This window comes from Phyllostomus discolor, chromosome 3 (assembly GCF_004126475.2).
Source record: "Phyllostomus discolor isolate MPI-MPIP mPhyDis1 chromosome 3, mPhyDis1.pri.v3, whole genome shotgun sequence".
NCBI classification, from domain to species: domain Eukaryota; kingdom Metazoa; phylum Chordata; class Mammalia; order Chiroptera; family Phyllostomidae; genus Phyllostomus; species Phyllostomus discolor.
In genome coordinates, this window is record NC_040905.2 from 128,953,306 (window position 1) to 129,097,484 (window position 144,179).

Here is a 144,179-nt window from a genome sequence, read left to right on the forward strand (position 1 = left end):
TAACTGTAACATTGTGTTCCAGGGACTGTGAAAGCTGAGGGGATGTGAGGCAGTGGATGGTGGCTGTGGAGGAAGGGGAAGTTTGTTGAGGGAAGCTGTCTGCTTGGGCTGGAAGAGCAGGAATAAGGCCAGGGTGGGTGGGAAGGATGGGCTCCCAGCCACAGAGCCTGAGGACATGCAGGGGAAAAGAATGGAAACTAGTATCTGTGCTGTGGGGATTGTGTGCATTTTGAATATATTTCCTCATTCTCCGGTAGGGGAATCTACAGAGATTTCCATGTGTATTCAATCACAGGACACCTCCTTTTCTGACAAGCAGAACGCAGTCTGAAAAACGCTGCTTGGAAACAGGCTGTTGGGGTCACGAGGCAGGTGACAGAACACAGGAGCATCTTGATTCTAACACAGCACAGCTGGTTCACCTGTCAGGTCAATGGCGAATGGAGCTGGAAAGCCACAGGTGACTTAATAGGGCCAAATGCAGGGCAGGAGAGGTCCCTAAGCCCTTTTGCAAACAGCTCTTGGTGGACTGTGCAGCCCAAGCATGGGGAAATTGAGGATGAAATCCACTGGTTTTGGGCCTAAGTGCCTGTCATCTGTGTGATGCTGTTCTTAGGCCTGTTGTCAGTTAGTAGAAGGAGGTGAAAGAACAAACATGTAGAAAATACATATCTTTTCACCAGCCTAGAAATGTCACTCATCTTGACATTTCTCAAATATTTTCTTGGATGCGTCAGGAGGGGACTTGTGTTTGACTTTGCTTCCTGTTTGGAAATCTAGGAGACAGCAGCTGGCCCTGGGTGCGCTTTCCTCCCCAGGGGAGGCCGGGGAGCAACCATGCTCTGAGCAGGTGGTGGTGAGGTCCCAGCTGTGGTCCATACCCATCTTAGTACCTTGGGTCTCCGACAGAGGGTGCATTAGACCTCAGGGCCTGTGTCACATCCTGGGAACCTATATCCTGACAAGTCTAATTCCCCAAACCATGGACTATGCAGTAGATCCATTGTTTTCACACCTTCCTGTAACCAAAGACCTGGGCTCTTCAAGCTCCATTTAAGGAGCCCATATATCTCTGCTATGGGGGTGACATCCAGGCACATGTGACGTGTCCTTTAGTTCCCAGGAACTCCAGGCCTGGATGAGGGGCCTGACCAGCTCAGATTGTCAGCATTCACCTCAAAATGGGCACATGACAAGGCCCAGCTGACAGGAATGGACACGTGCCAGGCAGATCCATAACAAGAGGACATAAAGAAATTTTCTAATCCCTTCACTGGTCAATGCCTAATGGTAAAGATTGGAAATTGCTTCCCTGAGTAAAGGAAGCAGTTGCCAACCACTCACTTTGGAAATAAATCACTTACTACATCTTCTTACAGCTGTCAACATATGATTTCTAATAGTGCATCTTGGTGTGGCTTTCATGCTTTTGTAAAAATAGGTGGAACCTGAACAGCAGCCCACAGGGCGGAGGAGTTCCTGCTAAGGTGTGGTCTGCCACCTAGTGGACATTTAGGGAGCAGCTGCTCTGTGCCCATCCCGGTGCTCTGGGGCACCTAAATATCCACTGTGACCTCTGCCTCCTGCCAAGGCTAGGCCAGCCCAACCCAACCTTCTTTTGGAGACATGGTATAATGGTCATCTCTCCCTTATTTCTCTTATTTTTCCTCCCCTTTCACTGCCTACAAAAGGCTGAACCCAAATATATGAACCCCCTGTGGAGAGGTTACCCAAGGTTGGCCTTTGCACAGGTAGACTCAGGCCCTGCCCTCCACAATTCTACAGGGCAGCCCCTCCCCCTCGGCCCAGTAGTTCTGAACCTGGCCCCCAGAGCTCCAGCTGAAGTTGAATTTGGCCTCATCACCTACTGGATCAGGAGATTATTATAAGGGAGTGCCTCGGGGCCCGGAACTGGGCCTCATGTTGAGCTGCCATGTGGTGGCCTCAGTGGGGCCTACAGTAAGTGCCAGGCAGTGCCTCTCTGAACTGTGCCAAGCAGTCCCCCCGCCCCCCCCACCTCGCACCCAGCCATGGCATCATACAGAGCTGCCCCCTTGTGGTCAGAGCTGAGGGACCACACCTGGCTCCCTGCTCTTCAGGTTCTAACCAGTCCTCACAGACAGCATCTCTTCAGCACCTCCCCATGATCCTCAGGTGCATGACTGTTACTGATCTAACATCTGAAGTGGGGCTCATGGAAGGGACAGTGGGAACTAGGGCTGGGTCCAATTCTACTAGCCACGGAAAGACTGGGGGGAGTCACCCCAGCTCTGGGTTCCAGCCTCCACTTCAGGCCTTCCTTGCAGAGTTGGGATTGATCTTCACTGGAGGAAACATCACCTGGGGCACTGCTTCAGATAACAGGTTCAGTCCTTCCCTTGGCACTAGGACTCTTATTATTGTCTGTTTCCTGTCTTTATGAGTTCTTTATCACTCTTTGTTTCACTGACACTTGGATGAGTACCAGAATTTTGGCAACATTTCCTTTGACCTCCAAAGCCCTCAGGCTCAGGCTGCTTCACATGAGAGGGGGCTGGGGAGCCCAGGGGCTCTGTCCCATGTCCTGCCTGGTGGGGTTAGAGCCCAACACATTGGGGTTTCCAGGGCCTTGCAGGGTCAGAGGGTAAAGCCAAAATATGCTGGCTGGACTGGGCATGGTTACCTCACAGATCTGGCTGGATAAACCCATGTGGCCCTGGGAACACAGGTCCTAATGACAGCTAGAGAGCCACAGGTCATGGGGTGCTTCAGTGTCTCCTCAGTCGATAAATTCAGGAAGCTAGAGACCACCTTCATGGCCACATTTCCTAGATCCTCTGCAGAGACCTGATCTTCAATATGGTCACACACACAGGTACTTGGCTAGGGCTCCAACTTCCTGCTGGGGACACAACAACACCTTGCCCAGAGTGCTCAGGGTGAGGCTAGCACTGCAGCCCCAAGATGTGCTGGAGTCACCATAGTGAGGTGAATGGAGCAAGTCTCCCAGTAGGCTGTAGCTTCAATGTGTCCTGTGCGCTTCAGAAGTTCTCCTCATCAGCTCACAACAGGGCCTCAGATCCCACTTGGGAAGAACTGTCAGGCTGTCAGCTAAAACCTCTGTGAGCAGGGAGCAAGGCTGTCATCTGAGCCCTGTGGGGACTCAGCCACTTCCAAGCACTTGAGATGAGCCAGTGAATGAAGGACAAAGCATCCTTTGCACAGTGTCAAGGGGCTGAGCCATGTCCCTCAGATTCATGTGCTGAAGTCCTAACCCCTAGTGCCACAGAATGCAGCCATGTTTGGAAATAAGGACATTGCATGTGTAATTAGCTAAGATGAAGTTATAGGAGAATAGAGGAGCCCCTTATAAAAAGGGGAGATCTGGGCCCAGAGCCAGACACACACACAGAGAAGCCCATATGAAGACACAGGGAGAAGATGGCTGTCTACATGCCAAGGAGAGAGGCCTCAGGAAGAAGAGGCCCTGTAAGCACTTTGATCTCAGACTGCCAGACCCAAAAAACCATGAGATGATAAAATTCTGTTTATGTCCCTCATAAGGGATACAAAGCCGTGGGCTTTGTCAGGCAGCCCTGGAACATGGCCACACAGAGATGCTGACTGGGTGAAGGTTGGGTGCCACTGGCCTCAGGGAAGAGCATGTAAAACGTGGCCTTGGGTCGAACCTGACGGTCACGCCCAGCTCCAGACATACACAGGTGTGTAGACAGGTACAGCACATGTGATCTGAAGACCCCTGTGAGATGTGGGCTTCACGTTGGTCTGTGTGTGGACTCCAGGGCAGGCTGCCTTCTCAGCATCTCTGGCCTCCAGGCCACATGTGAGACCTTGGCGGGGCACTCAGCAGTGGGGTGGAGCATTTATAGGTAGCAGCAAGACAGGATGTTTCCATTCTTTCTATGAATCTAGCGTTGGTTCCACCCTCAAGTGGCAAGGTCTGTGGAAAAGGAAGGTGGAAAATGTGTTGGGCAGGGAGGGCCATTGTGTAGCCTGGTGGTGTGCTGATGGGAGCTGAGCTCCGGATGGGGGACCAGCCTAGGGCTGGAGAGGGAGTAGTGAGAATTCAGGCAGAACTCACACTACAGTGTGTCCCTAGCAGGTTACTTCTCTTTTGGGAACTGCCTGTCTTCCCCTCCCACTCCACCCACAACCTTCTCTTCTGCTACCCTTCTCTTCCTCTCTCCCCTTTTCCTTCCCCATTTTCTCTCTTGTCTTCCTTTTCCTTCGTTTTGCTCTCTTCCAGCTTCTCTCCATCATACTGGCTGTTGGCAGAGGCAGATGATCTAGGAAGCTAATGCAGGGTCATCCTTGCGGCCCAAGTTTGCATGGGCTTCTTTTGAGATCCTAGTGAGAAGGCCTAGCAGTACAGTCACATTTTTAAAATAAAATTTCCCAGAGTAAGAAGTTTTATCTGCAATCTCTTAGGACAGCTGTCTCTTTCCATTTCCTGGGCAGCACTGGAATAGCCGAGTGTAGGGAACCATTTCACGTGGCATGGACATGTAGCTGAGCCTCCACATGGAAAACCAGTGGGGAGCAAGTGGCACACAGGACAACACCCACAGAGAGTTTTCCTGTGGGGAATCAGGCCTGCATTGTACCTAGACTGATATGAGACTTGCTTTGCTGAAACTGCCTCACCCTGAATTGAGGCAGCAAGTGCTTACTGTAACTTCCTAAAATCTGAGCTAAACCTCCCAAGTATGGAGTGTGACCAGTTCAACCACTTTTCCCCTTGGTCTGCAACATCCTTCTCTTTGAAGTAATTAGCAGCATTCTTTCCTTTGCTCTCTGTAAAAGGTAGTACCCTGCAGTGAATCTGTGCATAGTAAATGAGGACTACCCTCCATGTAATGTACCTAGAAAAACAATAAAAGCTTGTTTAGGTAGGGGCCTCTGGCCCTGCTACACTCTCTTTCTCAGAGACTGGCCATGCTGTCCCTTTTTCTCCACAGGACTTCTGTTGTCCATGTGTATTTGTTTACTAGCAGCCACAACATACACGGATCCTGCAGGCCAGGATCCACCTAAGCTGAGGGAACTGTTAAGATTCTAGAATGGAAAAGACCAGTTAGAGGTCAAATTGCTGGTCTGTGGGATGCATTTCCATGGTTTCCAGTCCCTCCTACACACACGTAGTTACCCCAGCTGTCTAGTGTGCCAAGAAGACCACCACCCACTTTACTGAGCACCTAGTTTGAGATGGGAGGTAGCAGGTGACAGGTTTGCATCCTCTTGAGCTAACACTAAAAATATGGGGTCTGCTCCCAACATCCAGGCCAAATCTTAGAAATATGGGACAGCATGAGAGATGCTTAGTTCCTTGTTTGAGGGAGTAGCTCATCCTAGACTCCCAGGATGTCTGAACTGACCCAGGTGGAGCCCTGCTGGGTATCTATAAGGGATTTGCTTCTGGCCAAAAATACCTCAGGTTTTGCTCACTGCTGGGCACCTCCCAGCCATTGGGGACAGAGGTGTTAGTTGTGGCATTTGAGCTGGGATCTTCTGGTTCTTCTCCTGGGCAAGGCCTGGACCCTACAAGTTTCTCTGAGTCCTCCTGGGCTGACCAAGGGTCCTCTTCAGGTCCCTGCTGACCTGTCCCCAATTTTTCAGACTTAGAGAGAGAGAGAAAGGATGAAGCCTGTTCCCAGGTCTGCTCCCAACCTGCTGAGCCCAATGAGGATGGGCTACTCATGGCACTGACTCCTCTGTGCTATATATTTCCCTGTTTTTTTCATGGAATGTTGAAACCCCGATCATGAAAAGTTGATGTTTCACAGTGAAGATAAAAGAGATGGCTTTCCTATCAGCCCAGAGAATTCAAGGCCCTCATCAAGGGGCCAGCATGGAGTTACTGGGGCATTCAGTGACCCACTGATGTCAAGCCAACACCACTTGACCTTGATGGAAGAAACCCAACCTGGTGAAACTCAGATCTTGCTCTGACCCTCAACTTCTTGTCCCAGGTCCACAAATTGTTCCAAGTAACCCATGTCAGAGTGCTGATAAGAAGGGGCCCAAGTGACAGGCCACACAACAGCAAGCCTTACCTCCTGGTGCAGTCCTAAAAGTTCTCACTGCCTGACTTCCCTGTGCCCACTCCAGATCACTGAAACCATGCCCAGGGATAGACTGGTAATCAGATCCAAGAACCAGTGGTGGGTCGTCCTTTTTTTGGGTCCTCTTTTCCATGCCATGGCTTTTTCATTTGTATAGTAAGGAATCAATAGTAACAGTGATCTCAAAAGCAGATTGTTTTTAGACTTAAAATAGCAAATATACCTGAAAATGCTTTGCAAATGAACTTTCTATTACAGAATGTTCAAGAATAACACTACACAGATCTAATCCCCCAAAACAAGCTAAATCATTTGCATGTGTGAGCAATGCTCTGGGCATTCACATGCTGTTCTGTGTTTTTATTAGTCAGCACTTTGCATGCCAGTCAGCCCAGTGGTCAGAGGTACAGTGAATGGTGGCATCATATAGGCATTTGTTTCTCTGATCCACCTCTTCCCTGGCTGCTTTCTGAAGGCTGAGAATGGGGAGAAAAAGACTCACACCCACAGATTCTAATGTCACTCTCAGGTGGTATGGTCTGTTTTTTCTCCTGGTGAAGTCTCCAAGAGTCACCAGTGGCCTAAGGTCTGAGACCACTTGGGCCAGGGCTGGCTGGGGTATGAGGAACTGTGGAGCCTGTGCCCCTCCTTTAGGCCACTCACCCCTCAGGGAACCAGTGAGGGATGAAATGTTTGTTGTAAAACCTGCTCTGCATGTTAGGCTTCTTCTGGGGGAAGAGTAGGCAGTCACAGCAAAAGCTCAAGTTCCACTGAGAAAGGGCCTGCGGGTCTGAAGAGGGCCCTCCCTGCCAACCGTGCTCTCCTTTCTGTGTGCCACCTTTCGTCTAGCTGTGGAAGAGGCTGCTGTGCCCCGCATCTATCTTGCCCTCTGCATTCCCAGAGGGCCCAGAGCAGCGGTCCTCCATGAGCACAGGAAAAGCAGATTTTTCATTGAAGTCAGTGGGAGTACTTGGTTCTTAGGAAGATTTAAGTAAAAGTACATCATGCCCCAGGTCTAGACCCACCAGATGAGGTTGGGGATGGTTAAGTGCTATGACTGCTAGCAAGTGGGGACACTATGAACCAAGTGGGTTAATAGTAGAAAGTTATGTTTATGTTGAAGGAGTATCAGAAGTACAAGAAGATCTGAGAAAAAAAAGACAAAGATGCCTGTTTAACAGAGTCACACACACACACACACACACACACACACGGGAATTATTACAAAAAAGTACAGACCCCATTACCAGTTATTGGGCCTTGTGTTTCCAAATTACAATCCACAGAAGTGGGGGCTCTGAATACAAAGAACTTAATGGCACGTTAAGGTACTCTCTCACCGTAAATGAGAAAACAGTCTGTGGGAGACCATTACTTAGTGTACGAGTATAAAGTGCAGAACATTAAGGAACATACATCTTACTGACTTTAAGAGAAGAGTGTCCCAGAATGAACAAATGTCTAAATATTTTGATTGCAGAGAAAAGTTGACTAAAATGCTTATTTGTTCACTGCTGTGCTTTAACTCAGAGGAACCCCTTCAGCTCTCTATCCACTTCAGGAGGTCGGCCTCATCTTTGGTTGAGCTGAGCTCACTGGGATCCTGGTCTGCTGGGCTCTGCTGTGTTGTTAGCTCACCTCCTTTCTGCACATAATCACACGAGGTACAAATATGAGGTAATTGGATTGGCTTCATCAAGCATCTTGTTTTCTTTTTTGTTCATGGTTAAATGTTGATAGGACAGAAGTGGGGAGGTGGTGGGATGGGGGCTGACTGAGCAGCTGATGGGTTCTAGGGCAGCAGTGTGCTGCTATAGGGCCCGTTCAGCACCAGAGGCCATGCCCTTCCAGGAGCTTTCAGCATGGGAGATGCTTCCCTTGATCTCTGGGAACCTGCATTGTGAAATTGAAAACTAACTTCCTGAGCGTTGCATGCAGGTGACTTGCATCACCCAATGAAATCATGTCTTCTGGCACAATCCACTTGATAAGGACATGAACTTAGCAAAATGATTTTCTTGATATGTTTCCTTAGCTGTTCACTCCTTGTGAGGCCCAGGCCTTTCCTGTGCCCCAGAGCAGGGAAGGAGTGTTTACACCTCTGTGACTTATAGAAAATCACAATGTCATTTGATAAAAGCTGTGGAGAAAAAAAACAGTCCCAGACACTGGGTCTTTGTATAAATGAGGAAGAGTTGTTACAAACAACATGCATTTTTCACTCATTGTTCTACAGTTTAATGGCAGTCATGGAAAACAGTCATTCAAAGCCCTGAAAGATTGCAAAGGCATGAAGTCTTATGACTCATGACTTTGGCTCAATTACACCTACTGAGAAAAATAGCTCCTGGAAATGTCCCCAGCTGAGTAACACATGAGCTGACAGCATTACCTGGTCAGCAGATATCCCACTGTTAGTGGAGGTAGCTAGTTATTAATAAAAGAAGGGAGCAAAGGAAATCAGATATTAAGGAAACAGCTCGCTTCACCAGGAAGCTACAGCCTCATATTCTTCAGGGGACTGCAGCATTGTCTCTCCAAGGGGATTAACACCCATTCCTCCCCCTAGGTGGGGAGCAGCCCACCATCTAGTACTGGATTGTTGGGGGGAGCATGTGGGGGGAAGTACATGCATATTAGGAGCCAAAATTTGACCATAGAAGGAAATAGATTTGTTGTAGTGGGTGGACCCATTAAAAGCCTGTGAAAGCTTGAGAAATTGATTGGGTATTTTGAAAAAGTGCCTGGTCCTTCCCAAGCCTAACATAATTCCAGGGAACAAAGGCCTTCTCTCTCACCAGTAACACATCCTGGCCCCATTCATTTATTTGTTCTCTCCATAGCAACCACAGGGGTGCAGCAGCACTGCCTGGGGCCTGTCAGACCATGTGGGCTCCAAAGGACTAAGCTGTAATATGAAACAGAAACTCTGGACCCTAGGCTTTATTGTGGCCTTGATAAGGATAAAATTGGACTTTTTTCCATGGTGGGATGGATGGAGATGGGACATTGGAAACCAGGGGAAGGTTTCTGTTACCATTCGAGTAAATCTTGCCATACCACAGTCTCCCGTGCATGGGTCTGTGGAATGCTTTCCTCATGATCATGTGGAAGAACAGTTTCCACAGGCAGCAGCATCAGGAGTGAGTGCAGACAAGTGTGGAGTGTGCTGAACAGCAGCACTTGCCATGCTGGTGTCCAAGTGGATGTCCACTGAACTGAGGGATGGTGGCTCTGGAGAAGTGTTCTTTCTTCCTCCAGGTTAATGTTGTAAAACTACAAAATAGTAAGTAACTGGCCTTAAAAAGAGCTCTTTTTAATGAAACAAATGCCCTGGGTGGCCCTGCTATATCACAGTGCTATCGTATTTTCTTCTTTTAAAGAAAAAATTTATTGTATGTGTGTGTTTGTGTGGGGACATGAGAGAAGGGGGGCACATAATATGCAAAACAATCAACGTCTGAGAACCTGATGTGCTGCGTTTTCAGCTAATGGATAAGCAGTTTCCATCTGTTTCCTTGGCTGAGTTCAAGGACAGGACAGTATTACTTTCCCAGAAACTCCCAGTGTCCTTCCCAATGTAGAGATCCCTCTTTCATGGGCAGTTAAGTGAGGTGTGTCATAGTGTCTAAGGAAATCAGTCCATCTTGCTAATAGACATTGAGCAAAATGGTGATTCTGTGGTTGAAGAAGTCAGGCAAGTGTTAAGGTAGCAAAATGTGAACAAAAGTCTTTGTTGCAAGACTCCTGGAATTCTGAGTGGGTAATGGGCACTGAGACCCTAGTTGGAAGGCCCTTGGAGTTATTTGATCAGGGAGCCTGTTGCTTGCATAGCTCGGTTCTGTCCTCTTCACTCACGTTCACTGGAAGACACCTGTGAGGTAGTGTTTGGGCTTCTCTTTGAGCAGAAAGGAGGAGGACTAGGGCAGGGGCCTAAGGGCCTCTGCTGGGCTCATACCTAAGAAAATGCCCCGATTTAAGGGACTGGCTGTCCCTGAAGCAGGCACGAATTTCTATCCTAAGACAACAAGCCCATGGTAAAAAGGAAGCAAGCACCACCTAAAGCAGAAGATCCCAAACTGAAAGAGAATTAGGAAGAGCAAAATCTCATTCTGGCTCTTTCAAAATGTTTCCTTCCTTGCTGGGAAGAACATGTTTATGAGTACTGACCTCTTCTTAACCTTGGAAAGACATGCATTGGTCTTAACATCTCCCTGTGCCTGAGCTCACTGTATGCTAAGCCCACCTCATTTTACTGATTCCCATGATCACCGTGTATAGAACAGTGGTGGTTTCTGCCCCTCTCAGGGGTTGAACGTTCCAAAGTCCAAGGTCAGCTCCTCTCCTGAGCCATCTCATGGTGCCATTTGCTGGCCTGCAGAATCCTACTGGCTAGACCACCAGTGGCCTTGGGGTCCAGACCGAGGCTCCTACTGACATTGTGAGAATACGGCCCCAGCTTTCTGTTCCCGGCCTTGCATTTATTAGTACAGGTTGATAGATAACCTCCACCTGCAATTGTGCAGATTGAGGCTGAATTCCTGTGACTCGCCCAGATCAGTGCTGGAGGCCCAGGTGTCTGTATTGTACTCCATGTCAAACCTGTGCTCTCACTGCTTTAGGAGCTGTGTGCCAGGTGGCTGTCTGGCAGCCTGTGTCATTCCTACTTCAGTGCTGTCCCAGTTTCAGGGCTCCCAATGGGAGTGTGAGGCCAGCCAACCCAGGTCTCCTCCAAACTTCTGCCCCCCGGGGCCAGGGGGCCTCCAATGCGCCTGGGGTTGGGAGGAACTGGTGACCAGGCACAGAGTGGGCGGAAGAGAAATGAGTACAGCCACTAGCACATGCTCCCAGGCAGGACAAATGCCCCACACTGGCATTTAAGTTGTTCTCTGAAATAAGGTTCAGTGTGGTGTATGTGTGTACACATGTGAGTATGTGGGCATGTGTGTGTAACCTCTTTTAAAGGAGGTGTTGGAAGCTCTGGAATTCTTTCCTAGACTGTCCCAGCACTCTGTATGCTATCTTTACAAAGTAAAGGAAAGTTCATAACCTACAGTCCTGTTTTGGGCCCTCTGGCATTACTGGGTCCCATCAGTCACCTTCCATTAGAGTACAACTTGAGCTGTCAGGCTCTCCTGGGCAGATCCCATGCTCATGAGTGGAGGGATATAGTGACCAGGGCTCTCCTCGACCAGCCTTTCCCTTTTGTGGTGGCAGAAGCTTACAGACCAGCTCTGAGGGGACTGCATACATCCATCATGTCATGAAATGGCTGGGACGTATTTAAAAACAAACAAACACTGCTTTGACAATGCTACTTAACACTGTTTATGTGACAGAGTGAGCTAACACATTAATAATGTCCATGAAAATGATCACAATTTAAACTTTTATTAATAATTATAGTTTTAAAAAAGTTCAGTGACAAAAAGTAGGTCTTCTGGAATAGAAGGAGGATACTGCTTAACTGGTCAAGTGTGCTCTTTGGGAGGTTAGGGGTGAGGGGCTGAAAATCCAGTGGTCACCCCTGTGTGTGAAAATCTGGGTGGAACACAGTCCTTGGGCTGGTTGCTGTAAATGTGAAGTCAACACCCAAAAAATAAAAGCAAGGGTGACACCAAGTATGGGGGAAGGACATGCTCCAATGAAACACACATGATTATTTTAACCACAGGATAGACTATGTTTCTGTTATGAAAAATTTTGATCCCACTAGGGGTCAAGGTCATAGCCTCAGCAGTCAATTGGTGCTGGCCTGGCCAGGGCAGCATATCTGTCCACAATGCTCTGGTGTTCCCACTAAACAAGGACCAGAAGGTGAAGGCACATGACCCATGTAAAGCCCAGACTCATGTAAAGACATGGCTAGAGACACAAGAAGGGCAGCACCCATGTGACAATCAAGTATAGGCTAAATGCCCCTACGAAGTCTTTACCTTCCAAAGTTGGCTCATTCACATTTTAAGTCCTTCTTCAGTGAAGTTGCCTTTCCCTCTGTGCCCTCCTCTGGAGAAAGCACACATTTTCACTGGAAAGACTTCCACACACTGCCACAGTGGTAATTCTACACACAGGAACACCCCATGCCACCAGGAAGTCACAGGGGAGGACAGGGGCACCCACAGCTTGTAGGCTAGGTTTCTGGGGGAGCCAGGCTCCTCCTCCCTATTGCCAACTCACATTCTAGATGGTCTTCATCACCAGAGTTTTGGGAGTGGCAAAGCTGCTGGAGAGTGAGGGAAATACTCCCAGGAGGGAGCTCCATGTATGCCCCCAGATTCCTGCCAGTGTGGCCTTTCCCACAGACACCACTCTGGGGACAGAAGAGGGAAGACACCAGGAATCAACAGTACACCCATTTTCTCAGATGCCATCACCAATGTGTGCAATCCTTCCTTTTAGGGTTCTAAATCTACATGTCATCTGACCAGAGATTGTCATTAATCTTTTTTTAAAAGATTAATCTTACTTATTTTTAGAGGGGAAGGTAGAAAAAGGAGGGAAACATTAATGTGTGATTGCCTCTTGTGCAACCTGGGACTTGGTCTGCAACCCAGGCATGTGCCCTGACTGGGAATTGAACCAGTGACCCTTTGGTTTGCAGGCTGACACTCAATTCACTGAGCCACAGCAGCCAGGGCTGTCATTAATCTTTTTAATTTTGGGGAGTCTAAATGTGTAGTGCTACTGTTTTGAGTATCTGCTCAGCACACATGGAATCCCTACTTAACAAAACTATTAACCTACCAGGTTGCACAATTCTAAAAGGCATGGATGGTAAAAGTTTCTTAACAGAAGTTCTGTGAGCAAGTGATGTCTTATTCTGGCCAAGCAAGCATGCTGACTGCTGCTTTCTCCATGTCTAGCTTCCCTCTGTTAGGAACAGGGCCTCCTCTCGTGTTCATGGGCTGGAAGTACACTTTAAACTGTCTTAGGCATAGCTGAATTCCAGATGGTCCAAGTTTATTACTTGACTGACCTAAGAATGATGTCTAAATAGCTCTAATTTTGAGGGGCCACAGCAAAACTGATTATCAGTGGTCAGATGACTTGTGTAAGATCAGACATTAGTTGAGGATTAACTAAGACTAGGAGACTAGAAAATAAATCTTGAGTTTTGTATTTTCACCCCCACATCACACTCGATAAAGCCTACTTGTGGGAAGCATCAGGGTCTGTGACTTTATTATGAATTAATACTTTCTTCGCAAACTCATCTTTACATGCCCTTGGCCACCAGGGTGTCTCTCTGTGAATACAGAAAAAGACAGGAAGTCTGTCTGCACCCTTTCTTCAAGGAAGAGGAAGCAGGGCCACACTAACTACACGACAGCAACAGCCCACAGAGCCCTACTGTCTGTCTGCCACGTGCTCAAGATGATGGACATCATCCTGCAGGGTCTCCAGTCAGGCACAGTCTTCAGAAAGTCTGCAGGGGAGAGGCTTTCAGGGGGCCAGTAAGCCAATCCTTCCAGCAGGCCACACTTTTCATGCAGACACAAGACTCTGGCTCAGAACACACAGAGCAAAAGCAGTATCCAGACTTCATTCCCTTTAACTGGCTACACCTTAGAAGACGCACTGGTAGAACTTGATTTTTAAGCCTCGAGGCACTTTTACCATTAGGAAAGCTTTTCAGGGGCAAGGCCAGTCACAAGGCCCGTTTAAGCCAAATCCCCTTGTCCTCTCCCTTCTAGTCCTCCACTGCAGGGATCATAGGTGTCATTGTGCCCGCTGGGCGCTGACAATGCAAGACCAGTGGCTGGATATCACATGGTGATATCTCCAGGCTGTGGGGGTGAGGGTCAGAGCAGCCCAGGAGCCAGAGAACTGGAAAGACAGTAAGGAAAGCTGAAAACAGATCCTGAAAAGAACCTGCCATGAAAACCATTCAGACAAGAAGCACAAAGGAATTCACAGTTGCTGTTGACCCTCTTGTCTGTCTTTCTCCCACAGCTCCTCCCAGCAGGTTTGTTCTATGGAGGGTATGTTCTCCCACAGGCTTTGGGGAACCAGAGTCACAGGCAAGTGCCTGTGAGAGTGGCTCTCCCAGTGGGCTGTGGGAGGCGGAGATTCAAAATCCATGCATTGTAGTAAGTTTGCCTGTGATGACTCATTTGCTCAGAGGCTGCACAAACAGGCCCACAAGTCTTAGTTCACCACGTCATAGTAGTAATTGCGCAGCCGCAGTTCCACCGCTGCAAATCCGGGTCTGTTCTCGACGCTAGAAAGGAAAGACATGCATTAATATTCGTCATCACACTGGAGAAAAAACGTACTCACCCCTGGAGCCTTTCCAAGGCGAGTGCGAATGGCTGCGCCCCCTGGTGGCTTCCTCTAAAGCCTGCAGTTCATAGCATGTGTCTGCTCCCCAGCCCCGGGGTTACCCGAAGCCTGTGCAGAATTCAGTATCAGGACCCTGCCAGACCTACAGAACCCCATGTGCATTCAGCAAGACCCCAGGCAACTCCTGTCCCCCTTAAAGAAATTTTGCACTCAAAGTCTGGACCTTTTAACCCAGAGATCGTCTCCTTCTGATCTAGCAAAACAGATGTATCTGAAATACTTAACTGGTCAATATGCTGCAGACATACCCTTAATGTACGATTTATAACCTTGTTAAGAAAAAAAATAGACACGGTTTAAACTTTCCCTCTCTGTACCCCAACTGGATGGCTCTGGACTTCTGAAAATGTGCTGTTGTGAGTTTTTTTATTTTTAAAAATATTTTATTGCTATTCTATTATAGTTGCCCCCATATGGGTTCTTATTAAAACTTAAAACCTGTCATGGCAGAAGCAAGGACACAGGCATGTCTATTATACATCTCAACACAGCAAGACCTCACTTTTCTTGTCACTTCTCAGGGGGGGAACAATGTAAGTAAACTATTGGAAAAAGTTTTTCACAATTTGCAATCTCCAAACAAACTTTTACAGACATCTTTGAATTGGATCTGTCATAAGCAAGTATTTCTTAAAACTCTAAGAATCTATCATTGTTTGGAAATAAGTTTTCTTATTTTCCTCCAATTTTTGGCTATTGCAAGTGGATAAAATTGCCCAAAAAGTGAAACAGAACTGGAGGTCAAACTTTGAACTGTCCACATTCAACCTCTTTGATCTAAAACTACAATATTATAAGGCTTGAGAGAACAGCCTGGGAGTATGCATGAGGCCTCGGAATCACTCACCAATGTAAGGGCAGAGTGGTTTCTTCAGAAGCAAAATGTTTTCTTTTCTTTTTTTTGTCAGATGGCATCAAAATATAATAAGTCCTCAAAAGGTTCCATGACTTTAAGCAAAACAACACATAATGAAACCAATCTGAACACTGGCTAATTGATATATGCAAGAGTTAGGTTCCTATGGCATCTTATCAGTGTCACAACAAAATGATCCTATTTGAGAATCTACAGCTTTCAAGAACAAGCAAAAACTGCTTGAAAAAATCAGCCATCTGTGGTCATGGCTGGTGACTTGGACCTCACTGTGGGGGGCTGTGTATCTGGATGCCAAGTTGTATTCTAGGAGGGAATGTTATGGCCGAGCCCTGGGGTACAGAAATATACATAGAAAGCTCTGTACACGCTGAGAGACAGCCTTAGTCCTGCTACAAAGAGAGCACAAACTCCAACCACAGGGACCTGAATGCACAGAGAGCCTGTCTGAATCTTGCTGTGCCTGTTTTATTCATCCAGCAGCTGAGCACCAAGAAAACTAATGCAGAGAAACAGGAATACAGACAGGGCCTCAGGGAAGACACCTGGACAGGTGTCTTACGGAACCTCTCCTTTACTCCACAGGTGAGGCTACCATGAGGAACCTAGGATGACCCTGAGCTTGAGCAGAGGAGGTGCCTAAGTGCCTTGTGGTAGGTTGCTTCTGCCCACCCAGCCCAGAATGCTTTTCCACACTTCCTCTTGTGACCAATGTATCCCTTCTCCTCTCATTTCCTGCACCCATGCTCCCCAACCTTCAGTTTTCAGGTGGAAAAATCCTTCCAAAGGAGGCCAATATGGACCCTAACAGTAGTATGACCCCCATGGTCCTCTATTCCCATCCAGAATTCCCCATGGTTTGCTCTGTTGCCTGCACTGCAATATGCCATCATATGAGCATGTGGGGGTTAATTTGTTTCATGTTTAACAACATCCAGTCCAAAATTGTGACCTCCATGAGGGAAGTGTCAACTGCTGTTTATTCACACCTACTGATTGCCCTCACTAACTGGAGGTCAGTCAATAGGTATTTCACTGATAAATCTAAATGTATATATGTATATGTCTTTCTGTTTAAACATTTATTATCTATCCTACCTGCCCACCTATATCCATCAATGCCCCATCCATCTATCTATCATGTATTGATTGATGGATCTATCACCTACCTATTATCTATAGATCAATTTACCTATCTACCTATTTTCTATACAACCATGATGGATATGATGATAGGTAGATTATCTATGATGATAGGTAGATGATCAGTCAATGTATCCATCCATCCATTTACCCTCCATCCCTGTCTCCCTCCTTCCTTTCCTCTTTCTACTGTGTATGTATATGTGTATGTATATATATTCTATATATCCATCTACCTTCCTATCTACCTGCCTATCTAAAAATCTATCACCTTGGTAAAGGTGGCTGACTATTTACAATGGAGGAAAACTTGGAGACTATACAAGGATCATTTGTGTTTGCTTCACTGAATCCACCAGGTTCTGGAATCCACATGTTCCCACATGTTTCCACATGTTTCCATGTACCAGGCAACTATTTCATTTCCTTCTGCAAATGACTATCTGCATATGAGAGGTCTCACACATATGTGCAGCAGCCTCCAGGCCCTATGTCCTCTGGCTTTGAATTGCCACTGGGCTTGTCTCCTTCCAAGAACACACAACAGAATGCACTTATTTTACAGCTTACCATTTATTGCCTGCTGCCCCTTCTGCAACTACAGATTCCTACAGGGGACCTAGCTAGGGTCTCTGTGAGGTTTGCTGAGGTTAGGTCCCTGGGTTGTCAGACCAGCTCCTGGTGCTTTTGAGCACTCCTTGTGGCCATGCCCCCCCAAATGTTTTGTTCTTTTTTCCTATTCAACTTTACATCATTTAACTACTTACATTAAGACTGTCTCTGACTGTCTCCCTGGATGGCCCCCAACATTCCAGGCGAGAAATATACTAGAAAATAATACTAGAAAACCTTTAATCCTCAGAAATATAGCTTATTGGAAAAAGAAAGTTTGATAAGGAGTTATCATTCATAATTTTAGGCATGGGCCACAGCCACTTTTTCTATTCCACTGATACTTAAACACTGTTGCTAATTCCTAGACATCCATGTAGAACTCACTGGAAAGCATTCCTGGGGTTGGAGGTGATGGGAAAGATAGCACTGCCTGTACACCTTACTCAGGCTGTGACTTAAACCTCCAGGTGGGAAAAGAAACTGAGAAAGTGTTTTCTGAAAGAGGAGCATTCTACCTCGCTCCGCCTCCAGTGAATACCAAGAACTGTTTCCTTCGTCCTCCCTTCATGGGCCATCCTGGCAATAACAGCACCAAGAGCTGTGTGTGTCTCTGAGGATGAAGGCGGGTGGGCAGACGTGGTCTGGAATCCTGTCCCATGAAGAATGCTCTAGTGCTATCAGTATTCAAGGCTCACCACGGCCACCCAACCAAGTAGGGGTGTGTCTTGGCTACATCATTCTTCCTACCATGGTTCACGGCTCCTAACATGGTTCACTCTGCCCGGCACACTGCCTAACACCTTTCCTGCAGCCCTGAGTCCCCTCCTTTGCCCACTCCTCCCCTCCTCACTGGTCAGCCAGCATCCACCATGAAGAACAGCAGACAGAAATAAACATGTCAGTGTTCACATTAAGAGCAAAACCTAACTTCAACTGTCTCCCTGATAGTTCATTTTAATTCTAGTTATTTTCACTTTTTTCAGAATGATTTAAAGTTCATTGTTCTCAGAGGAAGTGAAATCTTCCAAATGAAGCTGCAGGCAGGCAGAAGAACTACCCGGGGGTGTGCCCTCCCTAGGGCTTTGCACATCTCCTGACCTGAGGGTCTGTTCTGCTCCCAGTGGCGCCTCACTGGCCACCAGGTCCCCCAAACTTGGCGGGGTGCATGGTGCATAATACCTACTAAAGCCAGGAAGGCCTGTGCTGTCTTAAGCAGCTTTGCAGGAACAGGCACTATGAAGAGGAGATTGCCAGTCTGCCCTCATTCAGGGGTTCTGGGAAAGTCTCAGAGGTGCTCTGTCCTCCTGCTCCTGCCTTTCAAAGGTGTCTCAAAGCAAGACAGCTGGAGTTTGATTCAGCACAGGTGCAAGGTGACAAGGTCAAAGTCTGTATCAAGGCCTGTAACATCACTAAGGGGGTCATTTGTCTTCTGTTTCCTATATGATGCCACCCCAACCACAATTTCTAGGCTAGACCTTTCATTTCCATTTTGAAAATAGCTGAGACCTACCTGTCACTGATTCTTATAATTCCAGTTTGGGCACTGGGGATGGTGATGTGGGAGTTAGTCAAGATTTCAAAGACTGGACACCTGCCTTCTACAATCTATCTCTAGCCTTTCTCTCCTGCTGCCACTCTGATAGTCTGGGTTCAGGAAGCTCCCCAGGTTCCAGATGGGTACCTTTGCTATAGAAAGGGCCTTTCTCTGAACAGGGTCAGCACCAGCAACTGGACATATCTGTCCTCTCTTTTTGGGGCTCACCATGTTGCTTCTAGACAATAATGAGATCTTTTATCTGCACTCCCAACTGTGCTGGGTGAAGAGTACTCCCTGTGGTGTGGTGGAATCCCAAGTGGCATCCGAGATTGTTGGCACTATCCTTCATTCTTAGTATCCTCCTGCATTTCCAGCTGTTATACCTCAGAGCAAAACTGATCCCTGAAGTATTAAAATCTATTGCAAGGATATGAGCTTCTCCCAGTAACAGACCTATAGTGTTGCCAAGCTCCACAAGGTAACACCAGAGGTACAGAGACCACGGCTTGGGGCCCCCACAATGCACTCACAGGCTGCCCCACCAGGGCAAAGTCCCTGATTCCCAGGTGTGATGGGTTTTCCTTGCCTGCTGAACTTCCATAAGCTCAGGTATGCTCCAGGCAGGATGCATTAGAGTGCTTAGGGCAGACTCTGAGGGCTACTGTTCCCAGGTCTGAGTCACTTCTCGGGAAGTGCTACCTTAGCCAGTTCATCGGTGAGCCAGCCAACATCTGTGGTTGTGCCTCACTCAGAAAGGTGGTCAGAATTAGGAAAGCAGACATTTCCCCTCTAAGTGCTTCTGCCATCCTCTGTCACCAAAAATTGTACACAGCACTGGAACAGACTCTTAGGAACATCTTTCTACTCTGACCACCCTACCACCCTGGCCAATATTATATACATTTGAATTTCGACATCCTGAAATTAGAGTAGTTGTCTAAACTTATTTTTTTTAGACTAAAGACAGAGTGTCTGGATAAATCACAGGAAGGGGAGGTACTCACTCATATGTCCAACACAGGTTCATCAGATCATACATCTCTCTCGGACACCCTGGGGGGCACCCCATCCTCTCTCCTTTCTCCAGCATAGCAGAAACTTCACTTCCTTTCATCCCCTAAAACATGCAAAATATACCTTAGCTTTTTAAACATAGTATTCAGCAAAACAAAGCAATAAATACATCCCACTCTCTCCAAAGAAACAAGAGTACATGAAGTGTGATGTCAATTATAAAAAGTACAAAAACAGCAGCACCTAAACTATGACCTAGAAGTTAGATAAGGTTGCCCCTGCAGGGAGGCATGCGTGCAGGAGGCAGAGGATTTGGGGTTCTGTTTTCTTGCTCTGGGGGCTGGTTTCATGGGTGTGTCCCATCTGTGAAGGTTCAACAAGCATTTGTGCACTTTTTGGTATGTGTATTTTGATGAAAAAAATCTAAAAAATGTAATGAGCTCCCAATTTGATACTGGAAATAGCCATTATTTCTACTTCAACTTTAATGCTGATTTAGTTATATCTTATATATATCTACATGTGTCATATACAGTGAAAAAAAGACACACTCTTCAGTTATCATGAAATATTTCTCTGGTACACCCACTGTGGAAAACAGGATGGGGCTTCCTCAGAAACTTAAGAATAGAGTTATCGTATGTCCCAGCAATCCCTCTTCTGGAAAAAAAATATTTCTTTTGCAGTTGTGAGTAAACTGAGGTCGTATTAACTGCCCACTGTCAAAAGACAGCCAAAGACTCAAGAAGAATGCCCTGATTATGATTGTCAGAGTGCTGCCATGATAATCGGTGCTTCTCCATTCTGAGGGCCACATAATTAATTAGGATGTGACACAGTAGTGACTAACCCGGTATGGCTTCTGCCCATAGGAAAATGCTTCCCACATTAACACCCCGAAGCTCCAGACGTCGCTTTTGCTGGAGAACTTGTAGTAGTTGATACATTCCGGAGCATACCACTTCACGGGCCACTTCCCATGGGTCTGGGCCTGAAAGCAATGCAAACAGAGAACTTCCATTAAGAACAAAATTGTGTGCACCTATGTTCATAGCAGCACTATTCACAAGAGCCAAGAGGTGGAAGAAACACAAGTGTCCACTGACACATAAATAAATAAACAAAATGGGGTCAACTCGTACAATGGGATGTCATTCAGCCCTACAAAGGAAGAGGGTTCTGACACATTGAACAACATGGAGGAACCATGAGGTTGTCTTTCATAATGCCGAGTGAAATAAGCCAATTTAGTCACAGAAGGACAAATGCTGTGTGATACTCATCTGTGGGCCCTAGAGTAGTTCAATTCATAGAGACAGAAAGTAGAATAAGGGTCCCTAGGGGCTGGGTAAAGAGGGAGGAATAAGGAATTAGTGCTTAATGATTATAGTTTCAGTTGGTAAGATGAAAATAATTCTGGAGATTGGTTGTAAACAAAGTGAATGTTTTTAATACTGCTAAACTCTATTCTTTCTTTAAAAATACTTTATTTATTTTTAGAGAGAGGGGGAGGGAGGGAGGAAGAGAGGGAGAGAAACATTGATGTGAGAGAGAAACATGGATCTGTTGCTTCTCACAGGCCCCCAAGCAGGGACCTGGTCAGCAACCCAGGTAGGTGCCCTGACCAGGAATAGAACCGGAGACCTTTTGGGTTTGCAGGATGATGACCAACCCACTGAGCCACACCAGTCAGGAATGAACTGTAATCTTGAAAGTAGTTAAGATGGTAAAATTTATGTTAAGTATATTTTATCACAATTAGAAAAAAGAATAAAATCATGACTCACAAAATGCCAGTGTATGTGCACATGTGTAAGTATTGGGTCTGAATCTTAAACATATGATTAAATCCTAAAATCTTAAATTTTAAATCCATCTTTTAAAAGATTCAGATCAAATTTCTTCTATCCTTCAGTTATTTTCTCTCACCTCTTCCTTTTGCCACTCACATTTCATGGAGCTTGGTGTGTTGTTGAAGCCTGAATATTATGTCATGATTATGCTCCAAGAAGCATTGGACTGTTTTTAAGTGTACTTGTCTACAGTTTTAAGCCAACACAAATTACTTGGGCATAGACTGTTTACTGGTATCATTTTAAACTGGTTTAAACTAATTTCAAAAGTGTTAGTAAAAAGATCAAAATCATGCCTACCAAAACCCTTTCCTTTGGAGCTTGGGGTTCAGTGTGTTGTGGGTAAGTCTTGCCTGCCCCCTGGGAATGTCACTGTGATCTGGGCAAAGTCTCCCAAAGCAGGGGGAGGGAGGTGAATTGCCCTGAGGTATGTTAGGAGAGGGCAACTTGGGACATCAAGCAGAGACCTAAGTGTCATGGTAGTTCTTCGTGTGACAAACTGATTGTACCTCTGTCTCATTCACATTATGTGTTATTTATAGATTTTGATTTCTAAAGTTGTAAACAATATAGTCATGGGTGTTATTTCAAGTTTATTCTGAACTTTGAACTGATAAAAAAATAAACCTTTGACAAATCTTAAATGTGATGAAAGATCAGTCTCTGCCCACCACCAACTCCAAATTCTTGTCTATAGAGATAACTGCATTTGATAGCTTTTCTTGGATCCTTCCAGAAAAATGCATATACAAGTATAAATAGAAAATATATACTTTTAGGAGAATAATAAAATTAGAGGCATACTCTTTTTGTTCTTTTTAATTTTTCTACTTAGCCATGAATCTTAGATATATTTCTATGTCAGTATATGTAAATAAAGTTGATTTCAGAAGAGCTAATTGTATGCTTCATGTAAATCTTCTACAACTAATTTAACCAGTCTCCTACTGAGAGGCCATCAGGTGGTTTCCTGAGTTTTGTTATTACACATCACGCTAGACATTACTGACAGTGCACAGAGGCAGACCTTGAAGATACTGTGAGTTCAGTTACAGATTGCCACAATAAAGTGAGTCACACAAATTTTTTGGTTTCCCAGTGAACATAAAAGTTATATTTACACTATACTGTAGTCTATTAGGTGTGCAACAGTATTAAGTCTAAAAAACATGTACATACTTTAATTAAAAAATACTCTATTGCTAAAAAATGCTTCAGCAAGTCATAATCGTTGCTGGTGGAAAGTCTTGCCTTAATGCTGGTGGCTGCTGACTGATCAGAGTTGCTGAAGGTTGGAGGTGGGCTGTGTCAATTTCTTAAAATAAGATAACAGTGAAGTTCAATGCATTGATTGACTCTCCCTTTCATGAATGATTGCTCTGTAGCACGGGATGCTGTGAGATAGTATTTTACCCACAGTAGAACTTCTTTCAATATTGGAGTCAATTCTCTCAGACACGGCCACTGCTTTACCAACTTAAGTTTATGTAATATTATAAATCCTTTGTTTTCTCTTCAACAGTCTTTATAGCATCTTTACCAGCAGTTGATTCCATCTCAAGAAACCACTTTCTTTGCTCATTTATGAGATGCAACAACTCATCCCTTAAAAGTTTTATCATAACATGGAAGCAGTTCAGGCACATCTTCAGGCTCCACTTGTAATTCTAGTTCTCTTGCAATTTCTAGCTCACCTGCAGTTACTGCCTTCATTGAGGCCTTGAACCTCAAAGTCCTCCAATCAACTTCTTCCAGACTCCCATGAAGGCTGATACGTTGACTTCTTATGAGTCATAAATGTTCTTAGAGGCATCTAGAATGGGGAATCCTTTTCAGAAGGTTTTCAATTTATTGTGTTGGCCAAAAAGTCCATTTAGTTTTTTTTTTCCATAAAATAAAAGATGCATTTTTCATTTTCACTAATAACTTTACTGATTTGTATATTTTGAGTATGCTGACTACCTTCTGCTACTGGCTTCTAGTGGGTAGAGGGCAGGAGTGCTGCTAAATATCTTCCAATGCATAAGACAGCCCCATAGCAAAGAATTATTTGGCCAAAATGTCAACAGTACCAAGAAACTCTGCAAACCACTTTTGACATATTCGTTCAGTCATAGCACCTTCTCCATACACTGCACAAATTTTTTGTGTTTCAGCTCCGTTTTTACTTTTCTTAAAATAATAAAGCATAATATGCTGAAAATGTTGCATGTTTTCTTCCATCTTCAATATTAAAATGACTACAAAAATTCACCAATTTTGGTGTTTTCTTTTTAATGCATATGACAGCTGTCACAATATAATCCAACAAAATTGTTTTGAATGAAGTTAAAGACAGCTAAGCACTACTAGAACCATCCTATGGAAAAAAACTAAATGAACTTTTTGGCCAACCCAATACTTTGCCCGGATCCCTCAGAGGAATCATTATTAATGACAGCTATAGAGGCCATTGTAGGGTTAATAATAGGCCTAATTTCAATATTGTTGTGTCCCAGGGTGTAGGAAGGGCCAGGGAGAAGGAATGAGAGAGGGGAAGGCTGGTCACTGGGACAATCAGAACACACATTTATTAAGGTTTCTATCTTACATGGGTACAGTTCATCTCACCCCAAAGCAATTATAATAGTAATATCAAATATTACTGATTACAGATTAACATAACAAAATAATGAAAGAGTTTGAAATATTGCCAAGAATCACCAAAATGTGACCCAGAGACACATAGTGAGCAAAAGCTGTTGGAAAAATTGTGCTCATAGACTTGCGCAACACATGGTTGCCACAAACCTTCAATCTGCAGAAAACACACTGTCCCCAAAGTGCAATAAAGCATAGTGTGCCTGTATCTGCCTGGGATGTCAGGCATTTGTGAGGAGCTGCTGTATCAAAGGATGTGTGGCTCACAGGCTGGTTCTGCAAAGTTCAGCTGCAGCATGCACAGATCTCTGGGGCCCACGCTCAGCTGCTTCCTTTGCTATCGTTTCTCTTTAATCCTCTTCAACTTTTTATTCTTTTCCATCTCATTGTTTCTGATTTCTTAAGAAAAATCCTCCATGTCACCATTTTCTCTGAGTATTCGGTCTCTTGCAGGTTCTTACATACCTTTTAGCTTTTTATACACTATGATAATTTGATGCACAGATATATTGTGAACTGTTTACAGCAATAACATTAGCTAACACATCCTTCACCTGACATGATTACCATTCTTGTTGTTGTTATGGTAAAAAAAATTTAATATCTACTCTCTGGTTAACTTCCAAGTATATAACACAGTACTGTTAATTATAATCACCATGCATTAGATCCCAGAACTTACTCTTGTACCTTTTGACCCCCTCCACCATTTCCCTCCCCCATAATCTACTCTGTTTCAATATGTGCATTTTATTTTTTGGATTCCCCATATAAGTGAGATGATAGCATATTAGTCTTTTTGTGTCTGACTTATTTCACTCAGCATAATGCTTTCAAGTTTCATCGGTGTTGTTGCAAATGGCAGCATTTCCATCTTTTTAAAAGCTGAGGAGTGTGTGTATGTGTTTTATATATTTATCCACTGATAGATATTCAGGTTGTTTCCAAATTTTGGCCATTGTAAATAATGCTGCAGTGAACATGAGATGTATAGGCCTCCTAGAGATAGTGATTTTATTTCCTTCAGAAAAATATGCAGAAGTGGGATTGCTAGGTTGTATGGCAACTCTACTGCTAATTTTTTGAGGAGCTACCATACTACTTTCCATAGGGGCTGCACCAATATAGATTCCACCCAATAGTGCACAAATGTTCCCTCTTCTCCACATCCTCTCCAACACTTACTATTTCTTGTCATCTGACCACAGCCATTCTGACAGGTATGAGGTATTATTTCATTGAGTACAGGTCTTTCACCTCCTTGGTTAAATTTATTCCTACATATTTTATTTCTTTTGATGTAACTATAAATGAGGTTGTTTCCTTGGTTTCTCTTTCTAATACTAAACTGTTGATTCCCTATTGTTCCAATGAACAAAGTTGGGAGAGTATTATTCTGAATAAATCTAAAATTGTGATATATTAGAGTATTTCCATTTGTAACAATAAATCAAAACTTAAGAAGAACATTTTTGACATAGTTCTTTTAAAATAGGGAATATAGGAAACCGGTCCACATGGCAATGGTGAATATAGCTCAGCCCTGGTTCAGAAAACCAACAGGTACGAGGCAGCACACAGGAGCCAGGCCCACACATCATCTTTCCTATAGGGGAGCAGGCCTGCATTATAGCTAGGCTGCTTTAAGGCTTGCTTTTGCTAAAACTCCCTCTCCCTCTATGCATATAAGTATGCATATAAACATATATGTATATGTTTAATGCATATCTTTGAAGTAACTTCCTAAAGTCTGTGGTAAACCTCCTAAGGTCAGAGTGTAACCCCTTTAACCACTTTTTCCCTTGCATTTGCAACATCCTTTTCTTTGTTATCCGTAAGAAGTAATAGGCAACATCCTTTTCTTTGTTATCTGTAAAAGGTAGTCACCTAAAGCAAACCTATGCATAATGAATGAGGACCTCCCTTGATGTAATGCTACTAGAAAGCAAAAAAAGCCTGTCAAGGCAAGGGTCAGCGCATGCTCTCACTTATACCATCCCTTTTTTCCACAGGACTTCTGCAGTCCATGTGAATTTGTTTGTCGCAACCACAACACTGTGGACACCTAGAAGGCATCAAGAAAAATTGCTTCTTGAAACCTCACTGTAATGAAATATAAAAGAGATATATTATCATTTCAGATTTTTACCACCTACTGCTTCGAGTACTGGCTAAGTTGTTCCTACCTTGTAGTAGTTTTCATCAGCACGAAGTGCTTTGGAAAGTCCAAAATCACTGATCTTGGCATAATGTTGAGTAACCAGCAATACGTTTCTTGCAGCCAGATCTCTATGCACAAAATTGCACTCCTCCAAATACTTCATTCCCATAGAAACCTGATGAACCAGCTCTATGATGTTCTTATCCTTCACATGCCTGCAAGTCAAGCATGTCATTAGTGATGGTGGATAGTAGTCCATTTCAGAACAACCAACTGTGCTCCTCACAGAGACAGAAGGCAAGTCTACTCACTTCCTATTCTTAAGCAAGATTCAGAAGTAGTGACAAATAACCTTGTTAACTTACAGCTGTTCAAAAGTAGACACCAATCTCCCAGTGTTCAACTGGTCCAGTTTTCAAGGCTTACTTTCAATTGCAATGAAAAGCAGTGTAATAGGGTGGTAAGACCTGGCTCAAGGCAAGCCAGGCTTCAGTCAGAATCCTTGCTCCAAAATTGGACAGGAAACAAATACAACCCTGAGTCTCAGTTTTTTACCTCTGAAGTTGGGGTAACACTTTCCTGTTATGGAGACACAATCTAAGTAAAGTATAAACATAATGTAGCCAATGGGATTAAGTAACCAGTGGCGATTCCCATGAGTATTTCACACCATTTCTTCCATTTTGGCAATGGCTTTAGAGGAGAGCACAGCAACAGATGTTTTCAGAATTACTTGTGGGAATGTAGAGGTCAGCCAGACAAGTAAGTCATCACTGCTATGCCCTATAAAAGGTTTATTAAATATTTCTTGGGAAAAGCAGGTATTTCCTAGTGAGGTGATACTGACCACCAAGATAGTGCTGATTCTGTCAGTGGGCCAATGCAGAGTGAACAAAGGAGAATGAAAACCAAATTTTGATATTAGTTTTTTTCCAAGAAAAGCAAAACAAAAACAAAAACAAACACAAACACAAACAAACAAAACCCCACACACTTGATCCAAAGACTAAAACTATCTCCCCTCCTCATGCAAAGTTCTTGGACAGTATGGGAGGACAGAGGCTTCCCGAAGAAACCAGACTCCTATGTGCACCAGCCGGTGGGCCCTGCACCTCGTAGTATAAATTTCAGGGGTCCCTAAAGATACCTGTTCTGCTGTAAATATTTATTGAGTGGACCAAGTTCTGCCATCTCCATGACCAGCATCCAGGACTCAGCTTCACAGATCCCGATCATACGCACAATGTAAGGGTTGTCTAGCTGCTGCATGACATTGGCTTCTGCTAACAGTTCATCTTTCAGAGCTGGGTCATTGGCCTCATTTTTCAGGATTTTCACCGCTACTGTTTTTGCACCTCTGCAAAAGAAATCATAATGCCTAAGAGACTTTTCAAAGTGTCTCACTTCCAGATAAACATCTTCTAGAAATAGGGTTATACAAATAAAAGCAACAGAATGGAAATGTATCTTAAGAAACTCTGCTACAATGACTAGTTTTCCAACAATGTTCTGTCATTTTATAGACAAAGAGAGTGACACTTCATTAGTTAAAAATAAAGAGGTAGGAGGTGGAGCTGAGGAATATCCCAACCAAGTAGAAAGCCTAAACACAACAGAATATTTAAATAATTTTCAAATAGACCTCACAAACTATGACATAAATGAAATCCTATAACATTTTGAGATTGACCATCTCACACTATATGTAATGTATCTAAATACAACATCCTTTTAATATACAGATGCAGAAATAAAAAGCATATGTTGTTAAAGCTCATAGTTTACAAAGTACTTTTAAACTGAGCTTTGTTAATTTAAGAAAGCCTCAATGAGTTCACAAAAAATTATTTTTTATTTTCTAATAAAAATATCACACAGGTCATGCTTGAACTCTTAAAAACATTCTAATGTAGTGGAGCTTACATAAATGAATGGAATTTAACTATGAATGACTTGAAAAACTGCATCTTTCTGTCATACAATTCCCACAAGTGCAGGATGTATAGCTGTTTTGTTGAACTCCAAATGAGAGAATAAAACAAGAACTATCCAATAAAACAGGTAGAATAATAGAATAGCAGATTAAGTATGACACACATTCAGACAAGCACAGACAGCCTCAGTGTAGAACTGGACGTGGGCTTACACACTGGCTGCACGCTGTAACTCCCATACAGAGGGAGGTGCAGACCATGGGTGCCACGGGAGCCCCTTGGTTCCCTCCAAAGGTCATGGAACTATTGCCCACTGCTCTCTCTAGACAGTTTAGTGTTTTGTCTTCACATTTCATTCAACTCTCCATCTGGACTTGTTTTGTATATAGTACAAAGTAGGGGTCAAAATTAACAAGCAAAAAATCTTTTGATTCTTCCCAGTGTTTAAGGAAAAAATAACATCTATTGCCTCTTTCAGGACAGAGAAGAGGGAGGAAACTACAACTCATTTTTATAAGGCCAGCATTACCCTGATGCCAAAACCAGACAAAGAAATCACAAGAAGATAATTGACTGATAGCCCTCATGGACATAGATGCAAAAATTCCATGAGAAATAATAGAAGGTTCAGTGAATTCTGAAAAACATATTATGAATATATAATTTATGAATAAGATGAGTTTATTCTAGGAATTCAAGGTAGGTTTTATATTTGAAAATCAATCAGTGTATAATTTACCACATTATACAATAAAGGAGTTAAACTTATGTTTATTTCAGCAGAGGAAAAAAAGTATTCAATAAAATGTAATACACATTCATGATTAAAAATAAATCTCTCAGAAAAGAAAGAATGAAGGTGAACTCTCTTCATCTGATAGCAGCAGCTATAAACCTAACAGTGAAACACTGAAAATTCCCCCCTGAAATCAGGAATGAGGAGGGAGACTACAGTCACTTCCATCCTGTGCTGAACCACAGTCCCTGGCTGATATACCACAAGGCAAGAAAGAAACATGACAAGTATAAGGATTAAACAGAATCAAATGTCATTCACAGATGATCTACTCTGGGTCAAAGACTACACAGATAAGCACTAGAAATAACAAGTTAGAAATAATAGGTAAATTCAGCAAGGTTGTTGGGTATCTGGTCAACAGCCAAAACCATTTATATTTCTATATCAAACCAACACCAGAGCTAAAAATTATACCATGTATAATAACATCAAAAGTATTAAATACCTACAAATGAACCCAACAAAAAAAGTTTTGCAAGACCACAACACAGAAAACTAAATAACTCTGCTAAGAGAAACCTGAGAGAAATTACAAATGACTCAAGGAAATGGAGAGCTAGGTCATGTCTATTGACTAGAAGACTCGGTATCGTAAAGACCTCATTGTGCCCCAAACTGACCTGTAAGGCCTTTCTTCTTCCCAAACCCTCTAGTTAAATTTATGTGCAAGGGGGACGCCCCCAAAACAGAATTAATTTATAAAAATTGTGCATTTATTCTTAAATGTTTAAACTTCAGTCACCTTCAAAATACTCTCCGTTTGATGCAATGCACCTATGAGATGTTTTTTCCACTGCTTAAGACAGTTTTTGAACCTGTTGATTTTGAATCCTTTTAGTGCTTCTGCCATTTTTTGTTTCACCTCTTCCACACTGGCAAGATGTTTCCCTTTGAGGACTTTTTTCATCCAGGGAAACAAAATAAAGTTGTTCTCAGGGTGAGACTGGGTGAACAGGGAGGGTAGGCATGAGGGTCATGCCATTTTTGGTCAAAAACTGCTGAACACTCAGTGCAGTGTGGGCAGGTGCACTCGTAAATTCCCCATCATGAAATGGGCAAACACATGGAAAGAATCTTAAAAAAAAAATGCACTGAAGCTGAACGCAGTCTCTTACAACAATGTCAGTTGATACACTGATACGGATGGGTTCCTAGAACACTCACCTAGCTGGGGAAGCCCGTACTGCAAGGGGCCACCCTCCTGAAGATAATTCTGTGTTTGGGGGGTGTTCCCCACAGTTGGTGTCTATAATCATGTTTGTTAATTTACATATACAGTTAAGACAGAAATTTAACTATCACAAAGTAGTTGTGAAAATGTATACCTTAATATAGGATAGTTTAAGCTCATCTTACAAAATGACTGTGGTATATATACATATATTTTAAATAAGTATATTATTCAAAAATATACACACACATATTTAAAACATACACACATCCACACAGGAAAGGAGCAGGATTGAAAGCAAGGCTTTCTGTGCTTTCATCAAAAATTTTGACTCTTGAATTATATAAATTACCTTCTTAAAAATAATTTACAAAAATTTCTTATATTTAAAGTATCATCTAACAACAAAACCAGCTTTATTAGTAACATACTAATTCAAACATTTAGAAACCAGTGTTTTTACTGCACACTCCATGTGGGTAGTTTTCCAAAGACCAAAAGAAGTACAAAGAGCTTTTAGTAGTTTAGCAATTCTAATTGTTATAATATGTACTGTTATTTGAGATTACAGGATAAAGCAAGTAAATAGTTATACTAATAATATTTGGAATTAGGACATTTCTGGGTAAGAGAACTGAGACACAATTTTAAAAATCAAAGAAAATAAGTAGACAACACTTACTGAATGACTGCATTTTAGTTACATAATAGATGGGTGTATGTGTGTGCATACAGAGATCCTATACACACATACACTACAGCTAGTTAACAATAGTAGTATTTGGGTGGTACAAACAGGACACTTTATATTCTTATGTTTTGACTGTCTCTATTTTCTAATTCTCTACATGACACATGTACTATGTCCAAACTAACATAATTATTATATGCATACTTATATGCATATCCACATAAGGGATATTTTCATGGTAACTCTATCAGAAATGAACAAAAATTGTATTGTTAATAACAGATTTAGGAGAAGGAAGATGGCTTCGTTGGAGGGAGCGTAATCCCTTTCCTCTATGCAGAGGAGAGAAACTCGCGGATCTGCAGAGGAACAGAGCAAGGGGCCTATGTTACCGAAACATTTATGAAAACAGGACATCAAAAATTATAGCGGACATTGAAAAACCAGATGGTAAGGAGACTGCTTCAGGACAACAGGGACCCAGGGATCAGGGCTGGGACCAGGGAGGTTGCAGCACCCAGGCCCGGTTCTCCCGAGTCTGCCTCGGGGCACCCGGGAGAGCAGAGTCACTGCTCCCTCCCAGGACGACAAAGATTGAGCAGCACCAGGGAGGCCTTGTTGCTTGACGACACAGAGAGGGGAGTTGGACTGGGAGACAATCACACAAGGGCTGCAAGCATCCACACATAGCCCTAGGAAGGGTGAGTGCCCCCAGCCTGTGAGACCAAGGGCGGCTTGGCTGTGCGCCCGTGCCCCCAGCCCCGTAAGAGTGTGGTTCTATGGAAGACCCAGACCCCACAACCCTGAACAAGGAAAGGGCAGGGGTGTTTGCGGGTTTCTGGAGCCTGCCGTGGTGAACTCGGGGAAGCACGTGCCCCTTCGGGATTCCCAACTCTTGCGCTGTGAACCTGGAAAGGATGCGGAGCTTCTCAGATTCCTGGAGCCTGCAGCAGGGAAACTGGTGGAAGTACTTGCCCCTTCTCCATCTCTGGAGCTTGCACGGTGAATCCAGATAAGACTCCGTGAATCCAGATAAGACTCGGGTACTTCCCGAGAACACAGAGCCTGCTGAGGTGAAATTTGGGGGAAGGGCGCTGCCCTTTGCAATCCCTGGAGCTTGTACTGTGAACCTGGAAAAGACGCAGGAACTCTGCAGGGCCCCAGAGCCCAGGAGACTGGGGCAATGAGCTCCGGAGAGCTTGCTCAGAAGCGCCCATACCCACACCCAGGGTCCTGTGGGAAGGCATGGGATAGGCTCACGGAGAGCGCGCTGCTAGCCCTGGGGACACTATGCAAGAGACTGACTGAGTTCTGACTGGGAAGAGTGAAAAGCATTCCAATCGCCCCTCACCCTGCTGAAGCCAGCAAGACCAGAAAAACTGGTTTGGCCAGTTAGAAACCAACAAGAAGTTCGGATTTTTTTTGGCTATTGTTGTTTGATTGTTTGATTTTATCCTGTTTTTTTAAGTGACTTTTTATTTTCTAATTCTTATTATTTTTGTATCTGTCAATTCCTTATGTTTCTCTTCCTTCCATCCTACTGTTATTCCTTCCACTCCAAATTTATCTCTCCTGCATTCCATCTTCTGCCCCCCCCATTTTTCTGAGCCTGCAAGTTATTGCAAATTTGTATTATCTTTTTCTCACTTTTCTGACATTTTTTATTTTAATAGTATTTTGGTATTCTTTTTCTTTCTGTATAATCTTCTTTCCTTGGCTGGTTATACTATTGTTTGATAGGTTCTCCCTGTTATTTCAGTCACAGTGTGTTGATAATTTACTGTCCTTCATCTGTGTTCCATTAGTACACCCTCTCAAGGTTCTATACTTCTTATTCTTCTTATCTAGACCTCATAGATTCTGCCACATGATTGTTGCTTTAATATTACTGTAAATAAGACCTAGTTCATACAATTGTAAATACTACACAACACCCCTCCCTGATCTCAGCCCACTTCGCAATTTCCTGAACTATATTATTGTGGGGGTTGTTTCTATTCTTTCACACACTACTCCTATTTACTAATCTTTATTCCCACCCTACTTCAGAATCTGACCTCCCACAGCCTCACAGCTTTCTAGATCCAACTAACAATACTTTCGTCCCCAATAAGAGTCTTATCTTCTTTCCATCCTTTCTAAAATGTGGCTAGTGGGGTGGAAGATCATGGTTAACACTATACGTAGACAAAGGATCTCCCATCTCTTCTCTACTGGCTGCTACTGTAAATATCATAGAGTACTGTCTTGCTGTCTTATGCCATTTTGCCTTACTCCTCCAACTGATCACAAAAAAGAGTAGGGGGAAGCTGGGAACACCAGGATACATGAAGGAGACTGTACCACTGAATCTCACAGGTATTCTACCACAGAAGTTCACACCATAATCACAGGGAACCAGAACAGATCAATTTAAGAAACAGAGGCTAACAAGAAGAGTCTCACGAACAATGAGAAGACAAAGAAACAAATCCCAAATGAAAGGAAAGGAGGAAGCCTCAGAAATAAGGCTAAATGAAATAGAGGCAACTCAACTATCAGATATTGAGTTCAAAGTAATGGTTATCAGGAAGCTCAATGAATCTACAGAGAAGATACAACGATCCCACTGCAAACTATATCAACATGAAAAAGGAAATAGAAACTATCAACAAGGGCAAAGGGGAAATGAAGAATACAATTTCTGAACTGAAGAACACAGTAGAAGGAATGAAAAGCAGGATCGATGAAACAGAAGATCGGATCAGCGAGCTAGAGGACAAAGTAGAAGAAAACACCCAGAAAGAGCAAGAAAAGGAAAAGAGGCTCAGAAAGAATGAAGAGGGATTAAGAGAAATGCAAGACAATATGAAATGTAATAATATCCGTATAATAGGGATACCAGAAGGAGAAGAAGAAGAGCAAGGGATAGAAAACCTGTTTGAAAAAGTAAAGATGGAAAACTTCCCTAATTTGATGAGAGAAAAAGTCACACAAATCCAGGAAACACAGAGAGTCCGAATCAAGAGGAACCCAAAGAGGCCCACCTTAAGACACATCATAGTTAAAATGGCAACATTTCAAGACAAAGAGAGACTATCAAAGGCAGCAAGGGAGAAACAGGAAGTAATATACAAGGGAGCCACAATAAGGCTAACAGCTGACTTCTCAATGCAAACACTCCAAGCCAGAAGAGAATGGCAAGAAATATTCCAAGTAATGAGAACCAGAGGTCTGCAACCAAGGGTACTTTACCCTGCAAGGCTCTCAATCAAGATAGAAGGCCAAATAAGAAGCTTCTCAGACAAAAGAAGTCTAAAATAATACACCTCCACCAAACCAGCTCTTCAAGAGTTGTTAAAGGTACTACTTTTAAGGAAAGGAAGGAAAAGAGAGAGAGGAGAACACACATACATAAATGGCAATGAATAAGTACCTATCAATAATAACCTTAAATGTAAATGGATTAAATGCTCCAATCAAAAGACACAGAATAGCTGAATGGATAAGAAAACATGACCCACACATATGCTGCCTACAAGAGAACCACCTCAGGACAAAAGACCTACACAGGCTGAAAGTGAAGGGCTGGAAACAAATTTTCCAAGCAAATGGACAGGAAAAAAAGCCGGTGGCAATACTCATATCAGACAAAATAGACTTCCAAAAAAGGGCCATAAAGAGAGACCCAGAAGGTGACTTCATAACACTCTAGGGAAGAATCCATCAAGAAGACATAAATATTGTAAATATATATATATATATATATATATATATATATATATGAACCCAACATAGGAGCACCCAAATACATAAAGAAAATCTTAGAGGACTTCAAGAAAGATATTGACAACAACACAATTATAGTGGGGGATTTTAACACCCCACTGTCAAAAATGGACAGATTTTCCAAACAAAATATCAGCAAGCATATTGTGGCATTGAACAATACCCTAGATGAAATGTACTTAACTGATATATACAGAGCCCTCCATCCCAAAGAAGCTAAATACACATTCTTTTCAAATGTACGTGGAACATTTTAAAAGATAGACCACATGATAGGACACAAAACAAGCCTCAACAATTTCAAGAAACTGAAATCATACCAAGCATTTTCTTGGATCACAAGGGACTGAAAGTAGAAACCAACACCAAGGAAAAAAACACAAAACACTCAAAATCATGGAGATTAAATAGCATGCTATTAAACAATAAATGGGTCAAGAATGAAAATAGGGAAGAATCAAAAGGTTTCTGGAAACAAATGAAAATGAACTCACAACAACCCAAAACTTATGGGACACAGTGAAGGCATTCCTGAGAGGGAATTTCATAGCGATACAGGCATACCTAAAAAACATAGAAATATTTAAAATAAACAACCTAACCCTATGACAACAAGAACTCAAGGAACAACAACAAAGACAGCCCAGAGCAAGTGGAAGGAAGAAAATAACCAAGATCAGAGCAGAATTAAATGACATAGAGACTAAAAGCACAATTCTAAGGATCAGTGAATCCAGGAGCTGGTTCTTTGAAAAGATAAACAAAATCGACAAGCCTTTAAGTAGACTCATCAAGAAAAAAAGAGAGAAGACCCAAATAAACACAGTCAGGAATGAAAGAGGAGAGATTACAACTGACACCACAGAAATACAAACAATTGTAAGAAATTACTACAAAGAACTGTATGCCAAGAAATTTGAAAACCTAGGTAAAATGGACAAATTTCTAGAAAAATATAATCTTCAAAACTCAATGAAGAAGAAGTAGAAAGCCTAAACAAACCAATAACAGCAAAAGAAATTGAAGCAGTAATCAAAAAACCCCCAACAAAAGCCCTGGACCAGATGTTTTCACAGAATTTTACAAAGCATTTAAGGAAGATAAGGAAAAGCTAACCCCTATCCTTCACAGTGTATTCCAAAAAATGCAAAAAGATGGAAGACTCCCTCCCAAACTCTTTTTATGAGGCCAACATCATCCTAATTCCAAAACCAGATAAAGACACAACAAAGAAAGAAAACTTCAGGCCAGTATTGCTGATGAACATTGACACTAAAATCCTCAACAAAATACTGGGAAACCACATCCAACTATACATTAAAAAGAGCATACACCATGACCAAGTGAGATTCATTCCAGGGATGCAAGGATGGTACAATATTCGCAAATCAGTAAATGTAATACATCACATAAACAAAAGCAAAGACAAAAATCACATGACCATATCAATAGATGCAGAAAAGCATTTGATAAGGCACAGCACCCATTTACGATAAAAACACTCTGCAAAGTGGGAATAGAGGGAGCATTCCTCAGCATAATAAAGTCCATATATGAGAGACCTACAGCCAACATCATACTCAATGGGAAAAAATTAAAATCTTTTCCACTAAGATCGGGAACAAGATAAGGTCGTCCACTTTCACCACTTTTATTCAATATAGTACTGGAAATTTTAGCCACAGAGATCAGACAAGAAAAAGAAATAAAAGGCATCCAAATCAGAAAGGAGGAAACAAAACTGTCACTGTTTGCAGATGACATGATAGTGTACACAGAAAATCCCATAGATTCTACCAAAAAACTGCTTGACCTAATCAATGAATTTGGCAAAACAGCGGGATACAAAGTCAATATCCAGAAATCAAAGGCATTTTTGTACACCAACTATGAAACAGCGGAAACAGAAATTTAAAAAATCCCATTTGAAATAGCAAAAAGAAAAATAGAATATCTAGGAATAAACCTAACCAAAGAGGTAAAAGACCTGTATTCAGAAAACTACATAACACTGAGGAAAGAAATCAAGGAAGACACAAACAAATGTAAACATATACCGTGTTCATGGACTGGAAGAATTAATATCATCAAAATGTCCATACTACCCAAAGCAATTTACACTTTCAACACAATGCCTATTAAAGTACCACAGGCTTATTTCACAGACATAGAACAAACACTTCAAAAATTCATAGGGAACCATAAATGACCCCGAATAGCTGCTGCAATTTTGAGAAAGAAGAGTAAAGTAGGAGGGATCACAATACCTGACAGTAAACTATACTACAAGGCCACCGTAATCAAAACAGCCTTGTACTGGCATAAAAACAGGCGCATGGACCAATGGAACAGAACAGAGAGCCCAGCAATAAACCCAAGTCTCTACGGTCAATTAATATTTGACAAAAGGGCAGCAACATAAAATGGAGTGAAAAATAGCCTCTTCAACACATTTGCTGGGAGAACTGGACAGCTATGTGCAAAAAAATGAAATTAGAGCACCAACTTAAACCTTATACAAAAATAAATTTAAGGTGGATGATAGACTTAAATATAAACTGTGACACCATTAAAGTCCTAGAGAAGAATGTAGGTAGGAAAATCTCAGATATTTCATGCAGAAACTTTTTTACTGACATGTCCCCTAGAGCAAAGGACATAAAGGAAAGAATAAACAAATGGGACCTCATCAAAATAAAAAGCTTCTGCATGGCTAAAGAAAACAGTATCAAAATAAAAAGAGAACCAACCGTATGGGGAAACATATTTGCCAATGATATCTCAGACAAGGGTTTAATCTCCAAAATATATAAAGAACTTATATGACCCCACTCTAAGAAGACCAGCAACACAATTAAAAAATGGGCAAAGGACTTGAACAGACACTTCTCCAAGGAGGACATACAAAGGATCCAGAGACACATGAAACAGTGTTCAATATCGCTAGCTGTCAGAGAGATGGAAATTCAAACTACAATGAGATACCACTTTACACCAGTCAGAATGACCACCATAAACAAAGCAACAAACAACAAGTGTTGGAGAGGATGTGGAGAAAAGGGGACCCCAGTGCACTGTTGGTGGGACTGCAGATTGGTACAACCACTGTGGAAAGCAGTATGGAACTTCCTCAGAAAACTAAAAATGGATTTGCCCTTTGACTCTGCAATTCCATTGCTGGGACTATATCCTAAGAACACTGAAACACCAATACAAAAGAACCTTTGCACCCTGATGTTCATAGCAGCACAATTTACAATAGCTAGGTGCTGGAAACAACCTCAGTGTCCATCAGTAAATGAATGGATCAAAAAACTATGGTACATTTATACAATGGAATTCTATGCAGCAGAAAGAAAGAAGGAGCTCCTACCCTTTGCAACAGTATAGAGGGAGCTGGAAAGCATTATGCTAAGTGAAATAAGCCAGGCAGTGAAAGACAAATACCATATGATCTCACCTTTAACAGGAACCTAATCAACAGAACAAAGAAACAAGCAAAATATAACCAAAGACACTGAAATAGAGAACAGACTGACAATGACCAGAGGGGAGAGAAGAGGAAATTTCAGGGGAAAATGGAAAGGGTTTACAGGAACAAATTCAAAGGACACATGGACAAAAACTAAGGGGAGGGTGGTAATGGGAGGGAAGTGGGGAGGGATGGGCCGGTGGGGTAGAATGGGAGTAAAAGGGAGAAAACTGTACTTGAACAATGATTAAAATAAAAAAAACAGATTTAGCTATGGTGGGTTACATTTTGTGTTTGGGATTAAGTGAACTTAATATATGCATATTTCCAGCATGTCAGCTCACATGAGAATAAGTGTGGTGTGATGGTGCAAAACTTTAACTTACTTTTTCATTTGGTAATAGCCCTTCTTCACAGTGCCAAAGTTACCAGAGCCTAGTTCTTTGTCCTCCAGGGTCAGCAGCTTCCGGTCTAGGTAGACCTCCTTCGGCCTGATTTCCTCAGGGTCTGCATAGGGGCTTTCATATACTGCTGTGTCCATGGGCAAGGCTTCTCTGTGGGCTTCTGCGATAAATTCAAGAAACACACAATCCTGGCACTGGATCTCTAGTGCAAACCCCAGCACCTACCACTCCTACCTCCTGTGTGGTCACAGCTTCCCTTTCAAGATCTTGGCCACTTTGGGTAGTTAGAGTGCCAGTAAGTACTCAAGGTATGGTCTCACCCAGTTTGCAGGGGGGCAGTAAAAAGCCCCTCATGCCCACTGTACTTGACTCTCATTCTTGTAATAACATTTATTAAGAAAGGGTCTTTCATGCCAGAGGCAAAGGCAGATGGGCCCTCCTCACAGGCTGTGGTGACTTTTACTGTGTCTGAAAATTTTGACCTTCCTTCCATTGAGAGGTGTAGTCTATGTCACCTTGCCTTAGTGGGTTTTGTAACTCTGTCAACTAATAGAGCCTATCAGAAGTGATGTTGATGACATGTTCAGGAGAGGTGTTAAAAGGCTTATTTTCTAGAAACTGACTCTTGAAGCTTCAGATGTCATACAAGGTATCCAACTGCCTTGGCACCTTCTGTGCTGTGAGATAGCCCAAGTCATATGGAAAGACCAGGCTGAGAGGCCCCAACACTAAATGGAGAGGGACAGATGCAAGCTGACCCCACACCCCTGGCCTCACCATGGCCTCCACCCCTGCTGGCCCAACCTGACTGCGAGAGGTCTTGAACCACAACCACCCAACTGAGCCTTGCCCAAATCTCTGACCTGTACCAGGTAAGGAGAGACCAATTAAATGACTGCTGATGTTTTAAGCTACTAAGTATTGGGGTGGGTTTTATAGCAATGGACAGACCAAGTCACCAATAAAAAATGATCTGGGGTCCCCTAGAGAACCCAAGAAGGTCATCTAGAAGTTTCGCTTCTGATAACAAGTCCAGTAGAGGGCTACCGAGTTTACTATGGGAAGTCACCCTGAGCTGCAGCCTCTGTGGCCTCATACAACCACAATTCCCTAAACATGTCTACAGTTCCAACAGCTCAGATGTCTGTTCTGATTCTCCCAGCCACCCATTACTGCACTCAGCTGAAATGTATTAGTGCACACAAACATCTTTGCAAGAACATAGTATCAAAAATGTGAATTTTGAGCAGTACTGTACTGCAAGAGATGAGTTCTGAAGAAGCAGCACTGAAGAACACTTTCAATGTGGACAATTCATTGTGAGGGATGTTGTGCAGACTGCTTCATCCAGCAGTAAACAGTGACTGAAAGGGCATCTCTCACCTCTTTCTGAGCCTCGGTCTGGCTCATAGGGGTTGAACGTCACGGAGCTCTCTGGCCGGGTCCCCTGAGATGAGGCACCCTGAAGCACACAAATAATATGTCACCTTTCTTCACTGATACTCTGTTGAGTTGATATAATTATTTTTATTTTCAAGTAATCACATTTAACATATGCAGGGAAGACAAAAGGAGGAGTGAGAAAGAAAACAGGAAAAAAACAATGTGGCTTATCTCATTCTTCAGGCAACTGCTTAGATCCTGTGAGGGCCCCATGCTGCTCACAATCCCTGTAACTTGCAGGGCCTGTCAGGGTCTCAGATGCTGCTGGGAGGAGTCACCCAATTGTTCAGGCAGAATTCCTTCCCTGTTACAGCTCTTTCAAATCCTATCTGCACCTCCCAAAACACACCACAGGTATTCTTTATCCCCTTGGATTCATTTTCCCCCATTAACTCTTTCAACTATACTATATGGAGGTTATTTCAAAACAAACATGAAATACCCACCAGTTGCTCTACCCACTCCCTAATTCCAAAGTGTCTATGCAGCTGGAACTTTGGCCTCTGCCTTTAGCTTCTGTAAAGATCTAGCAACATTTGGGTGATGCCAGAGGATAGCACTGGCACTCAGTAATCATCATCATCATCATCATCATCGAGTCTGTGAGGTGGAAGCCTCTTGCTAACCTGAGAAAAGTAATTCTTCCTGTACCCAGAGCAGGTAACTGAAATGTATCAAAGCAAAGCTTTGCTGGCTGTTATTACTGGCATCAATTTGCATCATGAAATCATGGGGGGTAAATCTAATCTTGATATTCCTATAACCTTTCCCCTTTGAAAGTCTGTATCTCAAGTTAGCCTTACCCACCCTACAAGGGTATTGCTACTAAATTTGGCTCATAGGAGAACCACAATTTGAAACATTTGTTTTTGGTGTGAGTTGAGTATAAATTTTATGTATCCATTGACCTTATTACTGCCCAAGCAGTGGCCACAAAGAAATGAGATACTGCCAGATTTTGGAGTTGTTTAAAGAAACAGACACTAAGCTGAATTGTACACAGTCACTTATCTCCCGGCACACACTGGTATCCCTGACTGCCTTCCTGATAGCACAGTACCAGGAACCAAAGGTACAATAATGATGTCACAATGTGCCACAGCCACCACCTGGCCTTTGTCTCCTAAACCTGGCTTCTTTCTTCATGCTGTCTACTGTGCACTACAGAGCCACTGCTAACAGTGACAAAGGCCTGTCTGATGTGGCTAAAGGACACTTGCTTTCATGTGTCAATAGTATGCCACTGGATCCATTTTCTCACGACTATCTCAGCCTTCTAACTGAACTGTTTATAGATATAGCTATGATAGATCAAGTGTGAAAATGAAACCTAAGTTCCAGGGGCACACTAATTCATTCACGGCATCAGAGCTTTGTGAGGCCCACTGCTCATGCTTAATAAAAATGTGCCAAACAGACATATGAAGGATTAATGAAGCTGGGACATGTGAAGTGTAAACTCACGTGATTTAATTCTCTTTCAAGTCTTTATGCTAACAGAGGGAAATAGGCAGCATAATTCCAAATGACAATCTACCTCTTTCAGAAACTTTCATATGATCATGGGACTATTGGATGTGCTGCAAGTTCATGTCTCACTTGTTATATAATCGACCTCTGTCGGCAGAAATGTCCTATGAGAAACTAGCAGTTCCCAAGGCTATCCATTCCCACCTTTGCTTGGTTCCCTCCTTCAATCAAACTCCAAGATAGAAATAGTTTGCAAATTTAAAAAAAGCCTCTTTTTGGTTCATATTCTATCATTTCAACTTCTCTAATTTTCCCTGCAGGTAGGTAAGTTATGAGATGCACAGACAAAACTTCAGGATACCAGGACACAAAGAAGGCTCCAGCACCCCTTCCCCTCACTTTAACCCCTCCTGCCCTCTACCTACTTAAGATCATATCCTGGGGCTGTTGCCTCTCCATCCTGAGAGAGAATGTTCTCCAGGGCAGGAGGACTTCATAAAAGCTGTTACAATTAAGCCAGAATGCAATTATCTCACATATGACTCCTGTGAAGAACTTTAAAACAGAGGTGGGGTATAAAAAATGTACTGGAAACTATACGAGGGCCACAGGACTAAGAATGTGTAGTGATAAACACAGCAAATTTGTCCTGGACAGAGTAATGCACACTTGGGTGGGAGGGGGAGTGTGCATCCCAGTCTGTGTGGACTATGGACAAGAAATGGGTTGGGGGTTCCCAACCCATTGTGGAAGCTGGGGACATGTTTTCACCCGAGGTGGTTCAGGGTTTCATTTTAGCGCTGCCCACACAGACCACCACGTGGTTACAGCCTTCAGAGCCTGGCTGAGCCCCACAATGCCCTCAATGACCACTTCAGCTTGCCACCTGGACCCCTTGCTCCTGCCTGCACCAGGACAGAGGATGGCGTTATGCTTGGGAGGATGTTCCGTGGAATACACAGAAGGTTTCCTGTTGTGTCAGTTAAAAGGGCACTGGTGACTTCATGGTGAAGATAGAAATGCAGAAAGCACGTTTCATCTTTCCGGAAGTACTGGATGAATATGTCACTTAGGAGAACAGAAGCAACAACAAAAACATTCTGAAATCAAAATGTTCAGGGGGAAGAAGAATTGAGGACTTTATGAAGAATGAGATCTGAGGCATAATGGTAAATTATAACAGTACTGATTAGTATTTTTAATTAAATTTTAATTTAATAAAAAGCATATTGTTTTACTATACCACTAGTCATTCAGTCTGTTTTTTATTTGATGATTTATTTTTCCCTAATCAATAGTATCACCTTTTCTGCTTTGAGCACAGGGCATGAATGAATGTTGACAATTGCTTTTTTCCCCTATTTTTGCTAATACTCAAAACAGAAGTTAAATTGGCAGGATACCACTAGATGGCACTAGCTACCTTAGCTTTCTACCTTGGAAAGAACAAGTTGTGACTTTTAAGCTTTATAAATTCTGGTAAAAACAGATCACTCCACAACAACAAAATAAAAATTAGGTTAGGTTATAAGTTATAATTCCCAATCTCTTTTTTTCCAGGGTCAACTTCAAGTAGAAAATATATTTGACAAATATTTAAGTGCCTGCTTTAAGAAGCGGGGATTCAGAAGTGAACACAAGAGAAAAAACATACTGCTTTTATGGAGCTGACAGGCTGACTCAGAGTTTCCTGATATGAGAATATTGTGCATGTCCTAGGAATGTCCATTTCTAGACCTTAATTTTTAGACTTTTCAAAAGACATTTTTTAATCAGGCAATAGCACTAATAGAGGTAAAGGCATACTTGCTAAAATTGCGGTGGCAAAAAGAACCAGTAGGTTTCAGAAATGCTGGCTGTCATAAACTGACACAGCTCTGGTCTCTGGTGGAACGCCTGTGGCCCCAAAGGTGAATGGGGCCCTGCAGTTGAGGGCAGCCTTGCCTCGGCCAAGGCATGGAGTAATATGGGGATTCCTTCAGAACCACGAAGATAAACACTTGACCTTCACAGTTAATCTTCCCTCACCTAAGAAGCAAAGATATACAATCTTGACTTCTGTAAGATATAAAAACACATTTCCTCAAGGGTCTGGCTCACTGCTTTGGCATTACCAAACTTGTATGACTTAAGAACAACTTTTCTGTCTTCCTCTCTCCCAGCTGAACCCTAGTGAATTGTACATTTAAATGTCTTAAAATACTCCAATCATCAATGTATATGTTGGAATAAAACATGAAAAATGGATTTTACTGTGTAATTCTGGAACAGATTTCCACAACTAAGTTAAAATGTAAATGCTGTGTCTCAGAGAATATACATTTGAAATGTGGAACTCAAACACTGTCCTTAATTCTTTAAGGATTCTGTTCAAACTCTGCCAATCTACCTTAACAGAAGAATAGGTGTATGTATTTGTAGTAGCAAACAAAAATATTCCAGTATTAATAAGAGGGATTTTATTAAGTTAAGTGCTATCGGTCCTTAAAGTAAGTGTGTGGTGGGGCAGGGAGATGGTAAATCATGTTTGTGTTCTTTATTTAAATTCAGTTATATTCTTAAGTATTGAAATGTTACTAATATCTAAAGAAAAGTTTAAAATACACCTGCCTTTAAGTTGGTATTATAAGCTTTAAATTATTTGATTAATAATCATTTTCAAATAAAATGTACTTTTCATTAACTACCCACGTGCTAGATTCAATTCAAGCCTTAACATGTACTTTTTTTGTTCCTGAATTATTAAAAACTATTTATACTGATCAAACTAACAAATTCAAGAAAGCTATTTATAGAAATAATGTATATACATGTGGAATAAGTACATGCATATTTATAGAAGTACACGTGTATTATTTATAACTTAGCTAAATAGGTAGAATATTTGACATAATTCCCAGTAGTCTTTTCTCATAACTGGTTAAAAAACGGAAAATCCACTTGTACTTGTGGAAACATAAATATTAGTTCTAACATATTTCTGATGAGCAATTAAAATACTTTCAATCTATAGCTGAAATCACACAATTCTTTTCTTTATTAACTATTGATATTTTTGGCATCTATGAAAATTCAATTCATACTTCAAAGTTATTATAAATAACCCCTCATTTTGCCAGAAAAGTATTTTCACAGTATTAACCAGAGTAATTACTAATTTTTAATTCTTTTAAAAATTGATTACATAATTTTAATAGGTGCAAATTTAAAAAGGCACAATAGATTTTGCAATGAAAAGTGGGTCTCCTTGACACCCCTGTTGGCTACTCCCTAGGCAACTATTGTTACCAGTATTTTCTGCATTCTCCCAGAATATTCTATGCTATATCAGCACAAATATATGTGTATGACATTGCTGTCTGCAATTAACACTGGATTTTGAAAACAATTTTAGATCTCGGTTGCCTCCCATAGTATTCATTTTATTGTAAATAACTTCATTTATTTTCCATTGATACACTTTTAAATTATTTCCAGACATTGTCTATTATACAAAGCTGGAATAAAAAACTTCATATATATATACATGATTACACATAAATGCAAGAATATGTGTACAAATACTTAGAAATAAAATTGCTTTTAAGTTATATGTGTTTTTAATTTACATGGGTGTTGTGAAAATACCATTCTGAGAGACAGCATCATTTCACACTTCAACAAAGTGTGGACATGCTTATTCACCACACCTCTGCTGCCCTTTGTGTCGTCGCACTATTTTATTTGGGTTCAGTTTCACAGGTGGGCTTAACAGAGCACCACAGTTTTAACTTGCATATCTTAATAGAAAATGGAACATCTTTACCTATGTTTAAGGGCTATTTATATTTGCTTTACTATAATCGACCTACTGACATTCTCTGTCCAATGCCCTGTTAAATAGTTAAAACTTTTGATTTTAGACTCTTTTATATATTAAATATAGTAATCTTACATGTATCATTATTACAAATACTCCCAGTTTATTATGTTTTGCTGATGTTATGATTCTTATCCATGATTCCTTATTTTTATGTAGCCTTACTAATATTTTCTTCAACTTTCTTTAGACATGTTGTCCTTTACTCTAAAGACCTATTACAACTCACTTGCTAGATTTTACTTGGGCCAATGCGAGTAACGTGAGCTGGCCTCAGCCCACCTGGGGCAGTGATGGGGGTGGGAGAAGGGCTCGTCTCCTCACAATCCCAGCTTCTTCATATGTCAACCTGGCTAGCCTGAGCTGAAGTCCTCCATTTTTGCATCAAACCATGATCTTGGCATTGCTGGCAAGGGATTTTGTAGATGTAATTAAAATCCCTAAGTAGTTGATTTAAATTAGTTGATTATTTTGGGTGGGCCTAGTTTACCCAAGTCAAGAGTCCTTAGAAGAGAGCTGCAGCTTTCTGAGAGAGAAAAAGGCAGGGAGGTGCACAGCCGACCCCAGGCTGTGGGTGACACTTCAGTTGGTCTTGAGGGGTCCCATCCTGTACTGATTGTCCCTTCCTCATGGCCTGCTTATCTAGCCCCTGCAACTGTGTAAGGTAAGTCCTTGTGTTAAATTTATATATGTGTGTGCTGGTGTATATGCATATATTATACATATACATGTGTGAAGAAATTGTTATGCATGTACATGTGTATTATATATGTACCTGTATGTATGTGGGAGGGCATGTCTGTTTTATGCATAAATCTTCGACTAGTCATGCTCCCCTAGTTGAACTCTAAATGATGATACACCTGCAAATCATAGAATTAAGATAAATGTGGAATGTTGTGCTTACTTTGTTCACAGTGAAACTGCTCACCTCTGGACTGCACCTGAGCTGGGGAGCATTGGTATACAGGCTTTGGGTCATTATAAAGAGCATGATGAATAAACAAGGGTACTAACTGGAGGTGTGACCCTCGTCCACAGTGGGCTTCTCTCTGGCTGCCAAGCAGGCCCTGTAAATGGAGTGGCCAAGGAAGCTGGGGGAGCAAGGGGTTTTGGGGCTGCTGATGGGCCACCAGCCACACTGTGTGCCCTTCCCTGTGTCATTCTGTGAAGCTTTACCAAAGCAGCATTTGATTAAGAACTCTAGTATCTTGGGTTTGACTGCTGCACCATGGTGGAAAGTCACTAATGTGAACTGAATTTGTAGTCATAACCTTGAAAGGATGATTTATAACAGAATAGCACCCTAAATCAGAATACACTTTGAATCACCTTAGTTGATGGGGCACCATCTGGCCTATTTCTTACTGGATTATAGTCCTATCAGGTGCCATCCTGGCACCGAGTGGAACCCTCTCTCAGTGAAGGGGTGAATGCTGACACGAGGCCATGGCCAGGTGGGCCAGAGGTGGCAGCAGTTGAGTTTGCCTGAGATCATGGGGAATGTGGACTTTTCTAAGTTTAAAGTCTCCTGGCCCTGATCTTGAAACAAATATCAAATTGTGGAGCAAAAGGAACATTGACATAGAGAATGTATCCCCTTGACAACCTGGTCCCCTACTCCTAACATGCGGCCCCCTTATGGGTAGCCCTCACTGTCAGCCCCAGAAGTGACCCCTCTGTGGGCTGATCCACACTGACTGGGAGTGCAACATTAAAATAAAATTATCCTGGCTGGCATAGCTCAGTGGATTGAGCGCGGGCTGGGAACCAAAGTGTCCCAGGTTCGATTCCCAGCCAGGGTACATTCCTAGGTTGCAGGCCATAACCCCCAGCAACCGTACATTGATGTTTCTCTCTCTCTCCTTCCCTTCCCTCCCTAAAAATAAATAAATAAAATCTTAAAAAAATAAAAAAATAATAAAATTATTATTCAGGTTCACCACATAACTTTCCCCTCAAACACCACCTTAAATTCACTTCTGTATGGCCTATGTCTTATGGCCAAAAAGACTGAGAATGTCTTGAGTATGAATGCCCTCTTGGAACATTTTTACTAAACAAGATCTCAGGGCTTTTATGCTTTTATGAGCAGGCATCCCAAAATACCCAGAATTTATTTATTAAAAATTGTGTATGTATTTTTACATGTTTAAACTTTAGTCACCTTCAAAGTACTCTCCATCTGATGCAATACACATATCAAGACATTTTTTCCCACTGCTCAAAACAGGTTTTGAATTCATCAGTTTTGATGCCTTTTAGTGCTTCTGCCATTTTTTGTTTCACCTCCTCCACGTCAGCAAAATCTTACTGCCTCATAAACAAAACTGGTATTTCTAATCCTACAATCCCATCCCATCTTTATATATGTGATATTTAAAGCTCTGTGTTGGAAATTTACAGCCATAATGATGTTATTGAAGCACTTTAGACAATATATACACTTAGGCCTTCACTGCATAGTACTCATAAAACCTTGGTGTTTCATCCACCAACACGTGATTTATATCATCAGTTACCATAACACTGCAACACACAATTCTGGCAACTCTAAAATAACTTGGCTCATTTGGAAAAGATTTTCCAACATGAGAATCAGCTCCCACTTATCATGCTGACCGAGATGACTTTCAAGCACACGTCAGCGGAGATAGCATGTGCATAGTGATGGACTTTGCAGCAAAGTGTCCAGGATCCACATGGAAAGCACAGTGCGTGCCCAGGTGGGCTGCCCATGAGGGCTACATGCGGCAGAGACATGGGGCCAGAGCAGCAAGAGGGGCAGGGCAGTGCACATGGAGGGCAGGGCAGTGCACATGGAGGGCAGCCAGTGGGCGGAGCACAAGTGCTGAGTGCGGGTCAGTCCTACCACTTAGGGACAGCAAGCAGGGGATGTTTTAGCACCTTTCTGTGGCCAGGCTTTGGGAAGGAGTATGATTTGATTCTTGAGATTATTCCACCCGGTGACCAAGTCTAGAAACCATAATGGCAAAGAGGAACAGTAAATGTTTCAGAAAACAAATAAAGCTAGGTACATAACATGCTATTTTAACTTGCTTTATAACCATAATGCCCGACCCTCCAGCTTTTGTTGATGTGACTCAGTTGATCATTAGGAATATTTCAAGGAAAGCTGAGCACCTGAGCAGGAGGACCTGGAAGAGCATTTGGGTACTATTTTCTACAACAGGCTATAAAACTAGAGTCGTTACATTAAATGGCCCATGTTGCATAGAGAATTATTAAGTCACAAACTCAAGTAAATCATTGTGAAGAAACTAAAAGATAATTTGCTCAATTTTTTCATTTGTTCAAGGTGATAGTCCCATGTGCTTGTGGGGATTCACTGAGTCAAACACTTAGAGCACATGCATTTATTTTTTCTGTATATATCTCATCAGTCCATAAAAAATTGTTCCAAAAAAAACCTAATTTCTTGGAGCCAGTAGGTGATATATGGCTAAATATAGGGCTTGATATTCTTTTAGTTCTCAGCACCAATTTATCCTCAAGGACAAAGAATCAGTCTCTAAGCACACACATGGTAGAGGTGACAGGCCCAAGAACCATGAAAAGAGTAAAATAAAATGACCCCTTAAAAGTGTCATATTTTAGACATTGATCCTAAAGTTCATTGACAGTTTAGCAAATTCCAGGTCCCCCAATCTGGTGACAGGTGCTGCTCCTGGAGAGACCCCAGTTTCAACACGGGGCACAGCTTCTGAGCAGTCTGTGGTCTCCTTGGGGCCAGAAAGTGCATTCTGCTCTCTGCAGACTTTTTTAAGGGCTAGTAGACAAAAAGTGCAGTGTAGAGTACACAGCCCACAGAGAAGTAATTGCTACACTTCATGGATGGCATGAATGGGAACTGAAGGTCCACAGTGAGGTCTTCCAGGAGGAGCAGGAAACCACATCATGCTTTGAGTCTAAAACTGTGCGTCAGTGCATCACTGTTGGAGGGAGGAGGGGCTGGGATCCTCTCTCTGTAGGGGCACCAGGCACACTTTGGGCAAACCCACATGGAGAAGTATGGAAGGACCACATTCTTACCTCCTATTGACAGGGCAGGGGAGGTGGGTTCTGACCTAGTGCCTGAATCTACACTTTTCTAGGGCTCCTCTCTGATGCCACCCTTTCCTTAGCCTTCCTTGGCTATGCTACTCTCAAGCCAGCTCTCCTCGAAAGGGCAAGGCCTCTAATGTCTTGGTTGATGTAACCTAACAAATCAGGCAGAAAACATCACTGAAACATCATAATGCCAGACCTTGGTTGTTACACCAACCAAGGTCATGTGGATCATGCTCATGTGCCCACACAAGGTCTTCAAGACAGCTCGAAATCTGCCAGGAAGCATATTCCTGAGTTAACATTGGGTTTCATGGTCAGTTTGTATACTTTAGCAAATGGAGAGAATTTAACCTACCAAAAAAGTTAACTTGGCTAGCTTGGAACTGGAATCAGGCTGATTCTAGCTGACATCAGCAATCCCAGTTTATCAAGTCTGATAAAACAATAATTACCACTACTCCTGTTAGCCAAAACATGCTTTCCATTGCACTAACATACAACTGCTTTACCTTCAGTGGTACTTCTAGTAACACTTACCGCTGGATGGGAACTTGGAAGTTGTGGACGACATCCAGGATTATTTCCTGGTGAGAAAGGGGGATGATTACTGCTCTATCAGTGAAAACCGTCACATACCCCCTCCCCACAGCAGATCAATCAATGTGATGATAAAATCTTGCTTCTTGAAAAGCAGGTATAGTTTCTGCATACATTTTTTTATTGTTTTACTCAACTTTCTCACTATGCAATCAGCACTAGTTTTTTAAAATAAGCAGCTATTTTTTGATCAATGATATTATATAAAATTGGAGCAATCTGACACTTATAATCAATCAGTACAAACAAGGCCTCATCTCACCTGAATTGCAACAGGCCAAATCTAAAACAAGACTGATTATTATCAGGTTATTATTGTTCTCTAAAAGACTGAGATTCCAATGTCTTAGTCACTTACCTGGTGGCCCAATTTTTTGACATGGAACTGTAAGAACTCTTAACAAACCATCTGGTTTATAAGAATAATGTTCGACTAGCTGAAAGAGAAGTAAGAAAGTGCAATAAATAACAAGGCAGGAAAGGGAATCCTATCTGAAGCAGCTGACTCCCCTTTTGAACTTTAGAAGTGATTGAAGGACAACCCTTAACAACAAGGACAACCCATAATTTCCTTGTTGGTCTGTCTGATCCCTCCCATGTCTCTCTTCCCACCTTCAGACTCAGGACAGAAGCCCACATGCCACCTTTCCTTCACGATCTCACTCTACTCTCCACTCACCCCTTTTCTCTCTCTGCCTCTCTCTCTCTCTCTCTCTCTCTCTCTTTTTCTCTGTTTCTGTTTCACTTTTTTTTTAGGTAGCAAGTTGCATTTACAGTATTTGTTTGTATTCTCCTACATCTGTGTGAGATTACAAAGGTGAACTCAGCATTCAGTCATCCAACAAACATTCTGCTTCTCTAGGCCCTGGGTGAGGACAAGGTAAACTCATGTGAATAACACATATTTCCTGCCCTGGAAGTGCTTCCTTGCTTGTTGGAGGGACAGATAAATGCTTATTACAGTGCCATGGGCAAAGGCTTTGGAGGGACCAAGTCATTCAGCCCAAAAGTTTCAGAGAAAAGACATTGCAGCACAGGTGACGTAGGAGCTTGGGACATGGGGAAAGGTCACCTCTTGGAAAGTAAACTTGTATCCACCGGGCATGGACATCTTTGGCTAATGGCTCCCGGAAAACTATGATTATGTCTAATTTCTACATTAAAAATAAATTAGTGGCAAATAGATTGGTTTATATCTTATCAAAGTTATGTAATATTTTTCTCATAACAGACATTTTCTCTTCAGACAATCTAAAATATTCATATCTGATATCTTCCCTTGTCTGCTTATTGGTAGTTTTTCCAGTCTCAAAACTTACCTACTTGTGTGAATGTTTGTTGAATGAATATATTTTACCCTTCCAGGTAACATTCTTTTCTCAAATTTTTAATTATTGTGGTTAGAATATAACATGGGATCTACCCTCTTAACAAATGTTTTGGTCACAATCAGCCCTAACTTGCTACTTAGAATGGACCCCGAAGCTTTCCCTGTTCCGTCAAATGCAGTAGTATGTTCTCAGGCCAATGATATTGAAGTCCCTAAAACAGGTGAGACATCTCATCCACTTCTCCAGAGTCATTCAAAAATCTCCTTCAATTCTTGTGTTTTTAGACAATCTATCCCACAAGGGTGGCTGGGAGGTGGGTGTATATGTAGGAATTTCCCACTTAAACAGAGGTCTGCAAGCTCTCTTGTAAAGGGCCAGAGAGTGCTATTTTAGTCTTTTTCAGGCCACACACCATCTCTGTTACATAGTCCTTTATTTAAAACAATCTTTTAATATATAAAAGCTGCTTTCCTCAAGGACAACACACAAAAAAGGCCAGGGGCCAGATTCAGCCCCTGTGCACCAAAGGAAGGAATGCTATTGTAATAATTACCAACTCCCAGAAAAAAATAGCACCAGAGTAGGTGGGGCTAGGGCACACAGGTGCCTTACACTGCTGTTGAGAAAAACACATGAAATCACATCTGTAAAAATGAAAGTTACCTCTAGCATTTTTGATGCTCTTTCTTAAACACAGTGGCTAGAAAATATACAGTGCAAAGAATTTAATTAGGGCTGAATATTACAAAATGCCAGAGAAATCAATAAACATAGGGCAAAGTCTTGGGAAGGAACTTCCCAACAACTACTGATATTTGACACCATAGGTACACACAGACTCTGAAACTGAGAGTGGACTCCCAGGAGAAAAACCACCAATGGGGAGAAGCTGGATGGCTGCACAGGTGATGGAACGAAGAGCCTTGGAGCCTTTAATGCATACCATCAACACGTCATACAAGAGTCAAGAAACTTTGGTGAGAAGTGAATGCTTCAAGGTAGCATTCTCTACTCATCTCTCTAATTTTCAGTGGACTATTTGATAGGCTGAATGCTCTTTCAAATAAATATCATTAAAATAAAGCAAAGTCTGTGGTCAATAATTAGCTATATGCTAATGAGCTATAAACCAAAAGACAAAGTCAGTGTTATAACTGATATGAATAATATTGTAATACCCAGCATTTGGAGAAGAAGCATTTCTTTTATTCACTATAGCATTAGGAACCAAAATAAATCATGTGGTAGTTACTCTAAGTGCATTAAAGGTAAGGAGGATCCCTGGTCTCAGTATTTAAAAAGACAGGACTTTGAGTTGGGACCTTTCCTCCTGTTACCACAAATGAGGTTCCTGGCCAGACCCGGGTGTGGATGTTTGCACACATCCCTCACTCACAAAAGCTCAATGTAGTTGTTGCTTTCTGGGTGGCAGAGTCCCTTGGTTTTCTCTGTCTCTGCCCCACTATAGTATATAGGATGCTTTGCTAAAATGTCATGGACAGTGGTTTCATTTCTGTACAGAGCCTGTGATTTACAAGAAGACAAGCTACTTATGTCTGTGACAGCCCCATGGAAACCAGTGGTGAGCATGGGTTTAGTGCTCACTCTGCTAAAGCAACTCTCAAATTGTGAGTTGTTTCAGGGTTACTGATAGTTGGGTCAAGAATAAGCACTTCAGAGCAGAGTGGAACAGTCCCATGCAGGGCGTGGTGGGAGCACAGGACGTGCTGCCTTACTTCCTAAATTGTCTTACTTTCATGGAGACTCATTTCACAGCAAGAATGCCCCTCAACATTTTATATTCAACTCAGCCTCTCACTGCTTAAAGACAGTATGACTGGCTATCTCCACCCCTTCTTCCCAGCCAAACACACCTTTATTTTGTGTGTATTTGTCTTAAAGGCTGTTTTCTAGTCCCCAATATAGGGTTCCTGTTGAACTCTGAACACAGCCTTGAGTGGCACCACCCTGAGGTTCCAAGTCCTGACTGGCTCTGGAGAAGATACAGAACCTTCTGGAGCCTCAATAACCTAACATGACAACTAGACCAACACTTCTTAAATGTGGACATTGGTATGTGACACCCAGACATAGAAGAGCAGGTTCTGGTTGGGCAGGTCTCAGGTAGGGACCTAGAAGGGTTTCTCTAAAAGGCTCTAAGGGTCCTGTGGCCCTCATTTCCCAGGGTGCTGCATACCTGCCAGAGCGTGTCAAACTTCTTGCCGTCTGGGATGGAGAGCTTCCCTGTCTTGTCCTTGTCGATGCGGTAGTGCAGCACTTTGCCCTCATGTAGCAGGCACAAGGCATAGGACCCATTGTTGTCCCTGGCCCTGATCCTGGAAGATAGGGAGAGTCCATCACTCCTGATCCCATCTCCCACCAGAAGCACCGTGAGCAGGCTGCCGGACATGGTGTCCCCATCTCAGGGTCGAGGGCTTTGTCCACCATGACCAGAGGCCCCAGTCACAGCTCAATGACACCAAGAGCCCAGGACAAGAAAATGCTATGGCCTGGGGCTGGACTGCTGCCAAAACTCAGGGGGCAAGGAGCCCTGGCTGGGCACCAGGAGAAGCCAAGGCTCTCCTGGGGCAGCAGTGCCTCTTGGGGTACCAGCACCTGAGACTCACAGGGCCCTGGAGCTGGCTGATTGGGGGTCTGTGGAGCTCTTTGACTCACCTCCTTTCTTCCCTGAGGTCAGAGTCCCAGCCAGTACTCTTCCCAGCCCAGGAAGTGCAGGGTGGGGGAGTTTCAAGGGCATTTTAACTAGGAACTTCTGGACTACAGATGGAGAGGTTTGAGGGCTCCCACTTCCAGGGCCTGCTCTCCCTTCTGTAGGGGGTGGGGCAGGGCTGGGATTTAAACCACTGTTGCATATGACATAGTGAGATGAAGTCATTAAAAAAGAAAATGTCATCCACTGAGAGTTGGAGAAAGGCAGGCAAAACCAGAGCTGTGCTGGACTGAGCTGGCTGCCCTAGGTCTGATTCCATAGCCTGGTGGGGTCAGTGGGAGACATCCCCTCACCTTATCCCAGGGAATGATAACTGTGAGTCCAAGAACCAAAAGGGAACACACTACAGTGCACAAGAAGGGAGACTTCTACCTACAGGGAAAAGAGAAGCCTGCTGGGAAAGCCAGGTGGGGGTGCTGCAAAGGCACAGAATAGGTGTGACCCCTCCAATTTAGCTGCTTAGTCACAGTCATCCTCAGCCCATTGTCCCTTTCTAGCAACTTGAGCCCTTTGGATCATAAGATCTGAGAAAGGGTGGGTCCCGGAGGTCCTAGAAAGCTGTCAACCCTGGCATTTTCTAAAATGAGGGAACTGAGGACCCAAACAGTAAGTGCCCAAATGCACTATATTTAGGGAAGAGTTCAAATATGCCAAGCTGCCAAGAACTTCTGTATTTGGGGACATTTGTGATGACTCCTCCCAGCTGCAAGAGTTCACCAGTACAGGGTGACATGAGACAGGCTTTGGAAATAGATATAGTCATACCTTCCTGTCCTCAGTCTTGTAGATTCATCTCAAAAAGCTAACTGAAGACTGGAGAGCTGAGCTGTGTTGTGTGGGATGGGAATTTTGTTTTAAAAATAAAGTTCTTTTCAAGTTGTGCTCATCTGTGCACAACGGACAGGTTCCCTCCATGCCTCACGGCTCAGAGCAGCTGGTGTGGGTGCAGGGATGTGCCCAGGCCCTCCTGGGCCTCAGCAGGGTCCAGTTCTGAAACCTCTGCACTGTGACAACATGACAAGAGCTCCTTCCTCTTGACCTTGAGGGGTCAGCAGCACCCTGATACATAAGCTATACTTCCTGGTTACATGGCCTGTGAAGGCCAGTTGGTCGCTATCAAACTAAGAACTGACCATATAGAAAAGGCAAAACATTTTTATATGGGGAAGAACTGAGTCCATTTTGTAATGTGGAACATGGGACTACTTAAATTTTATTTATTACAACACATAAGCATTAGTGAAAAACAAATATGATGGTTTGCAAGTATAGGGAACTGTATAAATTCTTAATACTAACCATTAAGAATTTATACATATACACATGAAAGGATAATGGAAGCATAAAGTTCACAGGCCATTCTAAATGTCACTGTCCTTGATTTACAGTCCTTCACACCTTTGACTTCAGAGGCGTGGAACAGTAAATGAGACCTGAACTCTGTTTTTCAGGTTTGTGTCCTATCTCCACCACTCTGTCTTGTCTTGTGCCTTCACTGACTTTTTCTCATTATAAAACTGAGGCAGAGAATCACAGATTTCCCAGGAACATGGTTGTAGTCACTTCATTAGAAATCTGGGAAATGGAACCATGGCATACTGTTCCACATGACAAACATTAAAAGACTTATCACATTAAGTGTTGCCACAGGATGGGGGCCACAGGATTCTCTGTATACAGCCAGCGGGAGTGTCAATCTAACTATTTTGGAAAACAATTTGGAATTTTCTACTGAATTCTAATCTGTTCACCCTTTGTGAGTCAGCAATCCTCTCTCAGCTATACAAAATTTGTGTACTCTGCACCCTGAAAGTAAGGTGGGATGTTTATAGCAGTTTTATCTGTGATCACCAAAAACGTTGAACCTGAAAGTTTACTGATGTCAGAGTGAGTAAATAAATTGTGAGACATTCATACAAAGGAATGTTACAGAACAAAAAATGAACAAACAGCAGTGATACAAAGAAAAAATGACTTTTGTGAACATAAAATCTACTCAGGATCCCCCATACAAAAATTCCCAAACAGGCAAAAGCAAGTGGTTTTGTTCAGATGTGTACAGGTCTTAAGGTGATAACATAAAAAACCCCTAAAACAGGAAGAAGAAGAAAGTGAGGGCATGTTGGACACAGCCCAGGAAGTGGTGTCCTCCAGGGGTGGGGTGTGAGTAGGGACCTTCTGAGATGTTGGTGTTTTCTTTCTTGACTCCAGTGGTGTTGCCTCTATAATTATTCATTAAGATGCACAGATAAAGTGACACACTCTTTGTGTGTTTTATACTTCATAATAAAAATGGTATAAAAAGAGGTGGTACAGGTGGAAATGGAGTGCTCTTTGCTTTTGGACAAGTGACTGCTGCAAAGACACACACAGTTCCCAGAGGAGAGTCTCCCTCCTGGAAGAGAGTCTCCATCCTGCAGCACCAGCCAGCCTGGCTAGTTCCCAGGACAACAGGGGTGACAACTACCCTGTGAGTATACTCTAAGGATGGCAGACACAGGGACTGGCTGCAGACGTTCAGCCTGAACAGCCCCCCAGGCAGCTGGCAGGAAATGAGGGCACAGAAGGGAAACCCACAGGCCCAACAGCTGTAGGTGGCAAAGACCAGAGGCTTGGTGACATTAACGGCCAGCAACTGTGAGGTGTTTGCTGGCTACAGTCAGATCCTGGGCTGGGCTAGGCTACTTTTAATCTAAAATATGGGAAATAATGGTTTGGAAGCTAAAGCAGCTTTCTGTTTTAGCTCATCATTTCTCAAGAAAGTGCCCCTCTGCCCCATATACCCACCAGGTTTGTCTCACAGGCGCCCAGAGAAGGGAAGGGTGAAGTCTAGTCTTTTCCATGTCTCTCAGGGCTGCTGCCTTCCAACCTCAGTGTCAATGGCCTCAGGCATGTCTACATAAGCCCTAGAATACTTTTTCCCAGTGATTCTCTTGGAAGAGTCCAGCTCATACAGATTTGTGTTTTGCTACTACAGAGCATGGGATTTCAGTGCTTTGAATTAGAGCTAGGCTGTGAGTTTTCCTTAACTAGCCTTGAGACATCTGGATATCGTGTGGCATGCATACTCCTCCTGATGAGAAAAAAGGGAAGCCACCTTCCTCCAAGGTGGACAGCATTAGGCTCTGTGATGAGCGGTGAGGTGGGGAGAGTGGTCATTCTGAGAGGTTGAACCACATACCCTCCTGAATGGGACATAATGTGTGGTGGTGATGCCCAGACACTGGCAGGGAAGTGAGGACCTGGGAGGTGGTAGGACCCTCCAGGCAGCTTCCACCCACCAAGGTCAAAGGACATTGAACTCTGTCTGCTGCAGACAGAAAAGAATAGCTGGGGAGGAGGGGACAGTTTGTGGGAGTGGCATGCTGGACAATGTGCATGCTGATACAAGGATGACAGTCCCCTAACTCAGGAGAGGTACCAGCCCTAATGAATTCACTAAAGACAAAAGAAAATGCCACTTCTGGGTGCTACTGTTTTCACCATAGTAAAATTTAGGCACATGTACACTCCACACACATAGTGAAAGCAGATCAGTACAGAATACAGATTCAAATCTGGGGCCATACTAAGCTTCTTTCCCACACCTGCCTTTTTAAAGATTGTATCACAAATTCCTCTCTCCATCTTCCTGGGCATGAGGTGGAACTAGGTCACTATTCTCTGTCAGCTTCAGACCAATGAACTGACACTGACATTAGTCCACAAACTCCTTTGAACTTTTTACTTCAGATGGTTGGGACCATTTATGTTGATCTGCAGCTATAGAGCCACACATGTCAAATAAGATGGTGTACTTTGATCGTAGCACATGAAGGTGCTGGAAGACTTTAGCTTTTATTGTCACATTTGAGGCTCAAGACAGCCATATGCTGTCTCATTCATGAATGAACAAGGGTAAAATATTTTCTAAACCCGCATTTGCTTTTTAAATTTAAATATATAGCAAAAAGTGAGTTGAAATTTGAGCAGGGATAAGTGAGTGGCAAATAAGAACAAAAAAAAAAAAGAGAGAGAGAGAGTTTGGCCTAAGGCCCAATACCAGTACCAGCACTGGACAGAGAGACAATGTACTGAACCAGCAGCATGGTGCACACCTGAACCTCAGATTCCCACATTAAAGCACATGCCTGTGAAGAAGATAACCTCTTCAGCTCTGGAGAATAGCATTCTCAACGTAGGATGCTCCAGATACCCAATGATAAATATTAATTAAGAACAAGCTCAAAAAGGTCATGAAAAATATAAGGAAATGTGAGTTATGAGATGAGTAGGGAGAGAAAGAGAGTGGGAGATAGAGATTTATATGTATTCCCAAGGACTTTCAGCACTGTAGTAATCAGGCATGGAATATGGATTAACTACGTATGAAATCTTCAAAGAAACAAAAGATGGAATCACAAAAAATAGCAAGCAATAAGATATCCTCAAAAATGCTCAGGGATATTTGAAACAACAGCAACGACAACAAACAGAACTGCTAGAAATGAAACAAACATGTAATTGGTGGGAAAAAATTCAGTAAATGAGTTTAACACCAACTTAGACATAGATGAAGCAAAAATTAATAAAATGGGAGGCAAATTTAAAGATATTACCATAATGTAGCATACATTATGGTATGAAAAGATAATACAAAATTAGAAAAATGTGGAGAATAAATTGAGAAGGTCTAACATATGTTTAATAGAAGTTTCCAAGGGAATACATGGTAAAAAAAAGAAACAACAGTAATATTTAAAGAAAAATAGCTATTTTCCAGAACTGAAGAAAGAAAAGCACCTGTGGTTGTAGGAAGCACAGATACCTGGTCACCACCAGCTTTGAGTTATACACATTACTTTGTTCATCCCCAAGACAACTCAGATAAAACACTAGTTTCCCCATTTTATCACTGAGTAAACTGAGGTCAGAGATGAATTAAGTTGTCTTCACAGAGCTGTTAAGTGGCTGGGCCTGTTGGACTTCACGGCCTGAGTTTCTCTACTATTGCACTTAAGTTTCTACAAATAGAAGTAGTATTAAGGTATGTATATCAACCAGTCAAATAATACAGTATTTGGGTTGTGTTGCAGGACCCTCAGAAATGACAGTTTTCTAGCACACATATGGTTAGAGACTGTCCAATGAACTCTGAAAACCTCAAATAATCATTGTTCTTAATCTAGCTTAGGTAGGTAACAGGCTTCTCCAACAGGGTCCAATGTGGTCCTCAGACCAGCAGCATAAACATCATTTGGGAACTTGTTAGAAATGCAAGTTCTTTAGCCATTACCCAAACCTAGTGAGTTAAAAGGTCAAGGAGGGGGTGACTCAGCAATCTGTGCCTTTAACCAGCCTCCAGGGTGTTCCCACCCACACAGAAGGTTGAAGACTACTGCTTATATCATCTCCTCTGGATTTCGTATCCATCTTGTGAAACACAATGGAAGGTATAGCTTTCTCATTCTTTATCTTTCATCCTAATTTACATTTGTTCCTTGCTCATAGGGAATACAAGTGTATATTCTTATAAGCTATCTCACTGTCTGTAAAATGCGCCATGTTGTGAATACTTTTTTTATGGCTACTTTACACCAAGTTGCACGTGCACTGGAAAACATTCCTCATACCTATTTCCAACTCAACACATCCACTTGCAATCCAGTTCACCTTCTGGGGCAGAGGCAGAGAGAGGGTAGGACATTGGTGGAGGGTATTGTTCTAATAGTCAAGGGTGACGGGTATGCTCTCTGGTGTCCCTGGGCCAGGTCCATCCTGGACAAGGACTACATGACTCTGATTTGCACTCTTCTGATTCTGGGTAGACACAACCCTTTTCCTTAGAGAGACTTGTCACTGAATCTTCTAGTTCCTAGTTGTGTACAGAGCAGTGTACACTCTTGCTAGACCATCTATACACCTTGCTCAGTGCTTCAATGGCAGGGCCAAAAATAAGAGGCATAAATGGATGAGTGAAGTGTGTGTGTGTGTGTGTGTGTGTGTGTGTGTGTGTGAGGTCAGAGAGAATGGAAAAGGATATGGTAAGGAAGGGAAGGGAGGAAGGAAGAAAATCATGAGAGCTAATACACAGGGTATGACTCAAAGATCAAAATGTTGATTTCTCCCTGAAAGTGACAGGGGAAGAAAGGTCAGGGGGCACCTGAATTTCAGATGCAGAGTGTGTAAGTACAGGCCATGCAGACAAATCAATTGTGGGGCTGGACTACTGAATGCCTCTGAGGGGTAAGCCACACTTGTACTTGGTCCCTGCTCCAGAGGCTTCTGCACACAAGGACCAGAGGCTTTTGGGGATGATCTTAACTGACATAAAGAGCTGCCATGGGAAAGGAGAGTGTCTAGTGGGGGAAGAAGCATGGCTAGAGGTCCTACACACTGTGTGCAACAACCACAGGCCAGCACTGTGAGTGAACTAGTGAAATGCACAGGTCATGGCTCCTAGTACCTTGCACACTCCCCAACTTGTGCGCCTCTCAACGTGCGTCACTGACTTCAAACTGTCTTGGACTTCCTCTCTGCCTCAGTTTCTCACCATCCCTGCCCTGCCCACATGACCAGCTATCACATGGGCAGCACTTTCTCTTAACTCCTGCAAACTTCTGTGCATGGTCTAAGACTTGCCTCTCAGCCACCTTCCCCAGCAGGACCTGCAGGATCCATGCCATGCCCACCGCAACCCCTGCCCCCTGCCTGCTCTCCACACTCTGAAGGCTATCCAAGAAGTCAGGGGCTCTCTCAGAACCTGACAAGTCTCCCAGAGATGACTGGCCCACTGGTGTGGCCCAGGAGGCTCTGCATGGCAGCATGCACTCTCCATCCTGCTACCACCCAGGAAACCCCACTCTCCTATGACCTCCTTTTTAAATCCCCTTTACCTCCTGTCTCCATGGCAACACTGGCCTGGCACTTAGCAAGCATTTCCAAAGTAATATATGCAATCAGCATCTTGAACTCACACTTGGCTCTGTAAGATTTATAAGAACTTTAGCCAAAAACAATGAAATATTTATCTGGGTACTAAACACAAAGAAAGTCACAATTCCATTGTTTTTTCTTTTACGGGACATACAATTTTTAGAGCATTTTCATGGTAAAATACTTTACATAATGAAGCAAAGAGCAGAGCACATTACATTGAGGGGATGAGATATGCAATTGGAAAAGCATTTGTGCACAAGGGCTTTGAGCTTCCCTGTGTGAGCCACATAGGGAGGTATTTTTACCAGGGAGGGTTAGGGGCCTCAGCCAGCCCCAGCAGGGCCCAGCAGTGTGGCCACATGGCTTTGGGGTTTTGTCCCAAGAATGTGCATGTATTTTTTATAATGAGTTGTGAACCTAGAAGAAGGGCTTAGCTTTCTTTCTCTTATAAGTGGAAAAATATTAACAAATTACTATTAAAGGAAGAAGTGTTCAATCACTATGTAGTCAAAAAAGAAAATAAAAGGTGCTACTGAGAGGTGTAAGGAAGTAAAAAATTATATATTTTTTTCTCTAAATTTTGTGTTTGTAGTATTTATCAGCCTTAAAAATTTGTGATTTTTTTCTTATTCTAAAAGTATATTTTGTACCTAATTTTGTACTTTTTAAAAAGAGGGTCTTCAAATTGTATATGCTTTGAACCCTACCAATCTTGGATCCTTCCTTTGAGGGATGGAATTCATAATTTTTGGAAAACAAGCTTTGTTTCCCTTTTCTAACAAATTTGCATTTCAGTCACGCCTAAGCTATGACCAATTTCTCAGAATGGCCAATTGTACCATCACACAAGGCCTCAGAGAGCCAAGGGTACACACCCCTAACAGCATCTGTCCCTGGCATCACTAATGCAGCAGAGCTCTGACCTCCACCCAGAAGACCTGGGCTGGGAATCCCTGCCCGGTGTTCACATGAATGTACAGAGCGAGTGTGCTTACTCCCAAACTCCCCACCGTCTCTTCCTACATCCAGCCAGACAAGTCCCATTGAACTTTAGTTGGATCTTCCCTAACACATGCCCCAAAATGGACAGACCAACTTGCCCAAAGCAAGTCCTCCCACTTACAGTGAGCTTCCCAAGCATACTCCTGCCTCAGATCACCCACAAGTGCTACTCCCTCGCTGGGTGGCTCCCACTGCCTTCAGATCTTTGATCAAATTTCTGCTTCACAGCAAGGACCTTCCTCACCACCCAGCATGAGACAGAACCAGGTGCCCTGGCCAGCATGCTCTGTTCCCTTCTCCATAGGCACCGACATCCTGTGAAGTTCCCATTCAATGGCTCAGTGTCTGTTTCTGCCACTGAGATGCAGGCTCCATGAGGCAGATGCTGGTGTGGCTCACATCTCCACCCCCAATGTCCAGAACGATGTTGGCATTTGGTGCCTCACATAACTATGGACACCAGTAAATATTGGTTCAAAGAGGGACAATTTAAATGGTTGGAAAGTAGGCAGGAAACACATTCTTTAGGAAAATGTGAATGAGGCCTGAGAAGAATTAGTGGGGCAGGAACCGACAGCTAGTAGATCCCCTGGGCTGTTCCAGGGCAGGTACTACTTGCAGCACCCCTTGTCTAAATGGGGAGCGGGCAGCCCTCTCTGATTGCAGCTGATCCCCAGCAACCTGAGAGTGGGCATCTGAACCGGCAGACGCTTGTTGTTTAGATTATGCAATTTGGGGCTGATAAAACACCAAGATGCTATGTACATAGTCCCGTGACATTTGTGTTGGAAATTATTCCTAAGAAGATGGTAAAAGTCCAAACCTGAGGTGCTACACCAAGAAAAAAGTATCTCCCAGAGCACAGAGTTTCTGCCGGCAGCCCTTACTGCATCCACTATGTCATCAATCCATTTACTGCTAGTACCAACTTGGCTCTCTGCACTTATTTTTAGGACTACTTTGTTTAAAAAAAGTATGTGTTTAAGATCATTTCTTAAATAGCAGGTATTATGGCTAAGTCTAAGGAAAATTGTTTAAACAGATACTTCAAGACAACATATTTCTAGGAAATGGTTACAAAGTCAGTTGGGTATGACTGCCTGTTCATGGGGCTATTTGGCCTTTTGTTAAGTGTCCAAAGCGAGAATGGGACCCTTGCCCACTGGAACACCCAGTGAACATCTCTGGAGGGTTACTGAACAGTGACAAACAGCTGACTGCCTTGCCTGCAGTGCTGCTGTGCCACTTTAGCCAGGGCACCTTGGGGAATGAGATGGATACCTATCCAAGACAGGTCATTCCTTTCTCTTGACCACAGACCCTGTCCGGAGGTAGCTGGTAATTCTAAGACCTCAGTACTGAGGTCTACCTTGACCACTAAAGATAACAATAAGCAGGACTTGGGACGCTCATCTCATCCCTGAGATGATAAGGCTGAAGTCCATAAACCAGCTTGTGATCAAATTGCCCGCACTCTCTTTCCCATGAGCTACTCTCAGTGAACTTTCTTTAATATCTGCTCTACTGGCACTTAGTTCCAAGTAAAACAGAAGTAAAGTCTAAGATCTTCAGGCAAATGTGAGTGAACAAACTGTGGTATGCTTGGCTTAAATGAATATTGCTATGCATCCTGTATTTGCCATTAAAAGCAGACTATGAGGCTGAATAACATTGTGTCTTTAAATTATGTCCCTCAGTGCCCAAGAAAACTGTTCATTTTGGGGTCTGATGGGGCAAAACAAACACTGAATTACAAGGGATAGCTCTGACTGGAAACATCTCCTGGCAGGCTAGCATGTGTGGCTCCTTCCTGAGTTGCATGGGTCTAGTAATGAAAGGCCTGAGTTACCCGATAGTCCGAGCAGGCCTGGAGGTATGAGTGGGAGGAAAAGACATAATACTTACAAAAATTTTCCATTTGTCTTTGATCCTATCAGGACAATTTGCTCAGATTCATCCCGAGAGATTTTTCCGTGGAACCAGGGCATTTTCTCATGGGCAGTGGTGGCGATCAGCTTCTCCAGCTGAGGCTTCTGGCTGATAATGGCCTGCTCCAGAGCTTGGCCCTGCCACGATAAGGGAGAGCAGAGTAACACTGTGTTAAGTGAAAAATGGCAGTGAAACCATTTCCAATCTGTTTTAAGTCCTGACATGACAAAATACAATCAAATGTGTTTGTTCATTCACTCAATAAATAAAGCCAATAAGATCTTATAGATTACTTAAATACCTTCAGTGTGTAAACAGCAAAATAGACTTTACAATATGGAGATTTATTGGCCTTCTAAAAGCTGCACTAGTTTTAGAAACCACCTGGTACAATCCACGAGGTCTAGAGAACATGTCTCCTGACTTCCTTGGATTAGTCGTCTAGTAGAACTTATTTATTGTTCTGTATTGAGCTTGATCATCTACTAACAATTAAGAAACATTAAGTGTGCTTTTCTGCCTGCCTCTTAAGGCTGCACTCTGCACCCACACACACTGGCGCCTGGAACTGCAGGTGCCGTGATCACAGAAAGTGCAGGGACGACTGGTGTGAAAACAAAAGTGGCAGAAAGGCTGACAGCTGATCGAATTTGCATTATCATTGTTCTGATGGGAGAGAAATACATATTCTGTACAGTAACAAATAATCAACCAAAGTTTGATTATTTGAAATTATAAAAAGAACCACAAAAGCTTTGGCTGGGTAGCTTAGTTGGTTAGAGTGTCATCTCAATAAGCCAAGGTTGCAGGTTAGGTTCCCAGTCAGAACACATACAAGAATCAACCAATGCATGCGTAAATGAGTGGAAAATCAAATTGATGGTTTTTTTCTCTCTCCCTCAATTGATACAGTTAATTTTTTTTAAAAAGAACCACAAGAAATAAAAAAAATATAACCAACACAAATGAGGAGATGGAAAGGAAGAGGGAATATGGGAATTTTCTCATGCCTCACAAATGAAACACAAAAACCAAAGCAGTGATAGGCTGCATACCAGAGAGACCTGAAAGCATAGCGAGCAGAGGTCAAAGTGAAAAGAACGTGGGATAATCCTCACCCATGAAAAAGAGATCTGCTGACAGGGGAGCCACACAACTGACCAGAAAAGGCACTGTATTGAGTGAAAGAAGCCCATCTGAAAGGGCTACATACTGTATGAATTCATTTATATGGCATTCTGGAAAGGCAGAACTATAGAACAGAAATCGGATGAGGGGCTTCCAGGGTAGGGTTGGGGATGGATAATAGAGCTGTTGCATACCTTGGTTGTGACAGGGGCTACCTTATGCTACGTGTTTATCAACATTCATAGCACTGTACACCTAAAAAGGATGAATCTTATACCCATAAATTACAACTCAATGAATCTGATTTATGTAACTTTATAAAGAGTAAAAGGGTGGTCTAACATCCAAAAATGCTAATGAAAAATACCGGGCACACAGTATTACTATATGTCTGCAAGATTCAATTTAGTATAGAACATATTAAAGGAGTAAAAAGAGAGTCACAGAATATAATCCTCAAAAGTCGATGTAGTCATAACTCTGTACATTTCAGCTAACAGCAAATTGTGGGGCACACACATCCAGGAAGCTCAGGAGGAATGGTTGAGCACAGAAGTCTGAGCAGGAGACCATAGGAATATAAGGTGTCACAGTCTATGGGACCTTTCTGGATGGCAAGGTATCAATACACACATATTAAACACGCATCACCTTCTCTGTGGTAAACCCATCCTGTTCAAGTGTATCCTGAAGATATTGCCTGGCAGCTCAGAGGGATAGGTATAGAGAGATCTTACTAACAACATTATTTGTAAACAATTAAAGTTCAGTAAATTACAGTGCATAGAAGAGAATATCAGGCAGCCAAAAGAGGTTAATAAATGTGTGTGCCGACACAGAAAGTTCCGCGAGAGAGGTTATAAAGCTATAAAATCCAGTGCCCATTTTGTCTAGTATGACCCCCTTAGGTAAACAAGGACCAAGAGATGCCTGTGAAGTCTCTCTGAAAGGGCGGCTCAGCATGAACTGGGTGACAGTGGTTTCCTGCGGTAGAGAAACCCACATTGCTGGCATGCAGGGGACGCCCTCTGAACTGTGACCACAAAAAAGGAAAGGCTGCCTTCTTGGAGCAAAGCATTTTTTGGTTCAAGCTGATGACTAAGGCTGCTTATCAGAGGCAGCAATGCTTAGCTCTGCTGCACAGGCTAGGATATGGAACTGCAGGGCTCACACAAGACTATATACAGTGGTGGGACTGGTGCGGCTCACCTGCAGGTTCCAGGTCTGCTTCACGTACTCCCGGATAAGGTTCTCCTTCAGGTCCTCGAAGGGTCCAGTCTTGGGCTGCACCCCAGGTGGCCGGTTGAAAGGCTTCTTGAGGAGGCAGATGAGGCCATCTGACTCTTGGGAGTGGTAGTGGCAGAGCTCAGCAGGGCTGGCATGTGCCCTGCCACCCGCGATGGCGTAGGTCCCATTCAGCTCCCGCTCAATGGTGTAGTGGTGTGCTTTGCGCCCGTGTGCCACTGACAGAGCGAAGCCACCCAGGTAATTGCGGCTCTGGCGCAGCAGGTAGAGCCCGTCACTCATGCCACCCTGGACCAGGTAGTCCTCAGCCTCCTCCCGGGTGATGTTGCCAAAGAAGAAGGGCAAGTGGTCAGCCACACCTGAGGCCATGCCTGTCTCCCCTCACGGCCGAGGGCACACAGAGTCTACCTATCAAAACAAAGAGGGACATCAGTCAGCACCCACATAGTAGAAACAGTTGTAAAACTGACAACCTTTGACACTGGAGCCAGGCCCTCCATCAGGGGAGGCCCTTTCCTCCTGGGACTTGGCCATACAGCTCTAACTAACCTGCTGTCCACCCTTCTGCATGCATAATCATTTGATTTCAAACCCATGCTCTCAGTATGGAACCTGAAAACAGAGCATTGGACAAACGTGGCCAGAGAAACTTCTGTGTTTTTTTTTTGGTGGAGTCAGAGAATTCTAAGAGACACAATGAAAAGAGAACTCCCACTGCAGGGCTTAGGAGCTGGCCCTGACAGTCAGCAGGCACATGAGATGGAGCCTGGATGAACTTATGCCCATTGCTCTCTCAAGGTGCAGACAGCAGTAAGGAACATGCACTGCTGGTCAGAGCTACATGCAGTGACGATGTCGCTGTATACTCTTCACCTAAACACTGAATATTTATTGTCTTATATGTGGTAGCTAGACACCAGGGAGCTGAAATACTAGGCTTGTGGACATACCATGTAACACACCTTTGACCAAGAGATGGGACCTATAAGCTTCTGACTTGAGGCAAGAAGAGTGACATCCTCTCAAAACCCCTGGCCATGGGCTGTACATTCTCTCCTCCCTGCCCTCTTTAAGACTACTTCTGGGCACCCACTTATAATAGCCCAATTGAAGAAATAGTGGAGGTTGCACATTTGATGAAGCACCTGTCACAGAAAAGATACTTCTTCAATAAACAGACATATAAACATAGGTGCACAAAGACACAGACACACAGAGAGCACACAGACACACACAGACACAGAGTAATGTGAAACAGCCTCTTCTTAACATGAATTACCCTACAAGTGGCTGTAAACATAAGCATACCTACCAAACAGAGACAACAGACTTTTCTCTAGGCAATCATCAAGTCAGTGCTCCTGATGAAGCCCCTAATAACACCTAACATTGACTATCAGTGACTCATTTATCTATCCAGTTTCTAAAACTTCATCTGCCAGAAGGTTATTTTAAGTAGTCTACACTTGCACTCAAGTTGAACAACACTGTTAACAAGAAGACATCTCTGGAGAGACAGTGAGCCAATACATCTCCTGGAATCACTACTTCTCTTCTGGCTTCATTCTGCATTTGTGACAATCCTTCTAGGATGCTTGCATTGCAGGTTCAGCCCTGCCCCCTCAAGAGTGAGGTCCTAAATATTCCTTTATTACACTCTGCTCTGTCCCTGCAGTGGGTCTTTTAGAGCCTTAGCCATCCCTAGCTCTGTGAGCCCCACCTGCACTTCCAACTCTTCTCCCCTGTAGCCCAGCGCTTCTCTAACTTCCATCTGTGCACATCACCTGGACTCTGAAAATGCAGGGCCAACAATCTTGGTGATGCTCATGCTGGTCCCTGACTGCACCTGCATCCAAGATCTCCACTGCCACCTGACTGCCTTCCTCACCCAGGTGCTGCCCAGCCAGGAGCCAGCCTCCTTCCGAAGTTCTTGTTTTCTCTCAGGCTTGTGTTAAAAATGGATTAGGTGTGAGCTCCATTCTCTCAGTATCCATTACTGCTTTCTGGTTTGACCACATCACCCTAGCTTCATGGCTTTAAGCCTGCTAGCTGCTGGCCTCCATCCTTCCCCTCCCGTTCCTCCCCCACTTGCCTGTGGTCCCCCAGTGTTCTGCCGCATGTGCCCATCCCTCCCATCACTGTCCTTCCATGCCTGCTAGCCTTATACCTAGCAGGCCCGACTCCCCAGACCACAGCTGCTTTCCCCAAGTCCTTGTGCTTACTCTCTCTGGCAGGGCAGGGCAGGGCAGGGCAGGGCAGGGCAGGGGGCAGATCATCTTTGAGACCTGCCTCAGATGCACCGTGGCTCTTAGCTGTCCCTATTTTCGGGGCCCTTGACATAGCTGCCACTTACCATGAGCCTCAACTAAAATTGTAAATCTTCAAGACCAATATTTTAAGTGTTAAAAAATACTTTTTAATTTATATAAATCTTAACACTACTATCATTTGTTAAGTTCATCTCTTTGTCACTAACACTCACATTGGCACTGGCCTCTGCTGTGAGTCCCACACCAAAACCAATCGACATGAGACAAAGACAGGCTGTGAGGAGGCAGCCTGCCAAGGGCCTATCCTCCAGGCACACTGGGGCACATCTGTATGGCTCTGAGGGAACATTTCAGATTCATCCCTGAGCAGGGGGCCTCCCTGGGAGTATGGCAGTTTGGCTGCACTGGGTGGTTAACAGCCGCATGGCTGCTGGTATGACTTCCTGTGCTGAAGGTGATTTTGACAGTAAAGATGGGGTATTGCAAGGACAGCTCAGGGCACATTCTTGGGCTATTTAATTTTGGGGATAAACAACATCTGTGATGCCTTTTTTTTATGCTTCTTAAGACTAGCTCCCACTGGTGCCATGCACTGCCTTCGCCCGGTCTCCAACCACTTTTCTACAACACAGACCATGGTGATGGGACTGTCACCTTCATTCCAGCCACTGTCCATAGGGGCCTGTCACCATACTGTGGTTCTCAGTCCTGTTTTTTAGACATTAGCTGTCACTCACTATGGTAAATCCCAAGTTTTGCCTTTGCGCTCAGCCTTAGTTGGGATGCAACTGTCATCTTGACTGCTTCTGTCACTGTTAGGACAGGTACAGACAGCAGCTTCCTGCTGTGGGCTTTCCTCACATGCCCATCACCTGAACCACCCCCTGATACTCACTTAGGGGCACTGCTTAAATATGCCTTTTCCATGGACCCAGGGAAAGTCTGTAGCCCAAACTCTAACACTCACCAGGATAATTTTCTCCCCAACAGTGCCTAGAACTTCCTACTTATTTTTGTCTATTTCGACATTTCTAGTTATTTTTCTACATACATGAAACCAGTTTATTCAAAAGCTCGATACTGAGAAATGAAAGAGGTGCCTATCTGCACAGGTAGATTGTCAGTAAGGTGAGGCTTCAGCTGGTTGTCAGGTGAGCCCCTCAACACACTGTATCATCAGCTGCTCTTCTGAAGCTTTCCTATGACACAGGTTAAATGTGCATTTCATGATGGAAAAATGCTTTGTGACATGAAATAATGTTTAGTGATGCCTGGTGCAGCAAAGCATGCTCTCCTGCTTCATCCCTCTTGGATTAGACAATCCTTTAATACACTGTGACCTACTGCTGACCTGCGTGCTGTCTGGGTTGCTCAGCAGAAAGCCAGCTCTGGGAGGCGAGGAGAGGGTGCCTTTGCTTGCTGTCCTGTCTCAGGCCCTGGAACAGTTCCAGTACATGGCAGGTGGTCAAAAGATTTAGGATTAAGTGAAAGCTAATTTCAAAATAAGGGGTATAGAGAATCCAGTTTTGTTTTTAAAAGGTTATATGTACACACATATATGATAAAATACACACTGAGAGTGAGAAAGGACAGAGAAAATCTGAAAGGATGGTCAGTAGTCTGACTGACTTCTTTATGTTTACTGCTGAAACCTCTGCACTGCCCCTTTGCTCTTTCCACCCATTGTCCTCTGTTCTTCGCAAGGTCACCAACCTCCAAGTGACCAAACTCAACATCACCTCTCTGGCCCTAGTTTGCCTGACCTCCTGCAGTGCCCCACTTCAGTGGGCGAGTCTCTCTTCTACGCAGCCCACTACCCATAACATGCCCAGGAGCTCACATGCTCCTCTCTCCACCATGGTCCTGACCCAGACACTGCTTACCTGATGTTTCTACCAGAGTGTCTGACAGACAACTCAGCCCTCACACCCTCAGAATGGAGCTTTTGGTGGCTCATGAACATCCCTCCCTTAGTACCCTCTAACAGGAAATGACACCAACCCTAACTAGTAGCTTTGGATGAGACCCTAGAGTCTCTCAGGAGTTCTCTCTCACTCGTTGTGCATGTCTAATCCACGGAGTCAGAAAATACATTTTTTCCACCAGATGCAACCATTCTATGCCAAAGTGGGTTCCCTTAGGTAGTGTGAGCTCCATGCAGGGACCTGCTGCATCAGAGGCTGGGTATTGAGGAGGTCAAACCAGCTGGTCCCCAGGGAGCTCTCATCACCTTTTCTTTAACATATATCCCAAAGCCCCGGCTTCTATCTTCCTTGATTCTACCCTCTTACTCCCATAAATGGAAGTTTGTTCCAGCTCTCCCTTCCACCAGCCCTGCTTGTGGTCCACTCCCTACAAAGCAGGCAGTATGAGGCTGCCGAGCTATCTCCCACCTCATCACACCCCAAACTCTCTATGGACCCTACTTGCCCCCATGGTTTGGCCTGAGCCTCTTCCTCATCTTGCCCGTTCACACCCGTGCTCACCATGTCCAGCCATGCAGCCTTCCTTCCTGTCCTAACGTGATGGGACCTTTCCTGACCCCAGCTGCCTCACTTGAATCTGGTTGGTTTCTCCTTCTCAGCCGTGTGGTCTCAGACCTGTCACCTCAGAGCTGTGTCTTCTGAGAACCGTGTCTGAGGTAGCTTCATGCCCCTATTTATCTTTATCTCATCAAAGTGTCTATTTCCTTCATTGTTAAACACAAGCCTGCCCTCTGGCCCTAATGTCTGGAATTACTGACCTGTACCCTCAACACTTAGGAACTTCCCAGGTGCTTACAAAATACCTGCAAAGTGGAAACATACAGATCTTTCCTTTTCAGTGTTTCTACAGTGAATGCACACTGCTTTTGCAATACAAATTCTCAATATGCAGGGGCTGCTTTGCTCATGTGGTGAGCACAGTGCTAGAGTCGGAGTACCCTGGGCACTCATCAGATCCTCTGAGGTTCCCCAGCTGTTGGAGCAACACACCTACACAGGGCTCATCATCTCTTATGTGGACCTGTTCCAGCCTAGGATGGACATACCTGGCAGAAAAGCCTTTCTCGGCCGAAGCCCTGCCCCTCCTCCAGCCCTGCTCCTCCATCCCTGCTCCTCCATCTGCCCACAGGATGCATGGAACTTCCAGTTATGTTCCTGCACACAATCTTCAGAGGCCTGCTCCCAGCTCTGCTCCAAGCTCACACACCCTCCCTCACTCAGTGTTATTCCAGTGCATTCACTATCCTGGTTACCTTACCCCACAGGATTCCGTTTTGCCCTAGAGCCTCTTAGAAAGGCAGCAGCTTTGATGCTGCTGCTGCTACTGAGATCTAAACACACATGGACACACATGCCTCCTGTGTCCACACTCAGTGGTCTGCAAATGTGGCCAGGTGGCCTCAGCTCCCCAGCGGCCAGGCCCGGCCTGGCCTCAGCTAATGAAAAGCTGCCTTTCCAAATAAGGCTCAGTTTACACAATAAGACAGCTGCATCACCCCCACACTCCTTTTGCTAGCATCGCCTGTCTCCTTCATGTCCACTTCTATCTGGAAGGTGGCCAGAGGCACTGGTCCCTAAACCCTGCAAGGGCCACAATGTATGAGCCTGGAGCAGGATTAGAGGCAATCCAAAGTTCAGATTAATTTACTGTCACTAACAATGTTATAAATCACCAATGACCACAGTGTCATTTATTTCCCTTTTTTTCTCTCTTCATTTTATCAATATCACTACTCTTGGCTCTATTCTTGTCATCTTCTGCATCTATAGTCAATTCTCATTATTCATGGTACTTAAATTCTATAAAGTCACTGTGAACACTAAATTCTCAAATACTGAACCATTCATTGCTCCTGAGAAAAACAGAGTTATCCTGCAAGCCTGTGGTCATGACATTTTAGTCAACCAGTCAACATATAACCTTGTTTTATGTGTGTTCCTATTTAAATAAACTTATTTCATGTGTGTTGTTGACTTGTTACCTTTGAGCTCAGGACCAAAAGGGCTGTGACTCAGGATCAAGTGAGGCTTACCTAACACATATGTTTTCTGCATGAGGCACATCTCAGCCTCCCGGCACTGAGGATCTCCAGGCAGCACTCAGTGCTATGGTTGGGGCCATTCAAATAGCATGTCACCAATAAAGAGCACAGCAAATGCAAAAAAAGAGTGGCTCTAAGTAGACCATGAAAAGGACACTTATTTGCAGTATGAGCTGAGACAAGAAGGTATGAGTCACCTCTTTTCGCCTCAGTTGGGAATGTCCATTTTGGGTGATTCAGATTTTTCCCTTCTCTGTGCATGTTGACAAATGAGCACACAAGTGTAGTGAGTATTGATTTGGAGCTCCCTACATAGTAGGGAGAAGGTAAATTTGTAAATGTGGATTTCATACTTAATGAGGGTCAACTATAAATAATTTTCTTCTGCTCTTCCCACCTCCTGAAAAGACCCAACCTTGTCTATAAGGATTCACCACTTTGCTTTGGTATAAGACTGTTTTCAAATGCAGCTTTCTTGTTCCCTAAATCTGTATTCATTTCAGTGCTTTTAAACTTGGCATGGAACCAGAAGAAGTAGCCTTTTTATTAACACTATCTGTCCTGATTATCCGAGGCCAAGACCTGTGATTCAAGGCTTCTGCTTTTTTCTTAAGACCCACTGAACCATGGCACCAAACCAAAGGTTGCAGCCCCCTCTCCTCCCTGTAGAGAAGGGATCCCCAGCCTCTGGGCTGCAGACAGGTACCAGTCCAGGCCTGTTAGGAATCGGGCTGCCCAGTAGGAGGTAAGCTTGAATGTAATGTGCTTAAATCATCCCCAAACCATCCCCCACCTCCATCCAGTCTGTGGAAAAATTGTCTTCCATGAAACCAGTCCCTGGTACCTAAAAGGCTGGGGACTGCTGCTGTAGAGGACATTTCCAATGGTGCTCAGCACATTCAGGTGGCTGCTTTCACATCACTGGCCATTCAGCCTTCCCAGATGACATGGACTGAGGTGACAGTAGAAGAAGAAGTGGACGGTACTCTGGGGAAACAATATCTGTGGATAATTTCTGCTATATCCTACCAGGTTGGGAAACAAAATAAGGAAGATGCAAAAAGCTATCTGACCTTTTCATGCCCAAAGCCACAGAGCCACCTCAATGCAAAGCAGCCTCGATAAAATCTGCCTGGGAATTTCCTCTGCAGCTTGAAGCTGAGAAATTTAAGTGTCAGGACTTGGGTAAAAGGAAAATTATTATCTGTGGGTTCAGTTAATTTGCATAAAAAAGAGGAAAGAGCCCATCCCAGAGAGAGTGAGTCTGCTGGGCTTGTCAAGGATGGCTGGTCAGTTTTAGAGATGTGACTGGCAAACTCAGCTCTGTCTGCACTGGGAAGAGATGGTTTGTTTCCTCTGCACTACTTCTCTGCCAGTCTTATCATACAGCATGTCCATTGTGAAGCAACTGGTTATTAAAAAGAGCACTGGGCTTAGTGAATAACCAGTGAACATGGAGTCTATCCAATGTGTCACTTGGTAACGTCCCTCTTGAGTGGAAGAGGAATGGTGGGATTTCATCTAGTGGGCTGAGGTGGCATTGATCCTGGGTGAGTGTGAGGACGTCTCCCCAATGAATTTCACCCAGACACTGTGTCCCAAATGCCACCTCATCACTCACTCTCCTCTGAGAAAAGATAAACAACAGACAAAATACTTGTAATAGACAAGAGAACACACAGTAAGAGCTGACAGCTCTTACTGGCTTTCTCTTCATCTGGGCAAACCACACAGGAAAGGTGGACAGACAGAAAAGTGACTGAGCTTCCAGAATCCTGCTCTCAATGACTTTCCAAGACCCCTTCCCACTCAGAGAACAGAGGCTCCTGGAAGGTCTGGGTCCCCTCCCAGTGATATGGCTTCCCCTGTCAGATCCGTATGCACTGTGCTACAGTCTTTAGCTTCAGCCCTCCCCTCATTCACAAAACCTCTGCAGGGACCCTGCAGTCACTGCAGAAAGCAAACCTCCTGACTTAAACAAAAAGGACACATGACTGTGGATGAAGACATCTACAGAAAAGTTTTACTGAATATATATTTAAAAAATCACCATAATTTTTCTCTAATCAGTTAAAGGATAGTTGTGGATGGCTCACTGAAAAATATTACAAAATCATATGATAGTGTCCTTAGATTTCATATACCTGTGACATAAATAAGTGGTAAAGGTTATATGACAGAAAGAAAGAACTAGGCTGGCAAAGGTTAACCCTAGCTCTTAGGGGCATGTGCTCACTAGGGGAGTGCTGCACAGGGGGAAAAAACCCAGGGGCACAGCTATGAACCTGTTGAGACTTTAGTATCCTTCCCATGAGATACAAAGTTCTGGGGTCATGGTTCTGTATTTACTTGATTCCTATACATTTGACCTACCTTTATTTCCTGGACCCAAATGCAGGCCCAAAATCAGAAGCCCGGGACAGCATGGGGTATGGGAAGAAAAAAGCCCACAGAGTAGAGAGAAGTATTTAAAAGAAGACCAGTGGAAAGAGAGAGAGCAGCAGATGAGCCCCTACAGAGTGGAACACTCCCTGTTGCCACATAGCCTGTGACTGGGGAAGGAGGCTTCTCCCCAGTGATCGCATGCAAAGCCAGCCAGAAAGCAGAAGTGCAGATCTCCCTCCACACAAAGGACCTCTTCTAATTTCACACTGAAATGAGACAAGGGCACCCCAAGGATAAGGACAAGAATGTGGATCCCACAAAACAGACTCAAGTCTAAGAGCATGTCAATGAACTTGAAATACACTCTCACAAGAGTTCTTACCAAATTAACTTTATCTCAAATTGCTAGGTGGAGCATACCAAAGAGAAATAACTCTTTGGTTATTTCATATTTTTAAAAAGACCTAGGACTCTGTAATATCAAATTCCAAGCATGAGAAAATCCTATAAAGTCCTTATGTGGGATCTCAGGATGCTAACTCAAGTGGGGCCTGGTAAGGTTGAGCAGGCATGATCTTTATGTCAGGATGGCGATGTGCGGGTCAGAGCTGATATGCTAGTTTTCTCTGACTCAGATCCCAAATCTCCTGGCACACAGCTGCTCACGGTACCAGCAAGAGGCACAACTTTACAGAGGGCTTCTGGCAGGTGAAATCCCTCAGGTTGATATCTGAGGTGCTTTTCAAGCAGCTACTAAACATATGCATACTTCACAGTAAGCAGGCTTTTGAATTTCTCACTCCAGGATGCATCGTCTCCCACACTTGGAGAAGCATCCAGGAGAAGCCCAGCCAGGCTTCACTCCACAACGGGTAAGGAAACATTCCTGGAGACACAAACTGGAGAAAAACCCTCTACAGACACAGGAAACTGGAAGGACTCCTGTGGATAGGTTTACTAGGATGGAGCAAGGGGACGTGTTCCAAAAAAGTAACAGTGCCAACCTGCACCCCAAGTCTGAAAAAGTGATAGCTCTATGATAAAAGCATCACCATTTTGTATATAATAAACTTGAGCCAAAAATGCTAGGACAGCCAGGAGAATGATGGTGACGAAGATGACAAGGATGGCAACAAGCAGCAGCTACTCCATAAACAATCACTTGTAGGGTATCAGCTGATCTGCACAAAACCCTAAAAGTAATGGCTACTATTACTCCCAATTGACAAACCAGATATTCATCTCAGGAATGTCAGTTACCTCCTGAAGAACACACAGAAGCCAGTGGCAGAGGCAGTGCTGACAGTCAGCAATTTTTTTCTTTCTTGTTAGTTTGGTTTCTTTTTGGCTTATTGCTTTTTTTGTTTTGTTTTAATCATTTTTATTCCCAATTACAATTGACACACAGTATATTAGTTTCAGGTGTACACCCCAGTCATTAGACATTCCATAACTTACGAAGTGATCATCCCAATAAATCTCACACCCATCTGAAACCATTGTTATTAGAATATTATTGACTATATTCCCTATGCTGTAAATTACATCCCCATTACTATTCTGTAACAACCAATTTATACTTATTAATCCCTTCACCTTTTTCACCCATCCCCCTGATGCACCTCCCATATGGCAACTATCAAAAACATTCTCTGTATCTATGACACTATTTCTGTTCTGCTTGTTCATTTATTTTGCTTTTTTTAGATTCAGTTGTTGATAGATATGTATTTATTGTCATTTTATTGTTCATACTTTTTTTCTTCTTCTTCTTAAAGAAGACCCTTAAAAATTCATATAATACTGGTTTGGTGGGGATGAACTCTAGATTTTTCTTGTCTGGGAAACTCTTTCAATCCTTTGATTCTAAATGATAGCTTTGCTGGGCAGAGTAACCTTGGTTGTAGGTCCTTGCTATTCATCACTTTGAGTATTTCTTGCCAATCCCTTCTGGCCTGCAAAGGTTCTGTTGAGAAATCAGCTGACAGTCTTATGGGAGCTCCCTTGAAGGTAACTGTCTTTCTCTTGCTTCTTAAGATTCTCTCTTTGTATTTAACCTTTTGCATTTTAATTATGATGTGTCTTGGTGTGGGCCTCTCTGGGTTCATCTTTTTGGGGACTGTCTTTGCTTCCTGGATTTGTATGTCTATTTCCTTCACCAATATAGGGAAGTTTCCTGTCACTGTTTTTTCAAATAGGTTTTCAATTTCTCGCTTCCTCTCTTCTCCTTCCAGCACCCTCATGATGCAAACACTGGCATGCTTGAAGTTGTCCCAGAGGCTCCTTACACTATCCTTTTCTTTTTTGGAATCTTTTCTCTCCTTGCTGTTCTGATTGGGTATTTTTTGCTTCCTTATATTCTAAACCACTGATTTGATTCTTGGCTTCATCCACTATACTGTTGACTCCCTGTAGGTTTTTCTTTATTTCAATAATGTATCTTCACTTATGGCTGGTTCTTTTTCATGTTGTTGGGTTCTCATTAAGTTTACTGAGCATCCTATAACCAAGGTTTTGAATTTTGCAACTAGATTATTTGTCTCCATTTTATTTGGCCCTTTTTCTGGAGTTGTGTTCTGTTCATATTGGCTATGTTTTTTTGTCTCATTTTTACAGCCTCTCACTGTCTGTTTCTTTGCATTAGGTAGAGCTGCTTTGTCTCCCAGGCTTGGTAGTGTGGTGTAACGTAGTAGGTGTCCTGTAGAGCTGAGTGGCACAGCTTCCTCTATCACTCAAGCTGGGTACTCAAGGTGTGCCCACTGTGTGGGTTGTGTACATTCTCCTCTTGTAGGTGAGCCTTGATTGCTGTTGGGACAATGGGAGGGATTTACCCAGGCTGATCAGCTGTTAAGGACTGGCTGTGACCACTGACCACCAACCTGCGACCACTATAGGGGATCAGGTATGCACAAACCTACTCCACGGAGCCAGACTCACTTCAGCAGGGCTCTGGTGCCCACTGAGTCTGCCCCTTGAGTGTATCACTTGTGTAGGTGGTTGGGTAGTGGTGCTCTGATGTGGTGTGAAGCTGTCCACTGGGTGCATTAAGTACTTTCAGGAAGTACAGGCCAAGGTCAGCCACTGCCTGTGTTCTGCCTGGGGCCACCCAGCATGAGCTACAAAACTATCTGCAGATGGCTACTACTTGTGTTGGGCTTGGAGGTACCCAGGTGAAGTCAAGCTGCGAACCAAGGCCAGCTGCTGCTCATGATGGGCCTAGAGCCACTTAGTGAGAGGTACAGGGCATGCTGAGGCCAGGTGCTACTTGTTTGAGAGATTTTAGAAAAATCTGAAGCATGAGCCAAGACAGGGCATTTGTACAGAAAAGCCACTGGAAACAGCTTGGGTGGGCCTGAAATGGAGTGGGACAGGGTCTTGGGGAATCACCAGGGTGGGCAAACAGTGTCAGCCAGGATGATGGAGTCTCACATATGGCACCTGCCTGCCAGTTCTATGAGGAGAGGGCTCATCAAAGGAACAATGACCTCTCCCAGAACTTCTGTCTGGGAGAAAGCTGTTCTCTAACTCCTGCACTAATGTCAGAAAAATTCAGTTCCTTCCCATATGTCTCTGGTGCCTTTCAAACTGCTGCCCCAGTGCTGGAGCTCAGAAGGAGTGAGTCAGAATAAGTCCACACACAGGTCCTTTAAAAGGCACTGCCTGGGACTCCAGAAGTTTCCCTCAGCCTCAATCCCCACTGGTTTTTACAGACAGAAATTATGGGGAATTCTCTTCCTGGCACTGAATACTCTTGAATGGGGGGCTTGGTGTGAGGCTGGGACCCCTCATTCCTGAGATATCCCTCCCAATTTTTATCCACCACACATGGGTGTGGAATGGCCCATTCTTTGTCTCCACCTCTCCTACCAGTCTCCATGCGGTTTCTTTTCCAATTCCCTAGATGAAGGACTTCCATTCAGCTCAATTTCTAGCAGTTCAGAATGATGGTTTTTCTGTAGTTTAGTTGTAATTTTGATCTGTTTGTGCAAGGAGAACCATATTTACCTATGCCACCATCTTTACTGGAAGCCATAAGTAAGCACTTTTCTTGGTTACAACCTATAGACACCCTCAAGTTCATGTGAACAGGCACCTTGATTAGCACATGCAAGCTCAGGCTTTACTGCCAAACTGGAGCTCCTGCCTTGTCACCTTGGAGTAGTTGCTGTAGTTGTACACTGCCTTGGGACGAGTTACATCAGTATCACCAAGAAATTGCAAGAAATGGGAATGCTCAGGGCTGTACCCTGACTTGCAGAATCAGGAGCTCTGAAATTGGAGACCAGCAATCTGTTTGCACAAGCTCATATTTGAGACCTTTGACAGAAGAATGCCATCCATGTAACTGCTAGAGACAAAAATCTAGGTTCTCTTAGGTAGCTCCCCTCTTCCATGTCCCTACAAGTAATATATCACCAGTCCCATCCATCTTACCTTCCAACCTTTCAACCACGTTCTCTCTTCAAACAATGCCTGATCACACCATTTCTCTATTAAAGATCTGCCATAGTTCATGCCTGACCTCAGGATAAACATGCCCATCCTCCAGCATATCAGTTCACCCTCAGATCTCACTCCCACTGGTCTTTCTCTGCACAGCAACCTCGGATGCTCCCAGACTATCCAATCCCCCTCAACATTCCCTGTGCCTTTCTTTTTCAATGCTGACTACAGTTCTGACTTAATTTTAATGTACTTTTACTTAGATCTGTGTGATTATTTGATTAATTCCTCATCTCCCCAACAAAGGCAGAGATGGTACATATCCCTCTCTACTCTTTAAGTAAACTTTTAATTCCAGAATGTACTTAGATTTACAGAAAAACTGCAAAGACAGCACAAAGTTTCCATATTCCATCAGTTTCCCTATTATTAACATCTTACATGACTATTATGGTATACTTCTCACAATTAGTGAGCCAATAGTGAAACGTTATCATTAACTAAAACCCATTCTTTATTACTTTGATTGCCTTCATTTTCACCTGATGCCTTTTTTTTTTTTCTGTTCCAGGACCCCACCCAAGATGTTATATTATATGCTGAGGCACCTATTGGCTGGGACAGGTTTTTAGACTCTCCTTGTTTTTGATGAGTACTGGTCTGGGAGTTTGTCAAATGTCTCTCAACTGGTCTCTGTCTGATGTTTTTCTCCTGGTTAGACTGAGCTTTTGTGTTCAGGGAGGAAGATGACAGAGGAAAAGGGTCATTCTCCTTGAATCACATTAAGGCTGCATGCTATCAACGTGGCTTATCACTGTGGATTCTAATCTTTGACACCTGGCAGAGGGGATGCCTGTCAGGTTTCCCCACTGGAGTTACTTCGCCACCCCAGTTTCTTTCCATCTATCATCTTTCAAAGGAAGAAACTGTGCAGCCCACACTGAAGGAGAGAAGAGGTATGTTGAATGTGAATATTGTCCTAAGTTATTTGGAATTCTTCTGCAGAGTAGGTTTGCCTATTCTCCCTCATTTATTTATCCAAGTAATCATTTACTTATGTAAATATGAATTCAAGGGTATTTATTTTATACAGTAGGTTACAGTCCAATAGCATTTATGCTATCACTGAAATTGTCCCAGCTTGGCCACTGGGAGCATGTACAGCCAGCTCCTATGTTCCTATGACATAGCTGCAGCAAGGTGAATCTTTTGGTTTTGCTTTTTGAGCACTTCCTTACTACAGGATACTCCAGGTGCATCTTGTATTTTTATAGCTCCAGTCCTAGAGTCCTTATTTCTCAATTCTTTTAATTAAGAATGGTATTAGAAACCAAGATCTAGGTGCTAGATGTGCTCATTGATACAAGGATGTCATCAATTCTAGATCCTCTCAGATGACACAGCAAGGAAATGTATGTGTGTATACTCGACCTATATACATACACATATCTAATGTATTTCTCTATCCATCTGTATCTACATCATCTAAATGTGATTTCATACTGATATCTCTGTCCCTCTCCTTCTATTTTCTGGAAGGAAACATTGTTGAAAATTGGTATAATTGCCTCTTTAAATGTATAGTACACAATAATTCACCAATGAAATCACACGGGCATGGTACTTTGGGGGAGGGTATTAATTATTGATTTAAATGGAAAAGACAGGGCTATTTAGGCTATTTCTTTATGGTAGCTTGTATCTTTCAGGCATTAGTCTTTTTCAAGTTAGTTATCACATTTGTGGGTATAGAATTATCTACAGTATTCTGCTATTGTCCTTTTAACATTCATAGGATCAGTAATGATGATCTCTCTTTTATTTCTGATACTGGTTATTTTTGTTCTTGTTTACTTTGGCTAAAAGCTTATTAATTTTATTGATCTTTCCAAACCCTCATCTTTGGGATTTTTATTTTTTTCTATTGTCTTTCTGTTTTCAATGTCAATGATTTCTGCTATAATTTTAATTATTTAATTTCTTCTTGTTGCTTTAGGTTCAATTTGGTTTTCTTCTGTCGTTGTCTAAGGTGGAAACACAGGTTATTGATTTTATAATTTCCTTTCATCTAATATATGTGCTTAAAGCTATAAATTTCCTTCTAAGCACTGTTTATGCTATACCACACACATTTTAATATGCTACATTTTCATTTATGTTCAGTTCAAAATATTTTAAAATTTCTCTTCAGACTTCTTTGCTCCACAGGGATTGTGTTATAATTTGAAACTGTTTAATTTCCAAATGTGTGGGGAATTTACAGATATATTTCTGTTACTTATTTCTAGTTTAATTACATGTGTTATGAGAACATAACTTGAGTGACTTTTTATACATTTATGTTTATTTATGCATGTTTCCCAAGAATGTGGTCCATCTCAGTGAGTGTTCCATGTGAGCTTGAGAAGAATGTGTACTTTCTCATGGTTGGGTTGAATACTGTCAAAGTGTCACATGGTCACTGGTGTTGCTCAGGTCACATCTATCCTTCTGATATTCCATCTACTTACACTATCAGTTCCTGGTAGAGGGTGATGAAAATCTCCAGTTATAATAGTGCATTTGCCTATTCTCCTAATGGTCTGTCAGTCTTTCCATAGTGTATTTTTATGCACTTTTGTTATGTGCATACACATTTATGTCTCCCTGGATAATTGATCCCTTCATAGTTGTGTAACACCCCTTTTTATCCCTGATAATCTTCCATTTTCTGAAGTCTTCTTTGTGTAAAATTAATATAGCTACTCCATCTTCCTACTGATTAGTGTCGTGGAATATCTTACTTTTAATCTGTATGTGTCTTTACATTTAAAGTGGGTTTCTTGTAGACAACATATAGTTGTTTTTTTTTAATTCACTTTGACAAACACTGTGTTTTAATTAGTGTACTTAGACTATTTACATTTAAAGTGATTATTGATTTGGTTATTTTAATATCTACCATGTTTGTAACTGTTTTTATTCATTACATTTGTTCTTTGTTCCTTTTTCTCCTCTTTTTTTCTTCTTTCTCTGGTTTTAATCAAGCATCTCATATGATTCCATTTTATATATTCCTAGTATATCTTTTTAAAATTTGTAATGGCCTCCCTGGACTTTACAACATACATTTTAAAATCTAAATTCCATTTTCAAATAATACTCTACTGCTTCATGTATAGAGCAGTTACTTCATAAAAGAGCATTTCCAATTCCTTCCTCCCACCCCTTATGACAATGCTGCCATTCATTTCACATATTGATATGATATAATCACCCAATACACTGTTGCTTTAAACAAATAGTTATCTTTTTAAGATCAATTAAAATAAAATATTTTAATATTTTAAATATTAATAATTGTGTAGGGCCAGTCAACTAATGATAACTTTTCTGTGTTTGTCTAAGCAAATCTTACTTTTTCCTTATTTTTGAAGGAAAATTTAGCTGGATGTAAGATTCTAGGTTGGTGCTTATTTTTCCTTCCTCAGTATTTTAAATCTTTCACTACTCAATTCAGGTTTGCAGTTTGTGATGAGAAGTCTACTGTAATTCTTAACCTTGTTTTTCTGTATGTAAAGGTCATTTAGTTAGATGATTATAATAGATGATCTATAAGCATTTGTCAGGTGAAGAATGAATACACAATCCAGATGTGATTATTCCACAAAAGATGGTGTATAATCATGTCAGATGTATGAATGAATGAATGAATGAATGATTGCTTCATATGAGAATATCTGGTCCACAAACATTTTTGTCCAATGAGCAACAAATGAAAGAGCCAGTGACTGAAATACAACTGCAGTCTTTTCCAGACAGGAGCCCCACTTGTTCATCTCCAATCTAAGGCAGCCACAGGTACTTGGGTCCAGTCTGCCCTGTTTCACTTCAGGTCACAAGAGAGCCCCACATCCCCCAAGGCCCCAGAGCTCATTCTCTGATATGCAGCACATGCCCTTTCTGTATATATTTTTCATACTTCCCCATCCCCCCCAAGGCAATACAGTTTGCAAACCTTGACATATCCTATTTAGATATAATCTAGTATTATTTTCTAGTAGGCTCATTAATAAAGCATAATCCTATCTCAAATTATGAAGAGACTATAGGTCTTACTGTCTTCTTTCCCTATGCACAGCCTTTAACAAAATTTGAGGTCTAAACCCAGAAAGCTATAACGACTCTACAAATTCTGGGCCTGGTGCTGTGGAGGCAATTGTTCACTTTTCTCTTCATCTCAAGGGGAAGGTACATTTTCCATGCCTCATTTTAGGCAGAACCTTCTTGTAGTTACAGAAAGCTGTGTGTGTGAAATCTGAGAGGTGGTCTGTGCTATGGTCATGAGTCACAGCTCCAGACAGACTCCCTTGGTACAAACACAGATTCTTCTGCACCTAGCCGTATAGCTGAACCTCAGTTTCTTCATCTGCAAAATGAAGGTTATGGTAAGGCCCACCTCAAACAGTGGTGTGGTATTCCCTGACCAAGCCTCCTGAAGGGCTCACAGCAAGTTGCCTGGCACCTGATTAATGCCCTGGGTAGGCAGTGACAGGCATGGTGATCACTCAGTGCACACTCTCACTCTTTGGCTGAGAGACCCGTCACATAGATTTTCTCAGCAGCTCACCATGGGAGAGCAGGTCCACACACTCACCAGCCTCTTCGATTTAGCTGCTTCAAGCAGGCTCAGAGATTGGCCCATAATTACAAGTCTCTTGATGAGAATTCTGTCAGGTGGGAAAACTGTATTCTTATAATGTCTTTTTTAAAGAGAAGTATATTGAGGTGTTCAAGGGGTGAAATTTTATGATATCTGTGATTCACTTAAAAACCATCTAAGTCATAACTATATGCTTAGTCATTACACAATTCTATCTACCTGAATATTAGAAAATATTCACTATGAGAAATGTAAGTTCTTTTTATGTAAAAATATAAAAACAAAGCATAAAACTCACCCTACATAATATGAGCTTTAAAGGTCTCCACTGGTCACTGCTCTGATTGCATGAGAGCCCCGAGTGAGTTCACAGGCACATTAACTGCAGGCAGCAGGGCCCAATGAGCAACAAAGACACTGTGCTTTATGGACTCTATTGAAGAAGTGGGGGTGAACACCAACCCTAGTTCCAACCCCCCAAGCACAATGAGCAACAGAGATGATCAAAGAATAGTGTGTAAGAAACTTTGAAAACACAGAGCCTTAGGGAAAACATTCTCTGTTGTTAATGACATTATCTAAAGTATTATGTTCACTAAAATCTCCAACTGCTAAAATGACCAGTATTTTACCTTGCAGAGGACATCCATGCCTCTTTACAAGCATGGCTTGGGTTCCACATTTCCAGGAAGGAGCAGGTGCTGGCCCAACCAGAGGATGCCCTGCCCTTCATCCTAGCTATGTGGCACTGCTTTCTGTCAGGCAACATTGGTTATGACAGAAATGGCCCCTCATTTACAAATTGCATCTGGACTGAAGGAACCATAAATATCTGATAAAAATCAAGGCTTTGGGACTATTTCCGATGAGACATGGAAGCCCTGCTTCAACTGTGTTAAAAAACTGGCAACCTGGGAGCACTCCCAGTGTGCACTTGTCCCTTCGCACCTGTACTGTCTCATGCAATAAAGAACCACTGAAGGAAATGCTTGCTGTCAGCCTGCTGTACAGAAGGGGCTCCTGCCCAACAGCCTTCTGAGTCAGTCTGGGCCAAATATGAGTTGTGATGACCTGGAGGTCTGAATACTGTGAGCTCTGGGGACCTCCTGGTAGGGGCATATTATATTACATGATCAGTCTCCACTTGTGAAGTTGGAAGTATACCTGCCATCAAATCACTCTCTGTTTAGTAGAAAAATATTTAGGAATATGGGCTATTAAAAATTATTCTTTCATAAGAAAAACACTTGTGTGAGAATTAGAAGATTCTTACAGAATTCACTGGGCTTGGTACCACAATTAAACAGAAATATCAAGTGAGGATACTGCTCTTAATCTGATGCCTGTGATTTGACCTCTGCACCTGTTCACTGATGTCCTCTTGGTACCAGAACAGTGTCAAGCACAAAGTAAGAACTCAAGAAAAATCTGCCAATTTAATTAATTAATGTGAAATGCAAGGCTAAGAGATTTGCACTGTGTTATAAAATAGTTAATTTGTTTCAAGGCCATGTCTCATAAAAGACTCAAATTTAACTTTATTTTAAAATTATTTCTTTGCTTTGTATGAGAAATAAAAAAAAGAGTCAATTCTCATTATTTGTGATAATTAGGTTCTATAATGCTGTCCTGAACACTGAATTAGTAAATACTGAAACATTGCTTCTTAGGAAAATAAAGGGTTAGGTTCCTGAGAGCCTCTGGTTACAACATTTCATCAACCAATCAATTCATAACATCTTTTTATGTGTGCTTCTGTTTAAAGACACTTACTTAATATGTACTGTTCTTTAATTAACATCGAATTTATGGCTAATAGCACTGTAACTCGTGGATGATGAAGCTTATCTAATACAGTTTCTCCATAAGGCACATCACAGCCTTCTTCACTTAAGAACCCTGAGCAGCACTTTGTACAATCCTATACCTTTGGGCAATTTTAAACAGCAAAATCACCAACAAAAAGCACACAAATTTGACAAATGTGGCACTCAGTTGACATGAAAAGAACACGGGGCAGAGCATCCTAGTGTCCCCCCTCAGCTGGGCATATGCACACCTGGTGACTCAGGTGTTTTGCTGTTCTGTGCACATCCACTGAGGTCCAATTGAGGACCATGAGGACTGATGCAATCTCACATCAACTCTAGTGACTAAGCAAATTCACAATACAGATGCATAAATACTAAGGGCAGACTGGACACTATCTTACATGAAAGTGCTAAATATAGATCTTAGATTCATAATTTAGCTATTTTGAGTGATATTAAGAATATTCACATGGGGTCTTATTGGTCACAAACAAACACGATGGGAAAGTACAGGTTATTATAAAAATCAATACAATAATGGTGAATAGGTACTAATGTTGGAAAATTCAAATCTCAGTTGACCTTGGCTCTTGATAACCATGTCTCATCATGCTTGCTTAGTCTCTAACAAAATGCTTTTTGGTACTCTCAGAAATACAGGTTTTATTTATGAAATAAGAGAATACATAACCTTTGCACCCAAAGGGGCCTAACCATGAAGCTCAGACCTGCTCTCACCAGGTCTCTGGACTTGACAAGTTACTCTTCACAGAAAGGGTACAGCTTCTGCTTTATTTGGATTGTTCTTCTTTTAGAAGAACTATGGGCAAATATGGAAAAATGCAATATCTGTTAATTACGTGTGGTACTGCTTTCTGCACTTGAAAAATTTTGTTCCAAAGAAGTTGGTTGTGAAGAGTAAATGAAGTTACATTTGATCAAGATGTGGTGCTGGGCTCCTACTCTTTCTTTCAACCAGACCGTGAACAACTCGAGTTCAGGGAAGGGTGTTGAGTACTGGTATGACCCCAGCACTCAACCCCGTCCTGGCTTGCGGGAGGCAACAATAAACCAACGAGCTGAACAGAATGGAGAAACAGCTAACAACATGGCCCAGCTTGGCCAGGGTGATCAAAGAGGCTGAGAGATGTATGAATTTTTTTGGCTATTTTGGAGTTGTTTTGTCCTTGTTTGTTCTTAATTATTCCTGCAGACACTTAGCTGTTCAAGAAAAATACCAAAGACTCTAAGTTACTCTGTAAAATAAATATCAAAATATCATATAGCTTGGGTGTTGACAAAGTAAAGTTTTCACAATCCCATTTTCTATGAAATCACCCACTGTGAGAATAGGAAAGAGAATTGCTGTGGGACTAATAATACCTCTAACCCGAAACCTACAGTGAACAGAGCCAAATGCAGCAAAGGCTGGACCTGGGAATGTGAAGATCCTTAGAGAAGATGGTCAAAGAGGGGAGCAGCTGCAGACCTCAAAGTCTGCAGAGCTGAGGGCTCCACACAGCAGTGGGGAAGCCAACATTTTCTTTTTATATTTTTTTAAAGATTTTATTTATTTTTAGAGAGGAAAGGGAGGGAAGAAGAGAGAGAGAGAGGGAGAAACATTAATGTGCAGTTGCTGGGGGTTGTGGCCTGCAACCCAGGCATGTGCCCTGACTGGGAATTGAACCTGTGATGCTTTGGTTCACAGCCCGTGCTCAATCCACTGAGCTACGCCAGCCAGGGGGAAGCCAACATTTTCTTGAAGGTAGAGAGGAGATTTTAAATGGCTAGGAGCCTCCTGGGAAGAAATAAATATCCAACAAATTCTCTCTGTGTCACACACACACTTAGCATTAGTAAAAATGAGGAAAACACTGTATGTAAGATTAGAATATTTTGGGCTGCTCCCTAACATGAGTCATTTCCAATATGAGGAACCTACAGCAAGTCTACAATTACACTAGATAAAAGGAGAGAGGCAATAGGAGAAACATACAGCACATAAAACATATTCTCCAGAAAACCATTTCAAGAGGCAGATGACATCAAGACCACCCACATAGCATGGAATCAAGAACTTTTAAGACAGTAGTCGCTTTGTTAAACAATAGCTCCAACTACAGATATAGAAGTTAGGGGATAACAGGGAGAGGCAAGAAAAGCCATCAGAAATAAACTGGTGGAGATCAGGAAACAAAATAGGAAAGAAATGACAGTGTTAATTCAATAGCAAAAGAGCACAGACATCAGACTGTGAAGAACCTGGTGGACAAGATGGAGTAGCTTGAGAAAATGAAATGGAATTAACAAAGAGTGAAAGAATTCAACAGAAAAATATTAGGACAAAAGAGATCCAAACTACACAAGATGGATATCCATAAAGTAGGGAATTTAAGTAAAGGAGTGGAACATATATTCAGAGTTACAATTAAATGTCCAGAAGTAAAAGAGGAATTTTCTCCTGGATTCTCTTCTCTAGGAGCCAAGCCAGCAGACAGTGGCATCCCCACAGGGGTGTGTGCAGATAGCTGGTGTGCACATAACTCAGCGTTCTGACCAAAACAACTGTGGCCAGTAGTTTTGATCTACAAGAGAATCAGACCAAAGCAGGGTTTTATCACACCTGGACACCTGCTTCAAAATCACTCCAGGTGCTTCTGAAACATCAGACACCAGGCCTGGCCTGCTCCCAAGTGTTTTCTCTACACATAAAATTGTTAACAGTGACTGCTTTCATCATCAACTGAATTCATGACAAAAAAAAGGAAAACTCTAGACCAGAACAGTGATTCTCCACCCTTGCTACAGGTTAGAATCATGCAGTGCTTTGATTTTTTTAAAGTACTGGTGACAGGGTCCTGTGCCAAACTTACTCAAAACCTATAGGGCGAGGTCCAGACCTCAGTTATTTTATTTTTTTCATTTTTTCTTTTTCACATTTTTTATTGTTATTCAGTACAATTGTCTCCATTCCCCACCTCCCCTTGTTCTTGCCTTTAAAAACAGTGAGGTAGGATCAGACCTCAGTATTTTTAAAGCTTTCCACTGATACCTGCCTGCAGCCCAGATGCAGAATAACTGCTCTAGCACAGCTGCCTCTGCAGTGAAGGTCTAGGGACTCAAATGCATCCAACAGAGCTGACCACTATGGGCAGCAACATAGGCAGTAGTGACTGAGGGAAATGACAGAGTGAAGAGTTTGAAATTTTACATAGAAATTGAAGGAAGTAATATTAAAGCCATAATTCAAGAAAACACTTGTAGTTAAACACCAATCCCTGAACACACTAATTTTTAGCCATTCTGATTTTTCTAACACAGTAACTCAGGTGGAGGGCCCTGCCCATGTCCTTAGGCTGACAGCACATGCCTGAGGTCTCCTGAAGGAAGAACACATGTATTACTCCACTTCCTGATGTCAGGATGAGTCATGAAAGGAAGTTCTGTAACTCTCAAACCTTCCACCTGCTCTCTGTGGTACTTTATCTTTCCTCAAATTTAGCAGTGCCAGAATTCCAGAGACAGCAAACTGTATTTCTCACACACTGCCCAGAATGAGAAGCAAGGGTTCCAGCCAAGGGGACAGGACCACTGTATCATCTTCCAGCCACAGGCTCCTCAGGTGTTCCTGCCTCTCACAGATGCACCTGCCTCTCATCCCCTCATGTTCTGTTGCTCCCAGGGTTCTCCAATGAGCACATGGCACACATTCCCAGAAACGAAAGTCTTGTTCTCTTGTATTTGAAATAATAGACGTGGTCAAGTAATAAGCATTACACCTTCTTCATTTTACCTTAATGAGGGACATGTTCCCTCTTCAGGTCTTTCTTTTAAATGGATAGAATCTCGGATCCCAAATATTTGGCAAAAATTACTCTGGACATGAAGAGAAATGAGTAAGTACTGAGGTTTCTCTGTTACCTCTAAATCCTCTTGAACAAAAACTAATTTATTTTTTCTGAAGCCATACTGAACCAAGTGTGCTAAACCCGGGGATATGTAAACTAGTGAGCTCCAAGCTTGGGCTCCCATTAGACTGCTCCAGGGCAAAAATCTGGAACCATTTCAGTTTCTGTCAGGGAGTTAGACTGTAACAGTGCATGTGTGTGTGACACTGTCATGCTGAGTAGGAGACTGGCACTATGGTGAGGGTGAAAGGGCCACGCCAGATCCTGTAGACAAAACTCAGAGAACTGCCATCACTTCCTATGGTCAGATCCCCTTAAGGAAATAGAAGCACGTAGGGTCCACATGGTAGACAAGTGGCAAGCGTTATGATGTGATCACAGTGGCATTAAGTTAGAAAAGGGGGAAGGGGTAGAAGCTGGCTTCCCTCCCTGACTCCCCAAGATGTACCAAGTGTGGCTCCAGTACAACATGCCATCTGGGTCTGTCCCACATACAGTGCTGCAATGACCGAAATGCTTGTTCTCTGCTGCCCTCAAAATGTGGTTAGTGTGACTGAGAAATGAATTTTAAATTTTATTTCATTTTAAGCACTTGAACGTAGATTACCACATGTGGCTGGTGACGATACATCACAGTACTAGATTCTTGGCAGGGAAACTGGGAAAAGGTCCCTGGCTTCGCCTGGGCCAGGTGTAAGAGGTGGAGCAGGACCAATGTGATGGGGCTATAGGTGGACAAAGTCGCCCAAGGAACAGGCTGTGTGGTCCAGACACCTCTCCTTTCTGGACATGTCTCCTATTTGGGCCAAATGTGGAGGTCTTAGGTTTGCTTTTTATTAAGAAGACACATTCTACTACAACCACCCCATTTATTGTATCCAAATTACATTTGAATTATTGAAATACAAGGAAGGAACTTTAAGAGTGCCAACATGTATGAAACAGGCACCACCATGGAGGCAGGGAGCACACAGTTTCTACACCATAGTTTCCATCTGCACATTTAAAAGTTCATGACCAGGGCCAAAATAATGTCACAAATTGTTTCAGTGCTTCAGGGTAACAGTGATGCCATGACCCCTGGGGAGGGGGTCCATGTTCAAAAACAGAGAGGAGATGGCTGAGGAAAGCACTCCCTACGTGTTGCTTGTTAAAACTTAGCAGAGTTCTCAAATGCATCATTAGGAATAGATTTGCTTCAGAGTCAAGTGACACTATTGGGTAAGCGCCACTGCTTCTGTGACCCTCCTACTAAGTCTTCTAAAATCGTCTTGTCCCTAAATCACTTGTTTTTTCAACCCCAAGGTAAGCAGAGGTTCTTTCATTCTTTGACCTACTGCAGCTAATCATGGCCATCTTGCAGGGGCCTGTTCTTTGCCTGCCAATTGGCTCAGTGCTTTGCTCAGTATGTCTCTGAGCTCCATGAACCCCAGAGGCAGGTATTTGGAGCCTCTTTGTGCTGGTGAGGCTGCCAGAGCCTAAGCCCTTTCAACAAATGATGGAATCCAGAGCTATGTGCCAGGTTTTCTCCTGCCACCTATGCCACACCCAGAGAGAGGCTTTAGAGCCACTTTTTGGAACTAGACATTTGTAAGTCAAGGCCCTGCTCCTAAAAGTTTTTATTACAAAGGATAAATGCAGGTGCATGGGTGAGCCCTGGGGCTCCTCATGTGAGGGCTATATGGTGCTTGTGTGTGTGTGTGTGTGTGTGTGTGTGTGTAGACAGAGTCAGAACCAGGGAGTACACAGCTACAGAGCATCTCAAAATGGCCCTGAGGTCACCATTTGCTGCAGTCCCTACGGGCCAAAAGCCAAGCCACATACACCGAGAAACCACTGCCCTGCTCTCAGCCTGAAGCTGTGTTTGTCCTTATGGGAAAGAGCCCACATGAAACAGACCACAAACTGGCAGAAAATATGTACAGTGGAAAAATGCTAAACACTATTCTTAAAGATGGAAACCATTCAATGACCTTGTATAGAAAATGTTACAGGTGGGTTTCTCTATCAGACCAGTACACATGTTCTTGTTCTGGGATCATTTTACATTCATTCATCTCCTGTAGGTCTCACAGCATGTATGAGAACCCATGGTCGTTCTCACTCAGCAGTCTTCCTCTGAAACTTCCACAGGCTCCTGACCTCATGAATACAAGTGCCCAAGGGACAGAGAGTCCACAACATAAAAACATCTGAGATCCTTCTCTCCCTCTCTCAATCTCTGTCTTCTCTCTCTTCCTCTCTCTCTCACACACACACCCCACTCTAACTTCTAACACACCCAGAGTCTTTGCAATTAAGGGCACGTGCAGCTGCCACTAAAACCAGCATACCAATAAATCCAAATTTGGTGGAAATTCTGTTAGGCTTTAAAGATGAGCTTGTGTGCCAGAAAACTCTACTAAATAGTTCTAAACCACCGGTTCTTAACATTGGTGGCTCCACTTAGTGGGGGAGGTGGTGAGAAGTCTTAATTAAAGTTCAAAGGCAGGCTACAGACCAGACCACATCAGAATCTGGGGAGGCAGCCTGTGCACTACTGGGTGAGAGCAGCATGGGGGATGGCCATGTGCAGTCAAGCTGAAGAACCTGGCTGTACAACTCTAGACAAGTCACCTACCTTCTCTAAGCTGAAGTCCTTGCTCAGAGACAAAATGGTCCCAATAGCCATGATGGATGCCTTGTTCTAAATTAGTTCTCTTCCTTGTCTCATCCTACATACTCTCCCCACCTCAAGCAAAGATTCTTATTTTATTTATTTATTTATTTTAAAGATTTTTTAGAGAGGGAAGGGAGGGAGAGAGAGAGAGAGAGAAACATCAATGTGCGGTTGCTGGGGGTTATGGCCTGCAACCCAGGAATGTACCCTGGCTGGGAATCAAACCTGGGACGCTTTGGTTCCCAGCCCATGCTCAATCCACTGAACTATGCCAGCCAGGGCCAAAGATTCTTATTTTATTATGATCACTACAAACTTCTATGTGCTGAATAAAAATGTATATTTCACCTTTTTCTCTAAATCAACTCCATTGTTCTCTCAATTGCTGCTCGCAGTTTTATGCTTTTGCTTCCAGATCTCTCTGCATATTCACACACACACACACACACACACACACACACACAGCTGTATAGGCAGACCTGCATCTGTATGTAGTAGATAACATTCACTGTAGCCTACATCATTAAGAGCATGTATGTGTTTTTAAAAATATACATCTTGCTTTTTAACTGACTATAACTTGGATATCTCTATATTTTGGTTCATAAAGACTGTATACTTTAATTTTTTAAAAGATTTTATTTATTTTTATTTTTAGACAGAGAGGGAGGGAGGGAGAAAGAGACAGAGAGAAACATCAATGCGTGGTTGCCTTTCACACATCCCATAATGGAGACCTGGCCTGCAACCCAGGTATGTGCCCTGACTGGGATTCAAACCAGTGACCCTTTGTGTCACAGGTTGTCACTCAAACCACTGAGCCACACCGGCCAGGGGCAACACTGCACACTTTTAAAAAGACCATGTAGGATTTCAATGTATGGACATACCATAGTTTATTTCACAGTCCCCCTGCTGACATGTATTTCTTTTTCCTTTCTTCTTTTTATTGCTATTACAAAATAAAATGTTGCAATGAATTACTGTGTCCACATGTTGCTTATATGTGTAATAAGTTCCTAAAAGACAAATTATTGAGTCAAAGCACTGAGAGCATCATAAATTTCAGAAGATTTGGCCCATCAGCTGGGTCAGTCTCTGACCACAGGTCCAAGTATGCCTTTCTCCACATCTTGTCACATAGCAAACCTTCACCTGCAGGGAAGTAGGGCATGTCCATGCACTTGAGGTTGACCTGCCATTTTCAACTGCTTGTCGGTGTCCTTGATTGATTTTTCTATTGTACTGTGTTTATTTTTCTCACTGATTTGAAGGAACTCACTGCATATTAAATCTACTGATACTTTACAACAGACATTAAAACTAAATATGTCTTATAGTTTTTCCCCACTTATTTATATATATTTTTCATTTGTATGGGTATTTGCTTAAAATCTTAGTAAGTCACACTCATCAATTTTTTTCTATTAGGGTTTCATATTTTCTATCATATTCAGAAAGTCCTTCCTCACCCCACAAGTATTTAAAAACTCACCTAAGTTTTCTTTTAAAACCTTTATGACTTCAGTTTTACTTTTCTTCCTTGTTCAACTTGGAATTTATTTTGGTATAAAGAGCAACGTTTTATTTTTTCCAAATCATTAGCCAGTTTTCCCAAGACCATTAATTAATAATAACTCATTCTGTCTTCCTTGACTGCTGGGAAATGGCATCCTTGCCTTGCAATATTTTCCAGGTATATATATACACTATTGCTTTGCCACAGCATCTTGTAGAATTTGTCTTTCCTTATCATTCCTATTTCCACTTTTTTCTCTGGGTGTTCTCATAAGTTTCTTTACAATTTTTTCAATCTAAAGTAGAAAATATTGTATCATAGGCATTTTAATTTGCTTAGTTTTGTTTGTTGTTTACAACAAACCATCTGACACTCACTTCAGCTGGCCTAGACAGGTCTCCGTTGTGCACAATGAGGCCACCATAGGGAGAACCAGACCCCATGTAACCACCAGTGGTGGGCTGGGTCATCATATTCCCCAAATCCATATGTTTGAGCCCTAACCCCATTGAGTCAGCATGGGACTCTGGAAACAGGGCTTTTACAGAGGTGATTAAGTTAAAATGAGGTCATTAGGGTGGGCCCTAATTCATATGATTGCTGTCCTTATAAAAAGGGGTAATTAGGATAAAACACACATACACAGAGGGATGACCATATGAAGACACCATCTATAAGCCAAACAGAGTCCTCAGGTACCTAACCCTTCTGATACCTTGCTCTCAAACTTCCAGCCTCCAGGACTGTGAAACAATAAATTGTTGAAATTCCACCTGTATCACAACTGTTTCTGCAACAGAATGGAAATCAATTTCAAACTGTCATTCTTCCTCTGCCCTACTGCAACCCGTAAGGGCACCTTGTACTTCCCCTCCCCCCGCCAACTCTGGGACAGAGGTGTATGCAGAGAGCAGCACTTCTTCCCAGTTGCAAGGAAAGCACAGACATGACAGTCTGCTGTGCGGAGGACAGAGGACAGCTGTGCTCTCTGCGGGTGGCTCAGTGCATGCTTGGCACTAGCTTCCCACAGTACTCTGTGCATTCTGGAAGTTAGCTCAATTTGTGTTGAAGTGATGTTGTCATAGTAACCTCTTATGGATTTGGATTTTTTTTTGTCCAATTCCTATTGAATTGGCTTAATTTTTCAACACAAAGCTATAAAGATACATTATGTTTTCTAGGACTACTGGTTGAAGAGTGAGACTGACACAACCCACTATGCTCGTGGCCTCGTGCTGGCCTCGTGCTGCCCTCGGCTTCCCCATGTCCACTCATATGACTTTAAATCTCCTCAGCACTAAGCATGGCAGCAGACCTTTTTTCACTCTTTATTATAGTGGGTTTGCATTCTGGCTCTGAATTAGAAACACCTCAGTGTGAGGCCTCAACTAACAGCAATATTCAGGTTGGATGAAATGGTTCCTAGATCACTTCTAACTTCTAACATTGCATGCATCCTTAAACATGATCCTATGAAATTAATGACTTTGCACTGGTGATTTCTAAAAATCTGAATGGACTTGACAATGATGTCCTCTCCTTAGACATACTTTCTGCCCAGCTCCCAGGGCAACAGAGAAGACCAGAGAAGCCCCAATCCTGGGATCCACCCCTGTTCCAGCAAGCTCTTCTCCCCCCTCATTTGTCACTTCCTTCACACAGCTACAACCATCAGCTGATTGGTGTTGCTAAAAAAAAAAAAGGAAGTGGTGGACTTCCGCTTTAAGCATATGCAGCAGCTATAAATGCAGAGAATGAAAAGAAATAGCAATAAAAACAACAGCACAGAATATAAATCCATACCACTTAGGGGAGCAAAGGAAGCACATCACTAGTACATTGGAAACTATCACAGTTCTTGAAAGACACAAAGCAAGATGGTCTCAAACTGAAGAGGGAAAGCACAGCCCACATATGGGCAGGGGGACAGCTGTGAGGCAGGAGAGACCCTGGAGAGGACAGAGGCCCGGGGTGGGGTGGGCAGGGTGAGGGAGGAATAGCCAATCCCTCTCCAAACCCTTAGCTGTGGGCACCCCTAAGAGCAACAGAAGTCCCTCTTTGGGAAGACCTTCTTGTACAAAGGCAGGGCATGGCTAGTTCTGCAAAGAACAGAAAGCAGAGGCCCTGTTCCCACATACTGGTTACTGGCTCATGCTGCCCTGTGCACATCTCACCTGCCTCCTCTTTAATGGGCCACACAACAGATACAGCCTTAAAAGACCAACTCCTAGCCCCCTGCTCCCCCCCCCCAAAAAAAAAGAGCAGCCCTGGCCTGGGAGTGAAATCCCAAGCAGCCCAGGAAAGCTAAGCCCATGAAGGAACAATACCGAACAAGAGGATGAGGAGGTGTCAAAGGGACAGAGGTCAGGGAGCAGCAAGATAATGTCTGCACTGGAGACAGCAACAAAAACCAGAAGACTAATATATCATTAAAATTAAAAATGAATCACATTCCCTGTAAATTAACCACCTGATTGCCAAAATGTAAAAGAACAGATGCACTGAATAAGAAGATAGGGCTGAAGATCTTTCTTGAAAGAAAAATTAAGCTGATGGTTTCATGAAACCCATGTGAAGGGTAGAAGAGAGGGAAAGAATTAAAGAAGTACAATCACTAAAGTTCTGCCTATAATATCGAAGTTAGGGAAAACCCCCTAAATGTCTATCAGTAAATGACAGTTTCCATTCTATGAAATAAAACACAATGATCACTGATAAGAAGGGCTCCCCCAACCTTGGCATGATTTTTTTTCTGTCGATTAACAAAAGCAAGTTGTGTCCTGGCCTATGTAGCTCAGTTGGTTGGGCATCATTCTGAAAATCGAAAGGCAGAGGGTTTGATTCTAGATCAGAACACATGCCTGGGTTGTGGGTTTGGCCCCCAGTCAGGGTGCATGCAAGAGGCAACCAAGATATTTCTCTCCCTCTCTTTCTCCCTCCCTTCCCCTCTCTAGAATCAATAAAAGAAAAATAAATTTAATAAAATAAAATAAAGCTGCAGAATGATATTTAAGAAGACATACACACACACTTGGAAGGTTGCCCCTTCTGAAGTTACACATGTATATACATAGGATGAATAAGTGCCCCCTATGGTGGGGTGGGCTGGAGCTAAGAGGGATGGTCCAAGAGGCTGTTACTGCTGCCTGTCATATCTGAAGTCTTCACCAGTGGACCCAGACTCATGCATCAGTTATGTAGTTTAACATTTTTCAAAAAGAAAATGATAGAAAGTTCTCTTACCTTGGAGGTCAGAGAAACTAACTTTTTTAGAAATGATGCATACTCATCTATGATCTGCTTGGGAGTTCTACTATTAGCTTCCATCCAAGACTGCAGAGGCAGATTCCGAGAGCCACCCACCTGAGAGAGGCTGTGGCAGTTATGTCAGTTCTAACTACAGGCCAGGTATGGGCGCTACACACGTGATCTCCACTACGCATCACAGTGAAGCTTTCTGTGACTGTCTCCATCAATGGAGACTAAAAGTGGCTTTAAAATACAGAATGGGATTTAAACCCAGTGAGGACTCAGACCCCTCCTCTCAACCACTGTCAATACAAATACAAAGTAACTGTGACTTTGAGGCGTTAAGCAATCAAATGATTAAAATATTCTTAGCATTTAAGATAAAATTAACCACAGTATTCTGCCTCTACCCAAGCAAAGCCTGAGAATCTTTGTAAAAGGGCAGCAGAGAGTCACCTGGTATTTCTAAAAGTGGACTTATGGACCTCTGGTCCCAAGATTATCCAAGAACCAATGCACCCCATAGCCATGAAGGTGTGCAAGAACACAGACATATGCCCCTCCATGCATATCACGTGCACAACAGCTCTGAATAATCCCATTGCATTATCCGTGGTTACCCTTTGTATGCAACTTTATTCTGTCCAGGATTTCACTTACTTGAGTTCCCTGAGCAACACCACTGAAAATGCACAGCACCTGTTCAGGAATCAAGGACGTCTGGGCCAGCCATCTGATGAAAGCCCTGGACTTACCATTCCCAAGGAATGTACAATCAGATCATAAAACATCAGTGTCAGATCAAATACAGAGGTAATATTCAGACTGGTTTTAAATGGAGATGCCATTTAAAAAGTTCTGATAGAAGAAATTATAAAAAATCTCCACTACAAATAAATAAATAACCATGGAGATAATAAGTTTGGGAAAACATTTTCAATAATTGAGACAATGGATTTACAACAGGCACAATGTATATGAATGTTAGTAAGAGGTGTGTTAAGACCCCAAAAGATAAAGCAAAGGGTCTGATAAGCAATTTGCAGGAATGTATTTTCAACTCTCCAAACCATGCTTCAGTTATTAGTGTTTATGCAGTGAGGCTGAAGAAAAACTGTCAAACTGGAACAAGAAAATGGAGTGTTCCAGAAAAAGAAAAAACAAAGAAAAGTGCAACTGATAGGTTGCTTGGTATATCTGATTCAGTGGGTTATTGAGTCAAGAGGAGTTTTAGCTTAGTCTCAGAGTTGGGAAGACAATTGTAATAGGCACAGGGCCCACTGAAACACACACACACACACACACACACACACACACAAACCAGAACAAGAATTTACCCTGGGAAAAATCACAAGGGGGACAAAAAAACGTACCTACATTATATACCTCACTTTAGAAGTAAACATCATCACAATAAAATAAGCACTAAGTAGACCCTAACCCACATTCTAGAATGATTATCCTGGGTGGCGGGCAGTTTAGGAAAGACAGAGGCTCATTTCTCAGAGTAGGAAGTCACCAGACATGGTGTATAACAGACAGAGCCAAACAAAAGCAAATAAGCATACTATAAAAAATAAGGTGAAATAGCAATAAAAATGAAAAAGATTGCTTTGGGTGAGCAATACTACAGGATAGGAAAATATTATCCTCAATTAAGATTAAATAAAAAGAAAAATTAATTCTGGTCATACCAAAGCACTTCCATGACAACTCAACAGAAATGGATGGACTTAATAAATTAAATCAATCAAACTGGCCAGGACAGAATGAGAACTTATCAATTAAGACAAACAGATGGAGTGAGAAAGCTGAATGTCAGGTGTTGGACATTCCAATGCTCTTTGTAGCCACTCAGAGTCTAAATAAACAAACCAACACTCAGGCCTTTCCTGAACCTCTGCGGCCTTCAGGCCCTATTCCATCCTCTACACTCCACCAGTGACTGCCTCCGGACCTGGTCCCACTGACCCTGACACCAGGCTGCACTCCCGGCAGACCCTGCTGCCTGCTGCCTGCTCAGACTAGGGCCTCTCCCACACAGCACACCAGTCTGAAAGCCCAGCACCCTCTGGCACCCATGCTACCCTCCAGTGTTCCAGCACAGCAGTTCCCCCCTATTGTTACCAGCTTAAGGAGCAAGGACTCCAGTTTCAGAGCTAGGTACCCACAAGACAGAGGATGTTGTTCACCAGACACTGCCTACCACAAAGCTTTCAGTGCACCCTCCTTGCCGTCAAGGCATCACCAATATTATAGATCTCCTACCTTCCTCCTCTCATCATCGGCTTTTGGTAGTGTCCAAAAATAAATATATGGCTTCTTCGAGAAATAAAAGAATCAAGAAAGGGTAATTTTTGATTTGTTAAGTCTGCTGCAACATAAACTAAATATTCTTTCTACCGGTATCTATTACCTTGGCTGAATGTGGTTACACTTAAGATTTCAATTCAACCACCTTTCAAGACTCATAGGGCAAAACTTACATAATTAATCATTAAGGGCAAAAAATTCAAATTGATACAAGATAATTTTGTCAGACAAAGTTGTAAGCTAATAAAATTTTTCCTAATAATATAATCTTAAAATGAATAAACTTTTTCTTTAAAATGTAATCAGCTAGTTTTATTTTTAAAATCTTCCTACAATTCCTCAGTTAAAAAAATCTTTCCAAGTGAAAAGAAGCCGACTGGCTCAAATCAAAGTAGAAAATAAGATGATAAGACGTGTCAGGGAGTTTAATGCCAATCTCCTTTTAAAACTCTACCTTTTGAATTTAATTGCTCTTAAAAAAATAAAGTATGTAGACATTTAAGAAAAATTCTCCCCAATGGCCTAAATTCCTAATTTTTTTCTCCACTCATTTACAGCTAAACCATTCCAAAAGTGGAAGAAAATGTTAAAATTTGCAAACCAGGAGAGAAGAAATAAATTAGGGTGTAGTTAGAAAAAAATCCATTACAGTTAAAGTTGAAAAAGCAAAACTTAGCTCAGACTTTAAAAAGTGCCCTGCCATTCATTCCTTAGGTACAGATGACAGACAGAGTCACCTGCACAGTGAATAGAAGACAGTATTTCTTCCCAGGGCATACTACAGCTGGACATAATAATACCCTTTCTCTGAAAAACTACTGTATTTTGCTGTACAGTCCTGGACTATCAGAAATTTTGCTGTTCAAAAGTACATCGGTCAGGATAAAACATCCTATTTAATTTGCAGGATTCATGTTTTGTGACGGTTATCATAAAAAATTCAGTGAAGCCCTGCTATTTCAGACTCTTTGAAAAGGGGAAACTGCCCATCTAATTACTGGAAAGTGAGTTATTGGGCAGTAGAAAAACAATTTGCTTTCAAAATCAAACAGTAGCTTGAGGGAGTCCAATACAGATTCAGTCCTTCACCCCAACTCCAAAGAGCTCTGAAAAACAAGTTTTTCAGTAATTTTTGGAAACTTCTTTTAGTGACCACACCTGCCCTAAACTGACACATAGTTTTTATTATTCTACCTAGTGAGATCATTCACAGTATAGGTGCAGAAACAATTGTGTGGGGTTACAGGACACTGTATTGGAGTGCTAGGTGTCAGTATGCACACGTACCTTTCTAAATTCTGAGAAATGTCTTTTTCAATGGTGAAATTCAGACTCTAACTTTGAATTTTAAATTCTGAAAAACCCTGAATTCCAAAACATATCTGAGCACAAAGGTCTTGAATAATGATTATGAACATGCAATGTGCTGCCTAAGTGATGTCCTACTAAGAAGTCTTTGGTTTTAAAACAGAGAAATCAGACCTGTACTTAGAATATTAATATGATCCTAAGGAAGGCTAAGGCATTATTTCTTAAATACAAATCTAGCAACAAAATGATCTCCCTGCCAATTTCATCCCTCAGAAAAGGCAACACCTAAAATTAGGTACACACCTAATTTTTATACTAGCTTAAAACATTAAAAAACATTCTAATTAAGACTATTTATATAAGTCTTCATATCCAGGCACTACAAACGTACAGAATACGAAACAATTTCTATTTTACTACAAAATTTTTCTGAGCACATCAAAAGAATGATGATGATTGAACGAAATGATTTGACATAATAATTTGAACAGATTCCTCACTTAAAACACCTAATGCTTTACAAGTATTTAATTCTTTTAGTTCAAATACAAATATATCCATGCACGAGGGGCAGGGAGTGAGTGGGGCATTAATGAATTTAATTGCATTTTATACAAATGCTACCTGTGTAATACTATAAATATGTTCTCACCAAAACAAAGAAAGCAGACAGTAGAGTTAATTCCATTTCTTCCACAAAATTTCCGTCATCACATGATTTTTTTTATTATAAAATTCAAATGTCTGACATCTTCAACTCTCGACTACATACTGAAATGCTCCAGCCAACAGTTTTACTGGGGTTCAATGAAATCTTTGGCGAGTCAGGCCAACTCATTAAAATAATCTGCAAGGCTGTTTTCAACATACAAACATTTAAACTCTAAATTCTCCAATAACTGTCTTTCTTTTCCTGAACATTCAAACACACCAAAAAAGTTCCTCAAATTTCCATTTTACTGTATAAAACTTTACTGCTCTCCAAATCACTCACTGGCCAAATAAGCTACTGTTTCATGACAATATTCCGAAGGAGTAATCATTTTAAATTTGAGTAGTAGTTACTAAAGTTTCATGTGTTTTATACAACTGCTCTCCCTTTCTGTCGTATAAGAAATATAGTTTATACAAAACTTCTGCAGGTACACTAAGTCACAATAAACACTGTGGAATTTTCCAGACCATTCTGGCCACAAGAATGTGTTCTTTCGGAGACCCAGTTTCTCCGTGCCTACGGATTCCCGCTCGTGTTTCCCAGGACCGCCTGCTTCCGCACAGTTTGCGCGGCGGCGGCACCTAGAGCCCCGGATCCCCGGACAGTCCCCTGGCCCAGGCCTGCCTCCCAGTACAGGAGCCGGCCCTGATAGGATCTAGGTTTAGGAAAAAAACGGGCACCACTTACCTACATCAATTTTCCCTCCTTTTTCAGAGGGCAAGGGCTCCGAGTGTCCCGCCAATGCGCCCGGACACCCAGAAACCCGCCGAGTGGACGCACAGCTGCATCCCACACTCGCCGCCTTCCCCAGTCCCCTGGAGCCCAGGGCTCCGAGTCCCCGCGTCCCCGCGCCCCAGTGGAGAGCGCGCGCGCCACACCTACCGGCGCAGGTGAGCCAAGGGCGGGGCGGCGCGGGGTCCAAGTTCAAGGATGAGCTGAGGGAGTTGAGCGCAGGGTGGGCGCGTTCCTGGGGCTCTCTGGGAGCAGCGCGAGGCCTGGGGCTCCTGCTCACTCCTCCTGCTGCCGGAGTCTCCTCAGCCGCCGAGCTCGTGGGGCTTCCTCATTTTGGGCAACTTCCTCAACGCGCCGGGACAGGCCCCGCATTTCCTCCCGGCCGCCGCCCCGGAGTCCGTACGCCCCCAGTGCCTAAGTCCCAAGCAGGGCAGCGGCAGTTGGACCGCTGGGGACCCACCGCGAGGTTGGCCAGAGAGGCGGGAGGCCAGAGGGAAGAAGGAGAGAAGACAATTGGGTGCTCTGCCCGCCTTCATGGCTCAGAATGCCAGGGCCAGGGGTCTTCATATACAAAGAGGGCCATTGCCAACAACAGAAACTTCTTCCCTTTGTCGCCTGCAGCTCATTTCTACTAAGGACCGGTAGGCCCTCCAGGCAGGCCTGTTCCCGCTGCTACTGCTCAGGAAGAGAATCTTGTTCCCTGTGCTGTGTGTCTGTCTTCCCAGTCACCAAGCCAAGACACCCCTGCTAACTCATAACCAGGAAGCCATGGAGTCAGGCCAGGTGGCCCTAGGTGTCCCCAGACTTCCCCACAGGCCTTTGGGAGGTCCCAGCCTGTCTAACGCAGCCTGTTTTTGAGGGCTTTAATTATTACAAAGTTCTTGATAGTGCGTTTAACTTGTTTCCTTTACCCACAGCGGCCTGCTGTCTGGAGCTAAATTACATTTAATCCTTTTCTGTAGTTCTTCAAATGCTTTAAAAACACCTACCTGGTTTCCCCTCCCTATCCTCTTTCCCTTTTTCTGTGTTGGGCAGCACTTTAAAATCTTCCCATAAAAGTTTTCAGCCTCTCACATTCTTGGTAACACTGGCTGGGGGTGTCTGATTTTAAAGTCTGTACCCTGAACCCAAATACAATAACCAAAATAAAATATGTCGTGTGTTAGATTATAATTGCCATGGAGAAAAATAGGTGATAGGGAATGTTTACATTCCATTGTAGCCTCTCAGCCTTTTCACGTGGACGTTCTTACATTCATTTTGCCATTAAATGTTTTTATTTATTGTATTGTCTTTTTTCCATTACCACTTATCCCCCCAATACCCTCTTTACCCCCCTCTCTTCTGCAATCACTGGGTCCATGAGGTCTTTCTGTTTTTTTTTCTTTTCCTTTTTTTGCTCAATCCCTTGTTCCCTGCCCTACACCTCTCCAGAGCTATTAGCCTGCTCTCTATCTACAAGTCTGTCTCTATTCTGCTTGTTACTTGTTGGTTCATTAGATTCCACACATGAACGAAATCATATGGTACCTGTCTTTATCTGACTGGCTCATCCATGCTGTTGCAAAGGGTACAATTTACTTCTTTAAATGTTTAATGCGAGTGAAGGAATTTTATTATGGTTGTATGTGTTAATCATTGCACTTAATTACACTTCACCAAGCCAGCAAAATAGACATCGTTCTCTAAACAAAGGCTTAGAACATCCAGACAGGTTTCCAGAATTAGTGAAATTGTTGGAAATGGGTGCTACAGGACCTGTTTTGAGTTTACTAAGATTACATATTTCTTTAGGGACTGCTCATAGAGATGAGGTGATGTTCTAGGTGCATATTCATGCCACTCTTTATCACTGCTATAGTCCTTTTTGAGTAAACTTTAAAAAGTTAATCAGTATGCTTATAATGATTTTTTAAAATGTTAAAAATCATCCCACAAATACCTGAAAAAAATCTTCCTAAAAGTTAACACATTTCTCCCACACTTCCTTTCTTTTTCCAATATTTTAACTTTGTTTTTAATCTTTCACTGCAATAATCCTTAGCTGTGATTGTATGCTGAGTCCTGGAAGCCCTCTTTAGCAAAACTTGAACTAGGATGATCTCAGGGACACCCCATAAATCAGTTTTTAATGTGTCCTGTTTCCTGTGGATTCTTTCTTTATTTATATTTTATTTCTTTCAAAAAAGTCAATATATTTTTCTGGTTTTGCTGTGTGAATTTCACCACATGAAATCTCACATGTCTGCTGCGTGGTCTGAGTGTTTCCGTGGTTCTTGTTCAGGGCGCCTGTCTTTCTTGTGTACTTGGTCACATTCGATTGGGAGCCATTCATTGTCCCAGAAACATTATTTGTGGAAATTAGTTGAGGCCCAGGAAGAAGGTATTTTATTTCAAAGAGAATTTATCTTTGCTTCTGTGAGAAGCGTAGGATCCAACTGGTGTTTGAACAATTTAAGAAAATTTCTTAGCTTATGTTTTTTGGACCAGCTAAGTGATATGAATTTGGGCACAATTTTGGTCAACTTATGGTTACAATTTCTCAAGGATGAACATCTTCTGTTTCTGTTCTGTGCTTTTATTGCAGAGTCCTTGTTTCCTGTATTCATGCCTTCCTCTTTAGTTTACTGCATCATTTTGGTGGATCACAAGGCCCAAGAGTTTCCTGAGAAATGGAAGTCTATATTTTAAAGAACTTACATATCCAAAAAGTTCTACCCTCAAGTTTGATCGGTGATTTGGATTGTATAGAATTCTAGTTCAGAAATTATTTTTCTTCACAATTTAAAGTCATTATTCTGTTTTTTGTGCTTCCAGTGTTACCGTTGAGAAATCCAAACCATCCTGAGTCTTTATTTTTGTCTTTTCATTCTGATTCTTGTCTTTTGAGCATTATTACTAGTTTGTTGTTTTACCTTGTCCAGGCTTGCCAGCTTTCTCCAGACCATCTATTTGCTTTTCTCTTCTCTGGTGACACCTCTTTGATCCTTACATCAGATCCTTTTACTTTCCCCTTTCTAGATGACAGTGTGAGGGCTTATTAGTCTATTTGATTTCCCTTAGCCTTTGGGCATGGAGGGATGGAGTTGTGTTGCAATGGCTGGGCTTCTCCCTCCTGCATGAAGACTGGGTTGAATATAGGAGGGTTCACTACTCCTTGGGAGACAGAAAGGGGATAGCTTTCCCCCTGTTTTGGAGGCAGATGTAAGTATCAGCTCAGTCCCTCAATTGATGTGTGGAGGCTTCAGACTTCTGATAGTCATGCAGATGGCTAACATATTTTTTTTCTTTTAACTCCGCTGCAGCCATTTTTATTACTCCTTAGTCAAAATGGGAAAAGCTAAGAATAAATTATTACTCCTTTTTCTTTTATCGATATTTGAGTGAGAATTGTCAGGCTTTTGTAGACTCACCAGATGTGGTCTCTGGGAGGTAGGAGCATGACCTCACCCTGATCCTCTCAAACTTCTGTTTTTTACATGAGCCAGCACTTTCCCGACTTCATCTCATTAAGCGCTTCTCCTTTTCTTGTTTGGTTACTGTTGGTAACTTGTACATTTTTGTTTTCTCCTCCTTTTCTTTTATCTTAGGTAGCATGGAGGGAGGACTCTCCCCCCCCCCCCCAGATAGCAAGGCCTTGATACTCCCTGAATATTTCACCACTTTTATCCAAAATTTAATGTCACGCATTCTTACCATAGAATACACATTGTACATTGTAAGATTTAGAATTCTAGGTCCTCATTTTCTTTCAAATTAAAAATATGCAAGTTACACATGATATATGTTAGGATGCCTTAGATTACAAGTATAAGAATACTTAACTCCAACCATTGACATGATAAAACTTTATTGGCACAAAAAGGAGAAATCTCCAGTTAGGATAGCCTCAGATGTATTTTTATATAAATCATTTTAAGTTGAGATGAAAGCAATACAAGACAAAAATCATCACTAAAATTGTTTTAAAATGTACTAATTTAATTCTATCTTGTGTTATGCAAGCAAGTTAATTTCGATAGGCCAGCATTGCTGAGTCTCAGTGATGCTTATCACTGAGCATCACTGAGTTACACCTATCTGCCCAAATGCCACAGAATGTGACAAGGAGGAACAGCTTCTTCTGCCATCTGGTTCCCTTGCTAGTTCAACCCTGATTTAAATGTGACTTTTCACCTATAAATGGTGTACTTCCTTCTTTTTCTGTTCTCAGTGAGGTTTTGAACAAAAAAAAAAAGTTTTTTAAGGCCCTATGATAGCATCTGAACTTCAGCCATGTGCATCTAAGCTCAGTGGCCAGGGGTTACAAGTCTGGGCTATCGCTCCAATGCTGCTCTTTTCCTGGGCCTGTGGCCCTTTCACATACCTCAACAGGTAGCTGTGCATTTGCCTAGGTTACTTTTTAGAACTATAATTAAGTTGGCCCTCAGTACCTGGTGGTTGAACCAAACATGTATCAAAAATGTTGGGGGAAAAAAACGTTGGTGTGGCTCAGTGGATTCAGCACTGGCCTGTGAACCCAAGGGTCGCCGGTTTAATTCCCAGTTTAGGGCCCATTCCTGGGTTGCCAGCCAGGGGCCCCAGTAGGAGGTGCATAAGAAGCAACCACACATTGATGTTTCTCTCCCTATTTTTCTTTTTCCCTTCCCCTCTCTCTAAAAATAAATAAATAAAATCTTAAAAATATATATTTTGGGGAAAAATCCCAGAAAGTTCTAAAAAGCAAAACTTGAATTTGCCACATCTGAGCACTACACTGAATCCACAGAAATAAAGTGGTGTGTAGATATATTTGCATATACCTTATTTTCCTACAAAACAAATATAGATTATATGCAATTGACTCACTGATTGTTTTTATTATAGAGTTGTAAGAATTTTTTGCATATTTTAGATACAAATCCATTATTAGATATACGATTTGCCAATATTTCCTCCTACTTTGAAGGTTGTCTTTTTACTTTCCTGACAGTATCATTTGCAGGACAAACATTTTTTTTTTTTTAAAGATTTTATTTATTTATTTTTAGGGAGGGAAGGGGGGGAGAGAGAGACAGACAGACAGACAGACAGACATCAATGTGCGGTTGCTGGGGGTTATGGCCTGCAACCCAGGCATGTACCCTGACTGGGAATCGAACCTGGGATACTTTGGTTCCCAGCCTGCGCTCAATCCACTGAGCTACGCCAGCCAGGGCAGGACAAACATTTTTAATTTTGATGAAATTAAATTCACTTAGTTTTTGTTTTGTTGCTTATGTTTTTGTATTATATCTAAGAAATCACTGCCTAGTCCAAGGTCATGAAGATTTGTTCCTGTTTTTTTCTAGGTGTTTTATAATTTTGGTTTTTACATTTATGTCTCAGATTCATTTTGAATTCACTTCTGTGTATAGTTTAGGACAGAGGCCTAACTTCAGTTTTTGGCATGCACATATCCCGTCTCAGCACAACAGCAGTTACTGAGGCAAGTACATTGAACAGTGCTGGGGTTAAGGGTGCCAACCCTCTTACAGTAAAAAATTTGCATATAACTTTTGACTTTTTAAAAATTTAACTACTAATAGCCTACTGTTGACTGAAAGCCTTATCAATAACATAAACAATCAATTAATACATATTTGGTATGTTACATATTTTTAAAATTTGAATTGTTGTTTAAGTACAGTTTTCTGCCTTTTACCCCCATCCCAGCCCACCCCCCAGCACCCCCCCACCTCCCTCCCATTTCTACCCCACCCCGCTGTTATTGTCCATGTGTCCTGTATACTTGTTCCTGCAAACACTTCCCCTTTTCCCCTGAAATTCCCTCCGCTCGCCCCTCTGATCACCTGTTCTCAATTTCAGTATCGTTGGTTATATTTTGCTTGCTTGTTTGTTTTGTTGATTAGGTTCCTATTAAAGGTGAGATCATATGGTACATGTGATCATCCCTCGCTATATCGCAGTTCACTTACAGTGGCTTCACTGTATCTTGGATTTTTAAAAAAATATATATCTAATTCTATATCACAGAGTTTTTGCTATATCATGGGATTTTGTGGTATATGGGTATTTACATAATATTTATGATTTAAATTATTTTTGCCTAAAAATTTAAAATAATATAAAAATATAAAAGTTAATTCAAACATATTAAAAGAATATTAAATTGAAATAAAATACAGTATATATTTCATCAGCGGACCAATACTGTACTGTACACAATGGAAATACAGTACGCCACTACCGCTTGCGCAAGTTTGCCAATGTGAGATTGTACATGGCACACTATTGGCTGATGGAATGGAAGGTGACCAACCATAGCACTGTGTTTTGTATCTTGGATGCTGATTGGCTCAGTGACTATAGCATCGGTCTGTTTGCACCGTGCCCATACATTCAGCATCTCTCCTTGTCCACTTCACTTTGACATCTGATCGCTGCACATAGTGTTGCTCTGTGGTGCTGTGTTTTTGTGAATTTTTTGTAAAAGTTTTAATTTATTTCAAGCCCTATGATGCCACCCAAACATTCTGCACCTTCTAAGGCTTCTGGCAGTGAACCCAAGTGCCAGAGGAATATGCTTACCACTAAAGAAAAGGTGGAACTTCTCGACTTGTTAAAGGAAGGCAAAAGCTATGTAGCTGTAAGCCGTCATTATGGGATCAGTGAATCTACTGTTTGCTACATAAAGAAAGATGTGAAGAATATTAGGTCTACGGTGACAATGACTTTTAACAAGACTTAAAAGAGGGTGGTCACTTCCCGCAATAAGGCCATTGTGAGGATGGACTCTGCATTGGCCCTGTGGATAAATGACTGCAGGAGGAAGAACACCTCGCTGGATACCAACACCATCCAGATGAAGGCCAAGAAACTTTATGATAGTTTTGCGGAAAGCATGGATGTTCACGACAGTGACGAGGATGAAGATGATGATGCAGAAGCAGGACCATCAAGTGCTTCTCCCCCCAGACCAGCCCCATTTGTGCCCACAAGGGCTGGTTTAACAAATTTCAGAGACACTTTGGACTCAAGAGCATTTCTCTGCATGGAGAAGCTGCCTCTGTGGATAAAAAGCAGTGCCAGCAACTCCCCATAACTATGTTCGTTACTCAGATGAAGAGATCAGTTATACCTACGCCATTAGCAGAAACAGGAGTTACAGCCCAGTGTGAAGATACTTCACCACCTCATGAAGTGCCTGATGAAGTGGTGCCTTCAAAAGATCTATAATGCTCTTCTTGGCTGTGCAGTACATTCATCTCATCATTATCACCTTCATCACCATCAGTACTGCACAGCTGCATAATTCATGATCTTCATCATTCAAGTTGTAGTATACTTCACTGGTGAGTACCCATATAGAATCTTATATGTTATTAAAATTATGTAGGTTTAAGAGTATAGAAAATACTCTACACTCTTCTACAGCTATTTTAAGAGCATATAAAGTATTTATAGGAGTGTGGAAAAGGTTTATAAATGAGTGGGAAAGGTTTATAGGAGTGTGGGAAGTGTTTATAAAACCTTAAAATATATATAAATAATAAAATAAATATAACACCATTACTTTGTGGATTTTCACTTATCGTGGGGGTCTCTGGAACCTAACTCCCATGATAGATGAGAGATCACTGTATTTATTTTTCACCACCTGGCTTCTTTCGCTTAGTGTAATGCTCTCCAGATCCAGCCATGCTGTCAACAAAGGGTAGGAGCTCTTTCTTTTTTTATGCTGCAGAGAATTCCATTGTGTAAATGTACCATATGTTTTTGATCCATTAATTTACTGATGGGCAGCTAGGTTGCTTTCAGCACTTGGGTATTGTGAATTGTGCTGCTATGAACATTGGGGTGCATAGGTTCTTTTGGATTGGTGTTTCAGGGTTCTCAGGATATAATCCTAGCAGTGGAATTGCTGGGTCAAAAGGCAGATCCATTTTGAGTTTCCTGAGAAAATTCCATACTGTTTTCCACAGCCAAGAAGAGCATTATAGATCTTTTGAAGGCACCACTTCATCAGGCACTTCATGAGGTGGTGAAGTATCTTCACACTGGGCTGTAACTCCTGTTTCTGCTAATGGCGTAGGTATAACTGATCTCTTCATCTGAGTAACGAACATAGTTATGGGGAGTTGCTGGCACTGCTTTTTATCCACAGAGGCAGCTTCTCCATGCAGAGAAATGCTCTTGAGTCCAAAGTGTCTCTGAAATTTGTTAAACCAGCCCTTGTGGGCACAAATGGGGCTGGTCTGGGGGGAGAAGCACTTGATGGTCCTGCTTCTGCATCATCATCTTCATCCTCGTCACTGTCGTGAACGTCCATGCTTTCCGCAAAACTATCATAAAGTTTCTTGGCCTTCATCTGGATGGTGTTGGTATCCAGCGAGGTGTTCTTCCTCCTGCAGTCATTTATCCACATCCATAGTGGTTGTACCAGTTTGCAATCCCACCAGCAGTGCACTAGGGTTCCCTTTTCTCCACAAACTCTCCAGCACTTGTTGTTTGTTGCTTTGTTTATGATGGCCATTCTGACTGGTGTGAAGTGGTATCTCATTGTAGTTTTAATTAGCATCTCTCTGATAGCTAGCAGTACTGAGCATCTTTTCATGTGTCTCTGGATCCTTTGTATGTACTTCTTGGAGAAGTGTCTGTTCAAGTCCTTTGTCCAAGCTTAATTGGGTTGCTTGTCTTCTTAGAATGGAGTTGTGTGAGTTGTTTATATATTTTGAAGATTAAACCCTTGTCTGAGGTATCATTGGCAAATATGTTTTCCCATATGGTCGGTTCTCTTTTCATTTTATTACTGTTTTCTTCAGCCACACAGAAGATTTTTATTTTGATGAGATTCCATTTGTTTATTCTTTATGTCCCTTGCTCTAGGGGACATATCAGTGAAAATACTGCTGCATGACATATCTGAGATTTTCCTGCCTATGTTCTACTGGAGGACTTTAATGGTGTCATGGCTTATATTTAAATCTTTTATCACCTTGAATTTATTTTTGTGTATGGCGTAAGTTGGTGCTCAAGTTTCATTTTTTTTGCACATAGCTGTCTAGTTCTTCCAACACCATTTGTTGAAGAGGCTATTTTTACTCCATTTTATGCTGCTGTCCCCTTTGTCAAATATTAATTGACTGTAGAGACTTGGGTTTATTTCTAGGCTCTCTGTTCTGTTCCATTGGTCCATGTGCCTGTTTTTATGCCAGTACCAGGCTGTTTTGATTACAGTGGCCTTCTAGTACAGTTTGGTATCAGGTATTATGATCCTTCCTACTTTGCTTTTCTTTCTCAAAATTGCAGCAGCTCTTTGGGGTTGTTTATGGTTCCATATAAATTTTTGAAGTGTTTGTTTTATGTCTGTGAAATATGCAATTGGTACTTTAATATGTATTGCACTGAATCTGTACATCTCCTTGGGTAGTATGGACATTTTGATGATGTTAATTCTTCTGATCCATAAGCATGGTATATATTTCCATTTGTTTGTGTCTTGATTTCTTTCCTCAGTGTTGTGTAGTCTTTTACCTCTTTGGTTAGGTTTATTCCTAGGTATTTTTTTTTTGTTGCTATAATCAAAGAAGATATTTTTCCTCATTTTTGCTTCTGCTGTTTCATTGTTGGTGTACAAAAATGTCTTTGATTTCTGAATATTGACTTTGTATCCAGCTGTTTTGAAAAATTAATTTATTAGGTCAAGCAGTTTTTTGTGGAGTCATAGGATTTTCTATGTACAGTATCATGTCCTCTGCAAACAATGACAGTTTTGTTTCCTCCTTTCCAGTTGTATGCCTTTTATTTCCTTTCTTGTCTGATTGCTATGGATAAAACTTCCAATACTATGTCGAATAGAAATGGTGAAAGTGGATGACTTTATCTTGTTCCTGATCTTAGTGGAAAAGATTTTAGTTTTTGCCCATTGAGTATGACGTTGGCTGTAGGTCTCTCATGTATGGCCTTTATTATATTGAGGAATGCTCTATCTATTCCCACTTTGCTGAATGTTTTTATCATAAATGGGTGCTGTACCTTATCAAATGCTTTTTCTGCATCTATTAATATGATCATGTGATTTTTGTCTTTCCTTTTGTTTATGTGATGTATTACATTTATTGTTTTGTGAATATTGTACCATTCTTGCATCCCTGGAATGAATCCCACTTGACAATGGTGTATTATCTTTTTTACATATTGCTGTATGGGGTTTGCAATATTTGGTTGAGGATTTTACCATCTATGTTCATCAGCGATATTGGCCTGAAGTTTTCTTTCTTTGTTGTGTCTTTTTCCGGTGTTGGGATTAGGATGATGCTCACTTCATAAAGAGTGTTTGGGAGTCTTACATCATTTTGGATTTTTTGGCAAAGTCTGTGAAGGATGGGGGTTAGATCTTCCTTAAATGCTTTGTAGAATTCTCCTGTGAAACTATCTGGTCCTGGGCTTTTGTGTGTTGGGATATTTTTGATTACTGCTTCAATTTTATCAGGTGTTATTGATATGTTCAGGCTTTCTGCTTCTTCTTCTTTGAGTTTTGGAGGATTATATTTTTCTAGAAATTTGTCCATTTCACCTAGGTTTTCAAATTTCTTGCATACAGTTCCTTGTAGTAATTTCTTACAATTGTTTGTATTTCTGTGGTGTAAGTTGTAATCTCTCCTCTTTCATTTCTGATTATGTTCATTTGGGTCCTCTTTCTTTTTTTCTTGGTGAGCCTACTTAAAGGCTTGTTGATTTTGTTTATCTCTTCAAAGAACCAGCTCCTGGATTCATTGATCTTTAGAATTGTGCTTTTAGTCTCTATGTCATTTAATTCTACTCTGATCTTGGTTATTTCCTTCCTTCTACTTGCTCTGGGCTCTCTTTGTTGTTGTTTCTTGAGTTCTTGTAGGTGTAGCGGTAGGCTTTTTGTTTGAAATGTTTCTGTCTTTTTTAGTTAGACCTGTATCACTATGAACTTCCCTCTCAGTACTGCCTTAGCTGTGACCTGTAAGTTCTGGGTTGTTGTGAGTTCATTTTCATTTGTTTCCAGAAACTTTTTTATTTCTTCCTTGATCTCATTCTTGATCCATTCATTGTTTAATAGCATGCTGTTTCATCTCCATGATTTTGAGTGTTTTGGGTTTTTTCCCTTGGGGTTGGTTTCTAAGTTCAATCCCTTGTGGTGGGAGAAAATGCTTGATATGATTTCAGTTTTCTGGAAATTGTTGAGGCTTGTTTTGTGTCCTATCATGTGGTCTCTCTTTGAAAATGTTCCATGTGCATTTGAAAAGAATGTGTTTTTAGCTTCTTTGGGATGAAAGGCTCTCTATATATCAGTTATGTCCATTTCATCTAGGGCATTGTTGAATGCCACGATATCTTCATTGATATTTTGTTTGGAAGATCTGTCCATTTTTGACAGTGGGATGTTAAAATCCCCTACTATAATTGTGTTGCTGTCAGTATCTTTCTTGAAGTCTGCCAAGATATTCTTTATGTATTTGGGTGCTCCTATGTTGGGTTCATATATATACATATATTTACAATATTTATGTCTTCTTGGTGGATTCTTCCCTTGAGTATTATGAAGTGACCTTCTAGGTTTCTTTTTATAGCCCTTTTTTTGAAGTCTATTTTGTCTGATATGAGTATTACTACCCTGGCTTTTTTTTTTCCTCTCCTTTTGCTTAGAAATTTTGTTTCCTGTCCTTTTCTTTCAATCTGTGTAGGTCTTTCATCCTGACGTGGGTTGCTTGTAGGCATCATATGTGTGGGTCATACTTTCTTATCCATTCAGCTATTCTATGTTTTTTGATTGGAGCATTTAATCTCTTTACGTTTAAAGTTATTATTGATAGGTAGTTATTCACTGCCGTTTTCATACCTGTGTTCTTCTCTGTCTCTCTCTTTTCCTTCCTTTCCTTAAAACAGTTTCTTTAGCATCTCTTGCAGAGCTGGTTTGGTGGATGTGTATTCTTTTAGAATTCTTTTGTCTGGGAAGCTCCTTATCTGGCCTTCTATCTTGATTGAGAGCCTTTCTGGGTAAAGTAGCCTTGGTTGCAGGCCTCTGGTTCTCATTACTTGGAATATTTCTTGCCATTCTCTTCTGACTTGGATTGTTTCCATTGAGAATTCAGCTGCTAACCTTATTGGGGCTTTCTTGTATGTTACTTCCTGTTTCTCCTTTGCTGCTTTTAGGATTCTCTCTTTGTCTTGGAATTTTGCCATTTTAATTATAATGTGTCTTGAAGTGGGCCTGTTTGGGTTCCTCGTGATTGGGACTCTCTGTGTTTCCTGGATTTGTGTGACTTTTTCTCTCATCAAATTAGGGAAGTTTTCCATCATTACTTTTTCAAACAGGTTTTCTATCCCTTGCTCTTCTTCTTCTCCTTTTGGTACCCTGTTATACAGATATTATTATGTTTCATATTGTCCTGCATTTCTCATAATCTCTGTTCATTCCTTCTGAGGCCCTTTTCCTTTTCTTGCTCTTTCTGGGTGTTCTTTTTTTCTACTTTGTCTTCCAGCTTACTCTTCCCATCTGTTTCATCGATCCTACTTTTGATTCCTTTTACTGTGTTCTTCAGTTCAGAAATTGTATTCTTCATTTCCTCTTGGCCCTTGTTGTTAGTTTCTATTTCCTTTTTCATACTGATATAGTTTGCAGTGAGTTCACTGTAGTTTCCTTGTAGTTTCTGGTAATTCATTGTGAGCTCATTGAACTTCCTGATAACCATTACTTTGAACTCAATGTCTGATAGTTGAGTTGCCTCTATTTCATTTAGCCTTATTTCTGAGGCTTCCTCCTTTCCTTTCATTTGGGGATTGTTTCTTTGTCTTCCCATCATTCATGAGACTCTTCTCATTAGCCTCAGCTTCTTAAAATGATCTGTTCTGATTCTCTGGGTTTATGGTGTGAACTTCTATGGTAGAATACCTGTGAGATTCAGTGGTGCCCTCTCCTTGATCTCCCGAGCTCACTGGTCTTGGGCTTTCGTTTATGTTGGCTCTGTGTTTGTGTTTGTGTTTTGATTGTTGTTGGGTCTTTCTTTGGTGTGTTACTTCCCTCCCGCTGGTTGACTGAGGGTTGCTTTGTCCACCACCTCTTATATTTTGTTGTTCTGGTGTGAGCAGGTTGTTTTGACGCTGGCTCTTCCTTGTGTACAAGGTTTTGAGGATTCTTTCTTGCTCTTGTTCCATTGTTTGGTCTGGGTATTTTCTGAACTATTTAGTTGTATTTCCATATAGGTCCTGGATTGAGGTTAGTGTGGCTTCCACTCCCTCCTTCACCTTCTTGTGTTATCTGTTGGTGGTTCATTTGTTGTTGGGTTTCCTCTTCCAGCGGGTATCCTGGTGTTCATAGCTTCCAGCTACTCTTCTTTGTGATCAGTTAGAGGGAGAAGGCAAAATGATTTAAGACAGCAAGAGAGTATTCTATTATATTTACAGTAGCAGCCCATAGATTAGAAATAAACAATCCCTTGGCTATGTATAGTGTTAACTGTGATATTCCACCCAGCTAGCCACTTTTTAGAAAGGGTGGAAAGAAGATAAGACTCTTGTTGGGGAGGGAAGGATTGTGAATTGGATCTAGAAAGCAGGGAGCTTGTGGAAGTCAGATTCTGAGGTAAGGTGAGAGTAAAGGATAGAAAATATTTGTAGTGTGTGAGTAAATAGAGTTAGCCACAGCAGGAAGAGAGTTTAGGAAACTGTGAAGTGAGCTAAAATCTTGGAGGGGTGCTGTGTAGTATTTACAATTGTATGGAACAGCTATTATTTACAACAATAATATGACAGAATCTATGTGACCTGGATAACAAGAATAGGGTGTATAGGACTTTGAGTAGTGTGGTAATGGAACACAAGTGAAGTGAAAGACATTAAATTAGGAATACACTATGAATGAGAGAACAGGGGAAACCTGTTAAATGATACAATTTAACCAGCCAAACAAAGAAGACTGAACAGAAAGAAAAGGAATACAAAAATACTAATAAAATAGAAGATGTAAGGATAATGAAAAAATAATGATACAAATATGCAGTAACTTGCAGGTTCTCTGTAATAGCAAAGTGAAATTTGTCTCATTGTCTCAGCTGTTGGGATGCCCCCTCTTTGGGTCCAACTCTGGTTTTTTCACAGTTCCAGGTTTTTTTTTCCTCATTTGTGGGAATTAGATAAAAAAAGAAAGAAGGAAGGAAGAAGAGATCAAATGGGAAAGAATGGAAGAAGGAATAAAACAAGAAAGAAGGAAAGAGAGGAAAAAGGAGTTGAAAGATAAAAAAGTAAGTAAAAATGAAAAAAAAACCCTTAAAAAAAAGCCTCTTGCTTGTTTCAAACTGGCCAAACCAGTTTTGCTGGACCTCCTGGCTTCAGCAGGCTGAGGGGAGATTGGTTTTGCTTTTCTCTCTTCCTGATCTGCACTCAGTCAGCCTCCAGCCCAGCTCCCCCAGCAATCTCTGGTCCCTCAGGTTCCACAGGTTTGGGTGAGCACTTCCCCTGGGGCTATGAATGGTGCCTCTCCCTGGGGCTTTGGATTTGGGCTTGGGGCGTTCTGCAGAGTGCACTCTCCCTGGCTTGTGGGCGTGCACGCTCCACAGGGCCACCTCCAGTTCCTCAAGTTTGGGCATACACTCTTCCCAGGGCTATGGTACTTTGTGCAGGGCCTTCTGAACCACCTCGGGAGTCAGCTCTACTGGGCGGGGAGGAGGGTGGGGTCGAGTGGGTGTTGCAAGAGAATTCCCCAAACAGCTGCCAAGTGTCTCTTTTTTCACTTTTTGTTTTTGAGAAATTCCTCCTGCTCAAGCCTGCCTCTCTATACAGAGGCCTGGCCTCTTGCACAGCCCCATTCTCTAACCACACTGGGGACTATCTGCATCAGGGTGTCACAGCCCAACTCTCAACTCGCCCCAGCTAGTGTCCACAGCCTCTGTGGGTACTCACAGCCCCTGTGTGTTTGCCACTTAGTCCTTATTCCCCTCTCTGTGACTTTAAGCAACCAGGTCTCTCCCCATGCTGCTCAATCCTTGTTTGGCAGGGGAGGGAGCAGTTGACCCAGTCTCCCAAGTGCACTGTTCTTGGGAGAGAGCTGGGCATCAGGCCTGGACAGCAGGCACCAGGCCTGGGGCTGTAGCCGCCCTGGTCCCTGAACTGGTACCAAGGACCTTATTGTCCTGAAGTACTCTCCTACTGTCTGGTTTTTCAATGTCCTTTACAATTTTTGATCCCCTATCCTCATATATGCTGGGGTTCTGTGGCTGTTTGCTCTGTTCCTCTGTAGACTGGCTAGGATTTTCTCCCATGTGTAGGGGAAGTGGAATCTGCTCCCTCCTACCTTGCTGCCATCTTCAGTCTCTGTTATATATTTTATATACTGCATTCTAACAATAAAGTAATCTATAGAAAAGAAAATGTTATTAAGAAAATCATAAGGAAAATAAAATACATTTACAGTACTGTATGTGTTTACTGAAAAAAAAAAAATCAGCCTGTAAGTGGTTCCATGCAGCTCAAACCTGTGTTGTTCAAAAGTCAGCTGTATTCTGCCCACAATTAATTGTCTTCACACACTTGTTGAAGATGACTGCAAAGGTTTACTTCTGGACTCTAAATTCTGTCTCATTCATCTATTTATCTATCCTTATATCAGAATTACAGAGTCATAACTACTATTGTTATGTAGTCACCTACCTGGGAAATTGGAAAGTTTGAGTCTTTCAATCTTGTTCTTTTTCAAGATTGTTTAGCTATTATGCTTGTTTTGCACTGTGATAAGAATTTTAGGATAAGCTTGACAGTTTCTGCAAAAACAGAGACTGGGATTTTGACAGTGACTGTGTTGATTCTATAGATCAATTTGGGAATATTGCCATATTAGCAATTTTAAATACCCTCATCCATGAACATGATCCATTTGTTTTTGGATTGTCTTGAATTTCTGAATTTTTAAGCACAGTTCCTTTACTTCTTTGAACATATTTATATAACTCCTTTGAAATCTTTGTCTGCCAGGTTCATACATCTGGTCCTAAAAAGGCCCTTTCTGTTGCCTGCTCTCTGTTCCTGTGTACAGGTGATGCTTCCTTGATTTAATGCATGTCTCATTTCTTTTTTTGGTTGAAGACTGGACACTTGAGGTACCTCATTTTTCAGACTATAAGACATAATTTTTGACCACATTTTTTCTTCAAAAATTTTTCCCCTATTTTTCTCCTCTAAAACCTAGGTGCAGCTTATGGTGCAGACCCCAGATGTGCCTAGGTTTTAGAGAAGGAAAATAGGGGAAAATTTTTGGAGCAAAAAATGCAGTCAAAAGGTGCGTCTTATAGTCCGAAAAATATGATAACATATATGGCAAGTCTGGACACCGGCCCCTCCCCCCACATGCTTGTTGATGTCTGCCTGTTGGCTTGTGCATTTCTCTAGTCTCCTGGCTGGACTAGTTCCTGGCTGTGGGCAGCCTGTGATGTTGCTCCCCAGAGGATGCAGTCTGGGATGTGGAACAGTATCTCTGACCACCAGGAATGACTGTGGTCTGAGGCTGCTCTCTTTGACTCTCTGATCTCCTTGATGAGCTTCTGGCTGGTTTGCTCTTGGTGTCATATCCAGGTTTTAGCCTCTGTCAATTGCCTGCTGATTTCTTTGTTGTTTTCTATGACACACTGGGATATAACGTACTTCACCCTCTCATCCAGTTAAAATTTATTCTCTTTGCAGGGACAGATATCACCAATCTCTGAGGTTTGCCCCTACTCAGGAGGGCTCTTCTTAGTTCCTCTTGTCCTGCTTCTCTCTGTTAATCTTCTAGAGGGGTCTGTGTTTTGCTTGTTGCTACTGATATCCTGGTTAGCAGCCTCCTTGTAATTGCTCACCTTCAGGATGCCCATTGTTTTCAACAAGAACATTAAGTGTGAACTTCTGAATGTTCTTTTATAATGAACTAACATTAGTGCCTGTAGGGAGAGCTGGGAGCCTGTTGTTCTTACAGTCTACTTTTCCCCTGGGAGAAACCTCTGTGTTCCTGTACTGGGGCTGGGGTTGAGGACTGTGGCCTGCTTCTGCTGGAGTGATACCTTCTCTTAGCAGGGCATTTGGTGGGGATGGTAGCCTTAGTCTTTCCCCTGTGGAACTTCTGTTGTATATGTGGGCGACCCTATGTTCTTTTGGAAGAAGTTGCCTGGCATAGAATTTCTGCAACATGGAGCTGGCCATGGGGATGATGAGAGATCCTGGTGGCCTGCACCTTCTACCGAAACCACAACTATAGACTGGGAGCTGGGAGAGGGAGCCTGCCTTCCTTGCTGTATCCACCCAGAGTGAGGCTTCTGTCTTGAGGAGCTTCGGGTCATGGCTCAAATGACACACTTGCTCTCGTTCTTACTGAAATTTTGTAATTTTTCTTGAATACATATTTTTCTATTTGCTGTGTGAACTTAGGACAAATTTCAAAGATTTGAAATTGTTTGGATAAGAATATATATATTCTTATATATATATTTCCTTCCAGCTAAATAATTGTTCCACTGAGTAGATTTTCCACCAGACTCCTCATACTTCTTATTCCAGAATTCTGACTCTCCTTTTCTTTTTTCTTGAGGCACTGAAATTTGAGGGTTTTTATGAAGTGTCTGGGGGCAGGGAGAGCAACATGTACCTCTTAGCAGAAGGGAAGATAGGGCAGGTGGTTGCTGAGGAGGAGGGTCTTGACTAGAAGGAAAAAGGATCCAACAGAGGGAAGAGGCAAAGGACACAGACTGCCTATTTGTGATGTCATTGGGGCTGAAGTATTAGTGGCAACCTACTCATACCCACCCAGACAAATAATCTTTGTGTCCCCTTTGGCTGGCGTGCTAGAGATTATCAATGCCTATTCCAGGCAGTAGAAAATTAAATGTACAAAACTGACACTGTGTGACAAAGTACTGTTACTTTACTTTCATTTCAGTAGTACTCAAATGGACTTTGCTCCTTTAAGACTACATGTAATCTTAGAATGATTCTTGAAAAAAATTAAGTCTTCTAATGTAAAGCATTAAGTGTGTTGGAATGAAATCCCATTAAATATCACTACCCTATGAATTATTAGGTAGGATAGGTAGTAAACTGAGGTTGGGAGAAGGAGGGAGACATGTCTCACCCACTCACTCAGCAGTCTTGAGCTTGGTCTGGTAAGATTGCCTGGTGTTTTAAACATCACAAGCAAGGAGGAGGGGAGTCCTTGAGACTCTGTGCTGGGAAAGGGAGCCTCTATAGCAGCTTCACTAACAAGAAAAAGAGCCTTTACCAGCTGAGAAACTAAAATCTTTATAGCTGTACATTATTCCCAAGGTTTAGAAGGGAAGAGTGAGGGGGAACCTAAAAGCTGATTTTACATTCCTACGTAACCCCAGAACCCTAAGAATCAGCACACTCAGATTAGCTGAGTGCCCACTTGTAGCCTCAGCTCAAGTGTATAGAATAAACTTACTAACAAACTTACTAACAACTTCATTTCCTCTATACGTGGGGCATTTAAGACTAGCTGGGTGCTGGCTTGCAACTTTGTGTTCATATGTGTTTCATAAATAAGCTTGTTATCTCATTTCCACTATACCTGTTGCCTCTTGCTTGAGTCCTCTTTCAAGCAAGGGAAGAACCAAAGAATAAGCTTGTGGTAGGGGGCCTGACTCAGGTCTCTCTCAGGTAACAGAATCATAATCTATTTTGAGTGTACCCAAAAAACTATGCCTAGAAACAAAGAATAGAAATTGTGTTTTCTAACTCAAATATGTTTCAGTTCCATGAATGGGCATTTCCTGTTTTACTGCACATGTGTTCCCTTGATAATGTTTGAAAAACTTGACCAACTTAAATTTTCAGGGCTGACTGGGCTAAGGTTACCACCCTGAAACTCAGATAAGAATGAAAAGTGTTTTTCTTTTCATTCATACAGATGGCCAGCAGGTATATGAAAACATATAGTTGGCTGGCAGGTACATGAAAAGGTGCTCAACATTAACTAATCATCAGGGAAATCCAAATCAAAACCACAATATGTTATCACTTAACATCTGTTACAATGGCTATTATTAAAAAAACTAGAAATGTGTTGGAGAGGACATACAGAAAAGGGAACCCTTTGTGCACTGCTGATAGGACTGTAAACTGGTACAAACACTATGGAAAACAGTATGTAAGTTCCTCAAAAAATTAAAAATAGAACTACCATAATCTAGCAATTCCACTTCTGGGTATTTATCTGAAGAAAACAAAAACACTAACTGAAAAAGATATATGCACCCCTATGTTCATTGCAGTATTATTTACAATAGGCAAAATGTGGAAATAATCTTAGTGTCCATTCACAGATGAATGGATAAATAAGATTTGATATATATACACAGAATATTATTCATTCATAGAAAAGAATGAAATCTTGCCATTTGTGACAATATGAATGGACCTTGAGGGCATGATGCTAAATGAAATAAGTCAAATTGAAAAAGACAAATACCAGATGATATCACTTATGTGGAATGTAAAAAAAATACACACACACACACACACACACACATACACCAAGTTCATAGGTACAGAGAACAGATTGGTGTTTTCCAGAGACAAGGGGTTGGGAAATAGGTTGAATGGGTAAACTGGTTTTTTTTTTAGTTTGAATAAGTCATATTTATTTTTAAAATTAAAAAAGTTTTCAAAATAATGTCTTTTGTAATTATTAACAATTTTCTGTAAAGTTTGACTGGCAAATAGAGGTTGAAGAAAGGAGTGATTAACCAAAGTTATCTACACTCTTTGACCTTTGAACCTATGGGCCCTGAAGGCCCCAGTCCTTCCTCTTCAAGTTGGGGCTCTTTGATTTGAGTGAAAGACAAAACTGATTATAAGGAAAGTCTGGGGGCCATTAGATAGGTAGAGATAAATGGGAACAAAATTTGCAAATAGAACTGAGTCCATAAAGAACTCTGGTTTTCCAAAGATGATATGTATCTAATAAAAACCTTACTAAAGAGAGTAAAATATAAAAATCACCACAAATCACAACCCTAGAGGCAGCTGTTCTTAAACTTGTCTTGATGTGGTTTTAGTTATCTGTCTCCATATGGAGACATGTAAATATAAGTGTGGTTATATGTTTTGTCACCTGATTACTATATTAGAAAGCAGGTTGTGGGAATACTCTTATTCCACCTCCTTTTTGTCTACATACACAGTATTGTCTTGAATATATGAACCAAGAGTTACAACCCTGATGATACAGTTAATTGCCTCCAGGGTTTCACTGTTGTGAACAACCCAGCCACAAACACCTCTGCCTCTACATCTATGATCCTTGATGGATCTTTTGGAATGAATTCCTGAAAGTGAACTCAGAGAGTCAGAGGAGATGCTTGTAGCTAAACTGCACTTGGGACCTAGTACTCTGCACAAGGTCAGAGGGGCTCAAGTCAGGACCACACTCTACTTGACCAACAGCGAGCTGTATAGCCAGAGGATGGGTGCCTGATGCTTCCTGTGCACAGGTGCGACCTGGCTGGCCAGGCCCTGGTGCTGACCTCAGCTTATGAGGTGGCCCCTCCTGCTGCCTGTGGTAATGAATTCCAAGTTCTATCCATGCTTCTGTCCCAGGCAGTGTGAGGTGGTGAAAGAAACCTTATTTGTGTTTCTAACTTGTATCTTTTTAACTGGAGAGCCTGAATCTCATTGTGAAATGCCTATTTATCACCTTGTCCAATATTTTCACCAGATACTGATTTTTCTCTATTCATTTAAAAAGTTTTATTGGGCTATAAACCTTATTCCTATCCATATTCATTAATTATGTTGTAAACATTTTCTCTAATTTGCCCTTTTTTAACTATCCACATTTTATTTATTTATGCCAAAAATAAGATTTCAATTTTTTATGTAGCAAAATCACCTATGGTTTCTAGCTTTAATGCCTTTGTTATCCTCAAACATATAAAAATGCTCACAACTTTTTACATTTAAATCTTTATAATATATTTGGAATTTATTTAGTCATAAGCAATGAGATAGGAATTCAGTTTCCCCAAATTGTTCATTGGTTTATTCAACAGTCCATCTTCTTTTTTAAAAAATATGTATTTTATTGATTATGCTATTACAGTTGTCCCATTTTTTCTTCCCTTTATTCCTCCTCTGCCCTGTATTCCCCCTCCCACCAGCATCTCCCCCACCGTAGTTCATGTCCATGGGTCATACATTATAAGTTATTTGGCTTCTCCTTTTCCTATACTATTCTTAACCTCTCCCTGTCTATTTTATACCTACCATTTATGCTTCTTGTTCCTGTACCCTTTCTCCCCTTCTCCCATTCCCCTTCCCCGCTGATAACCCCTGATGCGATCTCTATTTCTGTGAATCTGTTCCTGTTCTAGTTGTTTGCTTAGTTTTTGTTTTCAATTTTTTAAGTTTGATTGTTGATAGTTGTAAGTTTGTTATTTGTATTTTTGATCATCATCTTTTTCTTAGATAAGTCCCTTTAACATTTCATATAATGAGGGCTTGGTGATGATGAACTCCTTTAACTTGACCTTATCTGGGAAGCACTTCATCTTCCCTTCCATTCTAAATGAAAGCTTTGCTGGATAGAGTGATCTTGGATGTAGGTCCTTGCCTTTCATGACTTGGAATACTTTTTTCCAGCCCCTTTTTGCCTGTAAGGTCTCTTTTGAGAAATCAGCTGACAGTCTGATGGGAACTCTTTTGTAGGTTACTGTCTCCTTATCTCTTGCTGCTTCTAGGATTCTCTCCTTCATTTTTACCTTGGGTAATGTAATTATGATGTGCCTTGGTGTGTTTCTTCTTGGGTCCAACCTCTTTGGGACTCTCTGAGCTTCCTGGACTTCCTGAAAGTCTATTTCCTTTGCCAGATTAGGGAAGTTCTCCTTTATTATGTTTTCAAATAAGTTTTCAATGTTTTGCTCTTCTTCTTCTCCTTCTGGCACTCCTGTGGTTCAAATGTTGGAACATTTAAAGTTGTCCCAGAGTTTCCTAAGCCTCTCCTCATTTTTTTTTAATTCTTGTTTTTTTTCATTCTGTTCTGGTTGAATGTTTATTTCTTTCTTCTGGTCTGAATCATTGATTTGAGTCCTAGTTTCCTTCCCTTCACTGTTGGTTCCCTGTTCATTTTCCTTTTTTTCACTTTTTATAGCCTTCACTCTTTCCTTTATTTTGTGACCATACTCAACCATTTCTGCGAGCATCCTTATTGCCAGTGTTTTGAACTCTGCATCTGATTGGTCGACTATCTCTTCATTACTTAGTTGTATTTTTTCTGGAGTTTTGATCTGTTCTTCCATTTGTGCCATTTTTTTTTGTCTTGGCACACTTGTTATGTAGTAAGGTGCGGAGCCTTAGGTATTTGCCAGGGAGGGGCAACCCACTTGGCTGCAGCACTGTGATGCTGCATGTGGGGGAGGGGTCTGAGAGAGAATGATGCCTCTTGCTCAGCTCTCTCCCAACTTTCATTTACTTCCTCCATTACCCACAAGTAAATTGAGCCCTTCTGGTGCTGATTCTGAGGTGGGTGGGTTTGTGTATGTTCTAGGACTCTGTGAGTCTCTCCAATGAACTCTGCTGTGTGGCTGGGAGTTTCTCCCGCCACCTCAACTCCCACAGATTTTTTTCAGTCAGTGGTTTTGAGGCTTTATTTCCCTGTGCTGGAACTGTGGGTTGTGCAGTCTGTGTTGCTCCCCAGTTCCTCCCAGTTTATTTGCACGCAAAGGTGGGACTGCCCACTCCACCAGCTGCCACCTTGCCCACCAGGGTCCACCAACACTGCCTTGCCGTAAGTCCACTCCACCTCAGCTGCCGATCTGAACCCCTCCTGTTGGCCTGGATGAGTGTTTCTTCTTTAACTTCTTGGGTGTCAGACTTCCATACAGTTCGATTTCTGGCAGTTCTGGTTTTTTTTTGTTTAAAAGGTTTTTTTTTTTGTTATCCTTCTTTTGGTTGTGTGAAGAGGCAAAGTATATGTACCTACACCTCCATCTTAACAGTTCATCTCACTTTGGTCATTAAACTTTAAGATACTGAATTGCATAAATACTTGGGTCCATTTCTGGCCTTTCCATTCTATTTTACTCATGTGCTTATTTTGTTAGTATATTACTGCTTTAATTGCTGTGAGGTTGTAATTTTGCATCATTGTAGTCTTTTTTCAGGATTTGAAAAACATTTCTTGGATGTTTTTGAACCCCTCCCCCAACATATTAGGATTTTTACTTTTATTTTCCATAGACTGAGAAAATGCATATGTATGTGGATTCTTAGATCATAGATGCTTTGACTCAGTTTTGAGGAGATAAAGAAGGAAAACAGAGGGAGGTTGTCCTCCACTTAATTGCTATTAAGCAGAAAAGTCGGTACAATGATAGCCCACAATTCTCCAATAGTGATGTATGTTGAGTTAAATTTTTGATGTTTCTGGTGACCTGCAGTAGGGTGAGCAACTAAAATACAAGTGTAGATTACCCTACACTTTATTGTTTTCTTTTAAAGAAATAAATTACAAAAATTTTATTTTTCAAGTCCAAGGCAAAAAAAAAAAATCCCAGGTTGGAATCACCTATTGGAAACTACTATGTAGAAACATATGAACACCTATTATTAATGAAGTATTATCACAATTTATTTCAGAATCAAACTAGTTTAGTAGATGACTGACTGACTGACACACATAAAATAGGCAAATGTGACAAGGTTCAGATTTTACTTATAATTTACTTGAATTAGATCAGTCTCTTCAGTTTAGCTTAGTTCTCCTAAACTATGGATTATTTTATGTCCTTGGCCTGGGGGTCAGAAGAAATCAATAAAGAAAAAAGAGCTGTGAGTGAAGATGCATTATGATGTTGTCCCAAATGCATGAGTTATTTTCTCCTTGGAAAGGAAGACCCCAAGGCCTCCATTATACTTTTACTTGAGACAGTTGTCCTAAAGGGCTGATATTTCCCAATTAATCTGAGGTCATAATGAAACAAGCAACAAAATAGTATTTGGAATTTTGGTTTCTCACCCTTATTATCAAGACTCACTGCCTCCCATCATCAGTATTTATTGAGCATTTACAGTGTACTAGGCACAATAGAACATACAAGAAAACATTGTCCCTGCTCCTGAGGAGCTTATATTCTAAAAGAAAAAAAAATACACCTCTTCTCAAATGGTATTTTTGTTTGGTGTTTTTGCAAGGTACTGAGGAAATAATCTATAGGGTAATCTTTGGGTATAACTTAGCCCCATTATTTAAAGAAGAAAAGAAGAAGGAGGATTTCAAAGCAGCCAATGACAGACCTTTCAGGACGGTAGAGTTTTATAGGGAGGTAACAAGAGGTAACAAAACCTCATCAACTAAGGAGACTTGAGGGAAGGAAATAGCTTTTGGGATGCAAGCAAAGGAAGTAGAGTATCCTTAGACATTGAGTGGAGCAAGAAAGATCATGCGCTCTTTTCCCCCAAGTATATGGCCACCAAGAAGGAATGGTTTCAGCCAAGACAAAAGGCTAAAAAAGGTAATCCTGTGCACCTGACAAATAGAAAGGCAGGTTATAAGAGTATCAAGAAATTCTTAGAAACAAAAGTGATTTGGAAGCACAGAACTGACAGTTAACACAATCCAGTGTCATGGTGGGCCAAGAACATTGTGACTTCCGAATTTAGAAAAAGCCATGTGCTAAAATTTTAAATGGAACAAACACATTACCCTTTTTTAAAAAATCAATCCCACATCTTAAAAACAAAAACAAAAACAAACCCCAAAACTATCTTTTATTCCAGGGGGCTGGGTGGGGGAGGAGCATGGGATGTGGTTGGGAACAGTAGTTCTGGTAGTAGTATTTTGTTGTTAGGATAAACTTTGTATTTAAACTTGGTAAAAGCCCACTAGCTGCCAAGAGGGAATAAGGAATAAATTTCCAAAAATGTACAATTTCCTTGAGAGAAGTTTTAGAACAAAAAGACTAGTTTACATGCAAAGCTGTAGAGAAGTAGTTCAAGAGTCCATTCATAAAACTTTTATTCCACTTACATGACCCTAATACACATGTTCTTAACAATTATGCTTAGATTGTTCATGAAAATTTCATAAGACATTAACAAAGCTAGCCATCATCTCAAGTTATTTCCCTGTTAACTGTTTTTACAGCACATGCATGTTAGGCAAGTATAAAAAAAAAACCCAAAACAAACAAACAAACAAAAAACCCCAAAAAGCAAAAAGAACCCCTAAAAAAGTTAAATTCATGGGGTTTTGTTTGTTTTACTGCTATACTTGATATACATACAGTAATGAATATCAAGCAATTAATTTTAATGCATCTTTACTTGTACATGTGTTCTTCAGTTGCCTAAAACATTTAAATACAAATAAAATGAGTGTAGCAAAAATAATGAAAGCAAGCAGCAGATAACTTTACAAATAATGAAATGTGAACCATTTCTGCCCTTGTCCAGAGCAAGTTGGGTCACAACTAAAGGAACACTTCTGCAACTGTAGTTAAAGGCGTGCACATTGAGACTGAGTATTCCACAGATACACACATGGTTCAATATGTATTATCCATCCATGGGGCAGCCATTTCTACTAGGGCCCTCTAAGTGCTCCAAAACTTTAAGTACTCACAACAACTACACCTGTGACTGGAACCAATGATCCCTTTTATTCCCCACCAGGACAAACCAATGTGTAGGCAGTTTCCTTTTCTTAGACATGGAAGCAATTTTAGCACTGGCTCTTGTGAAGCCACAATGTACCAAAAGTACTACACCAAACATAACTTGTATAAAAATTCCACATCCCCATATTGGCCACCCCAAGATGAAAACATAACTCCCTAAATATGAACTGGCTCTACTCCCCTAATATTAAACATAAAAATCACATGGGAAATATAGAAATTCAAATAGAAATAACATAAACCTGTCATAAATCGTAAACAAAAAACTACTTGTGGGACAGCATGGATGACAAATGGTCTACTGTGTAAATTTTAAAATGAGGCAGACAAAAGTTTGAAGGCCGGTTAATTTTCTCCTCCTCCTGCTTCAGCTTCATCTCCTTGGGTATCCGATGTCCACAATGTCAACTTGTCTCTCAGTAATTGCTTTATTAGCGTGCTTTGTATGACTCTTTACTTAATGTATTAAGTTCAGCAATGGCTTCATCAAAAGCTGTCTTTGCAAGAAAGCAGGCTTTCTCTGGGGAGTTCAGAATCTCATAATAGAACACAGAGAAGTTGAGGGCCAAACCCAATCTGATAGGATGTGTTGGCTGTATTTCCTTTTTGCTAATTTCAAAAGCTTCTTGGTGTGCTTGTTGTGAATGATCCACAACCCCTTTCCTGTCATCCCCAGCAGCAACCTCAGCCAAGTAATGGTAGTTGTCCCCTTTCATTTTCAAATGGAAGACCGTGCTCTCTGGTTGTGAAGTGCTGGGGATCAAGCACTTCTCCAAGAGAGACAGGACATCATTGCAGATCACCTCTCAGCTTGGTCTCAATCTTCTCTCTGTATTCCGGAGCCATCTGCTGTTTTTTCTCAGCACCTTCTGTCTTTTGCTCAATACTTGAGATGACCCTCCAAGAAGACCTATGGGCTCCTACAACATTTTTATAAGCAACTGAGAGACGATCCCCCTCATTATTGGATAATTTGGCTCCTTGCTCAGTTGCAGACTTCATGTAGGCTGCCATGTCATCATATCGCTCAGCTTGCTTGGCCAGGTTGACCTTCTGTACCAGCTCCTCTCTATCTGTGACTGGATGCTCTGTGTCCTGAGTGGGTGGCAGCAGAACAATTGGGGCTCTAGTCTCTGGGCGGCAAGGCTGAGACTCTGTCCCTCGATCTTAATGCTCACAGGTCATTTTATTGTTTTTTTACAAATGTAGTTGAACACATAATTTTTAAATAAATTGATTAGATTATAATTAATAATATAGAATATATTCACATGAACTTCCTTATAATTCAGAGGTGATGGTTGTTGTTGATATTTTTTTTGAGTGACTGATTTAACTAATGTTTCCCCCTTTCAGTATTTGTTTGGCATTATGAGCAACCTGTCACTTAAATAAAACAGATGCTCAGACTATATAGGACCTCAGTACTTACAGGCTTCTACTCTTTATTTCTCCAGCTGTTAAGAGGAATACAGCTCACAAGGCAACATATTAAACATTTCCATATTAGAAAACATAAATTTTAGAATGTGGCTGGGACCCTTCAAGATCTGGAAAAGACAGTGACTGTGGTCACAGCCAGAGGATAGGCAGCTTGAGGTAGCAGGAAACAAGAGCATCAGTGTCTGGTTCTTGCCACCTGGTGGGAAGGCAGCTCCTGCTGGGAGCTCTCAGCAAGGAAAAGCATCAGCATCCAACCTTGGTACCTGGGAGATGTGGCTTAGGGCATCTCAAGCACATCCTTCATTCTGTGTCCTTCCTCTTTGTCAGAGGCTGCAAACACCCTAAGCAACTGGGGCATTGAATAACTCATTATCAGTAAGCCAATGATGGTCCCATTAAGACTGGACAGTCCTCTTCTGTCCACCTGATCTCAGCATCCTCATAGTCACAGTGGGTCTCACCGGAGATTCAGGAGACCCTGACTGGGTGTGCTGTCTGAGAAGGTCAGGAAGGGGAGGGGAGAAGGGAGGCAGCCAGCCATTGAGCTCAGGTGCATGACAGGTATGCACCTTCAGATTCACAGATGTACCTGGGAAAGAGGCCAGCCAGCCCTCCATTCTCCAGGGACTGGAGCCTCCATGCTCATTGAGTTATGGGGATCCTCTGAGCCACAAAGAATGTCCTTGAGCCCCAAGCTGTGTAAGCCTCTTGCTCTCTGCACAAACCCCACCAACCACCTGGAACCCACAGAGGCCATGGTCTGAACAAAACTGACTCATGAAATGGCCCTGTAAATCTGAGAGTGTTTTATCTTCTCAGGACAAGGTTTTTAACAGGATTTTTAATATGTTTTTTCATTTGAGACATTTTAATAAAACATAATAATTGGAGACATCCACAGAGATCAGGGATTAGCAGCCATGGTCCATGTCTATGTCTTGTATGTGTCCTTCCATGTTGTATGCCCAGAGTAGTTTTCACATTTTTAAAGAGTTTTTAAAAACACACAAAACTGAAACACTTTGCTGCAGACAGTCTATGTGGCCCACAGAATCTGAATTTTTGCTATCTGGCTCTATAGAACAAGTGTGCTGACCTCTGATGTAGCTGGTCTGAATTATTCAAGAAGCTTCTCAAGTATGAGTGTTATGGTCCCTTAATGAGTATGTGGATTCCTTACACTCTGAGTCAGTGCAGCATTGGAGGTGATGCATTAATTTAATAGATGGAAATATGTTTCTACTTTGAAAAGCATATTCAAGTCACAGTCTCATCTGCCTTTGAGCCTAATGTGACTCCTCTGTCCACAGCCTGCCATCCCTTGCCTACTTCTCTGTGGCCTTTTCAGGGTCAGGGTCCACCCACCCTGCCTGGCAGTCCTCAGAAGCCAGGCATTATGTCTTGGGTTATATTAAATCTTATTTTAAATATGAGACAGAAACTTGCTGGTTAGTTTAATCTTTGGAAATCTTGAATGAAGGTGCTGATTTAAATATGCATTAAAGTATTAAAAATGTCTCATCACTCATAGATAACAAATTTGACTCAGAGAAATATATTAATGAGTGGAAATCTGTTCTTTATTTTTAATAATTTTATTTGGGGGTGGTTTTAGATTTACAGACAAGTTGCATAGATGGCACAGATAGGGGCTATGTATGCTTCCCGCAGCTTCCCCTGATGTGAGTGTCTGTGAGCGTAGAGCAGTCACAAACTGAACAACTGCTGCTAGTACAATGCTGTGAACTAAAGTACGGTCTTTATTCAGACTTCACCAGCTTTTTCACCAATGGCTGGTTTCTGTGTCAGCATCCAGTCCAGAATCCCATGCTGTGCTCAGCTCAGGGTCCTTCCATGTTTACAATTCACTACCGACCACATCACATTCACACAGGCTTTTAGAGTAAGAAGACTGGAACTTCTGCTTTCAAAGATTCCTTTTAGATCTATTTTTTATTCTGTAACATGAAAACCACATAACAGAAAGAGATAAAAAATTCTTCAGCTTATGTTCAAGTGCTTTTAAGGATCTTTGGATAGATGCCCATACTGACAGAAGGAAACCCTTACTAATTTTTCTTAGAGACTCAAAACTCTCATAATTAGAAAATTCTTCTTAAGTTACAAGTAAATCCATTCTGTGAAAGTCTATTTCAGCAGTAATGACAAAGACTTTATTATTATAATTATTGAAAATATGGTCACTGGTTATTTGATTTAACTTGCCCTGAGAACCAGGGCCCTGGCAGCTTGGTGGCCATCAGAGAGGGCAGACGAAGTTGAGAACAGCAGGCAGGCACTTTGGGGCTGTGGCAGAGGAGAAAGGAGGTCACCTCAGAGCTGGCTTTGCCAGGGTGCTGCTTCTCCTCACCTGTGAGTATGGGGAGACCTGGAGGCTGGGGGTTCATGGGACAGCAGTTCCACTGAGAACAGCTTGGCAGGGGAAGAAAGCATTGGGTTTTTTTGTTGCAGATGCCTGGAAGTCAAAGTTGGGAGCACAAAAGTCTAAAATTTACCAACCCCTCTCTATCCCCTCAAAAAAACCTCTCAGAAAAAGTGTCAGTTATACCACAGGAATGCATTAGTTTCCTCCTGCCAACTGAGCTTTCTCATGAGCATGAGCTTTTGTATTTCAAATCATTTCCCTTTTTAAAACAGTAGGGGAAACTGGATTTGAAGAAACTGTGTGTTCTAATGTTTCCAGACAATATCCTCCTGTCAATGACCTTTGGAAGAGAGTTGAATTCACTCATCCTGCATCAGGAAGTCAAAGCTGCTTCCAGATACACAGCCCACCTCTGCCTCCAGCCACTCTTGCTCTCAGGAGCCCAGCCCTGGCTTAATAGACACCCCTTTCCTGTGGGGATGGGGACAGCCCAACCCACCACGAGCTGGCTTGTGTTGAGGGACTTGTGCTTGCACTTGCGAGAGTAGGGCAGGAGCACCTCTGAGCTCGATACAGTGTTGGGCACTCTACATCCTGGTGTGTGAGCCTGTGCCCACAGGGAGCATATGGGGCCCTGTGGGAAACAGCTGGGAAACAGCTCTGCTGGAGTGAGGGGACCTGTTTGCTTCATCCACAAAGGCAGAGGGGTATCTACCCATTCTTTTCCTAGGGAGCTCCATCTGAGATCAGAGCAATCCTAGAACTTCTGTTCAATTTTTGAAAAACTCCAGTTCTTACAAAGTTCTTTCCTATGTTGATCAACACTTGCACTTCCTAAGACTTCTCTCCTTTGGTGTGAAGGCTGCCTTCTGGAGGTAGGATTTAACCCTCTTTTGTCACAGCAGTCTAGTTTGGAGACCACAGTCACCAGCGTAGAGCTAAGTCAAGAGCATAGGCTCTGAATTGCTCTGGCTAGACTTCCAGCACTGTATTGAATAGAGTGGGCATCCTTGTCTCGTTCCTGATGTTAGGAAGAAGCTTTTAGTTTTTCACTGTTGATTATGATGTTAGCCGTCAGCTTTTCATTTTTTAAAAAGATGACACCCCTTTATTCATTTTTAGAGAGAGGGGAGGGGAAGGAGAAAGAGATAAACATCAATGTGTGGTTGCCTCTTGCACACACCCTACTGGGGCCCTTTCCCTCAACCCAGGCATGTGCCTTAACTAGGAATTGAACCACTGATGGGTTGGTTCATAGGCCCACACTCAATCCACTGAGCTACACCAGCCAGGGCGAAGCTGTGGGCTTTTCATATATGGCCTGTGTTAAGTTGAAGTCACTTCCTTCTATTTATTTCTAGCTTGTATGTATGTGTGTGTTTATCATGAAAGGATGTTAAATTTTGTCAGATTATTCTTCTGCATTTTTAAAAGATGATCATTTGATTTTTTTCTTCATTTTGTTAATATGGTATATCACTTTTATTGATTTGCATATATTGAACCATCCTTGCATTTATGGATAAATCCCAGGCAATTGTGGTGTCTAATCCTTTTAATGTACTCTTGAATTCAGTTTTCTAGTATTTTGTTGAGAATTATAGTATCAATAATCATTAGGTATTGGTCTGTAGTTTTCTTTTCTCATTGTGTTATTTCCTGGTTTTGGTTTAAAAGTAATGCTGGTCTTATAAAATGAGTTAGAAAATATTCCCTTCTCTTCAATTTTTTTGATTTTTGGAAAAATTTGAGAATAGATATTAATTCTTCTTTAAATACTTGGTAGAATTCACCAGTGAAGCCATCTGGTCTTAGGCTTCTTTGGGGGGGACATTTTTGACTACCTGTTCAGTGCCTTTACTCATTATTGGTCTGTTCAGATTTTCCGTTTCTTCATAATTCAATCTTTATAGAATCATATATAGTTCTAGGAATTTATTCATTTCTTCTAGATTATCCAATGTGTTGGCCTATAATTGTCTGGAGGAGTTTCTTATAATTTCTTTCATTTCTGCTGCATCAGTTGTAATGTATCCTCTTTTATTTCTCATTTTATTTATTTTAGTTTCATCTCTTTTTTCTCAGTCTAGCTAAAGGTCTGTCAATTTCCTTGATTTTTTCCCAACAAAAACAGCCTTAGTTTTGTTAAGTTGTTCATTTATTCTATTTCATTCGTTTCTGTTCTTATTATTTCCTTTCTTATTCTAACTTTGGGCTTAGTTTGTTCTCTTATTTTAGTGCCAATCAGAGCACCCTATGTGCTTAAGCCTGGTGACTGGGCAAATGGTGAGCATGTAACTCAGGGCTCAACTAGATGCTCCCTTGAGATCTGACATAGGAATCATGAAAAAGGGAGGGCCTCTCTTCTGGTTGGATTGTGTTCTCCAAGAATATAGCCCTAGGGCTTCCAGAGCCATGTTTCTTGGCTCACAGAGAAAGCCTGTCTGAAGTAGGAGGGAATGAGGCCAACAAATAAGAAGAAAGAGAGAAGCATGTACCTGTAGCTGGGGGAATGGAGCAAGAAAGAGAAAACCATTCATACATCATTTAACCTCAGGATTCTCTCTCTCTCTCTCTCTCTCTCCCTCCCTCCCTCCCTTCCCATCCTTCCATCCCTTCCTTCCTCCCCTCTCCCTCCCTTGCTCACTTCTTTTTGTCTTTAGCCATTTTGAGTTAGGCTTAGACCTCTAGTAATTAAAAGTATACTGAACAATATGCAATGGTATTTTGTTATTTTGAAAACTAAAAGAGATAACTTGTGTAAGATCCCTGAGATCAATGAATATGTTTATTTTATTTATACCTCTCTAGATTCTAGTTCCTTTTTTTCAAGCATACATAACAACTTCTACATTTTGTTTTACTCAAGACAGGGAACTTTCCCTTCTTTTCATTTCACTTAGACCATCTACCACCACAGCCCTTTGTTTATAAAGATACTAAATATATATATGAAGGCACTTTGATATATCCTTTACACACAGTATCTAATTTTTTTAAAATTTTATTTAAATCATTGTTCAAGTACAGTTTTCTCCCACTTACTCCCATTCCAGCCCACCTACCCAACCCTCCCCTCTTCCCCCCCATTACCCCCTACCCCTAGTTTTTGTCCATGTGACCTCTAAATTTGTTCCTGTAAACCCTACCCATTCCCCCCTGAAATTCCCTCTTCTCTCCACTCTGGTCACTGTCAGTCTGTCCCCTATTTCAATGTCTTTGGTTATATTTTGATTGCTTCTTTGTTTTGTTGTTTAGGTTCCTGTTAAAGGTGATGTCATGTGGTATTTGTCTTTCACTGCCTGGCTTGTTTCGCTTAGCATAATGCTTTCCAGCTCCATCCACGCTGTTGCAAAGGGTAGGAGCTCCTTCTTTCTTTCTGCTGCATAGAATTCCATTCTGTAAATGTACCATAGTTTTTGATCCATTCATTTACTGATGGGCATCTTGGTTGCTTCCAGCACCTAGCTATTGTAAATTGTGCTGCTATGAACATCGGGGTGCAAAGGTTCTTTTGTATTGGTGTTTCAGTGTTCTTAGGATATAGTCCCAGCAGTGGAATAGCAGGGTCAAAAGGCAGACCCATTTTTAGTTTTCTGAGGAAGTTCCATACTGCTTTCCATAGTGGTTGTAGCAGTCTGCAGTCCCACCAACAGTGCACTGGGGTCTCCTTTTCTCCACAACCTCTCCAACACCTGTTGTTTGTTGCTTTGTTTATGATGGCCATTCTGACTGGTGTGAAGTGGTATCTCATTGTGGTTTTAATCTGCATCTCTGTGATAGCTAGCGATATTGAACATCGTTTCATGTGTCTTTGGATTTTCTGTATGTCCTTCTTGGAGAAGTGTCTGTTCAAGTCCTTTGCCCATTTTTTAATTGGGTTACTTGTCTTCTTAGAGTGCAGTTGTGTAAGTTCTTTATATATTTTGGAGATTAAACCCTTGTCTGAGGTATCATTGGCAAATATGTTTTCCCCATACAGTTGGTTCTCTTTTTATTTTGATACTGTTTTCTTTAGCTGTGCAGAAGCTTTTAATTTTGATGAGGTCCCATTTGTTTATTCTTTCCTTTATGTCCCTTGCTCTAGGAGACATGTCAGTAAAAAAGTTTCTTCGTGAAATATCTGAGATTTTCCTACCTACGTTCTCTTCTAGGACTTTAATGGTGTCACGGTTTATATTTAAGTCTTTTATCCACCTTGAATTTATTTTTGTGTAAGGTGTAAGTTGGTGCTCGAGTTTCATTTTTTTGCACGTAGCTGTCCAGTTCTCCCAACACCATTTGTTGAAGAGGCTATTTTTATTCCATTTTATGTTGCTGCATCCTTTGTCAAATATTAATTGACCGTAGAGACTTGGGTTTATTTCTGGGCTCGCTGTTCTGTTCCATTGGTCCATGTGCCTGTTTTTATGCCAGTACTAGGCTGTTTTGATTACAGTGGCCTTGTAGTATAGTTTAGTGTGAGGTATTGTGATCCCTCCTACTTTACTCTCTTTCTCAAAGTGGCAGCAGCTATTCGGGGTCATTTATGGTTCCATATAAATTGTTGAAGTGTTTGTTCTATGTCTGTGAAATAACCCATTGGTACTTTAATAGGTATTGCATTGAATGTGTAAATTGCTTTGGGTAGTATGGACATTTTGATGATATTAATTCTTCCAATCCATGAACACGGTATATGTTTCCATTTGTTTGTGTCTTCCTTGATTTCTCTCCTCAGTGTTATGTAGTTTTCTGAATACAGGTCTTTTATCTCTTTGGTTAGGTTTATTCCTAGGTATTTTATTTTTCTTTTTGCTATTTCAAATGGAATTTTTTTCTTGATTTCTGCTTCTGCTGTTTCATTGTTGGTGTACAGAAATGCTTTTGATTTCTGGATATTGACTTCGTATCCCGCTGTTCTGCCAAATTCATTTATTAGGTCAAGCAGTTTTTTGTGGAGTCTATAGGATTTTCTATGTACACTATCATGTCATCTGCAAACAGTGACAGTTTTGTTTCTTCCTTTCTGATTTGGATTCCTTTTATTTCTTTTTTTGTCTGATCACTGTGGCTAAAACTTCCAGTACTATATTGAATAGAAGTGGTGAAAGTGGACATCCTTGCCTTGTTCCTGTTCTTAATGGAAAAGATTTTAATTTTTGCCCATTGAGTATAATGTTAGCTGTAGGTTTCTCATATATGGCCTTTATTATGTTGAGGAATGCTCCCTCTATTTCAACTTTGCTGAGTGTTTTTATCATAAATGGGTGCTGTACCTTATCAAATGCTTTTTCTGCATCTATTGATATGAACATGTGGTTTTTGTCTTTGCTTTTGTTTATGTGATGTATTACATTTACTGCTTTGTGAATATTGTACCATCCTTGCATCCCTGGAATGAATCCCACTTGGTCATGGTGTATGATCTTCTTAATGTACTGTTGGATGTGGTTTGCCAGTATCTTGTTGAGGATTTTAGCGTCAATGTTCATCAGAGTATCTAATTTTTAAAATAATTTTATTTTAATTATTCTTCAAGTACAATTTTATATCTTTTACTCCCATACCAGCCCACCCACCCAACCCTCCCCCCCTCCCTCCCATTTCCACCCACCCCTAGTTTTTGTTCATGTGTCATTTATACTTGTTCCTATAAACCCTTCCCCTGAAATTCCCCTGAAATTCCCTCCCCTCTCCCCTCTGAACACTGTCAGCCAGTATCTAATTTTTTTTTTATCAAGATAGCCTGTGAAGTGGGACCTATTATTATCTCCATTTTGCAGATAAAGACCCTGAAGAAAAGGAGGTGAAGTAACATAGGCTGGAAATTGTAGAATCAGGATTTGAACTCAGATCTCTGCTCTTAAATCCCTCACTCCCAGTTTTGCTCTTTAATGTTCATGACACCTGAGCATGTGTGTATAACAACCAGTGAACAGTTTTGGGGATTATGTGTTCAGTTACTTCATGACACCAATAATGTCTTTTTGAAGTTTAAAACACAAACTAACCACTTTGTATTAGTTCAACAAATAACAATGTTATTGTACAATAGGCAAAATGAGAACAGGGAGGTGTCACCAGTGGTGACAGCTTGAGTCCTCTGTGAGCTCAGCACTCACACAGGCTGCCACTCTCATCTTGGGAAAGACACAGGGTCCAGAGCACACCAGGCACCAGGGCTTGTGACTTCCTTCATCTGGACAAAGTAACCAGAAATTGTTCTTGAAGTCCAGGGTGCATGTTGGGGTGGTATCAGAGGAGATGGGTGGAGGAGAGGTTATTATCATTCTTCTTATGGGATCAAAGAAGAAACACCAAAGTGAGAATGATGCTCACATTTATATTTCATATTCCACAGCTCTTTTCACTTAGCTGTTCAAAAATGTGCCTGGGAACTTGATTTTCTTGTTGTATATTTGTCAAGTTTGGGAGTGTTATTTGAAAGCATGTTATTTCTTTGTGAAATGTAAAAGTAACTTCAGCCTTGAAAAAGGTTCTGGGTGTTGCTCACAAGGGATGTCATTATTAGTAGATAGTTGATAAGACTATTACTGATTGAACTCTGGTAATCTAGCCAGCAAGGTTAATTAATATGACATCTGGCATCTACACAACTTACCATTGAGCTTTCTTAGGTTGGTTTTGATAAATTCAAGATCTTCTTTCTTTTTTTCCTTTTCTTCTTCTCTCCCTTCTTCCCTCCTTCTCTCCCTCCCTCCCTTTCTTTGTCTCTCTCTCTCTCCCATCCGTATGTATGTATGTATTTGTTTATTTATTTATTTATTTATTTGTCTTTCTTAACTGAGGGGTAAGTGATTTTTTTTCTATTTATTTATAATTGAGGTAAAATTGAAACAATCTTTTTATTTTTAAAGGAAAGTGACCCAAGTCAGATACTTCTTAGCCAATATTTTTATTTCCAGTTGAGGTCAAGAGCAGCTGAACTTGAATATGAAGTTGGCATACTTCTTTATCTTCAAAACACTCTATATTCTTCTCTATAGCACATCCTGTGGACATGAGAAGTGGGAACCTCATGTGGAGAAATAGCGCTCCTGCAGAGATTTAAACAAACAACTTTACAAGATCTCAGTTTTTTAGTAGAAAAGTTAAATATGCTATGTAATCAAACCAATGAAAAGTCATCATTACTATTCTCTGCCCACTCTCCTTGGTCAGCATGTATGCCTCTGTATATGTGTATACATGTATGTGTACGCACACATTTGTTCAAGTGACTGCATGCACACGTGTGCATAAACATGTTTACATGTGTGCACACGTGCGGGCACATATGTGGGCCATGTCTACTGTGCATCAGGCAGTTCTAACCCCTGGGGATACAGGACTAGCAAGATCTCTTCAGAAACTGACACTACAGTGGGCAGGTAGACAATCAACAAATAAGCTTATAAATATACAATTTAATTTCAGATAGAGTTAGTACTATGAGGAAGTATAGGCAGTGGGAAGGAAGAGATAGTGTGGCAGGGTGGTGTCTCTGAAGTAGACATCTGGTGTGTGAGTGGATGAGGAGATTCATGCATTAACGGTCTGCAGGAAGATGTGGGCAAGAGTAATCTAAAGAGAGGGGGTAAGAAGTGCAAAGGACCTGGTGTGTTCAAGCCAGAGTGTTTGGGTGAGTGATGGGAAGTGAATGTGTAGAGAAGGAGAGAGGCTAGATCAAGGCAGCTTCATAAGTTACAGTAAATACTTTGATTTTGTAGTATGGCCAAGAAGAAGCCATAGGAAGATTTTAATAAGGGGAGGGATTTCATCTGGCTTTAAAAAAAAAAATTAAACATAGGAAACTATGGCAGTGTAAAATTTCAATTTCATTGGGTTGACCTTGATCTATTTAAAAAATTAAGGCCTCATTTGCATACCACAAGTACAAACGCTTCATGGTTTGATTAGCTTTGACAAATATGTATAAATATACATTGATAACCACCACCACAGCGAACATAGGATTTCCATCACCAAGAAACTGCCCCTTTAGAACAAGATTCCACCATCCCAGGGTCGATTATAATTCTGATTTCTATCACCTTAGATTAGTTTTCCCTGTTTTTGAACTTTGCCAATAGATATATTTATCCCTTGTAATTTCAAGTGTATTCATTTTTCTTCTTATTATTAGACTAAATATTTTATACACAGAAATAGAAGTTGGTATGTATGTTTTCACATTCATCAATGTGTGTGTGTAAAGTTCCATGTACACAACACATATGTGTATGCATATTCTATAGATGTGAAGTAATAACAATGGCTACCATTAACTTAGTGCACACACTCTGTAGATAGCTGGGGGCTTGACATTAACTTTCTAATTCTCACAACAATTGTGCAAAATGAATATCATTCTCAGGGTCTGATGAGAAATTGGAGACAGGAAAGATTAGACACTGCTGAAGGAACATGAATTGTGTATGCTACACTGGGATTGTTTCTGTAACTCCAACCCAAACTCATTAGAGGTGGTGACTTAGATCTGTCCTCGTGTGATGACTCTGGAGTGCTATGAGGGCCCAGTGCTTAGCAGTGGCTCTGACTATGGGATCTACTGGAAGGACTCCAAAAGGACTGCTGTGGGTACTGAGATACTGCATGGACAGCCCCCGCTAGCACCTATATCACTTTCGTGGTGTAAGGTTTTATGTCAATATGAACTCTCACCTGCTCAGACTTGTTTACAAGAGAGACTGCTCACTCCACAAGATGTTATGGGATGCCCTAGTACGGGTTTTGGTCTCACTGGGGGTGTGACAAACCACACAAAAGGGGAACCAGTCCACCCAGCAGGTGCCCAAGGGTGTGGCACAGCCCATCTGCAGCCCCGCCAGCACAATCTTTCAACATGAGTGCTGAGAAGACTTGCTTGGCAAGTGGTAATATTAAAAAAATACTTGTGAGTGAATGAATATAAAAGTAAGTGAATGAACTCTCCTTTAGTTCAGGAAATTTAGTCAGTTGACAGCCCTTTCCCTCAGACCTCACTGCCCCATTCCAATTGTTCATGGCACAGAGAATTTTTCTCCTACTTTGAGAATTTCACATTGCCCTCTGTACAATAGCACCTGTAGTACCTCTGGGGAAGTGCTCTGCTGGGGGAGAAGGCAACTTTTTTTTTTTTTTTTGCGTGGAGTGGTGGAGTTGCTTAGGCAAAGGGTCAAGGCCAGGTGTCTGCTGAGGCAGCAGCTAGGGAGTGAATAAAGCTCATCGGAGCCCAGGACAGTTGCAGGAGGATGGAACGCTCTGACCTGGGATTACCCCTCCTTCGTCCCTATACAGACACATGACTTTGGGACTGTTGACCAAGTCATCTGCATTTCTGAAGAAAGATTGAAGTAATAATCATAACTAATATTTACTGAAATACTGTTACACACTCTGCTGGTGACTTTGCATACATTTTCTTCTTTAATCTTTGGGCATCCTTTCAATTATCCCATTTCACTGATGAGGAAACTGAAACTGAGAAGTGTTGACCAACTTGCCAAAGATGATATCTCTGGGACAGATAGAGCTGGGACTCCAAACCCCAGCTGTCTGTGCAAATCCTACCATTTTCCCAGCCTCAAATTAACATCCTAGTTTTGCCTCTGTAGAGTGAGAGGCTTTGCAACTGTTATAGTCTAACTTCACTTCCCATGCAGAACCTCTCTATACATTTTATAAAGTTTATTAAAAATGAAGGAAAACTTCCCTGAGAATTTCCCTGCCTTATTGGCTTTGGATCCCCAGCAGAGGGCAGTGTAGTCTCAGGCCAGTGTCCTTCCATCCCCTGGGTGGGGAACTGGCAATCAGCTTCTAGCAAAAACCACTCTCAGCCTGAAAGGGTTAAATCTACCTGGAGAGGACACTGAAGAGTATATAGCAATAGGTTCCTATGAGATACTATCTCATTAAAATGCATAATCAGAATATTTTTCCTTAGAAGGTGTCAGAAAGACATTTTTCTATTAGAGAGTTCTTATTTTATGCATAAAAAATGATAAAAGATTTTGTGCTTTCTCTCACCTCTATTTATAGGAGTTATTAGCAGGCCTATAACAGAAGCCATTTCACCTTGGCTGGGATTGAGGGTGAGGCTAAAGAAGCAGAGGGCAGCCCTGTTACCCAGCATTGGCTATGATCAAATGCCCTGAAAATGACCAATTTCAAGAAGTTGTGCATGTCACACTTGCTTTTAAGACCTTATATATTTTTTCTAGATTATTGTCTTTTATATATACAAGCTACTAAGATTTAGAAATGAATGCCAGGTTATCACAGTAAACTGGTAGTGGCTGTTTGTGTGACAAAGCTACCCTGCAAGCAACCTCTACCACCAGCTCACTGGCCACACGCCTTCCCTAGTTCTCTGGAGACCAGCTCATTTTCACAGCAATGCCTCCATCAATTCTTGGCTCATTATAGTGAATGAGCTATTGTTCAACTCTTTGAGTGCTCACTATATGAGAGCATTTATGAGCAAAAGCAATTGATGAAAGATTTGGAATAAAAAACATTTTGGCATTTGTTATGGCTGGGTCCTTTTTAAGTGCTTTATTTATATGAACATGTTCAATCCTCACAAGAACCTTACTGGGGAGCTGTTATTGTCATCCCCATTTTATTAAAGGGAAAAGTGAAACACAGGGACACTAAGCCAACTGTGTAAGATCACAGAGCTACTAGGTGGCAGAGCAGGGATTCGGTCCCAGTCTGCCTGCAGAGCCTTTGTCTTTCCTCCTATACTTCCTTCCCTCAATGTCAGCACCAGCAAGCCTGGTGAGGTTAGTATATCCAGGGTTCCTTGAAATGCCTTTGTGAAAGAATGGTCTTCACCTGGATCTATCTGTGGTGGGTTCCAGAATCTTCTTCCTGAGTGCCGTGGAGTGAACAGGCCTGGCTGTGCTTCCACTATGACTGATGGGTTGGTGTATGAAGACCCAGCTCCCTATTCCCTCTGGCATAACTCTGAGGTGTGGGTTCCACTGTTTCTTGGTGCAGTGGAGCTCCAGTGATCTTTAATGCTGCTGGCCCGATCATGCCCCCTTGACTGCTGCCTTCTCTTTCCTTCCCTTCCCTGTCTCACATTCCTGCTTCCCACTGAGGTACTCTGTACTATTAGATAAACCCCTTCTGCTGACGTCTCACTTCTGGATCAGCTTCTGGGGAAAGGAAGACAGCTATAGTGTCCATATCTACCAGTAACAAGACTTGCTGAAGATACCAAAATATTTTTGGGGAATGGCTTACTTCCCATTCTAACAACCCAAAGAAGAAACAGGGTCTTCAGATGATCTCTGCAAAGAGCAGGTTCTTCATCTTCCTGGACTGGGACATAGTTTACAGATAGACAAACAGCTCTGGAGGAAGAATCGCTTCTGCTTGGATTCAGACCTGACCAGTATTCTCTCTGGGTGACCAGTTTTCTGCTGGGGAGGGCATATCATAAATAGTACTAGTTAATTCATGGAGCCTCTGAACCATAGTTCATCTAATAACATTGGCTGATTGTTTACTATGTGCCAGGCATTATTATGGGTGCCTGCTGGGCTTCAACCCAGGCTGCCTAAGGCAGATCTTGGACTTGTAACTATTTCTCTACTACTTTCTGTGTAATCTTCAAATGACAAGAACATAACAAAAGGCAGAAAAGGTTCCAGAGTTCCTCTTTTTGTTATTCACACTTGATCCCATTCCAGTAATGAAAGAGTATGCAGTTAGGCATGAGTAGAGCAGGAATGGTAGGCCAGTTACAGAATGTCACCAGGGTGGGAAGTCCTAGTGCCTAGCAATGGTCAAAACTAGAGAAAACAACTGTTATAGGCTAGGACCTCACCCCCAGGGTGACCTTTCCTCCATTAGCATGTCATTAGTCATGCCGTTTAGAACCTCCTAGAGGAGGAACAATGGGGCCAGAAAAGAGTCTCATATGATTCCCATACAAGCCCTTGCATAACTATTCCCTTAAACATTAAGCTCTCATGACCATGAACTCTGGCCAGCATCAGATAATTTTAGGAACAGAGCCTCGAGTCTATTGAGCATAGAGACAGAACTTTGGTCAAACTAAAAATAACATCTAGGCCTCAGTTGTGTGTTAGCTCCAACACCAGAAAAGCAGTAAAACCAGGCAAAGCAATGTCACTGACCAATCGGTAGAGACCATGATCCTTAAAGGACACACCTGAAAAGCTGATGAATATTGATATCCCCCTCCAGACCTCCCCTAAATCCCAGACTTTAGAAAACAGATAAAAACCCTTAAGACAAGGGACCCAGTGCATTCTCTCTTTCTCTCTCTCAAGCATGTCTGTGCCTTGCTTCTCCCCTCCTTCTTCTCTCAGACATGTTATCTTTGCTGAGCTCCAAAGGCCCTTCTTTTGCCTCTGTAACTTATTTCCTGAGTCCATGCAGCCCAGCTGGCTCACTTGTTCTACCTCTGTGACTTTATTTTTTAAAGATTTTATTTCTTTCTTTTTAGAGATAGGGGAAGGGAGGGAGAAAAATAT

The 144,179-nt window shown here is 41.9% G+C and overlaps 1 protein-coding gene and 1 pseudogene across 4 annotated transcripts; both read right to left on the reverse strand.

Moving 5' to 3' along the window:
- Positions 1–12,993: 12,993 nt before the first annotated feature.
- Positions 12,994–102,599, reverse strand: SYK (spleen associated tyrosine kinase). Of its 4 annotated transcripts, XM_036021437.1 has the most exons (15): positions 102,343–102,599; positions 67,206–67,353; positions 66,173–66,616; positions 63,812–63,972; positions 53,453–53,591; positions 50,283–50,361; positions 49,865–49,911; positions 48,164–48,232; positions 39,868–39,946; positions 38,467–38,644; positions 27,393–27,602; positions 26,271–26,460; positions 20,442–20,582; positions 19,582–19,694; positions 12,994–14,286 (listed from the first exon to the last, which is right to left on the reverse strand). In XM_036021437.1, the coding sequence occupies exons 3-15, from the start codon at positions 66,575–66,577 to the stop codon at positions 14,214–14,216; spliced, it is 1,884 nt and encodes a 627-aa protein (XP_035877330.1). In that variant the 5' UTR covers positions 66,578–66,616; positions 67,206–67,353; positions 102,343–102,599; the 3' UTR covers positions 12,994–14,213. The 4 variants fall into 4 exon arrangements, with proteins under 4 accessions (XP_035877330.1, XP_028387311.1, XP_035877329.1 ...); XM_028531510.2 differs by lacking the exon at positions 67,206–67,353 and having other exon boundaries at positions 102,148–102,599; XM_036021436.1 differs by lacking the exon at positions 67,206–67,353 and having other exon boundaries at positions 102,343–102,598.
- A 24,837-nt stretch (positions 102,600–127,436) lies between these two features.
- LOC114512538 lies at positions 127,437–128,885 on the reverse strand (annotated as a pseudogene).
- Between the last annotated feature and the right edge of the window lie 15,294 nt (positions 128,886–144,179).

Bases quoted from the DNA above. Each gene is read 5' to 3' on its own strand.
- SYK (XM_036021437.1), bottom strand. From the start codon at position 66,577: ATGGCCTCAGGTGTGGCTGACCACTTGCCCTTCTTCTTTGGCAACATC. The intron at 63,973-66,172 runs GTGAGCCGCACC...TTATCGTGGCAG, and splicing joins AGCAGACCTGGAACCTGCAG to GGCCAAGCTCTGGAGCAGGC. The intron at 50,362-53,452 runs GTATGCAGCACC...CTTCTCTTTCAG, and splicing joins AGTTTGACACGCTCTGGCAG to CTAGTCGAACATTATTCTTA.